Source organism: Lactuca virosa, chromosome 7 (genome assembly GCF_052849685.1).
Source record: "Lactuca virosa cultivar CGN04683 chromosome 7, Lactuca_virosa_CGN04683_v6, whole genome shotgun sequence".
Lineage (NCBI taxonomy): Eukaryota > Viridiplantae > Streptophyta > Magnoliopsida > Asterales > Asteraceae > Lactuca > Lactuca virosa.
This window is the reverse complement of record NC_136432.1, coordinates 153,439,706-153,583,122: the sequence shown is the minus strand read 5'-3', so window position 1 is coordinate 153,583,122 and position 143,417 is coordinate 153,439,706. Positions and strand designations below refer to the sequence as shown.

Genomic DNA, 143,417 nt, shown 5'->3' with positions numbered 1-143,417 from the left:
AATACGGAGACCTACAGGTAGTTGGTAAAATATTCTTATACACGGTTTGTGGTGCAAAATTAAAATTTTAAAACTCCATTAAAAATACATACAAAGGCTAGAATAAGCTCTAAAAGAGGATGCAAGAAAGATGGTAAAGAGATTTGATTGCATTTTGCTAAAACGATGTAGTTTTTTATGGTTCTATACCTAATATTAGGTACATAACAGCCACATATTTCCCAAACTATATATATATATATATATATATATATATATATATATATATATATATATATATATATAGGGATGAGATTTAGAACTGGAAAACCGGACTAGAACCGGAATCGGACCGGAACCGGAACCGTTAGAACTGGAATATATAGAACCGGTTCCGGTTCCGGGTTTGAAAATTGATTTTATCCGGATTTTGGGTAATCCAGGTTTGGGTCCATGGGGTTCGGGTAAACCGGGTCTAAGAATCGGAACCGGTGTTAGGAAACGGAACCACTTTTAGGGGCTGGAACTTGTTTTTGTGAAACGTTTAAAAGATGCATATCTCATTTGTTTCACGTCAGATTGACATGCGGTTTTTTCCAACGTGTAGTCTAGAGTTTGTACATGATTTTAGACTATAAATTTGCCATTTTTGGTTTTATATTCATTGACTTAAAGTCCCCCAAAGTCGAGATATCAAAGCTGAAAGTTTTTAGTTTTTCAACTTTTTTGTATTTTGTGAAAATTTTAAAACATGCATATCTAATTCGTTTGAAGTCGGATTGACATGCGGTTTTTTCAAGCTTGTAGTTTAGAGTTTTTACATGAGTTTAGACTATAAATTTGTCATTTTTGGTGTAACATCCTATTTTGGGAGTTAAATATGTAAGATTAAATAAAATAAGTAAATAAATAATAATCCCTAAACCCCAAGCATGTAAATGATATTTCATATTTTTTATTAAGCCCTAAATCCATAGTAGTTTATTTGTGTCAGCCTTGGGAGTAAAAGGTTATAAATTCGGTAATTTATGGGTTAAATGGTATCATACGGGTTTTATGTTGAATAGATTTTGGGAAGCAAGGGCTAAATGGTAAATTCCAAATTCAAATTGTAAGGATTTTCGGAGGGCAGGGGCTGTTAAGTAAGTTTTAGACTTAAGTTGATAAAGGTTTGGGAAGGAGGGGCCGATTGTGTAAAAGTGAAGGAAGTTTATTATGGAGTCGGGTTTATGGTAGCAATTCCCGCTTCCCCCTCGTTGCATCTTCAGAACCCTAACCGTAAGTATTGCAGCCGCCACTTCGAACTCCTCAGCCGCCATCTCTCTTATTCTCGCTTTTCCGATCAGATGAGGCCGTCGCCCGCTGCCATGCCATTGAAGCGCCACCACCACGACCCGCTGCCAGCAACGCCGCAAACAACCGAGAGATGCGTCGAAGTCTGTAGGAGGTGTTGTGTTCATCGTGTGAGGGTCGGGAGCCACCGAAAAGGCGTGGTAAGCCTACCTGCAACTCATCTGTTCTCCCTCTCTCGTTCTTTTAAATGGGTGACGCCGGGAATCGCCACTGCCGTCGTCGGTGGTAGTGAGACCATTGTTGCGTTTTTCCGGTGACGGGTGCCGCCTAAACGGTGGCAGTATGTTTTCATTTTCGAGTGTACATGCCGACTGCTGAATTGTGAGGATTATACATGCTTTATCTGGCCAGAAACCCACCGCCACAACTATGAGGTGGTGGCTGCCACCGCTTCGCCACCACCAGCTGCCGTATGGTGGTGGTTGTGCATGTATGTTATGGTGTGTGAGTGTTTTTTGTAGAGAAATGGGTCTTGTTTAAGTATTTTTGCAGAAGGATTGAGGGAAAAACCACCACCACCGCCATGAGGTGGTGGCTGCCGCCGTGAGCCACCATCGACCACCACTGCCCGAGGTGGCAGTGGGTGGTGCTCGACATAGTGAAACCCTAATCGACCCAATAGCTTGATCTTGGACTTAGTTGGCTTGTGATTGGGTTGAAAACCCTAATTAGAAAACCCTAATTAGGGTTTAGAAAACCCTAATTCTCGGAATGTTAGTTTGGGAATTGTCGGGACCCGCGTTTGGACCTTTGGAATTGAAGTAGGAATTACACCCGATCACACCGTATGACTTATCTAGTAAAGTGATAGACTTAATGGATTAAGTCCTTAATGGGTTAAGTAAGAAAAACTTAACCCTAATCGTCATTTCATGTAAAAACCCTAATTGTGTTAGGTTTTGAGTTGGGCCTTTTTTGTTGGGACTAGATGTTTGGACTATTGATGGGCCATCCAAGAACAAGTATATGGACTAGAATATTTGGATAGGGCTTTAAGATAAGGCCCATTGGACATGCTTGGGCCCAATTGGGAAAAATTGGGCCATAGATAGGCCATAACTAGGCCTTGATGAATATGAGATATTGGACCATTGGATTGCCAAGTGTTTGGACCAGAATAAATGGTTGGGCCTTAAGGTAAGACCATGTAGGGGTTTGGGCCGAATTTGGAAAATTGGGCCATAGTTGGGCCTTTTCAGAGTATGAGTTGGGCCTTGGTCTTGGACCAAGCTATGTTAGGGGTAAATGCTCCTTTTACCCCAAGTGTGTAGTTATGGTTATGCATTGAAACCCAAATGGTTAATTGGGTTTTGTTTTGACGATTGACAGTTCGGCAATTGTCAGCCAGCAGCCAGAGAATTATCTACGGGACTTCAGCAGTGTGAGGTGAGTCCTCTTCCAGTAGGAACGGGTCCAAGGCACCAATGCCGACCCGTGTAGTTTATATGTTCTTGATAGGAACACGGAGTGTGGGCGGGGCCCGTATCTCATTATTACCAGAGTATAGATATCAGTCAGATTGTTGGATTGCTATACTTGTTATCTGTGTGATATTTGTATGTGGTTGTTTATGTATGTGTGTGACAACCCGAAACTTTTTCCGTTATCCTTACCTAGTTTCCGTTAAAAAAATTTGGATTTTATTTATTTCCGTTCACGTTAGCACTATTTTGGTATAACAGAATATTGTAAGCTTAGTACAATCCAAGTTTGGGTCCAAGAATGAGTTTTTCCAAGTCAACGCATAACATCCGGGCCAAACAACCCTTCGAGAGGAGTTCACAGCCGCAAACTCAGTTTACGGCCGTAAACCCTGTTTACGACCGTAAACACTGTTCACGGTCGTAAACCCTCCACCCCACCCCTTGGCCGTAAACTCACCCCTATATAAGGGATGAGTGGCCTTCATTTCTCACTTTACACACTCCAGAAGCTTTCTCTCTCTACTCTCTCTCTCTCTCTCTCTCTCTCTCTCTCTACAAACTTCGAATTTGCTCAAGGATCCTCAAGAATGTAAGTGATTCTTCACCTTGATTGTGTTTCTATCTCACTTCTAGTGGCAAATCCATGTTCCTAGCTCATAAATCTCATCTTTTTCTAGATTTTCTCTCTCACCAAGAACACCAAGAACACACACTAGTTCTTGGTGGCTAAAAACCTCATTTCAAGCTTCCACTACGTAAGTACACTACTCTTAGCTTGTTGGATACAAGAATCACTTGTTAAACATCTAGAAATCGTGACCAGAAGGGTGTTTACGGCCAAGGCAATCTCCCTTGACCGTAAACTCTGTTTAAGTGGTGCAAAGTTGCCACAACACCCTCCTAAGCCTAGAAACGAGGCTTAGAACACTTCCAGAAGGCTAGAAAGGACCTTGATACACCAAAAATCGCATCTTTCACCAAGTGTTTACGACTGTAATCACATGGGCCGTAAACCCATAGGCCGTAAACCCATGGGCCTTAAACCCATGGACCGCAAACACTTGGGCCGTAAACATATGGGCCATAAACCCTGTTGGGTCGCAAACCCTTGACCGTACACTCCTTTTACGACCACAAACTCCCCTCTTCAATCACATGTGATTCTAACACTTAGTTTTAAGTGTTTCCTAGTCCCTAAGGTGATTTCCTTCCATAACAAATAGTGTTATGCCCTCACCTAATGTATATACGTACTTTTACATGCTAAATAGGATCCGTTTGTGCACGAGGCTTTATTTGACACTCAACAATTCCTAGCAACTTACACTCGAATCCCCCGTCAAACAGTGAGTTCATACCCTACGCTTTTTCCGAGTTTTTCATGTTTTCAGGGGGGAAATACAAGCAAAAGTACAAGGAAACTTGTGCTCAAGTTATTTTATTTTACATAAAATAGTTATATGTTCACTATGCTTTTAACACAGAAAACAGTTTTACCAAACGATTAAGAAATCAACTCGTAGAAACAGTTTTCAAAACTAAAGCAAGGAACTTGTGAATCTTGTCATAAAATGTGATATTTTACAAAGGATTCATATAAAACATAAACAGGATTTTCGGTATTATTACTTGTAAATTTGTTATTTTAAGTTGGAGACACGTCCTTGGTAACACTCCACCGGATTCGAGAGTGTAGGACTAACACTTGTAACCAGAATCTCTTGTAGGGAGAGCGTGACTATTGTGTATAGATCTGTACGGGACTGACTATCCCGCACCTCGTTGCTAGCTGCAGTGGGACCGTCAGGTCTACGGGTGACAAAGTCATAAAAGGATACCGACCCCGTTACGTGCCTTATCAAGTTTAATGTATGGTTATAAAACTCGCAACCTAGATAACAGAGATTTACTTTTGTAATAATGAATCAAGTGAACTAACCTCAAAGTAATAACTGATTTGATTACTAGAGGGTATTAATAATACCCATAGGATCTAGTTCACTACCTATTTATTAGTTTTATTTATGTAATAAGGCTAATACATCTCACAGAGAACAAACAGGGTTTTTCAAGGAAACTACATCTAACTATACAAGTATGGTAGATACTCGTACACCTCAGACAAGAACATATAACAAACTATCAACTTTTAAGGAAAATATAGGATTTTCCTGGGAGAACACAACTTTACATAAACGGACTATTTAACATACAACGAATGGATAATCAAACATCTTTCATAAGAAAATACAGGATTTTCTTGGGAAACACTTTTCAAAGGCTCAAAGAAACATTTCTTTCACCAGAACTAAACGCTTATGAATTCACCAGCTTTATGCTGTTATTTTAAAACTGCTTGTATTCTCAGGGCAACAATAGACAGGTACTCTTGCCAACTTTTGGAGAAGACGGAGCATTTTGGAGTCACGTCTTATACTTTTGTTATATACTGTTATGTACAAACCATGTTTTCAAACAATGTAAATATTCTTATTATAATGTAATGGTTGTGTTTACTTCGCTTACTATGATACAACTGTTGTGATATACGCATGACGTCACCCCGCCCCCGGACGTTTCCGCCGTCCGTTCTGACGGTTCGGGGGTGTGACAGATTGGTATCAGAGCTATTGTTTATAGTGAACTAAGTATACCGAACCTTACATGGTATACAACTATAAACACAAAGGGGCTGAAGTGTTCTAAACTAAAAGTATACTTTTAAAAATATAAGTATTTTTACGAAAAGTATACAAGTATACCTACGTACTAGAAACAATATCACGAGTAGAACAAAATAAAAGTATTTGGATGTTGAACACTGCGGTTAAACCTGGGTAGTTATGTAATCATGTCTAGGGTCAATATAGCCTGATCAACTATATTTATTCGAGACATGACCAACATGTGCTTGGGAGTGACTTTGGTGTTGCAACAGGCCTAAAACTTACCCAATATCCATACAACAAGGTATCAAAAGAACAAAACATACAACTTAAAATACTGTAGGAGTATTTTAGCCAGAGCCGAATACATTGTAGAAGTTCATTCCTAGTGTTGCTACTCATTCCTTTTAGCTATAACTTATTTACATTGGTAGCTATTCCTTGTTTATCGCTTAGTAGAACACTCTAGCCATCATATTGAGATACATCTTGCTTTATATCTCTTGATTCGATTCCATAGGACTTACCATCCTCTTCTTCCTGATTATTTTAGAACAAGATGCCTCCCCAAAAAAGACCCATCAGAAGAAATGACGACACTCCAACACCACCACCGCCGCCCCCTCAGTTCGATCCTGTTATGTTCCAGGCAGCTGTTACCACTGCTGTGGCTGCCGCGATGTCACATATCAATCCTGGCGGATCTGGTGGGCAGGGAGGTGGTACTCATCCCCAAAATCATGAAGGTGGTCAGGGACACCAAAAGGAGTGCTCTTATAAGGACTTCATGAACGTGAAACCCACATCTTTCGACGGCAAAGGAGGGGTTATTGCCCTAACTCAATGGTTCGAGAAAATCGAGTCCATTTTCGAAATCTGTTCCTGTTCTGAGGCCAACAAAGTAAAATTCGCCGCTTGCACCTTCGCCAACAGAGCACTGACCTGGTGGAATGGTCGGGGCAAATCCCTAACCCTGCCAGTGGCAAACGCTATGGGTTGGGAAAGTTTAAAGGAACTCATGCTAGCTGAGTACTGCCCACGGGGCGAGATGCAGAAACTAGAGCACGAACTCTGGAACCTAAGGATGAAGGAATCCGACATTTCTGCCTACACCTCTAGGTTTGAAGACCTAGCACTTCTTTGCCCGGGAATGGTCACCCCGGAAAGCAAGAAGATAGAGAGATACATTTGGGGACTGATACAACCCACCAAAGGAAATGTCTTGGCTGCTAGGCCAAACACCTTTGACAGCGCTAAGTGTCTGGCGCAAACTCTCATAGATCACGGAGTTGATCTTGATAATGTGACGGCCGCTCCTAAGCCATCAAAAGGGAGTGGTGAGAAAAGAAAGTTCTGGAAGCAGCGGAAGGGCCAGTCTTTGCAGGAGCCCTCAAAGAAACAGCAAACGGTGGCAGTCCATGCTGCTACTACTCCTGCCGCTGCTCCTGTCACTCAAGCACCTACCAGTAAATATGCTAGTGCCCTTACTCGGTGCGACAAGTGTAACTATCATCATAATCCCGGCCCATGCCGAGAAATGTCATGAACTAACTATGGAAAGAAGGGGCACACAGTTCGATTTTGCAAGACACCAGCCCAACCAACCAATCAGGCATCTGGAGCAGGCATCGGTCAAGCCTGTTATGGTTGTGGAGAAGTCGGGAACTATAAGAGAAACTGCCCCAAGGCAACAACAACAGGTGGCACGGGGAGAGTGCTAACGATAGGGCAAGAGGAGGCAGTCGCTGATCCCACAGTTGTTTCGGGTACGTTCCTCCTCGACAACTCTTATGCATGCATTCTTTTCGATTCTGGTGCGGAGAGAAGTTTTATTAGCCATGCATTCAAACATCTTCTCAAACATAAACCTCAACCACTAACTGAAACATTTACCGTCGAGATGGCTAACGGTGAGAAAGAGAGCACTAATAATATATACGTAGGCTGTACCCTTACCTTGAACGATCATTCTTTTCCTATCGACCTTATGCTAGTCTCCATAAAAAGCTTCGATGTCATCATCGGCATGGATTGGTTGAGCGCAATCATGCTGATATCCTTTGTTACGAAAAAGCTATCCGTCTCAATCTTTCCTCTGGTTAAACTCTCATTATTTACGGCGATAAACTCAGTTCAAACCTCCGTATCATTTCGTGCATCAAAGCCCAGAAACTCCCGCGAAAGGAGTGTCATGCATTCCTAGCCCATGTCATTGACGAGAAGTAGGAAGTTAAAGACCTCGAGAGCATCCCCGAAGTCTGCAACTTTCCCGATGTTTTTCCCAAAGATCTCCCGGGAATCCCTCCCGAGCGCCAAGTCGAGTTTCGCATCGACTTAGTCCCCGGAGCTACCCCCGTAGCTAAATCCCTATACCGATTAGCGCCGGCAGAAATGCAGGAGTTATCCAGTCAGCTCAATGAGCTGCTCAGCAAAGGATTCATAAGACCGAGTTCCTCACCGTGGGGAGCCCCGATCTTATTTGTGAAAAAGAAGGATGGATCCTTTCGGATGTGCATTGATTACCGTGAACTGAACAAGCTTACAGTCAAAAACCGTTACCCTCTTCCTCGAATCGACGACCTCTTCGATCAACTTCAAGGAGCCAGTTACTTCTCCAAAATAGACATAAGATCAGGGTACCATCAACTGCGAGTCCATGAGAGTAATGTTCCTAAGACAACATTTCGGACTCGATATGGACACTACGAATTTGTAGTAATGCCCTTTGGTCTAACCAACGCACCGGCGGTATTCATGGACCTGATGAATCGGGTGTGCCGTTCTTTCCTGGACAAGTTCGTAATCGTGTTCATCGACGATATACTTGTCTATTCCAGAAGTGAGGAAGATCATCGACAGCACTTGAGATCGGTGCTGGAAACCTTAAGGACGGAGAAGCTGTATGTGAAGCTCTCCAAATAAGAATTCTGGATTCGAAAAGTAACCTTCCTAGGTCACGTGGTAAGCGAGGAAAGCATACACGTGGTCCCCTCCAAGATCAAAGCGATAGAAAACTAGTCGGCACCGAAGACGCCCACAGAAATCCGTCAATTCTTGGGTCTCGCTGGCTACTATCGCATATTTATCCAAAAATTTTCCAGAATTGCCAAACCCTTAATCACTCTGACTCAGAAAGGCGTACCCTTTTGTTGGAGTGAAAAGCAAGACACTGCGTTCCAAACATTGAAGCAGGCCCTGTGCAACGCGCTTATCTTGTCTCTGCCCGAAGGGATGGAGTACTTCGTTGTCTACTGTGATGCATCCAATCAGGGCCTAGGCTGTGTGCTCATGCAACGGGGAAAAGTCATTGCTTATGCCTCAAGACATCTGAAAGCACACGAAGTCAACTACACAACGCACGACCTGGAATTGGGAGCAGTGGTCTTCGCACTGAAGATATGGAGACATTATCTCTACGGAACCAAGTGCACTATCTTCACTGACCATAAAATCCTGCAGCATATTTTCGACCAGAAGGAACTGAACATGAGACAACGACGATGGGTTGAGCTACTCAGCGATTACGAGTGCGAAATCCGCTACCATCCCGGCAAGGCCAACGTGGTGGCAGATGCCCTCAGCCGGAAGGAGTACTCAGGTCGTAGAGTGAAGGCACAGACCATGACTATCCATTCCCATTTATCCGCGTAACTCAGGGAGGCTCAACAGGAAGCCTTAAAACCAGAGAACATGCCGGGTGAAGCCTTAAGAGGAATGGAAAAGAACCTAGAAGTCAAAGGAGACGGAGTCTATTATTTCATGGACCAGATCTGGACCCCAAAGTTCGGTGGGTACAGAGAGGTTGTAATGAACGAAGCTCACAAGACTAGATACTCCGTTCATCCAGGTTCGGACAAGATGTACCTCGATATCAAGAAACTGTATTGGTGGCCGAACATGAAAGCAGAGATCGCTACCTTCGTGGGCAAGTGCCTGACTTGCGCCAAGGTGAAGGTCGAATATCAGAAGCCCTCAGGTCTACGCCACCAGCCGGAGATACCTGAGTGGAAGTGGGAGAGAATTAATATGGATTTTATCACCAAATTACCCAAGTCTCCGAGTGGGCACGACGCCATTTGGGTAATTGTCGACCGGCTGACTAAATCTGTCCACTTCCTGCCGATCAAGGAAAACTTCAAAATGGGAGACTCACGAGAATCTACATCCGAGAGATAGTTCGACTACATGGTGTGCCTGTATCCATTATCTCTGATCAAGATAGCAGGTTCACTTCGAGGTTATGGCAGTCACTGCAGAAGGCTCTTGGAACTAAGCTGGATATGAGCACAGCTTACCATCCTCAGACAAATGGGCAGAGTGAGAGAACCATCCAGACCTTGGAAGACATGTTGAGAGCATGCGTCATTGACTTCGGTGAGTCGTGGGACACCCATTTGCCCTTGGTCGAGTTTTCCTACAACAACAGTTACCACACCAGCATTAAGGCTGCGCCTTTCGAAGCCCTCTATGGTCGCAAGTGCAGATCCCCTCTGTGCTGGGCTGAGGTGGGCGACACGCAACTAGCCAAGGGGCAAGTCCCTGACAGCACTCTCACTGGTCCAGAAATCATCCGCGAAACCACAGAAAAGATCGTACAAATCCGAGAACGAGTTAAGGCCTCACGAGATAGACAAAAGAGCTACGCCGATAAACGACGAAAACCCTTGGAGTTCCAGGTTGGAGACTGTGTTCTGTTGAAGGTCTCACCCTGGAAAGGCATGATACGCTTCGGAAAGCGTGGAAAGCTAAACCCGAGGTACATAGGACCCTTCGAGATCCTCGCTAGGATCGGTCCCGTAGCATACAAACTTCATTTACCGCAAGAACTTAGCAACATTCATCCTGTATTCCACGTTTCGAATCTTAAGAAATGCGTATCCGACGAAACCCTTACGATTCCTCTCGACGAGATTGAGATCAACGAGAACCTGAACTTTATGGAAGAACCAGTCAAAATCATGGGTAGAGAGATCAAACGAACGAAACAAAGTAGCATGCCGATAGTGAAGGTTCGCTGGAATGCCAAGCGGGGACCCGAATTCACTTGGGAGCGCGAAGATCAGATGAAACAGAAGTATCTGCATCTCTTTTCTAATCCATGATTTGTATTCTATGTTTGAATTTCGGGACGAAATTCCCTCTAACGGGGGGATGATGTGACAACCCGAAACTTTTTCCGTTATCCTTACCTAGTTTCCGTTAATAAAATTTGGATTTTATTTATTTCCGTTCACGTTAGCACTATTTTGGTCTAACGGAATATTCTAAGCTTAGTACAATCCAAGTTTGTCCAAGAATGAGTTTTTCCAATTCAACGCATATCATCCGGGCCAAACAACCCTTCGAGAGGAGTTCACGGCCGCAAACTCAGTTTACGACCGTAAACACTGTTTACGGCCGTAAACCCTCCACCCTACCCTTGGCCGTAAACTCACCCCTATATAACGGATGAGTGGCCTTCATTTCTCCCTTTACACACTCCAGAAGCTTTCTCTCTCTACTCTCTCTCTCTACAAACTTCGAATTTGCTCAAGGATCCTCAAGAATGTAAGTGATTCTTCACCTTGATTGTGTTTCTATCTCACTTCTAGTGGCAAATCCATGTTCCTAGCTCATAAATCTCATCTTTTTCTAGATTTTCTCTCTCACCAAGAACACCAAGAACACACACTAGTTCTTGGTGGCTAAAAACCTCATTTCAAGCTTCCACTACGTAAGTACACTACTCTTAGCTTGTTGGATACAAGAATCACTTGTTAAACATCTAGAAATCGTAACCAGAAGGGTGTTTACGGCCAAGGCAATCTCCCTTGACCGTAAACTCTGTTTAAGTGGTGCAAAGTTGCCACAACACCCTCCTAAGCCTAGAAACGAGGCTTAGAACACTTCCAGAAGGCTAGAAAGGACCTTGAAACACCAAAAATTGAATCTTTCACCAAGTGTTTACGACCGTAATCAAATGGGCCGTAAACCCATAGGCCGTAAACCCATGTGTCACACCCCCAAACCAGAATGGCGGAAACATTTGGGGGCGGATGACTTCATGTAGTATCATAACAGTTGAGTATTTGTAAAGAAAGTAAACACAACCATCATAAATATGATTTAAAAGGTTACATCGTTTCAAAAATACATGTTTCCAATTAAAATTACATATGATGCCAAAATAGTTCAAAAGAAATCTGCGCCTTAGCGTCTTGCCTTCAAAAATCTTGTGGTTACCTGTATTACTGAATACCTGAGGATACAAGTTGTTTTTAAAAGAGTATCAGCATTAAAGCTGGTGAGTTCATAAGCAATTTATGAATGAAAAATGAATGATGTTCTTTTAAGTTTGTTACAAGTTTGTTTCCAGAAAATCCAATATTTTCTAAAGGTTTGTTGTAGCCTTAACTGAATCAAGACTTAGTATATGTAAGTAAATCGTCATACTTATGTGTGGTTTTATATTTAAATAAAACTCCTTTTTGTGAAATCCTTAAATTCCAATATTTTCTAAAAGGTTTATTGTAGTCTTAACTGAACCGAGACTTAATATATGTAAGTAAATCGTCATACTTATGTGTGGTTTTATATTTAAATAAAACTCATTTTTGTGAAATCCTTAAATTCCAATACTTTCTAAAAGGTTTATTGTAGTCTTAACTGAATCGAGACTTAATATATGTAAGTAAATCATCATACTTATGTGTGTGTTTTATATTTAAATAAAACTCCTTTGTATAAAACCTTAGAATTTTCGTGAATTGTATGATGTGTTAATATTCCATGCGAGATGTTATAGTCATACTAAAGACTAGATGGCCTTGAATGCGACGTTCTTCAGGCGTCAGAAAGTTATGACACTTGTCACCCCAGACCTGCCAGTCTAGCTGTTGCAAGCAGCTTAGGTGCGGGTTTGCCAGACCCAATATAGATCTATACACAACTATCACGTTCTCCCTCCCGGAGATTCTGATTATAACTACAGGACTTTTCTGTGGTACTTAGGAGTACCCCGAAGGAGAATATCTCACGAGTTTAATTAATACAAGATCACGTAGTGTGCAAGGAAATATTTGTTTTGTAAGTCGATTGAGTTACTGTTTCTTTGTCGAACGAAGTGCTCAAACTATACCTGTTATAGTTTATCAAAAAGTGTTGTGTGTGTTTGGATGAAACCTTTTTATGCAAGTCATTGTATTTCCATAAATCGACATTTGACATGATAAGTGTAAACCGTATACATACCTTGCTCATCATGTTACAAGGTGTAGGAAAACTCTTAAACATGTATCAGATAGTTTTGGTATTTTGAACTTGTATTCCCCCCTAAAAACTAAAGAAAACGTAAAAATGTAGGGGTATGAACTCACCTGGAAAGTGTGGTGATTTGAAGAAAACGGGATTTTTTTCTCGGGCAGCACTTCGACCGGAAAGTGGTAAGTTTTTCGGGAATCTCGGAGCTTCGGACCTTCTTCGGAACTTGGATACGGAACCGGGGCATCGGGATAGTTTCGGGAGGCTCGAGAGTGAAAAAGTGGGAGAGGAAATGGTAAATTTTGCAACCAAAATCGGAAGCCTCGCATGCTATTTATAGGAGGGCTGCCAGGCTTCGTACGCTGGGCGTACCTCGTCCGCAGCTCGTACGCTGGGCGTACCCTCGTACGCGGGGCGTACGCCAGCGATGACGTCATCGGTCGCCGGTCTTCGGATGGGACGGGGGTAGAGGGCATAGGGGCGACGTGGTCGATCCGAGGCCCTTCATCTGCGTACGCTGGGCGTACTCCTTCGGATAAGCCTCGAAGTGTGTGCCCAAATCTTTGAAAATCCGTAACTTTCGCATACGAGCTCCGTTTTTGACGTTCTTTATATCCACACGTAGGTGAGAATATACTCTACAACTTTCATTTAGACTTCGTCGGCAAATTTTGATTTTATTTTTAATTATATATTTTTAACAGGCCGGGACTGGAAAAGTCTATTAAAAATCTATAACTTCTTCATCCGACGTCTGTTTTCGTCAGACTTTTTACCGTTGCACTACTATTGTCGAGATCTTCGATTCTCATTTAGATTACGTCGGCTAAAAATCACCCGATCACTGTTTCGAGTTTTTAGCTGTCTACTACTATCTCGAAACTTAGAAAAATCATAACTTCTTCATACGAAGTCAGATTTGGACGTTCTTTTTATGTACGCTCATGGTTTGTTATTATCTTCGACTTTCGTTTAGATACTTAAGGCTAAAAAGTATTTATTGAAATTTCACTTTTTACGTTTAATAGTGTTTTACCGGTTTTGACACAAATTTTTGATTGGTCATAACTTTTTCGTTATAACTCAGATTTGAGTGTTCTTTATATTTCTGTAAACCTTGTCATGATATCAGTCATTTTATGTAACCCAACTGAGACTTTCGAACATTTTATTTTTGACGCTATTTCCAATATATCAAAATAGATTACAATTCTTGGCTTTTAGGTCATTACATTGATTCGAAATATCGGGTTGTCACATCATCCCCCCGTTAGAGGGAATTTCGTCCCGAAATTTTAGTATAAGAAAAGTATTTATGGACTAGGGAAAAGATGCTGTTATTTTTGTTTCATCTGATCTTCGCGCTCCCTGGTGTATTCAGGTCCTCGCTTTGCATTCCAGCGGACCTTCACAATAGGTATGCGACTTTGTTTTGTTCTTTTTATTTCCCTATCCATCATTTCTACTGGTTCTTCTACGAAGTGGAGACTCTCGTTGATTTCGATTTCGTTCGGAGGGACAACGAGGGTCTCATCGGATAAGCACTTCTTTTAAGTTTGACACATGAAAGGTGGGATGTATGTTATTTAGTTCCTGCTTGTAATCGAAGCTTGAATGCTACCGGGCCGATCCTAGCAAGGATCTCGAATGGTTCGATATATCTTGGATTTAGTTTCCCCCGTTTTCCAAAACATATTAATCCCTTCCAAGGTGAGACCTTCAGTAGTACTCGGTCTCCAACTTGAAATCCCAAGGGCTTCGAATGGAGCAACCTTGATGTTAGTGTGATAGCTATTGTTATACGAGAACTCGACTAGTGGTAAATGGATATCCCATGCTTCACCAAAATCGATCACCTATGCTCTTAGCATATCTTCCATGGTTTGATTCATTCTCTCACTTTGTCCGTCCGTTTGTGGATGGTAAGCTGTATTATGTCCTAGCCTAATTCCCAGAGATTTTTGTACAGATTGCCAGAAGCGAGGGGGGGGGGGGTGAATCTGCTATCTCGGACTGAGATAATAGATATTGGTACACCGTGCAGTCTAAAAAAAATCTCTTTGAGGTAAGTTCTTGTTAGCTTCTCCATCTTGTCGGTTTCTTTTATTGGTAGAAAGTGTGGATTTTGGGTCAATCTATCGACAATCACCCCAAATGGTATCATAACCAACCGTTGGCTTAGGTAACATAGTTATGAAAATCATTGCATGGATTATGCCTGATTCATCTAATACAGTTCCGTGTATACGAGTCGCATATAGTTAAGATTGAAAAGGCAGTCGAATAAATGATTCATCTCTAAGCCCACATCCAGACAAGGAAAAGGAGTCAAAGTGGAATCATCAATTCTAAGCCTGTAGAATCTTAATTACATACTACTCTTATGTATACATTTGATAGTAATCCCTACTAGGTTTTTCTATTATCGTCCGGTGTGTGTAAGAAGGTATAATTATACCGTAACGTGTAAAATTCTGTAAAATTTCAGGGGTCTAATTATTGAGGTTTAGATACGCACCAGAACTTCCTAGTAGAGTTCCTTGTTGCTTTTTCATGTTCCGTTGTTTCACTCCCCCTGTTCCCCGTCATTCCTCTCCGTTGGGCAGTCCCTCTTGAAGTGTCCTATTTCACCACAAAGGTGGCATATTAGACTGGCGCCCACATTGGTGGCTGAAGTGATGAGCTCGACCGGGGTCCTACAGAAGTGGGCCGTGTGCCCCTTCCTGTTGCATCTATTGCAATGCAGCACTCGGCAGACTCCATAATGATGGTAGTTGCACTTACTGCAGAGTGGGAGGTTTCCTAGGTACGGTGTGGTCGGTGTTGGGATAGCAGGGTTGATGGGGATATTGACTGCCCCAACGTGATACTCTTCTGAAGGCCCTTGAGTTGAACTGGTCCCTTGCCCGCTCTCGAACTTTCGTTTCAGGATATTAGGTTTGAGGTCTCGAGTGTGTTTACAAACAGGCACTCGTTGTTGTACTTGGTTATCACCGTGATTGGGGTTGTCGATAACATTTCCACTAACATTTGCGTTGTTAGCATTTAGGTGAGTCATGACAGCCGCTACGACAGCTGTGACCGCAGCTTGAAAAGTAGCCAAATCTATCTGAAGAGTTGGTGCTTTGCCAGCGGTTTGGTTACGTTTCTTCGGAGGCATGATTCTGTTATACTATAAGAAAATGAGTTTGTGAGCGATTATGGTTGGGTCTAGATGTATTCTGATCATTCATGCGAATGTAAGTTTTTCGTTTTGTCATATTGTTCTCGATGGTTCGACCTACATCCCTATGATGCAGTCCTGGTAAAGAGTAGGAGTAAGTTTATAAAATGGTTACAAGATGAGTGTTTATCCAACTAAATCATCTTTGATTGGAGGTATAATGCTTTCCAATTTCTAAAATATTTGAAAGTGATACATGATGGAGTCTACACAAGGTAGACTTATGAGTTTGAGAATTATTCACTCTCGACTGGAATTTCGTGATCCGATACATTGCTATTAGCCATAACGGAAAGACGATAAGCTTAAAACCTAACGCAAGAAATGTAATCACTAAATCACTAGGTGGCATTAATAGTCATTACTATGACCAAGGGGGTATTCAAGCACTCCGTATGGAACACGCGTGGTTTTTCCTTGGTTCTATGATTTAATCCGAGCGGAAATGGTTCATTCTCCCTTGGTATCTACATAGTGTCCTTCTCCTCTGTAGGTACATGGAGTTTCTGTGCCGTCTTACTTCTGATTCTAACACTGACCCCCATTACTTCATAACGGAGAGTTCGAATCCCGAAAGCTCACGCGAATTTTTCCTCGGTGTCTTTAACAAGGTAACGACATGTTGTGGTTTCTATAGTTTTCTCTTGGTTGCGAGTACAGACGGTGTTAATTTCAGAGGCAGCATCTATCAACTAAGTTTGCGAAGATGGAGATAATGACAAGAATTCAAGAGTGAGAATAATGAAAGTGATCCATGAACTCAATCACCATAGTTTAACCATTAAATGAGAGTGTGATTTTGGTAGAGTTCTAACAATAGAAGGATGAAAGTATTTGGACAAAGATTTCCCTAGGAGATTAGACGTTTGCCGATGTCATTGGTAGCAAAGATGTGGTAAGTTCAGAAAAAATTTGACCTTGGAGTAGGTCTTACATCACACCAGAATTGAGAAAATTTTGACAGTACATAGACCTAACTGACTGAAAGTTCAAGGTCTTAACATAAGCATGAAATTAATACTAGAGTCTATACATAGACCTATTTTATATCCAAAAGAGAGAGTAGAGTAGACTCTACTTGCGGCGAGAACCGCTCGAATGAGTCCTTGATTCTGCCAGACAACGCTCCATGTCCAACATGTGTCTTTCAAACGTTGGCTGATGACCTCGAAGTTCCCTGACTTCAGCTTGGGTTGTAGTTAGTTCTCTCTGCAGAGTCATATTCTGGTTCAGGGTTCTTCTATGAGCAGTCTCTAGATGGCGAATGCGAACTGTATTGACTCCCGCATCGGCATCAACCTCCATGACCTGGTTGATGGCTGTCCTTCCCTGTTCCTCATTACGAGCAACCCTGCGAACCAGAACAGGCAGGATTCTGTCTGCTGAACCTCCTTCGCTCAGATTGTAGAAGCTTCGGTCTCCGTTGTAGGGTAAGGGTTGACCTTGTTCGTGACTCCATCTGTTCAAGTTTGCTGCCCACAGGGGTGTGGGGTCTTGAAATCATGGTCGAGGGTTAGGATTTGGGATAGGAGCCACCAGAGCTAGATTATTGACTTTTGGCTCGGAGTCAGAATCTTCTGGGAAATTTTCTGCGAAATCGTCATCCAATGGAATTGCATGATTCTCTTCTGGCTCCGCATCAGTCCATCCACCATTATCTTGGTTGGGAAAGTACGGGTCGCCGGGGAGATGGGATCCAGTCATGAAATCTAAGCGAGGAAAGGGATGTAAGAAACATCTAATAGACGTATAACTTAGATAATTTTAGGATGATCCTTACTAGTTACTTCAATACTTGCGTAGTGCATACCAACCATATGTAACCAAGATAGAATAGCCCTTCGAATAAGTGACCCTAACTCTAAGTCCACAACCAAACAAGCAACATGAAGTAAAGCAAAGATCACAGATTCTAAGTCTATGACACCCTAGTCACATATAACCTTAGCGTATCTACTCAGCAACTATTGACCTACTAATAAAGACCTTTTTGTTCTTAAATAAGTAATTATCGCAACACAAAATACTCCTATAATATTTTAAATTTGTAAGTTTGATTCTAGTGTTTTATTTGGTAAGTTTTCGACTTGTTGCTCACTATGATTATTCCCCACCATATGTTGGTCACATCTCGGATAGATATAGTTGATCAGGCTATATTCATCCTAGATCTGATTACATATTCCGAGGCCTAATCATAGTGTCCAACTTGTCTTAATACTTTTGTATAGTTTTGACTATGATACTAGACCGTTGCATGCATGTACTTATACTTTTATAAAACTAACATTTTAATTTATTAAAAGTATAGTTTGTGAAAACGTTTTGTCAGAGAGTTTTAGTCCCTTTGCATTTATAGTTTGTATATCTTGTGCAGTCCGATATACTTAGTTCACCATAAACAATGCTCTGATACCAATCAGTCACACCCCCAAACCAGAATGGCGGAAACATTCGGGGGCGGATGACTTCATGTAGTATCATAACAGTTGAGTATTTGTAAAGAAAGTAAACACAAACATCATAAATATAATTTAAAAGGTTACATCGTTTCAAAAATACATGTTTCCAATTAAAATTACATATGATGCCAAAATAGTTCAAAAGAAATCTGTGCCTTAGCGTCTTGCCTTCAAAAATCTTGTGGTTACCTGTATTACTGAATACATGAGGATACAAGTTGTTTTAAAAGAGTATCAGCATTAAAGCTAGTGAGTTCAAAAGCAATTTATGAATGATGTTCTTTTAAGTTTGTTACAAGTTTGTTTCCAGAAAATCCAATATTTTCTAAAGGTTTGTTGTAGCCTTAACTGAATCAAGACTTAGTATATGTAAGTAAATCGTCATACTTATGTGTGGTTTGGATGAAACCTTTTTATGCAAGTCATTGTATTTCCATAAATCGACATTTGAAATGATAAGTGTAAACCGTATACATACCTTGCTCAGCATGTTACAAGGTGTAGGAAAACTCTTAAACATGTATTAGATAGTTTTGGTATTTTGAACTTGTATTCCCCCCCTGAAAACTAAAGAAAACGTAAAAATGTAGGGGTATGAACTCACCTGGAAAGTGTGGTGATTTGAAGAAAACGGGATTTTTTTCTCGGGCAGCACTTCGACCGGAAAGTGGTAAGTTTTTTGGGAATCTCGGAGCTTCGGACCTTCGTCGGAACTTGGATACGGAACCGGGGCGTCAGGATAGTTTCGGGAGGCTCGAGAGTGAAAAAGTGGGAGAGGAAATGGTAAATTTTGCAACCAAAACCGGAAGCCTCGCATGCTATTTATAGGAGGGCTGCCAGGCTTCGTACGCTGGGCGTACTCCGAAGTACGCTGGGCGTACTCCGAAGTACGCTGGGCGTACCTCGTCCGCAGCTCGTACGCTGGGCGTACCCTCGTACGCGGGGCGTATGTCAGCGATGACGTCATCGGTCGCCGGTCTTCGGATGGGACGGGGGTAGAGGGCATAGGGGCGACGTGGTCGATCCGAGGCCCTTCATCTGCGTACGCTGGGCGTACCCTCGTACGCGGGGCGTACTCCTTCGGATAAGCCTCGAAGTGTGTGCCCAAATCTTTGAAAATCCGTAACTTTCGCATACGAGCTCCGTTTTTGACGTTCTTTATATCCACACGTAGGTGAGAATATACTCTACAACTTTCATTTATACTTCGTTGGCAAATTTTGACTTTATTTTTAATTATATATTTTTAACAGGCCGGGACTGGAAAAGTCTATTAAAAATCTATAACTTCTTCATCCGACGTCCGTTTTCGTCAGACTTTTTACCGTTGCACTACTATTGTCGAGATCTTCGATTCTCATTTAGATTGCGTCGGCTAAAAATCACCCGATCACTGTTTTGAGTTTTTAGCTGTCTACTACTATCCCGAAACTTAGAAAAATCATAACTTCTTCATACGAAGTCAGATTTGGACGTTCTTTTTATGTACGCTCATGGTTTGTTATTATCTTCGACTTTCGTTTAGATACTTAAGGCTAAAAAGTATTTATTGAAATTTCACTTTTTACGTTTAACAGTGTTTTACCGGTTTTGACACGAATCTTTGATTGGTCATAACTTTTTCGTTATAACTCAGATTTGAGTGTTCTTTATATTTATATAAACCTTCTCATGATATCAGTCATTTTATGTAACCCAACTGAGACTTTTGAACATTTTATTTTTGACGCTATTTCCAATATATCAAAGATTACAATTCTTGGCTTTTAGGTCATTACATTGATTCGAAATATCGGGTTGTCACACCATGACCGTAAACCCATGGACCGCAAACACTTGGGCCGTAAACATATGGGCCGTAAACCCTGTTGGGTCGCAAACCCTTGACCGTACACTCCTTTTACGACCGCAAACTCCCCTCTTCAATCTCATGTGATTCTAACACTTAGTTTTAAGTGTTTCCTAGTCCCTAAGGTGATTTCCTTCCATAAAAAATAGTGTTATGCCCTCACCTAATGTATATACGTACTTTTACATGCTAAATAGGATCCGTTTGTGCACGAGGCTTTATTTGACACTCAGCAATTCCTAGCAACTTACACTCGAATCTCCCGTCAAACAGTGAGTTCATACCCCTATGCTTTTTCCGAGTTTTTCATGTTTTCAGGGGGGAAATACAAGCAAAAGTACAAGGAAACTTTTGCTCAAGTTATTTTATTTTACATAAAATAATTATATGTTTAGTATGCTTTTAACACAGAAAACAGTTTTACCAAACGATTAAGAAATCAACTCGTAGAAACAGTTTTCAAAACTAAAGCAAGGAACTTGTGAATCTTGTCATAAAATGTGATATTTTACAAAGGGTTCATACAAAACATAAACAGGATTTTCGGTATTATTACTTGTAAATTTGTAATTTTATGTTGGAGACACGTCCTTGGTAACACTCCACCGGATTCGAGAGTGTAGGACTAACACTTGTAACCAGAATCTCTTGTAGGGAGAGCATGACTATTGTGTATAGATCTATACGGGACTGACTATCCCGCACCTCGCTGCTAACTACTGTGGTACCGTCAGGTCTACGGGTGACAAAGTCAGGATACTGGCCCCGTTACGTGCCATATCAAGTTTAATGTATGGTTATAAAACTCGCAACCTAGATAACAGAGATTTACTTTTGTAATAATGAATCAAGTGAACTAACCTGAAAGTAATAACTGATTTGATTACTAGAGGGTATTAATAATACCCTTAGGATCTAGTTCACTACCTATTTATTAGTTTTATTTATGTAATAAGGCTAATACATCTCACAGAGAACAAACAGGGTTTTTCAAGGAAACTACATCTAACTATACAAGTATGGTAGATACTCGTACACCTCAGACAAGAACAGATAACCAACTATCAACTTTTAAGGAAAACATAGGATTTTCCTGGGAGAACACAACTTTACATAAACGAACTGTTTAACATACAACGAATGGATAATCAAACATCTTTCATAAGAAAATACAGGATTTTCTTGGGAAACACTTTCCAAAGGCTCAAAGAAACATTTCTTTCACCAGAACTAAACGCTTATGAACTCACCAGCTTTATGCTGATATTTTAAAACTGCTTGTATTCTCAGGGCAACAATGGACAGGTAGTCTTTCCAACTTTTGGAGAAGACAGAGCATTTCGGAGTCACGTCTTATACTTTTGTTATATACTGTTATGTACAAACCATGTTTTCAAACAATGTAAATAATCTTATTATAATGTAATGGTTGTGTTTACTTCGCTTACTATGATACAACTGTTGTGATACTACGCATGACGTCACCCCGCCCCCGGACGTTTCCGCCGTCCGTTCCGACGGTTCGGGGGTGTGACAATGTGAGTGTGGGCGGGGCCAGTATCTCATTTTTATTTGAGTGTGTGTGTGTGTGTGTGGGGGGGGGGGGTGGAATCTCATAGTAGCCGAGTGTGGGCGGGGCCCGAATCTCGTACTTTTATTTGAGTATAGATATGTGACTGCTTGATAGAATTAGACATACTTGTTGTCTGTGTGATACTTGTATGCATGATAGTAGCGGAATGTGGGCGGGGCCCGAATCTCCTAGACAGCGGTGTTGGATTAGGTGTCTAAGCCCATAACTATAATTGGTATGTACTTGACCCGATAGTAGCATGGTCCTTTTGGGTTGCCTTCACTGAAGCAATTTGATTGTATGAATTATGAGAAAAGAGGTTAATTAATTGTGATTTATTAATATATTATGAGAATAATATATTAATTGAGAAATTATATTATTTTATTAGTATTGATCAGAAATTAATTTGATGATCAAAAGAGATTAATTAAATTAAGGGGACTGATATTGCAGTTATATGATAATTGAAAGTCGGACTTGTGGACCCTTAAGGAGAGGTGGACGAATTTCTATGTGTAGCCCACATAGAAATCGTCCAAAGGGATCTTCTAGAAGGATCTACTAGACTGCTTAAGGCCTAAGCAATCAGATTAGGGTTTTGACTGAAACCCTAGCAGCTCAGCTATATAAAGACCCCTTGGGACTCTAGAATTCGGCCACTTGAACCCTAGAAGAGTACCAGCTGAATTTAGCCTCCTAACCACTCTCTCATATTCTTTCAACTTGTTTTTGTTGTTTGTGATCTATTAGATGTATTGCATTTGAGGTACTAAAGCTCTCAAAGGTTGAAGATCTTCTAGCTACAACAGAAAGGTAATCTTCTAACATGGTTCTTATGTCAAAATCGAAAATTGTATGCTAGTTTTAGGCTTGATGCTTTGGATGAATATTATTGCATGTACAATTAGAGATAACCTAGATCCAAAGCTTTAGGGTTGCATGTGCACCATAGGATTGATGTAATGCTAAAAACCCATCAGTGGTATCAAAGACTAGGTCGTTTTTCTGTTGTATATGATGCATTGCTTAATTGTTCAAAGCTGGAAAAAGTCGAAAAATTGCAATCTGTTTTGAACTCGACGAGTCAGGGCTACTCGACAAGTCCAAAGTTTCACTCGACGAGTCGGCTCGTCTGTTGGCAGATTTTTCGGGATTCTGACCATAATTGGGTTAGGATAATTACCATAAACTATTTTGACTGATAAAATTCGATTTTACAATATGGTAATGATTATCCTCATCCAATTAGAAGATAATTGTCAAATTATAAGATAATTACTAGTTTATATGATATGATTAATTATTTTTATTATTTCATTTGAATTATCTTGTTTTGAAAGTGGATTAGGTCAAATTATGTGATAAAAATTAATTATATGATTATTTAATTGTTTTCAAATTTGATCTAAAAAGATATTTTGAAAAGTTTGAAAATTTTCCCTCAAGTTTTGAAATTTAAATTTGACAGAACTGCAAAAATGGTCCCTGTGGTATGCATTTTTTTTTGGGGTTTTGGTCCAAACCACGACTTTTTTGGCTTCGTGGTCCTTTTGGACTGGTTTGTTTGTGAAAATGGTCACTATAGTTAACTCCCGTTAAAAAGAATCCATTAACCCCCTCATGTGCCTTCCACGTGAGGGTATTTTCGTCTTTTTACTTCTAGGGACCATTTTTGCATAAGAAAAAAACCCCTTTATATATCATTTTCTATTTCCAGCTTCTCCCCCAACGACTGTTCTTCCCTAACGTTCTTCACTATTCTTCCCCAACGACTATTTTCTTATGCCTCAAGATACAATACCTTCACCTGAAGATTAAATTTTGCTGAAGCAAGAAGACACTGTAATATAGACCACGTGGGTAATTTGATCCCTAGTTTCTTACATTTCCCCTTCACTATACATTCTTTAATGTCTTTAACATCTATCAAACCATCGCGAAAAAGTATTCTTCCATTCACCTCACATGACTTGAACAACCAATCCCAAACTTTCACAGGTGTGTACTGTTGAAGAGCATGTTTCAAAGTTTTTGAACGTTGTGAAACTAATCATGACCCTGTTGAACTTTCCTTTTCGTTCTTGATATCAATTGAATTCCTTTTCTCTGACCCATTAGATGCTTTCATGTTCTCATGATATATTGGTCTGCAGTTGAAAAGATTTCCAGAAAAAAAAACCATAAAGAACACGATCAAAATGGAAAAGTAGTGACGATATATAGTTATATACATATACCTAGGAAAACATGATCCTTCTCTTAAGTAAATCAAGTCGTTTGTGTACTCATCAAACAATGAAACCACAACCACGATGTACGTAAATACAAACTTGATTGAATCTTCCTGAAAAAGAAAAGCAGATTTAGCGACTTTGTGTTTAGAATTTGGAATTAGGGATGGGGTTCTGTTTTTTGGCGTTATATAGAGCAAGACCAAAACTGGAGAATAGAGACTCGATTACATCTCCAGCGACTGCTAAATGCCATAAGACGATGGAAAGTCCGACGAAAGGCATACAAACAGTTTCCAAAAAGGGCCTTCTCTCCCGATTAAGTCTTCTAATAGTCTCTTCCATCCGATAATCAGCATGTATGGACTCTTCCATAGAGCAACACCGGTTATCAGTGGTACATCAATGGTGATAGCAATGGGGATGATGAATAAACTCTTTGTCAATTTGGATAATCTGTGATGTAATTTTATAAAAGTTCGGAAATCCATGAGTTTTACAAACTGGGTGCTGTTGAGAACTATAATAAAGATTGGATTTTTATCATTTTACGAACCTGATGTTGACTGGTTTCACGCCGGCGGGAATTTCTTCACTGAGATCGTCCATGAATGAGAAGTAAGAATGGAAGCAAAATCTGTAAAATTTTGAAACACAGTGCAACTTCCTTCGAGTGTAGAAAAACATCCATCCTGAAGCAAGAAATCAGAAGAGAAATCGATGATGATTCATTAATCGGGATTTTTTGATGTTTGATGCTAATTCTACTTACAACAAAGCAATGGAAGCACTTGTTTTTGTGATCTGTGCCAATAACTTCAAAGGTTGCGATTGACGGAGAGAAAAAACCCAAAACTTATTCCGTTGAGGAGGCTGTCGGCGATGGAGACAACCAACCATAGTGAAGAACATTGGGGAAGAACAGTCGTTGGGGAAATGATATATAAAGGGGTTTTTTTCTTATGCAAAAATGGTCCCTATAAGTAAAAAGACGGAAATACCCTCATGTGGAAGGCACATGAGGGGGTTAACAGATTCTTTTTAACGGGAGTTAACTACAGGGACCATTTTCACAAACGAACCAGTCCAAAAGGACCACGAAGCCAAAAAAGTCGTGGTTTGGACCAAAACCCCCAAAAAATACATACCACAAGGACCATTTTTTCAATTTTGTCTTTAAATTTTGAATAAAAAGTTTTAATTTTGAAATATTTAAATTCTAAACCCTAGAGTTTTAAAAGTTTAAAATTCAACCCTTATACTATTATAATATTAAAGGATTAATACTTATATATATATATGTATATATATATATATATATATATATATATATATATATATATATGTATGTATAAGACGAGTCAGTCTTACCGTTAGTAGGCCTCATTCACGAAACCGATCTATAAGGGGGTATAAGGAAACTTCCTATAAAATGGCGGTTGAATGGGTGTCTACTTTCACCCACCGCTTCCTTGATTGGCAGAGGGTCGTTAGGCGAACGGGTAGGATAGGACATCTAATTCCTCATTAATAAGTATAATGATTTTATAAAGTAACTAAATGTTTTCATAAATTCCCAAATCTTAGTTACTTTAGGAATAATGTGAAAAAGATGCTACTCCATGAAATTGCACATTGCACCTTGCCAAGTCATTAGTGGAGCATATGTGGCTAATCGGCACACTAATTTGGGACTAGCAAGGGTGGCAAAGGGTAGCTTGATGTTTGTCATAGATCAATGGAGCGTGTGTGGTTAACCGACACATTGATTAGGTGATAAATGACATCAAGAGTACCAATCACATTTGCATGGTTATCCTCGATATCCCAGTCATAAACTTGAAGGGCATAATCGAGACTGAAACATGCCATTGAAAAGTTCAATGAATCTCAAGAGAATCTAGGAATTTCAATTCATTTAAAACTTAATATTCTTTTTCGTTTTTCATGGTGGAAATTGGTAAATCGTCATTTACCTACCTTCAAATATTTTGCAATTGGATTACGGCCTCCCTATTTCGAATTGTAGAATATTGTGTTGGGCCATAGCCTTAATATTTCATTTGGGTGTTATATTAAGGATTCTTATCTAATATAAACTTTGTCTTTTTTCCTTTTCAGATGTCAACTTCAAACAACAACGCTTCTGGCTCTTTCTCCCTCATGAACTTATGTGGGAGGGTGATCTTTGATGGATCCAATTTTAACGATTGGATTCGTAACATTCACATGATCACCCGTTATGAGGACAAGGAGTATGTTCTTGACAAGGAGCTAAAGGAGATTAACCATACCACTGCCACTCCCGAGCAAATCACTGAATATAATGTTCATGAGAAGGACGCGACAATGGTGTCGTGTATCATGCTTGCGACCATGACTGTTGAACTCCAAAAGTCCTACGAGGACTACTATCCATACGAGATGCACCAAGACTTGATGGAAAGGTACCATCAAAGTACTAGGCAGGAAAGCTACGAGATCATCGCCTCCATGATCACTACAAAGATGAAGGACAGAGAGTCCATCACGGCCTACTTACAAAACATGCAAAGGTTTGTGGACCGCTTGCTGAAGTTGAATGTCAACTTCGATGAAGAGTTGGCCATAGATATTATCCTACACTCTTTACCTCCTTGTTATGATCAGTCTCATATGACTTATCATATGAACAAGGAGGAGGTCACTCTAAGCAAGCTTTAAGGCCTGCTAAGGACTGCTGAGAGTAGTCTGAAAGGAAAATCTATTGCATCTACTTGTCACACCCCCAAACCAAGGATGGCGGAAACGTCCGGGGGTGGAGGACTTCATGTATAGTATCATAACAACAATCGCAATAGTGATCAAAGTAAACACAACCAACATAAATATAATTGAAAAAGTTACACCATAGTATAAGTTTACATGTTTCCAAATCAATTACATTATGTAGACAAAAATGAAATATATGACGCCTTAACGTCCCATCCTCAAAAGCCCTTGATTACCTGCTTATTGATTTCCTGAGAATATAAGTAGTTTTGAAAGAGTGTCAACAATTAAGTTGGTGAGTTCATAAGCTTTTGAATGTAGTGATGAAAACCTTTTCCTTTGTAAAAGTAATGTTTGTTCCAGAAAAATCCAATATTTTCCTTAGAGTGTGAATTGCAGCCTTAAATCCAAAGACCAAAATGTACAAGTAATTTCCATACTTATAGTAAAACAATGCAAGTTTAAATTGACATAAACTCGTTTAATTTAATGAAATTCTCGTAATTCCTATGAGTTGTTAATACTTTATGTGAGTTATTATAACCATGCTATGACCTAGATGGCCTGAAACGACGTTCTTCAGGCGTCGGAAATGTTATGACATTTGTCACCCGTAGACCTCGAGGTCCTACTATAGCTAACAGCAAGGTGTAGGGTGTCAATCCCAATATAGATCTATACACAACTATCACGCTCTCCCTCAAAGAGAATCTGGTTACAATACAGGACTTATAGTGCATTACATGAAAAGTAACATGAAGCGAATGTCTCACAATTTAGTCATTAACGGATTTACGTGTAGTGAAGGAAAACCCTTTTTGTGTAAATGAAACCTCTAGTAATGAACTTGTTGTGTAGTGCATCATAAACTATACCTATTATAGTTTATCAAATGATAGTAGTAGTAGTGAACATAAACTATACTTACAATAGTTTATCAAAATGTTTGTATGCAATGGATATAAACTTTGTTTATTTTAATTAATTACCATATTTGTGGAGGTAAAAATCCATTTGTTTTCTGTTGTATGTCTATTTACCAAGACAAAATGACATATAATATAACACATATATGCACATAATGATACACACCTTGCTCAACAAGTTACAAGGTGTAAGTGAAATAGATAACATTTTTCTAGTATTAACATTTCTATTCCTGTTCTTAGAAGATTTATAGAAAAATCATCAAAAGTCGAAATCAGAATCTCTAAATTCTGAGAGTTTGGAAAATGTGTCTGGTTTGTTCATAAATTTTATTATGATTTTTAGTGACTTCCCACTTGTGTGAAAAAGTCCATATTCACAGACTGGTCCGGATTTGTTCTTGAAATGATAGGCCGTTTTGTAAAAATCACCATATATTGTAGAAAAATCGTATGGTGATGTGCAAGTAGTCATTTTAAAGGTATGAACCTGAACTATTTGCAGCTAATACAGTTTTGAAAACTAAAATGTTTAAGTTGACCAAAATAGTCTGTGAATGGAGTTAAACTTTTCTAATGAAAGCTGTTGAATGAGTTTAGTTGTGTTCTTGGTGTTTTAACCTGTATTCCCCCCCTTAAAACTTAAGAAAAATGTGAAAAGATAGGGGTATGAACTCACCTTGTGAGGTTTCAGAAGATGGATGATGAAGAAAGGGAGTGTTCAACTCAAGAACACTTTAGAAGATGCTTGAAGAATCGAAGATCTAACACAAATATGACGATGTTTGTGTAAGATATCCATGATTTAAGTAGAAAGAAGGAGAAATAATCATGTGAGGAGTGATATTACTTACTAGGAGTAGATGAAGAACTTGTGATCAACCTTGGACTTTTCGAGATTAGAGAGAGATAGTGAGAGAGAATGAGTTTTTGCTTCTTGGTGGAGTGTGAGTGAAATGGGAGAAAAGATAAGGGTTTTTATATCCTTGAGTCAAAGTGTTTGGCTGAAAAGAGTGGGAAAAGGGACAATGAAATGACCAGGTATGGTGGAATAGTAACTGGGGATGGTCTTGGAGTGGGTATGGGAGGTAACTTGTGTCCTTGCCCAAAGGATAAGTCAACACTCCACTCCATATCTTACCCACTATATTTTTAGTCTTAGATAATGATTACCCTCAAAATGTGATTAGATTATGGAAATATGGGGTCTTATATGTAAAAATATAAGTTTGGGTGAAAATCCCGCGTTAAAATCACGAAAAACAGGCTCAAAATGCTAAAAATATTGAAAACCGGGTAATAATTGCGAATATCCGAAGTTCAGGGTCGGAGGTTCGGTCCTAGCCATTAGAACCTAAAGTAGATGGGAACCGAGAGTAGGGTTCGGTCTTGAGCAGCTTCGCATCTCGGACCCAAAGGTAGTATCTCGGACCGAAGGTAGTATCTCGGACCGAAGGGTGAGTTCGGTTTCTTAGCAGGTTCGGTTCAGGAAGGTGGTTTCGGTTCTCAAGAGGTTTCGGTTCCTTAAGGGAGGTTCGGTTCCTAAGAGGGTTCGGCTCCTTAAGAGGTTTCGGCTCCTTAAGAGGGTTCGGCTCCTTAAGAGGTTTCGGCTCCTTAACACTGTTTTTCGCGTAAACTTCCGTTTTCGAGCGGTTTTTGACTAAATTAAGGGTCGGGATGCCCCGAGTGATTATAAGAAGTTGAGAGAGATTTTTAGAGAAATTTGGGAGAGATTTGACATACTTAGAGAGATTTGGGAGAGATTTCACATATTTGGAGAGATTTGGGAGATATTTCACATTCTTGGAGAGATTTCTCATACTTAGAGAGATTTGGGAGAGATTTGAGGTAGGGAGAGATAGAGTGAAAGAGATTGGCTTTGTAACGCAAGGTCCGTAAACCCCGTTAAGCCATGTTTAAGAGTCTTACACACCCCGAAGGGTATGTAATAGTGTTTTATCGCTTTGCTACATCACTTACCCCGATTAGGGCTCAAGAATCCTACACATACGAACTTTCCAAGTGATGACTTCTTATTAAAATAGCGTGTTGTACAATAATTACATAACGTAAATCCTAGTATACAAGAGTTAGTAGAGTTGACCGGTTTGACTTGTTGACTTTATTTGACTTTGACTTGAACAGAATTTAACGGTTGTCACACTACTCCTACTGCTGCTGCCCCTGTCTTGGTAATTGGACAAGGGAAAGGAAAGAAGAGGAAGGCTCCTTCTAAGAGCCACAAGGGAAAGTCCCATGATGGATCCTCTTCTAGTGGGACCAAAGCAGGTTTTGCTACTCCTTTCTTTTAATCTGAAGGATGCAGAGTGCTTCCACTGTCACGACAAAGGGCATTAGAAACGAAGCTGCCCCAAATATCTGCAAGACATCAAGGATGGGAAGATAAAGCCCACCTTCGTAGGTATTTACACTATTCAATCTAACAACTCATCACATGCTGTCTCTTGGGTCCTTGATACAGGATGTGGTTTTCACATTTGTTCTAATTTGCAGGGTGTAAGAAGAAGTAGGGATGTGGAGCACGGGAAGATGAACTTAATCATGGGGAATATGAAAGTGCCTCCTGTCACCAAGATTGGAGTTTACTCTTTATTTCTTAGTAGTGGGTTATGGGTTAGATTTAAATGATTGTTGCTACTCGTCAGAAATGGCGAGAAACATTATTTCTTTTCATGGTTTGTATAAACAAGGTTTTAGATTTTCGTTTAATAATGAAATTAGTTCTATTAATGCTTTCTTGAATGGTACTTTCTATTTTGAAGCATTACCTTGTAATGGTATATATGAAGTTGTGATAGTTGTAGACAACTTAGGAAATAATGTGTTGCATATTGATTCATCCAATGGTTTGCACAAGGCATGCTTGTGGCATTGTTGTCTTGGACATGTTAACAAGAAACACATAGCCCAACTCTAAAAGGATGGAGTATTGGATTCATTCGACCTTAGTTCGGATGACACGTGCGAGTCTTGTTTACTTGGAAAGATGACCAAGTCACCCTTCACTAGTACTTGTGAAAGGGGTGATGGTTTATTGGATCTCATACATATGGATGTGTGTGGACCCTTTATATCCACCACAAGAGATGCGAACCGCTTCTATGTGTCTTTTACCGATTATTATAGCAGACATGGGTATATCTACTTAATCAAGAACAAGTTAGAAACCTTTTAAAAGTTCAAAGAGTTTAAGCAAGAAGTGGAGAATTAGCTGGGCAGGAAGATAAAGATGCTTCGATCCGACCGAGGTGGTGAGTATCTTAGTATCGAGTTCCACGAGTATCTTAAGGAACGTGGAATTGTTTCGCAATTGAAGCCACCTAGGACACCACAACTTAATGGTGTGGCTGAGAGGCGCAATCGAACCTTGTTGGACATGGTTCGTTCCATGATGAGTCGTGCTTTGTTACCTATCTCATTCTGGGGGTATGCCTTATAGACCGCCGCCCATATCCTTAATCTAGTCCCAACTAAGAAGGTTACCAAAACACCTCACGAGACATGGACAGGGAAGGTTCCCTCGTTGTCACATATCAAGGTGTGGGGTTGCGAGGCTTTCGTAAGACGAGAGACTCACGACAAACTCGAACCTCATAGTGAGCGATGTATTTTCATCGGCTATCTGCAGAAGTCCTTTGGATATCTCTTCTATAGACCGAAGGAAAATGTTGTCTTAGTTGCGAGGAGAGGGGTTTTCCGAGAGCGAGAACTCGTATGCCAATAGGACGGTTGGATGCAAATTGATCTTGAAGAGCTTCAAGAATCAAGCGGTGAAGGAACCTCTAACACTAGCGATCAACCCGAGGAGGAAACTCCTGTTGAACCGATTAACGAGTCCCTACCTCTTAGACGTTACAGTAGAGTTAGTGTTCCACCTGAGTTTTATGGTTTCCATATTACTACTGAAGGTGATACGTTTATCAATGATATCACACTGGTAAATTTGGATGAACCTAACAACTACAAGGAAGCCATGGCGGGCCCAGAGTATGCGAAGTGGAAAGAGGCTATGGACAGCGAGATTCAGTCCATGTATGACAATCAAGTTTGGAACTTGGTTGACAATGTACCATGTCGTAAGACAGTCGGGTGCGAATGGATCTTCAAGAAGAAAACTGACATGGATGGGAAAGTACACACATATAAGGCACAATTGGTTGCGAAGGGCTTTACTCAAACTCCTGGAGTTGACTATGATGAGACCTTCTCATCGGTAGCGAAGATCAAATCTATAATGGTTATGCTATCCATAGATGCGTTTCATGATTATGAAATATGGCAGATGGATGTCAAAACCACTTTCCTTAATGGGAAGTTGGCTGAAGATGTTTACATGGGAAGTTGGCTGAAGTTGGTTGAAGATGTTTACATGAGTCCTGCGTATATATCAAAGATGGTGGGAGTATAGTTAGCTTCCTCGTATTTTATGTGGATGACATATTGCTCATAGGAAACGACATCCCAACCTTGCAGGAGGTTAAGTCCTGGTTTGGGAAGTGTTTCGCTATGAAGGACCTCGGAGAAGCTGCTTATATTCTAGGGATAAGGATATTGAGAAATAGGAGTAAGACACTAATAGGAGTTAGTCAGAGCACCTACTTGGACAAAGTGTTAAAACGTTTTAGCATGGAAAATTCCAAGAAAGGGCAGTTACCAATCCTGAGCAATACCAAGTTGAGTAAGACTCAAAACCCGAGTACCGATGCCGAGATAGTAGAGATGAGCCGAGTACCATATGTTTTCGCTGTTGGCTCGATCATTTATGCTATGACATGTACTCGCCCTGATGTGTCCTTCGCTTTGAGCATGGTCAGCAGATATCAAGGGCATCCTGGTAGAGCTCACTAGACTGCGGTAAAGAACATTCTTAAGTACCTACGAAGGACTAAGGACTGGTTCCTTATCCTCGGTGGGAGTGATGAATTAAGAGTGCGAGGGTATAGTGATGCTAGTTTTCAGACCGACCGAGATAATTTTCGCTCTCATTCGGGCTGGGTGTTTACCCTAAATGGAGGAGTAGTGACTTGGAAAAGTTCTAAGCAGGAGACCGTAGCTGATTCTGAAGGGTTTTGAGCATTCTAACACTCCTAAGGTGTACATGCAACCCTAAATACCTTGGATCTATGTTTTCTCTATTATACATGCAAATATCAATTTTCCAAGGTATTGTTCTAACTAGCATAATATGAAGTACATATAATATAAATTCTAGTAGAATTACATACCTCTTTGTTGTAGCTTGATTCCATGGAGCTTAAGAGCCTAGTGCCTCAAGTGTGACACCTCAAATGGTTCACACAACATCACCAACATCTTGGAATAACTTGAGAGAAAAGGTTCCAATGCTCAAATCGGCTAGCCCTCATGTGTACACACACTAGTGCCAATTTTGTGAACCAATGACTCCTTTATATATTATGGAGGATTAGGGTTACATCCATGTAAACCCTAATACCCATGACCTTTCATTTACATAGGATCCATGGGTTAAAAGCTCCATGGACTATCCATGGACTTCCATACACTCTTAGCCTATCCTAAATAAACCTTGGCCCATTATATATATATATATATATATATATATATATATATATATATATATAAGAGTCTATATTTAATTAGCCTCTTTTGATCACTAAATTAATTCCAAATTAATTCTTGATCAATACTAATTAAATAATATGATTTCATATTAATATATTAGAACTTATAATATATTAACAAATCATAAATATCATTTTCTCACAAAAGTCTATCCAAATTGTTCCGATGCCATGCAACCCAAATGGACCATGCCAATCGGGTCAAGTACATACCAATTATAGTTATGGATTTAGACACTGCGTATGACTTCAAAACCCGACTAACAATCATAGCTCTTAAAAGTTGCTGTCGAACTCTGAACAAATCAGTGACGCGTCCATTAGATAAGGGATCATATATTCCTCCATTCTAGATATCATATGGACTGAGACATGGATTATAATCATTCTCTCTGTCCATTTGTTGTTTCCCGATTTCCGATTTATGACGACCGACTAATTGAACAAATCAAATCAGTCCAGGCTTGGCTAAGCACTTCGAGGTGTCATCACTAAATCATCGAGGGGCCCACAAATATCGCTTTAATCCCTATAAGGGTAAAAGGAATGGATAAACTTCGAATCATACACAAAGGCATGTTTTATAACATCGAGTTGCCAATGCGTTTTCGTACAATCAATGTATAACCAACTCATAGGTAACAACTCATATCTCTAGGTTTGAAGAATATAAGATATTATCGTCTCATGATCACTCGTGATAAAATCCATGAAGTGAGTCAAATGAGCGTGGGTTTAATCCAATACTCAGAACTTATGAGCACTCATGAATGTTGTAGCAACTCTTGCTATGTCCACTACCTTGGACATCTACAAACCAGCTTATGACAGTCTTGCCTTAATACCTACTTCCGACGTATTATTGACTGTGGATGGTTTGAATAACTTAGTCATTCAGGAAGAACGACGTAGTTATTCTGGAAGTCAAAACATGCAAAGTGAAACACAAGAATAATCGAATCCAATATGGTCTCAGAACTTATGAATATAAATAGAACACCTTTTATTTATCACCATATTGATTACACATTATTCATTGCATACTGTTCCAAACTATCAACTTTATACTTGAATTAAAAACAAAAGTTGTCCCATGCTCCAAGCATGTACACTATGTTTTCTAAACACTAGTCATGCCATACACCAAGTATGCACACTATGTTTTTCCAAACATTAGTTATGCCATACACCAAGTATGCACACTAAGTTTGTCTATGACCTTTTACTTTGTGAAATAGATCGATTGAACATAATTCCAATGATACTCATTTCACAATCCCAAATCCTTACCGCAAATGCAAGAATTCCAAATTCCTGCCATTTACCTAAATCTGTTAGATTCTATGCATTGATTCTCTTGTAATGATTATGCACAAAGTCACAAATACTTGTCAACAGACATTACAGAGTATTCCAATGGAGATCAACTCCATGGAAACGAAGTCTCAAATTCAAAGTACATTGCTTTGAACATCCTTCTTGCATTAAGTTTCCTAATCTTACACAGATTGAATAACTTCCACCTGTGAAACATTTCCATATTTCCATTTTGACAATCACTTATGACCAAGAGTTGCCTCTTTTCAGAATATGTCAATATGGTCCTTCCAAAATTAACACTATACTTCCAAGTGTCCCTGAGCAACCAATCTTTGGTAAACCTTAGATTGTCCTCGACAATTGCTTAATGAAATTAGTCATATCCAGTTGTGGTACTTTTTCCCTCTTAATTCTCTAGGCATTTGGAAAAATTTAGAACAGATGAATATTATAGCACATGCAATCGATCCTATATCCGAAGCATATGGGACACGATTCATGTAACGCTCGTAGATCCGGGCTAGTCAATTTAGAGACGATAAGCATCAAAAATGACTTTTTGATGGAAGATTAATTAGAAGGATTAATCTTAACCAAGTTGTAGTATATGTCTCGAGGTTTCCGAAAATATAAAGAACGCTGAAATCCGAATTATAACGAAGAAGTTATGACCTGTCGAAGTTTCACGATAAACCGGCACGGTGCCGAATGTCGTAAAAAGTGAGTTTTTGATAAACTACTTTTTAGCCTTAGTGATCTAAATGAAACTCGTAGTGTTCGTTAAACTGAGAGTAGGTATAAAAAGAACGCCCAAATCTGACTTCGTATGAGGAAGTTATGATTTTTCGAAGTTTCGGCTTAGCAGTAGACAACTAAAAACTCGAATTTTAGATCGAGTGATTTTTAGCCGACACGACCTAAACGAGAATCGAAGGTCTCATCATTAGTAGCACAACGGTAAAAAATCTGACAAAAATGGACGTCGAAGAAGTTATGAATTTTTAACGGATTTCCTGTCCAGGTCTGTTAAAAATAATAATTTAAAAATTAAAATCAAAATTAGCCGACAAAGTCTAAACAAAAGTTGTAGAGCGTAATTTTACCTACGCGTGCATATAAAGAACGTCAAAAACGGAGCTCGTATGCAAACGTTATGGATTTTAGAAGTTTTGGCGCGAAAACCGAGAAATTTCGCATAGGTGGCTTCGGCCACGTCACCCTTCGCATGCAGCCTCCACGTGGCATCTTCTGATTGGACCGCAGCCTCGTGTGGCAACCGCTGATTGGGCCGAAGTCGTCACCCTTCTTCCCCATTGGACCGAAGTCCGGTCCACTTAGAAGCCTCCACCTGTCCGAGCTTCGCACGTGGCCTTCGCAGGAGCTGCCCCGTGTCCGACCCTGCTGAGTCATCCGACGCGTGTGCCTCGGTGGCGAGCCCTCGCATGTCAGACGCGTCCGACGCGTGTCTTCCTCCAGTCCGAGCCACGTGCCCTCGCCTCCTGATGCCACCTGCCTCGATGACTCCTCCTTCTCGGCCGAACCCTCGCAAGCTGACCCCTATAAATAGAAGCCATGCGAGATCTTTCGGGGGAAATTCCAAATTTGTCATTTTTCACCCATTTTTCAATATTTTAGCCATTTTCGCTTCCCCCGATACCCCGAGATCATTTCCAACGCCCGGATCACGTCCCGGAGTGCCCGAGAAGCCGGAAAATTTATCTTTTCGGTTTTGAAGCCCGACCCTTCGCAGAGCCTGGTTTCTCAATAAAACTCCCGGTTTTATTAGAAACGATCGTTTCAGGAAACGAATTGCTGCCCGATTTTCATTAAATCAGGTGAGTGTGTAGTCACTTTCACCTTACACATATTTATGAAGTATTTACCTTAAAATACGTGCTATGTGTAAATATATTAATTGTTTATTTGAGGTGACTGTTGAATTGATGTTTTATACAAGTTTTAAACTGTATATATTTTTATCTACAAATATGTTGGGTAAAACATGGGTAGATGAATTAGATGATGTGTGATGAAATAAAAGTGATGAGAGGTATGGATGTTTAAGATGGTCTAGTCATCTAGTAGAGTATAGATAACGACCACAGACAATTTTAGATAGTCCAGTGGAACGTTAGTAGACTTGTAATCGGTACGTATGTTTGAAATATATGTTCATAAAGTGTTCTTGAACTATATGTTCCTTAGGTGTTTTTGAACTATGTGTTCATCCGTTAGTTCTTCTTTTTGACACTATTACGTGTCGGGGTACGGGAGCGTACGGGAGTACTTTATTAGTATTTTCCCTATGCTTTTATTTTGAAGAGCTTTGGAGTCTTCGTTTCTTTTGTGAAGTGATCGGACGAGCTTCATGAGTCAGTGTTTTCATTTCCGATGCCGGATATGGGTGAGTCTGGAGGTTCAGACCACAGCCTAGGCATTAGTCAGTGTTTTCATTTCCGATGCCGGATAGGGGTGAGTCTGGAGGTTCAGACCACAGCCTAGGCATTAATCAGTGTTTTCATTTCCGATGCCAGATAGGGGTGAGTCTGGGGGTTATATACCTCACGATATTCAGACCACAGCCTAGGCATTGATAACTACCCCTGACTTAATTGTCTTGTGGTTCTTTCTTTTACGAACAAAGGTTCGTGGTTAAACTTATTCCATTCATTCAATATCTTTATCGATCCTTGTTTGCTGCTAGGGGATTTCTGAAGCAGTTTTGTTAGTTGGTTGTTCATATCGATCCTTTAGGCTAGATCTAGTAAGATCACTGTATAGGATCAGTATGTGGGGATCGACGTTGTTAGTTCCTGTTGTATAAACCTTGGCGACGATGTGACTTCGTGCCTATTTGACATAAATTGCCGAGGAAAGCAATGTTGTCACCCTTTGACATAAATTGCTGAGGAAGCAATGTTGTCACCCTTTGATATAAATTGCTGAAGAAAGCAATGTTGTCACCTTATTGTTTGTCTTATTTGACATAAATTGCTGAGGAAAGCAATGTTGTCACCCTTTGACATAAATTGCTGAGGAAGCAATGTTGTCACCCTTTGACATAAATTGCTGAAGAAAGCAATGTTGTCACCTTATTGTTTGTCTTATTTGACATAAATTGCTGAAGAAAGCAATGTTGTCACCCTATTGGTTGTCTTATTTGACATAAATTGCTGAGGAAAGCAATGTTGTCACCTTATTGGTTGTTTTATGTTAGGATGTCTGGTTTGACATAAATTGTTGAGGAAAGCAATGTTGTCACCCCGTTGGTTGTCTTATTTGACATAAATTACTGAGGAACCCCCGAAGCAATGTTGTCACCCTTAGTGAAAATCCTTAGGCTAGGTCCCTTGTGATAGTTGTTTTAAGGACGTAAGGTGAGGATAACGGGAATGGGTAATTAGGGTTGTTTCTGGTTGATGAAACTTAATAAATTATTTGTTGATTGATAAACTTAAAGAGTTTATTATTTATTGTGGGTTGAAAACCCTATATGGTCACCAGGCTTCCAAGCCTGACCCACTCAGTTTATTTGTATCACAGGTATTGATACGAAGTTGCTTTACACTGAGAGATTAAAAGAGAAGTAGATCACTAGTGTAAATGAATGTAAGTTTTGTTTATGCTTATGTTTTTGTATTGACAATGACATCCCAATGGTTTAAGTGAATAAAATTCATTTCTTCGGAAATGATTTGATAAAATAGTTATCATGTTTATCTGGGAACAAATTCCGCAACACTTTTCATCAAATGATTACTCTGAAATTATTTTAAAAGCATAAATTAAATCGGTCTTTTCTGGCCGTGAAATTGGGGATGTCACAATTCATGATGTCTCACATAAAGACATGATACTTGATCAGTCTTTTGCTATAATATTTCTATTTCTATTTGCCATGTTCTCATAATTCAGATTATGAAAAGGGATGTCGTAATCATAACCGAATTTTAGAACGCAAATAATGTTCCCATATATAGAAATTCCTTATGTTGAACCATTCCAACAAAACATTCATATATATACTTGACTAAATTTGATTAAAATCTCACGATATAAGCTTTTAGATTCGAAATGAAGTATAATTTCCTCTCCCTTAATTATAGCAAAACAACTTTTTCCTAATTGAAACCTTTTTTTTTCTATAATTAACATTGCTAACTTGCAACACTTATCATAATTATCATGCTCCCACTAACATGATGATTATTAGCATAACACTTATGCTCCCACTAGCTTTTACATGTACTTAGAAATCAGCTGGATTTCTAGAAATCAATACTTTATTGACTTTCTTACCAAAATTCAGATTCTGATACGATATGCTTTGATAAAACTTTATCAAAATCATACACCTTTCCTTAGATAGCACACATGTGTGTCTAAACAATTTCAGAACTATGAAAAGGGATACCGTAATCATAGTCTCAATTGTTTAGACCTTTGCCATTCCTCACAAGTCCATGTTAGTGTGCCGGTTAACCACACACGCTCCACTAACGACTTTGAGAATGCAAATATCACAATTGCTATCTACTTAAAACCACTTAGTGAAAGCGTTTCCTCACCATCATTTTCATTAATCGAAGAGAAACCTTATGACACTTAGATTTTATGGTGTATGTGTTCCTATCCACGTGAATTTGTCAAAAACATAATCACAAGACAAGGTTAGTGACAAATCCAAACTCATATGGATCGAACTTGTGCAATCTTAACTTCTTGCCACCTAGCAGCACAAGGGCCTGCCATTGCTTCCAAGTTGTTATGCAATCAATTGAGAACACTCAGAACTCATATGCAAAGCCAACTTTAACTGGACTGGGCACAGAAATGGAATATGTCAACACGATAGGTTATAAACCTCAAGTCGTGTGCTAGTGATAAACTACAAGTTTTTATTCTTGATTAGATCGTGAAGCTTTTCCAAGATCTTAAGACTCCCATTGTCCTCTTGACATATAAGACTCTCTTGCCAAGAACCATTCTTTGACAAAACAAATATTCAAGAGATAGTGCGGATTTTTATCAAGACAAACACTTCACACAATTGGCCTTAGTTGGTCTCTGTTTTATCCAAAACATCACAACTTACCAATTTCAAATGTACAAGAGTAGAACACATTTTACTCTTACATTTGACAAGTGTTAATAAACCTTCTTTAAGATATGTCACTCAAGTTACAATATTGGAGTATGACTCTAAGAATTGTTTTGGAATTAAGTATGACTCCATCTTTTAATTTAACCAATTCAACAATTCACGATTCCTCTTCCTAGTCAAACAAATGTACTAAGATGTCCTTAGAGGATCAATTGTGATATGGTATCACAATCATTAAGATGATCATAAATCATGATACTAAAGTACTCTCCCATCTTTTCAGATTGGAGAAACTTTTATCTTTCTGCCTAATTTGATTCTTTTCATTCGTTCTGCCATACATTGAAACTTTTCCAGTGTTTCAGAATTATACTTAAACTTGTAAGTATAACCATATTTACTGAACTTCAGTAAATCATGACGAATAATCTTATCGATCTTTGTGGTGGACTTGACCAGTGCACAAGAATGTGTACTCGATCCCTTAGTCCTTCACTTGACTCACATATACATGTGAACAAGGAACTAGTCTTAATTTTCCAAAGATGAACATTCTCATTCACCATACAATACAACTTGCATAATTCCAAGTTTCTATCCAACTGAAACTTGGTTGATGTGAATCTTTCCTTATTTGGTATATTATGACACTACCACAAACGACAGAATCAAATCCATTTTCCAATGTTGCTATCAATGGAATCACATAAACAACAATTTTTCACAAATGCCATTGTAAGGATACTTAAAATAAATAAAATCAAAAATTTTATTTTATTTTAAAACTTGCGGAAAAACTTATCCTTACAATGCAAATTCATATGAAAACAATGTTGTTATCTATTCCTAAGCAATCTATCACAACTCTTAAGCAGCAGCTCAAAATTTTTGATCACTGAACCATGCGATCGAAATCCATCTTCACGATCAGAATCAGCTTACTCTTCTTTAAGCTTCCTCTCTTTTCTTTGATTCTTAAAACTTCAACATGTGACCCAGTCACATCATGTAATAAGAATCTCCAAATAGGAACTTGACAGAGTTAGATAGTGGGCTTTACCCGAAGTAGAGATAAACTTTGACTTTTACCATCCTAGTGAACTTTCAGGTAATTCGGGCAGCTTCGCAACCAATGCTCTTGCTTTTGGCAACAAAAACTTATGGACTCTTTGGGAATGGTACACGAGACTGTCTCAGACTTAGCCTTTCTCTTTACCATTTGGTCAACCGATTTGACTATGGCCGATCCCTTTCCATTGGGAAGAGAAAGCTTTTCTGGATTTTCAATGTTACCATTGTCAATGTCCATGGAAGTTTGGGAAGTTGATCTTCTAATCTGCTTTACCAGCGCTCCAAATAATTGCTGATTCAGCATCACCTAGCAACTAGATAAGATCATTAAGGGTCATGTCATAGTCTGTTACATAGTAGTCCTTAAAGAACTCACTATGTGACTTACGAAGTGATTGAACAGCCAACTTTCTCAAGACTTTGACACCCAACTCTCCCGGCTTTTCAATATGTGACTTCATCTCCAAGATGTGAGCACACCTAGACCTTGCTTGCCAATAGGGCTTGAGTGACCTCGAACTATTCAAGAACTTGTGGGTTAGGGAGAATAATTGGAGGAGGTGGAGGTAGAGAAGTATGATTTCCATGAACCAACCATGGGACATCATCTTCATTAGGAAAGCTTGTTCCTAGGGATTTGGGAAGATCATAGTTGTCTGAACCAGACATCTACAATGGGAGATATTCAAGTTAGTTGATTTAAAGTCCTTAATATCACACTCAATATGAAATATTAAGGCTAGGACCCAACACAATATTTTATAACTTGGAAGAGGGATGCCGTAATCCAAGCTATAGAATATTTGAAGGTAGGCGAATGACGATTCACCAATTTCCACCATGAAAAACGAAATAATTTATTAGGTTTTAATTGGATTTGAAACTCCTAGATCCTTTGAGATTCATTGAACTTTTCAATGGCATGTTTCAATCTCGATTGTGCCCTCTCAAATTTTGTGACTGGGATGCCGAGGATCACAAAACAAGGTGTGAATAACCATGCAAATATACTTGGTACCCTTAATATTTACCACTCAATCGATGTGTCGGTTAACCACACGCACTCCACCGATACTATGATAAACATTAAGTTACCTTTTGCCTACCTTGTTAAATCAAGCTAGTGTGCCGGTTAACCACACGCACTCCACTAACTGACTTAAGCAAAGTGCAAAGTGTAATTTCATGGGTTAGCACCAAATTCACATTTTCCTAAGTAACTAAGATTGGGAATTTATAAGAGTTTAGTTACTTAGTATCTCTCATTAATACTTTTAATGAAGGGAGAATTATAGTCCTTGTCCTACCCGTTCGGCTAACGACCCTCCACCCGTCAAGGAAGCTGTAACATCCCAAAAATCATGACCAAAAATTTCATTTTTAAAACATTAATTGAACCATATTTGTCAATCCATAACATAAATCATCACATAAGATCAGAGTGTTAATTCAAAACATATTCTTATTATCAGAGTAAAACATCCCAGGCTGACTAAACAATGGTGTGCGCCATGCGATCACCCCGAGCTCTTCCCTCCGCTACCAGAAGTACCTGAAACCAAAACTGAAAACCGTAAGCACGAAGCTTAGTGAGTTCCCCAACCTACCACATACCATACACATAATCACATACTGGGCCTCGCCCCTGCTGCATCGGGACTAGCCCGGCATCAGACTCGCTCCGGCATCGGGCCACGCCCGGCATCAGGCCTCGCCTGGCATCAAGCCCCGCTCGGTATGCAGATCTGTTTCCTTTAGGCCCCGCCTGTCTCTGGGCCTCACCCACCATACACATACATACGATTAAATAACATACTGAAACATACATAAGCATTCCCTGCTCTAAGGCCTCGCCTAACTTGGGCCCCGCCCCTGGTCTGCTACTGAAGTAGTGGAACCCCGTCCACACCCCTACTGGTAGTGAGATACGGGACCTCGCCCACACTCACATCCTTCCTATCACGGGCCTCGCCCCTGCTCTGCTAATATCGAGATATGGAACCCCATCCATACTCCGCTTGTGATGAGATACGGGACCTCGCCCACACCCACCTCCCTACCAGGCACATACAAGTATCACAAAAACAACAAGTATAATCTAACGCACTACATAAGAATCTTGCTCGGGAATACCCCGACATCGGACCCCCGGCCCGGAAACATACTATTATCTAACGTACTTCGGGCTTACCCCGACATCAGACCCTCGGTCCGGATCCTATCATACCGACTCATGCAAGAATCACAAAGACCTCTAACATTCTAACATTCCTCGAGCCTCGCCCGACATCAGGTCGTAACCCGAAACATATATCAATAAGTGCCTAGGGCTAACCCCCGGGCCTTCCTTCTATACATAAGCATAAACATGAACATAAACATAATGGGTCGCCATTGTGGCCGTAGACCTATGCACACAATGAGGAGACTCACCTCGCACTGCTGAAAACTCGCTGAACACTTCTTACTGCTAACTGGAAACTTCTGAACCGCTGACCCTTCGGCTTCCCGAACTATCAATACCCAAAATAACATTAGACCACAATAAACCAAAAGTCAACCATGGTCAAACTTGGTCAAAGTCAACGGTCAAAGTCAACATCCAGTTGACCTGACTCGCCGAGTTGGTCTACCCACTCGTCGAGTCCATACTCTTCCTGGCTATGTAAGGAGAGTTGTCGACCTCTGGTTTGATGTATTCGAAGCGGTTTGATGTATTCGAAGCGGTTCGTGAGAGTCCTGGCTATGTAAGGAGAGTTGTCGACCTCTGGCTCTACTTCCGATTCTTTTCCCAATCGCCCACAAACTCTCCGGGTTCGGGAAGTAGGGGTCTCCTGGTATGTAAAATCTTGCCATGATGCCCGTGCGAGAATAGGGGTGGGGTAAGAGGCATATAATTAATAGACGTCTAATCCTACAATTACTTATAGGAGGGTGATCCTCATTAGTCACGTCTAAAATCACATAGTGCATACTAGTTATACATAATCTGAGATAGAATAGACCTTCGAATAAATGACTCTACTCTAAGTCCACAACCAAACAAGGAACAGGAAGTAGAGCAATAGTCATAGATTCTGAGTCTATAATGTCTTTAATTATGTATAACCTTAGCGTATGCACTTAGTCATTATAGACCCACTAATAAGGGTCTTTAGTTTTCACATAAGTTATAGCACCACAAAATACTCCTATAGTATTTTAAATGTTATGTTTGGTTCTTAACAATTTTCTTGTATAGGTGTTGGTAAGTTGATAGACTTGTTGTCCACTATAACTATCCCCCGACACATACTAGACACTTCTCGGACGAATATAGTTGATCAAGATATATTCCTCCCAGACTTGATTGCATATCCCAGGGCATATTCACATTGCACAACTCCTCTATTTTTAACTTTTGTATTGTCCTAGATATGATACTACACTAGTAAGTATGCATGCACTCATACTTTTAACAAGAAACTATTTATTTCTAAAAGTGTAGTTATTTGAAAATGTTTAATCAGAGACGTTAGTCCCAATGCATTTATAGTTTGTATATCTTATGTGGTTCGATATACTTAGTTCACTATAAACAATGCTCTGATACCAATCTGTCACACCCCCAAACCAAGGATGGCGGAAACGTCTGGGGGTGGAGGACTTCATGTATAGTATCACAACAACGAGTATAATAGTGCTCAAAGTAAATACAACCATCATAAATATAATTGAAAAGGTTACACCATAGTATATGTTTACATGTTCGAAATCAATTACATTATGATGACAAAATGAACTGTTTGACGATTTAACGTCCTATCCTCAAAATGCTGTTGGTTTCCTGTTTCACTGATTTCCTGAGAATACAAGTAGTTTTGAAAAGTGTCAACAATTAAGTTGGTGAGTTCATAAGAGTTTTGTTTGAGGAAAAAGCCTTTTTCCTTGTAAAAGCGATAGAGTATGATTCCAGAAAATCCAATATTTTCTTTGTTAAGTGTAAAATGAATGCTCCTATGTTATGCGATAATGTACCCTAGAAAGACCCGTAGATTCCTTCTAAAATCACCCAGTGTATATAAGTTATATAAAATTTAAGTTAAATAAACCGTCGAATATAATGGGTCTGCCCTAGGTCCACAACCAAACAAGGAACAGGAAGTAAGGCGGGCCCACCAATTCTAAGTCGACTGTGACTAGATTCTTATATAACTCTAGCATATACACTTAGCAATTATAGCTGAAGTCTAACAATTCTAGATGAAATGTAGTGTTAATAGAAATGTGATTCCAAAGAAAATCCAATATTTTCCTTATAAAAGTCATGTAGTCCTAAATCCCAGGACCGAGAGTATGAGTGTGTTTTGTACTTATAATGTTCATAATAGTAATGTGTTTCCAAAGAAAATCCAATATTTTCCTTACAAAAAGCCATGTAGTCCTAAATCCTAGGACCGAGAGTATGAGTGTGTTTTGTACTTATAATGTTTGTAGTTTTTAAAATAGATAAAACCCCTTTTCAAAGTAGAATTTTCCCTGTAACCTTGAAAGATTGTTAACTCCCTATGTGAGTCGCTATAACCATACTATGACGAGAAATAACCTGCACAACGTTTTTCAGACGTTAAGATCCTATGACTCTTGTCACCCGCAGACCTGCCGGTCCGGCTGTAGCTAGCAGCGAGGTGTGGGGTGTCAATCCAAATATAGATCTATGCACAATTATCATGCTCTCCCTACAAGAGACTCTGGTTATAACTTACAGGAATTGGAATCCCGTACTCGAACGTACGGGGAGAGAATTGCCTCACAACTTAAGTTAACTAGTTTACACATAGTTTGATATTAAAACCTCTTCCGTGGAGGAAGTAAAATCACCTTTTATGAATATATTAGTGATATGAAATCCTTAAACTTTTACTATTATAGTTTATCATGTAGTATATGAAAAACCCATTTGTTTTGAGAGTAAAACCTTTTTCATGTAGTAAAAATCCATAAACTATGCTTATTGTAGTTTATTATATGTGTTCAAAATGAATGAAGAAACCTTATCATGAATGACTAAATTTCAGTTTATGATGATATACTAACAAGAAAAGACATTCAATATTTAGAATTTATTGTTATGCACTTTGCTCAACATACTACAAAGTGTTATGAAAGTTGTAAGCTGTGAACTAGTTTTTGCCCTTTCTACACTGTTTTAGAAAATTGATAGAAAAATCATACAAAGTCGAGAACTGAATCCGTAAATTCTGAGAGTTCACAAAATGTGTCTAGTGTATTCATTATTTTTATTATGATTTTTAGAAGTCTTTAACTTGTGTTAAAATGTTCATATTCACAGACTGGTCCGAATTCGTTTATGAAATGATAGGCAGTTTTATAAAAATCACCATAAATCGTAGAAAAATCGTATGGAGATGTGCAAGTAGCCATTTTAAAGGTATGAACCTGAAATATTTTCATATTAAACAGTTTTGAAAGATATTAAGTTTAAGATAGTCAAAACAGTCCGTCAATAAGACTCAACTTTTCTGATGAAAGCTGTTGTTTGAGTTTAGTTAAGTTTTTGGTGTTTTAACTTGTATTCCCCCCCTAAAACTTGAAGAAAACATGAAAATGTAGGGGTATGAACTCACCTTGAGTGATTTCAGTAGATGGATGAGGAAGAAAAGAAGTGTTCAACTCAAGAACACTTGGGAGATGCTTGAAGATTTTGAAGACCTAACAATAATTATGACGATATTTGTGTAAGCAATCCATGATTTGGATTAAGGATAGTAGAATATCTAAGTGTAGGAGGAAGATACTTACCAAATGTGGAGGAAAAACTCAAGACCAGCCTTTGAATCTCGAATTTTAGAGAGAGAAAGTGAAAGAGATGTGTTTGTTCTCCTTGAGAAAGAGTGAATAAAGTGGGAGGAGAGATAAGGTTTTTTTTTCTATCCTTGTGACAAGGTACTTGGCTGGAAAGAGTGGGGAAAAAGGACAATGAAATGACCGGGTATGGTGGAATAGTAACTGGGGATGGTCTTGGAGTGGGTATGGGAGGTAACTTGTGTCTTTGCCCAAAGGGTAAGTCAACACTCCACCCATAAATCTTACCTACTAGATATTATTCTTAGGCAAGGATTTTCCCCAAAATATAATTAAAATATGGATATTTAGGGTTTATTATGTTAAAATACGAGTTTGGGTGAAAATCCCGCGTTAAAATCACGAAAAACAAGCTTAAAACGAAGTTTGGGTCAAAAACCGACAATATGGACCGAACCTGCGAGGTTCGGCTCTAAGAGAGTGAGATCCGAGAGAAGGGAAGGAAGGAACCGAGAGGAAGAGGAGGGGACCGAAGTTCCGAGGTCTCGGTTCGGTCTGCTGAGCTTCGGTCCGAGAGGGTGTAGTTCACTTCTGACATCTTCGCTTCTGAAAAGTTCGGTTCCTAAGAGGGTTCGGCTCCTTAAGAGGGTTCGGCTCCTTAAGAGGTTTCGGCTCCTTAAGGCTGATTTTCACGTACACTTCCGTTTTCGAGCTGTTTTCGTCTAATTCGAGGGTCGGGATGCCCCGAGTGATTATAGAAAGTTGAGAGAGATTTTGAGAGAGATTTGGGAGAGATTTCACATACTTGGAGAGATTTCTCATACATAGAGAGATTTGGGAGAGATTTCACATACTTGGAGAGATTTCTCATACAAAGAGAGATTTGAGAGAGATTTCACATACTTGGAGAGATTTGGGAGAGATTTCACATGCTTGGAGAGATTTCTCATACAGAGAGAGATTTGGGAGAGATTTCACACACTTGGAGAGATTTCTCATACAGAGAGAGATTTGGGAGAGATTTCACATACTTGGAGAGATTTGGGAGAGATTTCGAACGCTTGGAGAGATTTCTCATACAAAGAGAGATTTGGGAGAGATTTCACATACTTGGAGAGATTTGGGAGAGATTTCACACGCTTGGAGAGATTTCTCATACAGAGAGTGATTTGGGAGAGATTTCACACACTTGGAGAGATTTCTCATACAGAGAGAGATTTGGGAGAGATCTCGTTTGCGACATTTTTGAGTGTTTGGCTTCGTAACGCAAGGTTTGTACATCCCGTTAAGTCTCGTTATGATTGTTATATACCCCCGGGGGTTAAGGAATAATGTTTTATCGAGTAGTTTCATCACTTGCCCTGATTAGGGTTTAGAATTTCCGAACACGTGAAAACTCTAAGTGATACTTTGTATTAAGATTTGCGAGTTGTACAATAAGAAGCATAACGGAAACCCTAATATACAAGGGTTAGATAAGTTGACCGGTTTGACTTGTTGACTTTAGTTGACTTTGACTTGACCAAAAATTGATGGTTGTGACATCATCCCCCCGTTAGAAAGAATTTCGTCCCGAAATTAGTGTTTCGGCTGGGACTTCAAGAATTTGGAGGAAAGATGGGGGAACTTTTCGTAGTACAAGAAATTGATTATGGTGGGGACCAACCCGCCTGTTGTTAAATGACGACCTTGGAATTTCTTATTGTAACTTGAGCTGAGTCGATTTAAAAGGAGTTATTGTTTTTTGAATGATAATGTATTCTATGTGTGCCTTTATGCTCCCCGTTTTATCCTTGGTATTACTACTATGAATATTTTATAATGTGATTTGTGAGTACTAGTATTACGAATGCTTCAACAATTTGTGATGAAATTTGCAATATAAGTTCTACCAGATCATTTATAATTGCTTGGTGTAAACTAATCGTATATCATTAAGATTGCAAGGGCATTCGGATGAGTGACCCCGCCTTAAGCCCACAACCAAACAAGGAATAGGAAATGAGGCGGAATCACACATTCTAAGTCCATAGAATCTTAATGATATATGACCATAATTTTTACACTAGCCATCATAGATTCACTAGTAAAAACCCTACGTTTTTATATAGATGATAAGACTTATTCGGGTTTTGCCGTGCTCTTGAGATGCTTTCGGCCTTTCTCGAATTTGTACTAAGTCATAAGTGACAACTTCTCCTCGGAGCGCTGCATAGGGCCTGCTTTAGTGTTTCTCGTTTGATTAGATCGGTAGGGAACATATGGGTTCGGTTTACACGACTAGACTTATTCGGATGGTAGAACGTTCACTCGCACTCCCGGGTAGCCTTGTCCCGAAGTTCATGGTAGGACTCGTACCTGGTCCATCCATCATTAACTTGCGTATATAGGTCATATGTAATTAAGGTTGGTAAGACAGTTGGATGGGTGACTCTGCCCTAAGTCCACAACCAGACAAGGAACATGAAATAGGGAAGAAACACACATCCAATGTACGTAGAATCTTAATTATATATTATCCTCGCGTATACACTTAGTAGGGATAGACTAACCGTATTCGTCCCAAGCTTCTGTGCTTGAACCTTATCTGCTGCATGCGTGACATTCTCGAAGGGTCTTCTAGAAATACTTGTGTTAAGGTTTCGGAAGGTATAATACTCCTCTGGTGAGTGTTTTGGGGTTTCACAGCGAGAGATGACCCGAAGGTCCGTGTCAGATTTGCGTTTATGAGGGACGAGGGTTTCGATATTCAGTGGGTTAGGTGAAGGGTCTTTTCGTAGCCGTTTAATCGGGAGGGTGAGGACTATGCCAATCAAAATCGAATGACGACAACATATCTTTTTAGTGATACATGTGTTAAGTTGTATTCGTAAGAGATATTCGTTAAAGTGATAGTGCATCCTGTGTTTCTTTTTAATATGTTCCATTTTGATCGATGTTATTGTTACTGCAAATGATTTATACCACAGTAGCTAGTACTGGTAGTAAGTGTGTTCTGATATCTAGTATTGATACTTTATATCATGATCCCCGACAGGCCACTCTATGATCGAGCGGTATATGCAAGTCGTATGAAATTTGGTATTGATGAAATCGTCGAGTGAGTGGATCTACCCTAACCCCACTAATAGACATGGAACAGGAGTCAGGACAGAATTATTCGCCTTAAGTCTGTAGTATTTTGATTATAATTAACCCTGATGTATACACCAAGTCATCGCAGCTCACTGGTAATGATCCTAAGGTCATATATGAGTGTCTTTGATTTGATTGAACGAGAGAGTATTTTAACTACTTTTTGAAAGAAGGTAATTTTAGCAAACATACCAAATTCATTACAAACATATGGTACTTAAACGTTTTTGTTGTTGGAAACATTACAAAAGTCCTAATGAGTTTCCTTGTTGCTTCCTCTGGTTCAGTTGTCACACTCCTCCTGCTCCTTCGTCATTCTTCTCGGTTGGACAGTCTCTCTTGAAGTGTCCCGTTTCACCACATAGGAAGCATACTGGACTTACACCAGTATTGGTGGTTGAAGCGATGTGCTGGGTCGAGGTCCTATAGAAGCGGACGGTATGTCCTTTCCTGTTGCAGTTGATACAGCGTGGAATCCGACAAGCTCCGGTGGGATGGTAGTTACACTTGTTACACTTTGGAAGTGTTCCCATATATTGCCTGTCTGGTGCTTGAGTGACAAATGTTGTGGCTGATGTCGAGGCATGTATTGTGACTGCTGTCGTAGTTGTAGGGGTAGCCACATGTTGCTGTCTCTTAGCGAATTTTGGGGATGGGTTGCACTTCTTTCCGTTCCAAAACTTTCGTTTCTTGCTCTTAGGTTTGTGGTTTGAGGTATTTTCGTTGGTAGACGCCCGCTGGTGTTCTTGATTGTTATTGCGGTTAGTATTTCCGGCACCATCTCTGTGCTCGCTGGCGTGGTTAGCATTGAGTTGCGCCGTGACGGCTGCCACGACTGCTGTGACTGCAGCTTGAAAAGTAGCAGAGTCTATATGCAGGGTTGGTGTCATGCTAGTTGGCTGGTTACCTCTTGGTGATGACATAATTCTGTTTTATGATGAAAAACGACTTCGTGAGTTATATTATTAAGTTTATCTTAGTTCTAATTGTATCGTATTCTGGTTTTTATGGTGTTCTGGAAGCAATTCCTAATGAAAGTCTATAATAAACCCATGTATTTTAGTAGTTCTGTATCCAAGCGAAACCTTGTAATTTGATCCAAGCTAGGTCCTTCTTACGACCACTTGATGTATGCTTAGTTGCATGAGTAAGACTTAATAGACCTTCGAGTCTAATGGGCCTGCCGTAAGCTCATTTTGTTAATGTGATTCTAGAAATTTTGGTTTCAGAGAAAATTTTGACCTCGATACAGGTCTACACCAGGTCATTGTAAGGAAAAGTTTGGACCGCAATTAAATCTCTCGACTAGTGTAATTATTAACTCGTAGGGTCGGGTCTACACATGGAGGGGAGTAGCACCAACGCATACTCATAGACCTAATCTACAAGGTCTTGTGAGTAAAATGAACTCTGCTCACGAAAATACGTCCCCAGTAGTGCTTGAAACGAAGCCGATGCGTCATGTAGTTCTGCTAACCTATGCTCGGCTGCGACCACTCTTTCTTCAAGTGTCGAGTGTCTATCCTGATACTCCTTTTCCTTCGCCTGAGCGGCGATAAGGTCCTTAGTGAGTTGGTCTCTGAAATAGCAGTCTCTTTCTAGGTCTCGAGTTTGTGAGATGGTAGCGTCGGTAGTAGCACGCAGTTCCCGAACTCGATTCGCAGTCTCCCTGCTTTGGTCCCCGATGGTTGAGGTTTTTGCAACCTCGTTGGTCTCCCAATGGCGATCACTGTTGTTGATGGCGACTCCACCCCTCGTTCAATGCTGCCCAACGGGGCACAGGTTTGATGTATTCGAAGCGGTTCGTGAGAGTCCTGGCTATGTAAGGAGAGTTGTCGACCTCTGGCTCTACTTCCGATTCTTTTCCCAATCGCCCACAAACTCTCCGGGTTCGGGAAGTAGGGGTCTCCTGGTAAGTAAAATCTTGCCATGATGCCCATGCGAGAATAGGGGTGGGGTAAGAGGCATATAATTAATAGACGTCTAATCCTACAATTACTTATAGGAGGGTGATCCTCATTAGTCACGTCTAAAATCACATAGTGCATACTAGTTATACATAATCTGAGATAGAATAGACCTTCGAATAAATGACTCTACTCTAAGTCCACAACCAAACAAGGAACAGGAAGTAGAGCAATAGTCATAGATTCTGAGTCTATAATGTCTTTAATTATGTATAACCTTAGCGTATGCACTTAGTCATTATAGACCCACTAATAAGGGTCTTTAGTTTTCACATAAGTTATAGCACCACAAAATACTCCTATAGTATTTTAAATGTTATGTTTGGTTCTTAACAATTTTCTTGTATAGGTGTTGGTAAGTTGATAGACTTGTTGTCCACTATAACTATCCCCCGACACATACTAGACACTTCTCGGACGAATATAGTTGATCAAGATATATTCCTCCCAGACTTGATTGCATATCCCAGGGCATATTCACATTGCACAACTCCTCTATTTTTAACTTTTGTATTGTCCTAGATATGATACTACACTAGTAAGTATGCATGCACTCATACTTTTAACAAGAAACTATTTATTTCTAAAAGTGTAGTTATTTGAAAATGTTTAATCAGAGACGTTAGTCCCAATGCATTTATAGTTTGTATATCTTATGTGGTTCGATATACTTAGTTCACTATAAACAATGCTCTGATACCAATCTGTCACACCCCCAAACCAAGGATGGCGGAAACGTCCGGGGGTGGAGGACTTCATGTATAGTATCACAACAACGAGTATAATAGTGCTCAAAGTAAATACAACCATCATAAATATAATTGAAAAGGTTACACCATAGTATATGTTTACATGTTCGAAATCAATTACATTATGATGACAAAATGAACTGTTTGACGATTTAACGTCCTATCCTCAAAATGCTGTTGGTTTCCTGTTTCACTGATTTCCTGAGAATACAAGTAGTTTTGAAAAGTGTCAACAATTAAGTTGGTGAGTTCATAAGAGTTTTGTTTGAGGAAAAAGCCGTTTTCCTTGTAAAAGCGATAGAGTATGATTCCAGAAAATCCAATATTTTCTTTGTTAAGTGTAAAATGAATGCTCCTATGTTATGCGATAATGTACCCTAGAAAGACCCGTAGATTCCTTCTAAAATCACCCAGTGTATATAAGTTATATAAAATTTAAGTTAAATAAACCGTCGAATATAATGGGTCTGCCCTAGGTCCACAACCAAACAAGGAACAGGAAGTAAGGCGGGCCCACCAATTCTAAGTCGACTGTGACTAGATTCTTATATAACTCTAGCATATACACTTAGCAATTATAGCTGAAGTCTAACAATTCTAGATGAAATGTAGTGTTAATAGAAATGTGATTCCAAAGAAAATCCAATATTTTCCTTATAAAAGTCATGTAGTCCTAAATCCCAGGACCGAGAGTATGAGTGTGTTTTGTACTTATAATGTTCATAATAGTAATGTGTTTCCAAAGAAAATCCAATATTTTCCTTACAAAAAGCCATGTAGTCCTAAATCCTAGGACCGAGAGTATGAGTGTGTTTTGTACTTATAATGTTTGTAGTTTTTAAAATAGATAAAACCCCTTTTCAAAGTAGAATTTTCCCTGTAAACTTGAAAGATTGTTAACTCCCTATGTGAGTCGCTATAACCATACTATGACGAGAAATAACCTGCACAACGTTTTTCAGACGTTAAGATCCTATGACTCTTGTCACCCGCAGACCTGCCAGTCCGGCTGTAGCTAGCAGCGAGGTGTGGGGTGTCAATCCAAATATAGATCTATGCACAATTATCACGCTCTCCCTACAAGAGACTCTGGTTATAACTTACAGGAATTGGAATCCCATACTCGAACGTACGGGGAGAGAATTGCCTCACAACTTAAGTTAACTAGTTTACACATAGTTTGATATTAAAACCTCTTCCGTGGAGGAAGTAAAATCACCTTTTATGAATATATTAGTGATATGAAATCCTTAAACTTTTACTATTATAGTTTATCATGTAGTATATGAAAAACCCATTTGTTTTGAGAGTAAAACCTTTTTCATGTAGTAAAAATCCATAAACTATGCTTATTGTAGTTTATTATATGTGTTCGAAATGAATGAAGAAAACTTATCATGAATGACTAAATTTCAGTTTATGATGATATACTAACAAGAAAAGACATTCAATATTTAGAACTTATTGTTATGCACTTTGCTCAACATACTACAAAGTGTTATGAAAGTTGTAATCTGTGAACTAGTTTTTGCCCTTTCTACACTGTTTTAGAAAATTCATAGAAAAATCATACGAAGTCGAGAACTGAATCCGTAAATTCTGAGAGTTCACAAAATGTGTCTAGTGTATTCATAATTTTTATTATGATTTTTATAAGTCTTTAACTTGTGTTAAAATGTTCATATTCACAGACTGGTCCGAATTCGTTTATGAAATGATAGGCAGTTTTATAAAAATCACCATAAATCGTAGAAAAATCGTATGGAGATGTGCAAGTAGCCTTTTTAAAGGTATGAACCTGAAATATTTTCATATTAAACAGTTTTGAAAGATATTAAGTTTAAGATAGTCAAAACAGTCCGTTAATAAGACTCAACTTTTCTGATGAAAGCTGTTGTTTGAGTTTAGTTAAGTTTTTGGTGTTTTAACTTGTATTCCCCCCCTAAAACTTGAAGAAAACATGAAAATGTAGGGGTATGAACTCACCTTGAGTGATTTCAGTAGATGGATGAGGAAGAAAAGAAGTGTTCAACTCAAGAACACTTGGGAGATGCTTGAAGATTTTGAAGATCTAACAATAATTATGACGATATTTGTGTAAGCAATCCATGATTTGGATGAAGGATAGTAGAATATCTAAGTGTAGGAGGAAGATACTTACCAAATATGGAGGAAAAACTCAAGACCAGCCTTTGAATCTCGAATTTTAGAGAGAGAAAGTGAAAGAGATGTGTTTGTTCTCCTTGAGAAAGAGTGAATAAAGTGGGAGGAGAGATAAGGTTTTTTTTCTATCCTTGTGACAAGGTACTTGGCTGGAAAGAGTGGGGAAAATGACAATGAAATGACCAGGTATGGTGGAATAGTAACTGGGGATGGTCTTGGAGTGGGTATGGGAGGTAACTTGTGTCTTTGCCCAAAGGGTAAGTCAACACTCCACCCATAAATCTTACCTACTAGATATTATTCTTAGGCAAGGATTTTCCCCAAAATATAATTAAAATATGGATATTTAGGGTTTATTATGTTCAAATACGAGTTTGGGTGAAAATCCCGCGTTAAAATCACGAAAAACAAGCTTAAAACGAAGTTTGGGTCAAAAACCGGCAATATGGACCGAACCTGCGAGGTTCGGCTCTAAGAGAGTGAGAACCGAGAGAAGGGAAGGAAGGAACCGAGAGGAAGAGGAAGGGACCGAAGGTGTGAGGGGGGAGGGACCGAAGGTCCGAGGTCTCGGTTCGGTCTGCTGAGCTTCGGTCCGAGAGGGTGTAGTTCGCTTCTGACATCTTCGCTTCTGACAAGTTTGGTTCCTAAGAGGGTTCGACTCCTTAAGAGGTTTCGGCTCCTTAAGAGGGTTCGACTCCTTAAGAGGGTTCGACTCCTTAAGGCTGTTTTTCGCGTAGACTTCCGTTTTCGAGCTGTTTTCGTCTAATTCGAGGGTCGGGATGCCCCGAGTGATTATAGAAAGTTGAGAGAGATTTTGAGAGAGATTTGGGAGAGATTTCACATACTTGGAGAGATTTCTCATACATAGAGAGATTTGGGAGAGATTTCACAAACTTGGAGAGATTTCTCATACAGAGAGAGATTTGGGAGAGATTTCACATACTTGGAGATATTTGGGAGAGATTTCACACGCTTGGAGAGATTTCTCATACAGAGAAAGATTCGGGAGAGATTTCACACACTTGGAGAGATTTCTCATACAGAGAGAGATTTGGGAGAGATTTCACACACTTGGAGAGATTTCTCATATAGAGAGAGATTTGGGAGAGATTTCACATACCTGGAGAGATTTGGGAGAGATTCACACGCTTGGAGAGATTTCTCATACAGAGAGAGATTTGGGAGAGATTTCACATACTTGGAGAGATTTCTCATACATAGAGAGATTTGGGAGAGATTTCACACACTTGGAGAGATTTCTCATACAGAGAGAGATTTGGGAGAGATCTCGTTTGCGACCTTTTTGAGTGTTTGGCTTCGTAACGCAAGGTTTGTACATCCTGTTAAGTCTCGTTATGATTGTTATATGCCCCCGGGGGTTAAGGAATAATGTTTTATCGAGTAGTTTCATCACTTGCCCTGATTAGGGTTTAGAATTTCCGAACACGTGAAAACTCTAAGTGATACTTTGTATTAAGATTTGCGAGTTGTACAATAAGAAGCATAACGGAAACCCTAATATACAAGGGTTAGATAAGTTGACCGGTTTGACTTGTTGACTTTAGTTGAATTTGACTTGACCAAAAATTGACGGTTGTCACAGTAAAGTTGCTAACTTTACGTGCATGCAAGGTGCTATGGAGCTAAAACTCTTAATCCAAGCTAAAATGAAGGTCTAGGACATGAAATGGAGCCATAGCTGGATAAAGCTACCCACTCAGAGCTCCTCAAGCTCAGAAATGCCCAGATCTGAAGTCCTTTTCGTCCTCAAAGGCTCAATACTCAGATTGGCCTTGGAAATGGCCCAAAAGTGGGAAAATACAAGCTAGAAAGGGAATCTAGATGATTAACAGCCAAGGTATAAGCTTTATACCTTCAAATGATCTGCAATGCTACCCCAACTCTGAATCTATAGCTTCTTCTTGCACCACCAAGGTGCTTCTTCCTTCTCTAAGCTTCAATTCACTCTCAAGGCAAGAACTAGCTCAACAATGGAGTTGGGTGGCTAGGGTTTCGAGTTCTGGACTAGAGAGGCTGCAAATGAAACCCTAGGAAGGAGAATAGGATGCTTAAATAGGGTACCAAGTCCCAAAATTAGGGTTTCCAAACCCAGACCAGACTCGCCGAGTCCACTTGCCGACTCGCCGAGTCGGTCACTTAATCCGCGACACGGAACACGCTCTGACTCGTCGAGTTCCTCCTTATACTCGACGAGTTGACCCCTTTGACTTAGGGTTTTTCTTTCCTTTCCGGGTCTTCTGGATTCTGGGTGTTACAACTCTCCCCCACTTAAACTAGGCTTCGTCCTCGAAGTCCGCCACGATCAACTACCTTACAATCCGCTTACCGCTTTACGCACTACACCCATTAGGTCCATTCCTGGATATATCATCCTCGGAATAATCCGATCATTACTACCTTCGAGTACAACACCTTTACCCAACCGGTAGCCCTACCGGTACTCCCAGTGCACTTACACTGATACACAAGGGGTTCACCCCTTTTCCTTGCGTTGCCACTGGCCTTTCCAAGGCAACTTCCTATAAGCAACGATATTTCCGATCTCCATCGAGAACAAATCTTATGCTGAAACCGCAATTCTGGCCACTCTCAGTGCCGACCATCATACCAGCACCCACGAAATATCCCCTCATACGATGCTCCAATCCTGAAAACTCCACCCAGCGTGTGAATTCAGACCATCCTTCGAGATTATCTGATTCCATAGTGAGCGACTTAGCATTACCCGATCAACTCACTGCCTTCTGCACCAAACACCTTATCATCATACCTGCCTGACGTCCTGCTGACTTCCATCCGTCTTCCGGATGAACCAAGACCACCCTGGTCCCAACCGATCCACCGTTACCCGAAATACCGGTCCCCCACCGGTTACCGAACTCGAGAACATTCCCTCAGTCGCTCCCAGCGACTCATGAAGATACCACGACTACCTGAACTGCCCTACTACCCCAGCCACTCTTGCTGTAGAAGATCTAGGATCCCTGATCCCCTACCTTACCCTAAGGTCTCTACCAGGTCCCACCTGTTGCTAAAAGAACACGGGTCTCGCCCACGGGTCCCACCCATCTATACTTCGGAGTGGCCTCTCCCACAGGTCTCACCTATCCAAGGCTATGCAGACCCACTCCTCTTCTGATCTCAACTAGCTAAACTTTCCTGATTCTTATCATGCTAGCTCGGAGATACGGGCCCCGCTCAGAATCCGCGAACTAGGAGATACGAGCCCCCGCCCACACTCCGCTAACTAGGAGATACGGGCCCTCGCCCACACTCCGCTAACTAAGCTGCTAATGAATGCTATGGCTTACCCGCAGTCTTACATCACTTCCCCTACTGACTCGCTGCTGGGGAATGCTGCGACTACCCCGCAGCTTTATATCCCGACTAAACTCGCACCTGCCGAAGGCTCTCCGACATGGTTTCACCAAACCAGCCATCAACTACTCGCGAAGACGCGAACTCAAGGTTGGGAAGTTTTCCCCAACTTCCAACCTAACTGCTCCTCAATTCAAACAGCCACTTAAGATGCTTCCTTCCTCAACAAGACTGCGGAACCATCTCAGTCTTGCACTTACTTCTGTCTCTGGCTCCCCACGAGTGGCTCTCCCCCACTTCGATTCGTCTAGCTCCTCACAACTCACAGCTTGAGAGAATTACCAATTCTCCCCACCATCCTCTGGCCACTTCTACTGAAAACCCGAGCTTACCATAGCTGGGAATCTAACCGATCTACCCCCTAGCGACACCTTCCCGAAGCTAGCGAGACACTACCGAGCCCCACACATGCATGCTACAGTTACTGCATCCAAAGTAACCTGCTCTAAAGGAGGCGACCTCCTATTATCATTCTAAAATCCAAGGTATGCAGATGGCATATAACTCAATCACAAGCAGGCCACAAAATTCCGAAATATCATTATCAATACCGATGCAGAAACATAACAATAAGATCATAACATAAGCTGATAGGGAAATGAAAGAAGATATGTACCTGATGCATCGGGCTGCTCACACCTCATCTGAAACCAACTGATACGCCCTGCTCCTCGCTGTAGGCGCCTCCGCCCGGCCCTGACGGTCGTCGGTGATCCTCAATGTTGCAGGGGCAGGTGCTATCACCTTTCCTGCTGAATGCAAACTCGGACATTGGGCCTTCTTGTGGCTCCTATGACTACAATGAAAACATATCAGGTCTGATCCCTGAGTGATGGTAGCTGTACAATCTCTGCTGAAATGGTCAGTCCGGCCGCACTTGAAGCAGCCTGAATCACCACCACTACTGCTCCTGCACGCACCCTCATGCGTCCTGCCGCACTTGCCACAACGGCTGCGGCTCTTGAAATCCCTCGATCTCGAATCTGACCCCCTGGGTCTCTTGCCTGAACCTGTGGCTACCTGAATCTCATCCGAATTCCTCTTCCTGATCTGCTCCAGATCAATCTCCCTCTCCTTGGCCCGAGCAATCATGTCCTCCAGCGTCTTGTAGCTGGACCTGCTCACAAACTCCCTGATGTCAGCTCTCAGCATCTCGTGATATCCGGCCTTCTTCATTTCCTCATCCGCGACATACTGCGGAACAAGAAGAGCCCTCTCTCTGAATTTGGCGGCGATCTCCGCCACTGTATCAGTAGTCTGCCTCAGATCCTGAAACTCTCGTGCTAACTGTTGCACCTCAATCATCGGTGCAAACTCGGCCCTGAACCGGGTCGAGAAATCACTCCATGTCATCGCGTCCAACGCGACATCATCACCAATGGCATGTCCAACCTCCTCCCACCAATCTCGTGCTCTGTCCTTCAGAAGACAGGAGGCAAGTCGGACCTTGTCCCCCTCGGGATACCGGCTCGTACGGAAAGCGTTGGCGACATTAGCCAACCATCTGCCGCTAGCAATGGGGTCCCTAGCCCCATGGTAGTCTGGAGCTCCACAAGCTCTAAACTCCCGGAATGTCAATGTACGCGCTCCCAAGAAGGCCATCATCTCTGTGCGGAAGGCTCCAAGACTCTCATCCAAAATCTCCAGGATGCCCTCCTTGACCGTGCCAAAGATCACATGAGTCTGGTCTAGAATACTGTGCGTAACCTCCGCTAATACAAACTCGCTGATCCGCTCCTCGAGCTTCTCGATCCCTGAACCCGAGCCCGATCCCTTTCTGACATCTGACCCATCCACTGGTCCATCTTGCAATGTCACTATACTGAAAACATGCCATAACAATCATCAAAATACATATCACTGACGAGGGATCACACACACTCTACAAGTTCCCTGGTTTCATCTCGACCCCTCTTGAATCGAGTACGGATCCTCTGCTTTCAGTAGTATAGGCCCATACTACCTTCCACATCTATCCGTACTTTCCTCAAGAGTTACCTCAACTCCACCAAGTCCCTTTCACTACTACTGCTGCTCCCAGCACTAAACTCATCCTAGGCTTGCCCTAGGGAAATCTCTGACCCAAACCAGTCCTCAGCTGCTGAAAGATTCCCCGTAATATCAACTAGCTACCTCATGAATATAGCCACATGCAACAGAGATTAGATAATCCTTCGAGTAATAGACCCATCCCTAGAACGGTTGGACTTAGACAAGAGCTACGCAATAGGGTCAAATCTATCACTCTGAGATTATCCAGCCCATGCTACATGTGACCTAGCATATTCAATTAATAGCTAGCTCACATTACTAAGAGTCCCACAAAGCACAAAGCAAGCAGCATTCAGACAAAAAGTGAAATCTAACCAGAACATAATCAAGCAATTCTATCCAAATAACAAGAATCTGCACTAGCATGCGATATAAGCTCATATAATCAGGCATAACCTAAACAGGTTATCCTACCACTGTCTAACCAATACTAGCATATAGCTCAATAAGCACATATAATAGGAACATAAGGCATCCTCCTAGATCCTTAGCCCAAAATCTAGCATGCTGATCACATAATCATATCATAACATAAAAATTATATGGATAATTTGGGAGAACTTACTTGAGCTCGGCTGATTGCATGCACCACACCCTTTTCTCTTTTCAAAGTTCTTTTGTCTTTTCAAATTCTTTTGTCTTTTCTAAATTCTTTTTAAAAAAATGATTTTCTTTTGAAAATTTTCATACCAAGTCCTCAGTTTGAGTTCAGACACACCCGAGAGTGTGCCCGAATCCCTCAAACCAAGGCTCTGACACCCCGCCCCTAGTCTGCTACTGAAGTAGTGGAACCCCGTCCACACCCCTACTGGTAGTGAGATACGGGCCCTCGCCCACACTCACATCCTTCCTATCACGGGCCTCGCCCCTGCTCTGCTAATATCGAGATATGGAACCCCATCCATACTCCGCTTGTGATGAGATACAAGACCTCGCCCACACTCACCTCCCTACCAGGCACATACAAGTATCACGAAGACAACAAGTATAATCTAACGCACTACATAAGAATCTTCCTCGGGAATACCCCGGCATCGGACCCCCGGCCCGGAAACATACTATTATATAACGTACTTCAGGCTTACCCTGAAATTGGACCCTCGGTCCGGATCCTATCATATCGACTCATGCAAGAATCACAAAGACCTCTAGCATCCTAACATTCCTCGGGCCTCGCCAGACATCAGGTCGTAACCCGGAACATATGTCAATAAGTGCCTAGGGCTAACCACCGGGCCTTCATTCTATACATATGCATAAACATGAACATGAACATAATGGGCCGGCATTGTGGCCGTAGACCCATGCACACAGTGAGGAGACTCACCTCGCACTGCTGAAAACTCATTGAACACTTCTGACTGCTAACTGGCAACTTCTGAACCGCTGACCCTTCGGCTTCCCAAACTATCAATACCTAAAATAACATTTAGACCACAATAAACGAAAAGTCATCCCTGGTCAAACTTGGTCAAAGTCAATGGTCAAAGTCAACATCCAGTTGACCTGACTCGCCGAGTTGGTCTACCCGCTCGTCGAGTCCATACTCTTCCAATCCCAAAACAACCTCGACTCTACTCGTCGAGCCTTGCAAGAACTCGACGGGTTCTCCTTCAACCATGCCACTGGGACCATCTTCAACCGACTCGTCGAGTTCACCATTGAACTCGTCGAGTTCATCATCCACATATGAATGTCTCTAGTCTGTGACTCGCCGAGTTGTATGAACAACTCGTCGAGTCCATCTTCATAACTAAGAATATTGCCTTAGACTCGCCGAGTTCTTCCTTGAACTCGTCGAGTACGATGAACTTCATAACCATTATGGACCCAGACTGGTTGAATCCTTTACCAACTCCACTCACTGATCCGAACCATAAACAGAAGGGTTTGGGTTTGCGACCCGACTCACCGAGTCCATGAACTGACTCGCCGAGTCCACCTTGTGACATTTCTATTCTGTCGATTACAGTCCATTCCAACACCTTCAACCCATAGATCTGGACTTCTAATGCCAGCATTACACGTAAAGTTGCTAACTTTACGTGCATGTAAGGTGCTATGGAGCTAAAACCCTTAATCCAAGCTAAAATGAAGGTCTAGGACATGAAATGGAGCCATAGTTGGATAAACCTACCCACTCAGAGCTCCTCAAGCTCAGAAATGCCCAGATCTGAAGTCCTTTTCGTCCTCAAAGGCTCAATACTCAGATTGGCCTTGGAAATGGCCCAAAAGTGGGAAAATACAAGCTAGAAAGGGAATCTAGATGATTAACAGCCAAGGTATAAGCTTTATACCTTCAAATGATCTGCAATGCTACCCCAACTCTGAATCTATAGCTTCTTCTTGCACCACCAAGGTCCTTCTTCCTTCTCCAAGCTTCAATTCACTCTCAAGGCAAGAACTAGCTCAACAATGGAGTTGGGTGGCTAGGGTTTCGAGTTCTGGACTAGAGAGGCTGCAAATGAAACCCTAGGAAGGAGAATAGGATGCTTAAATAGGGTACCAAGTCCCGAAATTAGGGTTTCCAAACCCAGACCAGACTCGTCGAGTCCACTTGCCGACTCGCCGAGTCGGTCACTTAATCCGCGACACGGAACACGCTCTGACTCGTCGAGTTCCTCTTTATACTCGACGAGTTGACGCCTTTGACTTAGGGTTTTTCTTTCCTTTCCGGGTCTTCTGGATTCTGGGTGTTACAACTCTCCCCCACTTAAACTAGACTTCGTCCTCAAAGTCCGCCACAGTCAACTACCTTACAATCCGCTTACCGCTTTACGCACTACACCCATTAGGTCCATTCCTGGATATATCATCCTCGGAATAATCCAATCATTACTACCTTCGAGTACAACACCTTTACCCAACCGGTAGTCCTACCGGTACTCCCAGTGCACTTACACTGATACACAAGGGGTTCACCCCTTTTCCTTGCGCTGCCACTGGCCATGCCAATCGGGTCAAGTACATACCAATTATAGTTATGGACTTAGACTCTAATCCAACAGATTTAACGTGCGAATCAGAGTACATAACAGCGAGCGAAGCGTCAAAAGAGGGGATATCGGTAAAGAACTTCATTGGATACCATGGAGTTGTGCTTGCCATAAAGGAGACTATGGAAATTTTATGTGATAACGAAGGTGTGGTCGCCTTAACAAGGAACCGAGGGATCATGGCAAATCCAGGCACATCGATAGAAAATATCACTTCATTAGACATCGGGTGGAAGAAGCACTCCTCGTAGTAAAGAGGGTATCGTCAGAGGAAAACCCAACAAATCCCCTTACGAAGGGACTGAGTAGGGTTAAGCACTTGCAGCATGCTAGGAGTATTGGGCTGAAGGACGATATTAGTTTTAGTGATTAGATAACTATTTAGAAACTTGTAATAGATAATTTTTTTTTGAAACGGCAAATCTAACCTACTCCTGAACTACACCTTAAATCCACCTATGTCCACGACGGGACTTGAACCCTCAACGTCAAGGAGGGAGGGCAACACCGGATACCGCTGGACTACAAGCCCTTTGGTTGTAATAGATAAAATGAAATTTACATTTGATGATTAAATAAAGGAGTTTTATTTATTAGTAATGTTACTGTCTTGTATTAATTATTTACTATTGTTTCACTTTGCATGTTCTTACTTCCAGAATAATTAGATTATTCAAACTGTCCACAGTCGATCATACTTTGGAAGTAGGTATTGAGGCAAGACTGTCATGAATTGGTTTGTAGATTGTCTAAGCGTTTAGACATAGAAAAAGATTGCTACAATGTTCATGAGTGATCCTGAAATAAGATTTGAGTATTGGATTAAACCCGCACTCACATGAATCACTTCATGGAATTAATCACGAGTGATTGTGAGACGATAATATCATATAGTCTTTAAACCGAGATATGTGAGTTGTTGTTTACAAGTTAGTTGTGCATTGATAATGCGTAAACGCATCGGTAACTTGATATTATAAAATGTATTGTTGTGTACGATTTAATAAGTAAATAGTACAAACATATAAGTTAAATTTTATCTGTTCCTTTTATGCTAGGAGGATTAAAAGCGATATCTTGGTCCCCTTGATGATTTTGTGTTGACTTATGTGTTGGGCCCGGTCAGGACTAAGTTGATGTGTTCAATTAAGTTCTATGTCAAACAAATCAGAAATCGGGAAACAAACTGTTGGACAATAAGTATGACTATGTTTCGTGTATTTGTCCACATGATATATTGAGAACAGAGGACTACATGATCCCTTATCTATAGGACGTGTCAGAGTTCGACAGTGGCTTTTGAGAGCTACGATTGCTAATCGAATTTTGAAGTCGTACTTGTATTTATAGTTATTAGACTTATCCAAGTGGGAGACTGTTGGATTAGGTGTCTAAGCCCATAGCTATAACTGGTATGTACTTGACCCGATAGTAGCATGGTCCTTTTGGGTTGCCTTCACTGAAGCAATTTGATTTGATGAATTATGAGAAAAGAGGTTAATTGTGATTTATTAATATATTATAAGAATAATATATTAATTGAGAAATCATATTATTTAATTAGTATTGATTAGAAATTAATTTGGAATTGATTTGATGATCAAAAGAGATTAATTAAATTAAGGGGACTGATATTGCAATTATATGATAATTGAAAGTTGGGCTTGTGGACCCTTAAGGAGAGGTGGACGAATTTCTATGTGTAGCCCACATAGAAATTGTCCAAAGGGATCTTCTAGAAGGATCTACTGGACTGCTTAAGGCCTAAGCAATCAGATTAGGGTTTTGATTGAAACCCTAGTAGCTGAGCTATATAAAGACCCCTTGGGACTCTAGAATTCGACCACTTGAACCCTAGAAGAGTACCAGCAGAATTTAGCCTCCTAACCACGCTCTCATATTCTTCCAACTTGCTTTAGGTATTTGTGATCTATTAGAGGTATCGCATTTGAGGTACTAAAGCTCTCAAAGGTTGAAGATCTTCTATCTACAACAAAAAGGTAATCTTCTAACTTGGTTCTTATGTCAAAATCGAAAATTGTATGCTAGTTTTAGGCTTGATGCTTTGGATGAATATTATTGCATGTACAATTAGAGAAAACCTAGATCCAAAGCTTTAGGGTTGCATGTGCACCATAGGATTGATGTAATGCTCAAAACCCATCAAGCGGAGTGTGGGCGGGGACTGAATCTCCTAGACAGTAGAGTGTGGGCAGGGCCCGAATCTCCTAGACATCAGAGTGTGGGCGGGGACCGAATCTCCTAGACAGCAGAGGGTGGGCGGGGCCCGTATCTCCTAGTTTCATGTTATGTGTATGGTATGTGGTAGTTGGGGAGACTTACTAAGCTTCGTGCTTACGGTTTTCAGTTTTGGTTTCAGGTACTTCGATTTTCAAAAGAGGAGCTCGGGATGATTGCAGTGCACACACCATTTGTTCAGTTTGGGATGTTTATACTCTGATATAGTTAACAGATGTTATGATATTCTTGAAATACACGATTTATGATTTTTATATGTTGAATGATAATTATGGTTTTATTAATGATTTTAAACGAAATTTTTAGACATTATTTTCGGGATGTTTCAAGTTGGTATCAGAGCCTTGGTTTGAGGGATTCGGGCACACTCTCGGGTGTATCTAAACTCAAATTGAGGACTTTGTATGAAAATTTTCAAAAGAAAATCATTTTTATAAAAAGAATTTTGAAAAGAGAAAAGAATTTTGAAAAGAGAAAAAGAACTTTGAAAAGAGAAAAAGAACTTTGAAAAGAGAAAAGAGTGCGGTGCATGCAATCAACCGAGCTCAAGTAAGTACTCCCAAATTATCCATATAAGTTTATGTTATGATATGTGTATCAGCTTTATGAGAACTGCATGCTAGATTAGGACTAAGGATCTAGGAAGGATGCCTTATGTGCCTGTTATATATGTATGAGCTTTATGAACTGCATGCTAGTACTGATAAGTCAGTGATATGATGGCCTGATTAGGATATGCTTGATTATGTTTACTCAATGCTTGAATGGTGCATGCTTTGTGCTTTTAGGAGTTCTAGTTATCTTTTACTAACTATTAAACGAATATGTTAAGTTACATATTGCGAGGACTAAATAATTTCAGAAGGTTAGGTCTAGCTCTATTGCGCAGCTCTTGTTTGAGTCCAACCATTGTAGGGTAGGACCTCCCATTCGAAGAATTATCTAGTCTTAGTAATATGTAATGGTATTCGCGAGCTAGTTAGGGGGAGATAGCAGGAACTTCTTATGTAGCTGATGGCGGAGTGTGGATTGGTGATTACCCTAGGGCAAGCCTAGGATGAGAGTAGCAGAGAGCAGTAGCAGTAAAAGGGACTTGGTGGAGTCAAGGCAGTTCTTGAGGAAAGTACGGATAGATGTGGAAGGTAGTATGGGTCCGTACTACTGAAATAAAAGGATCCGTACTTGAATCAAGGAAGGCTAAGATGAACCTAGGGAACTTGTAGTGTGTGAGATCGCTCGAGTTATGATGACTATTATGATGAATATGATGGTATATTTCCGAGTATAGTGATGTTACTGTTGGATTAATGTCTAAGTCCATAACTATATTTGGTATGTACTTGACCCGACCCGGCATGGTCCATTTGGGTTGCACTTCACCGACACAATTTATATGGATAGTCTTTTGAGAATAGTATATTTATGATTTATATTAATATATTATAAGTTCTAATATATTAATATGGAATCATATTATTTAATTAGTATTTATCAAGAATTAATTTAGAATTAATTAAGTGATCAAAAAGAACTAATTAAATATGGACTCTTATATATATGGAATGGGCCAAGTTCAATTAGGTTGGGCTAAGCTTTCATGGATGGTCAATGGAGCTTTTAACCCATGGATCCTATGTAAATGAAAGGTCATGGGTATTAGGGTTTACATGGATGTAACCCTAATCCTCCATAATATATAAAGGGGTCCTTGGCTCACAAAATTGGCACAAGTGGGTGAAAATAAGAGTGGGCCGATTTTAGTGTGCATACATATTCTCTCAAGTTCTTCCAAGGTGTTTTGGTGATTTGTGATTCCATTTGAGGCTTCCACACTATTGGGGCTAAGCTCTTAAAGCTTGAAGACATCAAGCTACATCAAAAGGTATGTCATCTAACTAGAACTTTGTAGTATAGGTGCTTCATAATATGCTAGTTAGGATGAAACCTTGGAATAGTTAATATTTGCATGTATAATAGAGAAAACATAGATCCAAGGTTTATAGGGTTGCATGTATACCATAGGAGTGTTAGAATGCTTAAAACCCAACAGTGGTATCAGAGCCATGGGTTGTTTTCTGTTATATTGATGCAAATGTTTTATTTTCAAGTTGAAAAAAAAGGAAAAAAAACACATGACGTTTGTCAAATTTTAAGATAATTACTTGTTTTTGTGAAAAACTAATTATTTGTAAAATTTGAATCATTTGCTATATGAGTTGAATTAGGTCAAATTTAGTAAAAGATAAAATGATATGATTATTTTATTAGTTTTAAAAGTTTGATCTAAAGAGTTTTTTGAAACCTCCATAAGTTATGGATATGAAAAGGTTTTTAAAAAAATTGATTCAAAGTTTTTTATGGAGTTACAAAACTTGGTCTTAATGTTTTAAAGAATTCCATAACTTGTTCTTAAGTTATGGAACATGAAAAGTTTCATCATAAAACAAGTATTTAACTCCATAAGTTATGGAATCCAAAAGTTTTCAAGAGTTACAAAACTTGCCCTCAAGTTTTGGAATTTGGAAAAAGTTTTTTATGATAAAAAAAAAGAATTGAATTCTAAAACTCTTGGGTTCATAACTTAAACAATTAATTAAATGGTTTTAATTTTGAATTTAATAATTGGAATTATGATGTTTTTATTGAATAATTCAATTAACTCTTATGGACATTATTAATAGATAATTAAAGTGTTTAATTAGAAGAGAATTAATAATTCCATAATGACATGGTTTAAATTTAATTAAATTAAGAGTATAGTTTAATTAATAGATTAAACCACCAAGTATTTTAAATGTCTAAAATACACCCTTATACTATTATAATATTAAAAGTTTAATATATTATATGTATAAGAGCAAGTCGTCTTACCATTAGTAGGCCTCATTCATGAAGTCGGTCTATAAGGGGGGTATAAGGTTACTGTCTATAAAATGGCAGTTTAATGGGTGTCCACTCTCACCCACCGCTTCCTTGACTGGTGGAGGGTCGTTAGCCGAACAGGTAGGACAAGGACTATAATTCTTCCTTCATTATAAGTATAATGATAAATACTAAGTAACTAAACACTTATAAATTCCCGATCTTAGTTACTTAGGAAAATATGAATAAGGTGCTAATCCATGAAATTACACTTTGCACTTTGTTTAAGCTGTTAGTGGAGCGTATGTGGTTAACCGGCACGCTAACCTGGACTTAACAAGGTAGGCAAAGGGTAACTTAATGTTTATCAAAGTATCGTTGGAGCGTGTGTGGTTAACCGGCACATCGATTGAGGGGTAACTATTAAGGGTACCAAGTATATTTGCATGGTTACTTCACACCTTGTTTTGTGATCCTCGGCATCCCAGTCACAAAACCTGAAGGGCACACTCGAGATTGAAACATGCCATTGAAAAGTTCAATGAATCTCAAAAGAATCTAGGAGTTTCAAAACCAATTAAAACCTAATAATACATTTCGTTTATCTTGGTGGAAATTGGTGAATCGTCATTCACCTACCTTCAAATATTTTATAGCTTGGATTACGACATCCCTCTTCCAAGTTATAAAATAGTTTGTTGGGTCCTAGCCTTAATATATCATATTGGGTGTTATATTAAGGACTTAAATCAACTTTACGTGAATTTCTCCCATTGTTGATGTCTGGTTTAGACAACAATGATCTTCCCAAACCAAGCTTTCCTAATGAATATGACTTCCCGAGTTTGGCTCATGGAAGTCATACTTCTCTTCCTCCACCTCCTCCAATTATTCTCCCTAACCCACAAGTTCAAAGTCACTCAAGCCCTAATGGCAAGCAAGGTCTATGTGTGATCACATCTTAGAGATGAAGTCACATATTGACAAGCCGGGAGACTTGGGTGTCAAAGTCTTGAGAAAGTTGGATGTTCAATCACTTTCTAAGTCACATAGTGAGTTCCTTTGGGACTACTATGAAACAGACTATGACATGAACCTTAATGATCATATCTATTTGCTTGGTGCTGCTGAATCAGCAATGATTTGGAACGATAGTAAAGCAAATTTGATTAGAAGATCAACTTCCCAAAAACTTTATGGACAGTGACAATGGTGACACTGGAAATCCAGAAAAAGCATTCTCTTCCTAATGGAAAGGGATTGGCTATAGTTAACCCGGTTGACCAAATGGTAAAGAGAAAGGCTAAGTCTGAGATAGTCCCATTACCAAAGGGTCCATATGTTTATTTTGCTAAAGGAAGGGGCGTTGATTGCAAAGCTGCCAAATTTACCTAAGGATGTTAAAGTCAATAAGTTTGACTCTACATCAGGTAGAGCCCATTATCTAACTCTGTTAAGTTCTATTCTGAGATCCTCATTACATGATGTGACTGGGTCACATGTTGATGTTTTAAGAATCAAAGAATAGAGAGAAATATTAAAGGAAGTATATGATGATTCTGATCGCGAAGGTGGATTTCGATCGCATCAGAATTTTGAGCAGTTGCTTAAGAAGTTATGATATATTGCTAACAAATAGATAACAACAATTTTCCATGTGGATTGTAAGGATAAGTTTTTCCGCAAAGTTTTAAAATAAAAGAAAATTGTTTAAATTTTATTTATTTGAAGTATCCTTATAATGGCATTTATGGAAAATTGTTGCTTATATGATTCCACTGATAGCAATATTGGAAAATGGATTTGATTCTTTCATTTGTGGTAGTGTCTAAATTTACCAAATCAGGAAAGTTCCTCATCGCCCAAGTTTCAATTGGACCGAAACTTGGAATCATGCAAGTTGGATAGTATGATGAATGAGAACTTTCAAGCATCGGAAAATCAAGACTAATTACTTGTTCACATGGATGTGTGAGTCAAGTGAATGACTAAAGGGATCGAGTACATATTCTTGTGCACTGGTCATGTCCACCACAAAGCTCGTTAAGACTATTTGATTTACTAAAGTTTAGTAAATATGGTTATACTTAAAAGTTTAAGTATAATTCTGAAACATTGGAAAAGTCGCAATGTATGGCAGAACGAATGGGAAGAATCAAATTAGGCAGAAAGATAAAAGTTTCTCAAATCTGAAAAGATGGGAGAGTACTTTAGTATCATGTTTGTGATCATCTTAATGATTTAGAAATCATATCACAATTAGTCCTCTAAAGGTCATCTTAGTGCATTCTTATGACTAAGAAGAGGAGTCATGAATTGTTGAAATGGTTAGATCAGGAAGATGAGTCATACTTCGTTCCAAAACAATTCTTAGAGTCATACTCCAAGATTGTAACTTGAGTGACATATCTTAAAGAAAGGTTTAAAACACTTGTCAAATGTAAGAGTAAAAGTGTCCTACTCTTGTACATTTGAAATTGGTAAGTTGTGATGTTTTGGATAAAACAAAGACCAACTAAGGCCAATTGTGTGAAGTGTTTGTCTTGATAAAGAATCCGCACTATCTCTTGAATATTTGGCAAGATAGTCTTATATGTCGAGAGGATAGTGGGAGTCTTAAAGATCCTAAAAAGAATTTCAAGAACTAATCAAGAATAAAACCTGAGGTTCTTCACTAGCACACGACTTGAGGTTTATAACCTATCGTGTTGACATATTCTGTGCCCATTCCAGTTAAAGTTGGCTTTGCATAGGAGTTCTGAAAGTTCTCAATTGGTTGCATAACAACTTGGAAGCAATGGCAGGCCCTGTACTGCCAGGTGGCAAGAAGTTAAGATTGCATAAGTTCAGTCCATATGAGTTTGGATTTGTCATTATCCTTGTCTTGTGACTATGGTTTTGACGATTCACATGGATAAGAACACATACACCATAAAATATAAGGGTCATAAGGTTTCTCTCTGATTCATGAAAATGATGGTGAGGAAACACTTCCACCAAGTAGATTTGAAGCAGATGGCAAAAGGTCTAAACAATTGAGACTATGATTACGACATCCCTTTTCATAGTTCTGAAATTGTTTAGACACACATGCATGCTATCTAAGGAAAGGTGTATGATTTTGATAAAGTTTTATCAAAGCATCTCGTATCAGAAATCTGAAGTTTGGTAAGAAAGTCAATAAAGTATTGATTTCTAGAAGTCCAACTGATTTCTGAGTACATGTCAAAGCTAGTGGGAGCATAAGTGTTATGCTAATAATAATCATGTTAGTGGGAGCATGATAATTACTGTTAGTGTTGCAAGTTAGCAATGTTAATTATAGAAAACAAAAGTTTCAATTCGTGAGGCTGCAGGGATTGAAAAAGTTGTTTTGCTATAATTAAGGGAGAGGATATACTTCATTTCAGTTCTAAAGGCTTAGATTGAGACCTTAATCATCTTTAGTCAAGAATATATATATGAATTTCATGTTGGAATTGTTCAACTTAAGGAAATTCTATATATTGCGTTCTCAAAATTCGATTATGATTACGACATCCCTCTTCATAGTCAAAATTTTAAAACATGGCAAATAAAAATATTGTAGCAAAAGACTGGTCTAGAATCATGTCTTTATGTGAGACATCATGAATCGTGTACCATTTGCTTTGGGTACTGGATCGATTGCATGTTCTATAATATTTGTCATTTCTAAATTTTTCCAAATGCCCAGAGGCATTAAGAAGGGAAAAGGTCTAGAATTGGATATGACTAAAATGATTAAGCAATTGTCGAGGACAATCTGAGGTTTACCAAAGATTGGTTGCTCAGGGACAGTTGGAAGTATAGTGCTATATTTGGAAGGACCATATTGACATATTCTGAAAAGAGGCATCTCTTATTTAGAAGTGATAGTCAAAATGAGAATATGGAGTTGTCTCCATAGGTGGAAGTTATCTGTGTAAGATTAGAAAACTTAATGCAAGAAGCATGTCCAAAGCAATGTACTTTGAATATGAGACTTAGTTTCCATGGAGTTGATCTCCATTGGAATACCTTATAATGACTGTTGACAAGTCTTTGTGACTTTGTACATATTCATTACAGGAGGGTCAGTGCATATAAGGATTTGGGAGTGTGAAATTAGAATCATTGAAATTATGTTCAATTGGTTTATTTCACAAAGTAAGGATCATAGACAAACATAGAGTGCATACTTGGTGTATGGCAAAGCTATTGTTTAAGAAAAACATAGTGTACATGCTTGGAGCATGGGACAACTAGTGTTTTTAATTCAAGTATAAAGTTGATAAAACCGAAACAATGAATAATGAGTAATCAGTATGGTGATAAATAAAAGTGTTTATTTATATTCATAGGGTTTGATACCATATTTGATTCATTTATTCTTGTGTTTCACTTTGCATGTTTTGACTTCCAGAATAACTAAGTCGCTCTTCCTGAATGATTAAGTTATTCAAACCATCCACAGTCGGTCATATGTTGGAAGTAGATATGAATCAAGACTGTCATGGGTTGGTTTATAGAGGTCCAAGTTGGTGGACAAAGTGGTGCTACAACACTCATGAGTGCTCATAAGTTCTGAGTATTGGATTCAACCCGCGCTCATTTGAATCACTTCATGGATTTTATCACTAGTGATCATGAGACGATAATATCTTATATTCTTCAAACCTAGAGATATGAGTTGTTACTATGAGTTGGTTATACATTGATTGCACGAAAACACATTTGGTAACTCGATGTTATAAAACGTGCCTTTGTGTATGATTTAACAAGTAGTAGAACAAGCCATATGAGTCGAAGTTTATCCATTCCTTTTACCTTCGGGATAAAAACGATATCTGTGGGCCCCTCGATGATTTAGCGATGACACATGTGAGTGCTTGGCCAAGCCAGGACTGATTTGATTTGTTCAATCAGTCAGTCATCATAAATCGAAAATCGGGAAACAACAAATGGACAGAGAGAATGATTATAATCCATGTCTCAGTCCATATGATATCTAGAATGGAGGAATATATGATCCCTTATCTAATGGACAAGTCATTGACAAGGTCAGAGTTCGACAGCGGCTTTAAGAGCTACGATTGCCAGTTAGGTTTTGAAGTCATACTCAATAATAGTTTTAGACTTATCCAAGTGGGAGACTGTTGGATTAATGTCTAAGTCCATAACTATATTTGGTATGTACTTGACCCGACCCGGCATGGTCCATTTGGGTTGCACTTCACCGGCACAATTTATATGGATAGTCTTTTGAGAATAGTATATTTATGATTTATATTAATATATTATAAGTTCTATTATATTAATATGGAATCATATTATTTAATTAGTATTGATCAAGAATTAATTTAGAATTAATTAAGTGATCAAAAAGAACTAATTAAATATGGACTCTTATATATATGGAATGGGCCAAGTTCATTTAGGTTGGGCTAAGCTTTCATTGATGGTCCATGGAGCTTTTAACCCATGGATCCTATGTAAATGAAAGGTCATGGGTATTAGGGTTTACATGGATGTAACCCTAATCCTCCATAATATATAAAGGGGTCCTTGGCTCACAAAATTGGCACAAGTGGGTGAAAATAAGAGTGGGCCGATTTTAGTGTGCATACATATTCTCTCAAGTTCTTCCAAGGTGTTTTGGTGATTTGTGATTCCATTTGAGGCTTCCACACTATTGGGGCTAAGCTCTTAAAGCTTGAAGACATCAAGCTACATCAAAAGGTATGTCATCTAACTAGAACTTTGTAGTATAGGTGCTTGATAATATGCTAGTTAGGATGAAACCTTGGAATAGTTAATATTTGCATGTATAATAGAGAAAACATAGATCCAAGGTTTATAGGGTTGTATGTACACCATAGGAGTGTTAGAATGCTCAAAACCTAACAGTTACGTGGTAGACCAGATGGTAGTTCTAGTGTCGGCGAGGGATCAGGCTCGGACTCTGGAGCCGGGCAGGTTGATGGTCAGAGGAGGGAGTTCATTCCATCTAAGAGTACGCACAATATCATTTACCAGACTCTTGTGATCTTCGGTATGATCAAGGAAGGCATTTTAGAGATTTGTGATGAGAGGCTGAGTGCATTCTACATTAAGATAGCAACCATGATTGGGACACGTACTTTGATGATTCAGGAGTTTAGAGTTTGTGAAGCTCCATATTCTCATGGGGCTAGGGACCCCATTGCTAGCAACAGATGGTTGGCAGACGTCGCCAACACTTTTTGTACCAGCCGTTGCCTGAGAGGGACAAGGTCCGACTTACTTCCCGCCTCCTGAAGGACAGGGCACGTGATTGGTGGGAAGAGGTTGGTAGTGAGTTGAGTGTTGCTGTGATCGATGCTATTTCATGGGATGACTTTCTGACAATATTTCGGGTAGAGTTTTCCCAGGAGATTGAGGTGGAAAAGTTGGCGCAATAGTTGTTAGATATCCGCCAAACTATAAATATTGTGGCAGAGATCACTGCCAAGTGTCGGGAGGAGCTTAGTTGGTACCGCAATATGTAGCAGATGAGGAAATGAAGAAGTTAAGGTATCATGACATACTATAGAATGATAGAAGTGAGATCGTGAGTATCTCGGGGTGTGAGATCCTGAATGAGAATGGATATGGTAAACTGTGGGGCCAGAGGGCCATGTCAGTTGAGCTTCGATAGAGTGTACCTTACGAGGAAAGTTGAATTTAGATCCTGAGGAATTTGACTGGTGAGCTGCCAGTTGGAGTCGCATGACTTGAGGAAAAGTGGAGATGATACGATATGGAGGATTGCGGTCCGGGTTGAGTGATCGGCCGATGGTTGAGATGTCACTTTCTGTGACGAGAATTACACTATTTCCATTTCCCGTGTGGAGCGAAGGAGATAACGAGCTTTCGGTTTCAGAGTTTGGAGATAAACCCTGTGGGGTTGCATATAGTTGAGATATTTTCACCTGAGTATGTGTGGTATGTCTGTTGCGAGGTATTCTTATATTGTGAGAGAGTCATCAGAGGGGACTGAGATGGATGAGAACAAGGATATGCCTTAGATGAGTATAGTAAGACATATTCATGCAGCAGTTCCAGGTAATCAAGAGGAGTATATCGGGGCGGCGGCCCTCGTTGTTTACGTTGTATATCGACTGTGAGAGTGAGGTCTTTTGCTTCTATGATAATTCATATGATGGCATGGTGGCTAAGGAATCAAAGATGAGGTGTGTGTGTGTGTGATAGTTCATTACTCTCAGGTTGAGAGTCGTAACTAATTCGGGACGGTCGAGATGTTCGGTGATGTGTCGGTATTAGATTTTGGGTAACTAGAGGCAGTCACATTGGGAGGATTTCAAAGTTTTCATCTGAGATACGTGATACTTGGAGTTATTTGGTTATTATCTGGAAGATCATCGAGTGCTGCATGGTACGTTCCATGAGTCGGGAATGGTACATTTGGTGAGCGAGTGTGTAGTGTGGTCTGTTGGGCATGTCAAGGGACGATGGTTCGAACCCTAAATGGGTAAGAACTGGGTATTTTACGGGGAGAATCCTCAATCTGATGTGGTACAAAAGTTTGGATTATGGGGATCTGCAGTCCGAGTATATGAGACGGGAATCATGTGATAGTCAAGGCAACGTACAGAGCAAGAGGATGCATGTTGCATAGGCTCAGGAGAGAATGAGTGTCTTCACGAAAGGTGACCGTTACACAGGAATCTGATTGTGGCCCGTGTTCTTCGGGTTTGCCAATGTTGGAGTTTTGAGACAGTCGGGTTGCTGAGGTCAAGTTTCGATTGCTGAGAGATTGATAGTTCGATGTATAGATTGTTACATGTACTCCGGGAAGGACAGCAGTTGATTTTTCAATCAACTTCAGGGTCGGTATGAGTAGTTTCACATGGGCTTGATCGGTAGAGGATGGGGTTTTAGATCGTCGTCAACACGTTCTTAGTCATTGACAATTCCTCCGTGCTTCAAGTTGTGAGTTAGAGTACTTCAAGGCTTCGAGTTGTGTAAGTGGAAGATCAGTGGTCGTTTCAAGACATTGTAAGATTCTATGATGACGTATCGAGGTATCCGAGTATGATGCCATAAATTGTTGGATTACTATGAGACTTGGGTTTGTCAGATGACAAGTGGAACATCAAGCGACTATATTTCCAGATGTGAGACCATCAGTTAATTGTCGCCATACGGGGATTGTCTAGAAGTGTGAACTGTACTGAGGGAAAATGCTTTGTCTATGAGAATTTTCGTCAAGAGTAGTGATGCATAATTTGGGAAGGTGAACACACCTATCTATGTTGGACCGCGGAGCATGAGTTAGTGAACTTGGTATGGTGATAGCTTAGTGGTGAGAATGTGGGGTGACAATAGAGTGAGTGGATCTAGGTGGGAGTAATCACTTAGGACTGTCAGGGAAAACTGTGGGATGAGACCATGACGAGTAAGAGAGGGTATCGTAATACTACGGGGAGCCATAGCATTCACGATGTCAGTACGAGAGAGTATCATAATACTACGGGGATCCGTAGCATTCATGAGTCAGTAAGAGAGAATAACGTAATACCGCGGGGAGCCGTAGCATTTACGAGTCAATGAGGGAGAGTATCGTAATACTACGGGGAGCCGTAGCATTCATGAGTCAGTACGAGAGAGTATCGTAGTACTACGGGGAGCCGTAGCATTCACGAGTCAGTAAGAGAGAGTATCGTAATACTACGAGGAGCCGTAGCATTCACGAGTCAGTAAGAGGGAGTATCGTAATACTGTGGGAAGCCGTAGCATTCACGAGTAAGTAAGAGAGAATAACGTAAGACTGCAAGGAGCCGTAGCATTCACGAGTCAATGAGAGAGAGTATCGTAAGACTGCGGGGAGCCGTAGTACCCAAAAGTCAGTGAGAGAGTGATGTAAGACTGCGGGGAGTCGTGTCATTCACAAGTCAGAGTGTGACGCAGAGGGGTTTTTAGCCATGAGTAGCCTTGCTAATTGAGTCTGTGGGAACCTGGTGGCTGAACCAGGGGCGAGACTGGGGTCTCATAAATGGTCGTAAACCATTGTGTTTTGAGTTAGAGAGGGGTTTTTTGTGACAACCCGAAACTTTTCCGTTATCCTTACTAAATTTCCGTTAATCAAATTTGGATTTTTATCTAATTCCGTCAAATTTGATAGTTTGGGAAGGACTTTACGTTTAAATAAATCATTTCGAATTTATTTCCGTTCACGTTAGTATAATTTTTGGTCTAACGGAATATTCTAAACTCAGTTCGATCGACTTCTGTATTTGAAAACGAAGTTTTCTAAGTCAAAACATAGCATTCGAGCCAAACGACTCTTCAAAAGGAGTTTACAGTCACAAACCCGGTTTACGACCGTAAACTCTGTTTACGGCCGTAAACACTGTTTACGACCGTAAACCCTCCCCCACCTCCTGACCGTAAACTCACCCCTATATAAGGGATGAGTGGCCTCCATTTCTCACTTTACACACTCCAGAAGGCTTTCTCTCTCTACTCTCTCTCTCTACAAACTTCGATTTTTCTCAAAGATCCTCAAGAATGTAAGTGATTCTTCACCTTGATTATGTTTCTATCTCATTTCTAGTGGCAAATCCCTGTTCTTAGCTCATAAATCTCATCATTTTTCTAGATTTTCTCTCTCACCAAGAACACCAAGAACACACACTAGTGTTTTTGGGACTCTAACCACCCTTTCAAGCTTCTATTTCGTAAGTACTCTACCCTTAGCTTGTTGGATACAAGAATCACTTGTTAACATCTAGAAATCGTGACCAGAAGGGTGTTTACGGTCAAGACAATCTCCCTTGACCGTAACCTCTATTTAAGTGGCACAAAGTTGCCACAACACCCTCCTAAACATAGAAACTAAGCTTAGAACACTTCCAGAAGACTAGAAGGGGCCTTGAAACACCGAAAATCGTACTTCTCGTCGAAGTGTTTACGGCTGTAAACACTTGGACCGTAAACACCTTTTACGACAGTAAACACCTGGACCGTAAACCCAGGGACCGTAAACACCTTTTACGACCGTAAACACCTAGACCGTAAACCCAGGGACCGTAAACACCTTTTACAACCGTAAACTCATGGACCGTAAGCCCATGAACCGTAAACTCCTTTTTCGACCGTAAACTCCCCATTTTCGATCATATGTGATTCTAACACTTAGTTTTAAGTGTTTCCTAGTCCCTAAGGTGGTTTCCTTCCATAACGAATAGTGTTATGCCCTCACCTAATGTATATATATGAACTTCTTCATGCTAAATAGGATCCGTTTGTGTCCAAGGCTTTTATTGACACTAAAAAATTTCTAGCAACTTACACTCGGATCCCATGTCAATCGGTGAGTTCATACCCCTATACTTTTCTGAGTTTTTTTTTATGTTTTCAAGAGAGGGGGGAATACAAGCAAAAGTACAAGGAAACTTGTGCTCAAATATATTATTTTGTTTAAAATAATTATATGTTCAGTATGCTTTTAACACAGAAAACCGTTTTACTACTCGATTTAGAAATCAACTCGTAGAAACAGTTTTCAAATCTAAAGCAAGGAACTTGTGAATCTTATCATAATATGTATTGTCTCATAAAGGATTCATGCAAATCATAAACATGATTTTCGTATTATTACTCGTAAATTCATTAGGCTAAGTTTGAGACATGTCCTTGGTAACACTCCCCCGGATTCGTGAGTGGAGGACTACGACTTATAACCAGAATCTCTTGGAGGGAGAGCGTGACTATTGTGTATAGATCTATACGGGACTGACTATCCCGCACCCTCGCTGCTAGCTACAGCGGAACCGTTGGTTCAGGGGTGACAAAGTCTTAAAAAGATACTGGCACTCACAACTTAGGTAGCGAGAATTTACTTTTGTAATGAAGAAACAAGTGAACTAACCTCAAAGTAATAACTGATTTGATTACTAGAGGGTATTGATAATACCCTTAGGATCTAGTTCATTACCTATTTTATTAGTTTTATTTATGTAATAAGGCTAATACGTCTCTTAGCGAGCAATCAAGGTTTTAGAAAGGAAACTACAACAAACGATACGAGTATTGTAGACACTTGTACATCTCATTTCAAAATCGATAATCAAACGTCTTTCATAAGGAAAAATATAGGATTTTCCTGGGATAATTCAACCTTACATAAACAGGCTGTTTAACAAATAACAAATGGATAATCAAACACCTTTCATAAGAAAATATGGGGTTTTTCTTGGTAAACACTTTTCAAAGGATCAAAGAAACATTTCTTTCATCAGAATTAAACGCTTATGAACTCACCAGCTTTATGCTGATATTTTAAAACTGCTTGTATTCTCAGAACATCAATAGACAGGTACTCTTGCCAACTTTTGGAGAAGATGGAACATCCTGAAGTCACATCTTTTACTTTTGCTATATACTGATATGTATAAACCATGTTTTTGAACAATGTAAATATTCTTATTATAATGTAATGGTTATGTTTACTATGCTTACTATGATACAACTGTTGTGATACTACACATGACGTCCTCTGCCCCGTAACGTTTCCGCCATTGGTTTCGGGGTGTGACATTTTTGCAAATCGAAAGGATCAAGGTGTAATGCATGCGTAGATTCGTGGAACATGGGTCATGAGTTAAGTACTAGGTTGGGACGTGTCGGACCGGACTCTTGTGGATGAGTTTGGCTCTATCTGTGTGGAGGATGAGCAGGTTGGGATTTCGAAGCTTTCATATGGATTTTATTCTGAGTGGGATGTGTTTCCGATTTGATGTTTTAGACTTGGGTGAATCGGTTCGTTGGCTTGAGGAGGACCACGACGTGCATGAAGTAGCAAGTAGTAGAAGACCGAGGTCGTATGTGGGGTGCGATTACAAATCGGTTGTAGTAATCGCTTGGGGTAAAGCGAACTTCATGATTGTGGAGTTCAGTGTGATTTGATAAGTAAGCTCGGTTGGATGGGACGACGGTGAAGTCGTATTGCCAGATGGGCTAGGGTAACCTTGGAGATTCTAATCTTGGGTCGGGAGCTGACCTTGTAAGTCCCCAAAAATGCTTTGATGTATCAATCAGATTCACTTGATGGTGCGGAATCCCAATCAAGTGAATGAATCAAGATGAAATATAGAATAATAACACAAAATGTTAATCTTCAATGCACACTATTATTGAATAGTCGGGTACATAAGATTCACTGTTACACACTATTCTCTCTTGGTTCTCTCCAGAAACTTGTTCTAAGCAATATGGCAGCCCTTAGAACGTCCCTTACCCTTTACAAGACTCAAATAAAGCTATTTATACCTAGACCTAATTACAAAGCCCAAGCCCAAAACCCAAATAAGCCAACATTAAGCCTAACCAAAATCACATGTGATTTTGGTCCAAACAACACCAAAACATGGTGTTTTCGGTCCTAGACCGAGAACTCTAATACCTTATGAAAAGCAAAGTATAAACCATAATTTATGACCTAACAATCTACCCCTTGGTTTATAGCTTTCTTTTCACTTAGAATAAACCATAATTTAGTCCTAACAATCTCCCCATTGGTTTATTGCTTTCTTTTCTTTTCTGTCTTGCTTGATCTTTGGCTTTCAGCTCTAATCTTCGATTTCTTCACAACTTCAAGATGAACATATGAATGTCTGCATGAATGACTTTATCTTGAACAGTTGGACTTCTTTCATAGATATGACTTTGAATGCACATTGGGTGTAGAGGCTTCTTGTAAAGTTTCTTGAAAATCAGCACTTTCAGCTTTGAAATACTTCAGAGAAAATAACAGAGAGACCGATTCTTTTGGATCACTACAGCAAGTTCATAGATAGCAGCAAATTGATTGAGGAGGCTTTAATGCAACTTGTCACATAATCTTCAAATACAGCTTCACCTTGCTTCTGGGGTTGAAAGATTGAGTGTTGAAAGAATGATCTTCACTTCTTATTCCTTCGAATGAATATTCTTTGTTGATCACCGATGCGCCTTGAAAAGTAACAAATGACTAAAAAGTCCCTGTGGATCACAGAGTTATAAAAACCCTTCTCACCACAGTTGTTCAAGGACCCAGCCTTTGCTCAGATGGAGACTTCTCGCAGTATCTGTGTGAACACAAAAGAACGCACTGCGATTTGTTGAATATCGGAGAACTACTCATGGCTAGTTTTGATGTTAGCCCCTGTATATTCTAGATCGAAGATCTCAATACAGTTTTTCAAGTTAACAAGTTAACTTGGCCCTTGGCGAGACGTTCAACGATATCTGTTTCCCTGTTGGGTGAATCGCCCTGGTGTCGTGACAGTTCTTAGGTAAAGAAAGCTGAAAAGACCAATTTGAAAATTTGTACAGTTTCAGACTTTCAATTCCTTAAATACGACAGTTCTTTCAAAAGAAACTGCCTAACTGACATTTTGTACAGTGTCACACCAGGTATGAACCATTATCCGTCAATTGATGGGTAAAATATCTAGAACATTAAATTGTTCACCATCAATTTAGAAATGGATGGGTTTTGAGTATTTGGTTTCACTTAGAATCATGGTAACAATGACCTCTAAGATCATACACACAAATTTTTTTGTAACCGTCAGCCGAGTTGTTTTATACTCGAACCTCAAGGGGTACTGATATGTGGAAATGATTTAATGGAGAAATTTTAGATATGGGTAAAGAATGGTTGGGGGTTTCACATTAGTCATGGTGAAAATGAATTTTTATCATTAACATTTGATGCAAAGACTCCTATTAAGACTGGTATATGTCTCAATATGGAAGAGTCTATCATTCGCATTTGAAACTTTCGTCAATTCCTTTCCCTTTTTCAAGTTTCTTCTCCTTGCTCAGAATATTCCGATATAATCTCCTTGAGTCTCTTCTTCTTAACAATTCATATTTCAAGACAAAAGAAATTTTGAGATAAAAACAAAATAAAACTAAACTTAGCAAACAAATAAAGCAACTAAGAATAAAAATTAAAATTAAAATACGCTCAAAAGCAATAAAGATATTTTTGGAATTTTGATTTTTCTCAAGAAGAAATAAAAACATATTTTTGTATTTTTTATGAAAACAAAAATAAATTTTTTTTTTATTTTTTTATTTATGTTTTTTTTATTTTTTTTAATTTTTATTTAATTCTCCCCCTAAATTTGTGCATAGGGGAGAAAGGAGATAAAAACGCAAATATAAACAAACAAAAATATAAAATTTTCTTTAAAACGAAATCATGTGAATAAAACTCAGGAGAATCGAAAGAATTCAAACCGTAAGTCAACAATTGAAGATACATCCAAATGACTTGATAACAACAAGCAGATGTAGCAATGTATTCATCCGTAGCTGTGTTTTAATTCTGGAACGAAGTAAGCAACCTCAAAAATTCTTCACGCTGTTAAGTACTGTCCCCAGTTGTGATCTCTTCCTTCTTCCTTTCCCGCAAAGGATACATACTCTCAATTAAAGTTTTGAATGTTGTGCAGTTGAGATATGGCTCCTATCATGTGCTTGGAACAGCCACTATCAACAAACCGAAGTCTGATGATATTCCTCCATGACTGCTCTAGCACAGAGTGCAGGATTAGTTGGTCTTTGGGACCCAGTCCATTTTGAAGTAGGGTTGACCTTTATCATCAACATAAGGTACTTTCTCCCATGACATATCATGTTTGTCAGACACAGAAGATGACGAAACATTAGAATCATTAGATGATTTGGGAGTGTGAACCTTTGGTACCCATTTATAGTTGGGTTTAACCCATTTCTTGTTTGATCGAATAGATGCCTCAGCACTTGCTTTAGAACTTGAAACCGACTGTCGAGATGATGTTGAACTAACTGATCTTGATTTAACTGAGCCATCTCTTGAATTTGGCTTCTTGTTTAACATTGCCTTCGTGTCCCTGGGAGATTGATTCTTACCCTTCTTAGCATTCTAGTCACCATTGTGTGAACGTGACCTCGAATGGTTCCTTTTGGAAGATCTCCCTCTAGGCGTATTCTGCCAATCTCCTGCATAGTAGGGAACATATGCACGATTTGGACAATTTTTGGCAATGTGTCCAGGCGTTCCACAGTGGAAACATGTTTGTTTCTTTATGTAGAAATTGTTTCTGCCTGTCCGTGGTAGCATGCCCATACCTTGTCTTTGATTGTCCCCACAAGCACACTTATAGCAAGCAGTCTGTTTAGCTTGTTTTGGTGGCCTGTATTTACCAACAGCAGGTTTGTTAGAAGTAATAGAATTAGAAGCAACAGATTCAGAGTTCAAGGAGACATTTGTTTGACAATCAACAGAATCATTTCTGTTCTCCTTGTTCTCATCTTCCACTACTTTACCTGCACATGAAGTAGAAACATTAGTATCATTCTCCTCAGTATTTTTCAGTTGGACCAGATTGCTCAATCTTAACTGAAGTTGGAACAGGGGGCGGGCCAAACTGAGCAGGTGTCTCTACCTCATTTGTTTCAAGGGGTGGGGCATAGTTATCATTGAAGGGAGGAGGAACAATGTGATACCCTAGACCCTTATTCTGATTATCCTTAAATTTTAATTGTTTTTCAATCATTCTCTCAACTTTCTTACTTGACACATCAAACTTTTTAAAATTAAAGTCTGCATTTTCAAACTTATTTTTCAATGTGTCAAGCTCGGCAATTAGATTGACAATTTCTACTTGAGCATAATTATATTGTTCACATTTAATACTATATTCTTCCTTTACTCTTTTTAAATCTTTTGTTTGGGCCTCTAATTGTTGTTTTAATGGTTTTTGGGCCTTTCAGAGACTATATCCTTCATATTTGAGGTCCTTAATTTCCCTAATTAATAAATCATATTGATCACGATAAAGTTTAATTGTATCACTACATGTTTGAGAACAAGAAGTTTCATTTACCTCTTTTGTGATTGCTCAATTCATTATTCACCAAAAAGAATAATTTACCAAAAATAGTAATTGTTTTAAGTGCCCTTAGATTTAAAAAGTCGAAAGTCAAGCTTGAAAGTCAAACTTGAAAGGTCAAAATTGAAAAGTCAACTTAAAAGTCAACCTTGAAAAGTCAAACTTGAAAAGTCAACATTAAAAGTCAAACTTGAAAGGTCAACCTTGAAAGTCAAATATGAAAAGTCAAACTTAAAAATCAAATCTGAAGGTCAAACGTGTAAACTTGAAAGTTAAACGAGAAAGTCAAAGTTAAAGGTCAAAGGTCAAACTTAAAGTCAATAGTCAGCTTTGAAAGTCAAAGGTGAAAGTCAAAATTCTTTATCCAAAAAGAATAACCTTAACCGAAAACAAAAGTTTCTAAACCGAAAACGAAAATTTCTAGACTAAAACCGAGAGTATTTGACTTAAAAACGAGAGTATTTGACCAAATACGGGTATTTTTGATCACATATGAGGCCTAAGGACCAAAAACGAAATTATTGGATCAAAAATATGGCAATTTGACAAAAAATAAGTCAAAAATGAGAAAATCCGAAATTGTGGCCGAGATTGCGAAGTTGGATATCCGAATCCGAGAATAGACCAAAAATCCGAGCCGAGATGATGCAACCGAGAAGCGAACCGAACACTTCGGATCGAGAACGAGGCTGCTGTCCGACCGAAGTCAGCGAGGCGAGAACGGGCGTGTCCGACCGAGAAGGTGCGAAGCGCGTCCGAGATTTCGCTGCTGAGTCCGAAATTGCTGCTGGCCGCCTAGGGTTTGACCAAGACCGAGGGTTTTGCTGTTGTTTCGCAAATTTTGGCCAAAAATACCCAAAACTTGCCAAAAACACTGGATTTTCAATATTTTAATGCCAAAATTGATCTAAACTCCTACAATATTAAGAACAAGAAGAACAATGGCCAAAAATTCATAAAATATAAATAAAAAACACCTAGAAATTCCAAGAAAAACCATTTGCAATGACCCAATTGATACCGATCCAAGCTCTGATACCACTTGTAAGTCCCCAAAAATGCTTTGATGTATCAATCAGATTCACTTGATGGTGCGGAATCCCAATCAAGTGAACTAATCAAGATGAAATATAGAATAAGAACACAAAATGTTAATCTTCAATGCACACTATTATTGAATAGTCGGATACATAAGATTCACTATTACACACTGTTCTCTCTTGGTTCTCTCCAAAAACGTGTTCTAAGAAATATGGAAGCCCTTAGAACGTACCTTACCCTTTACAAGACTCAAATAAAGTTATTTATACCTATACCTAATTACAAAGCCCAAGCCCAAAACCCAGATAAGCCAACATTAAGCCTAACCAAAATCACAAGTGATTTTGGTCGAAACAACACCAAAACATGGTATTTTCGGTCCTAGACCGAGAACTCTAATACCTTATGAAAAGAAAAGTATAAACCACAATTTATGACCTAACAGACCTGGTACTCGGTGTTGGGAGGAACATTGAGAGGAAGCTGGGGCTTATGAATGTAGAGATTGGAGGATGGTTCTGACCGGGCATGGTCATTCTTCTAGTGTCTGAGAGCAGAGTATTGAGATTCCTTCTTCAGATTGGTTCTGATAGCAGTATCGGTGGTTGTTCCTTGGTGAGATGTGACCCCCCGTTCTTTTTGAGTTACGATCCGGACCGACTAGTATGTCTGACATGAGTAATTAACAGCCAATTATGGTCAAAGACGTGTCCCCATTAGTCGTGATGAGATAACCAGAGTTGGGAGTGTTTTATAGGTCCGAGATTCGATAAGCGATTGTTATGGTGATGTTCTACATGGGCGGTCTTTTGAGGAGACACACCACTACAAATTTCGAGTTGTGGAAAGTCAAAGCTGATACTGTAGTGGCAGGGGGTCCTACCTTTTCAGGTTGGGAGTTCTTGTCAGTTTTGGATGTCTTGGGAAGGAGATCCTTGTATGATATGAGATTTTCTGGTGGTGCTTCTCGGGTTATTTTTTTCAATCAATGTGTTAATAAAGAGTGATTTCGAGGGTGAAATCTAATTCAAATGGGGGAGAATTGTAACACTCCGATTTCCTAGATGTGGAACTTGAGGATTTAGTGAAAGTTGAAGGGCCTACTTGACGAGTTGGTTGGCCCCAACTCGTCGTGTAGGAGTTGATCAGGACGTGTGGGTTAGGAAGCCTACTCGTCGAGTTAGAGGGATGGACTCGACGAGTTGAGGCTGTGTGATGAAACCCTAATTTCTCGGATGTGCAACCTATTTAAAGGACCCTAAGTCCTTTACCCCGCCTCCCTTACCACCTTTCATGTCCAGAGAGTAACCCTAGCAAGCTAAGTGTGTGTGCGTGTGAGGCCAAAAGTGTGTTTTTGGAGCATTCCTTGAAGAGGCTTGAGGACCTAGAGGCTTGGAACGAGGGAAAGCTTGTAGATCCAGCATCTACATCATGGGCTTTTTGGTGCAAAATGAGGGCCATTCTCAAGTTAGGCTTGCCCAGAGGGTATGAGTTTCAGATCTAGACTTCTCTAGGTCCCATGTACATAAAGTTTCAAGCTTTACAAAGCTTTGACCCGTCTTCATGTCCTAAACCCCTTCTTGAGCTTAGTGTTAGGTGTTATAGCCTTGTGAGGCCGTGCATGATCGTAAAGTTAGCAACTTTATGTGGTAACTTCATCCTAGGAGGTTAGATCTTGAGTTTGGAGCATTGAAATCGACTTGAATGAGTTTAATGAGAAAGGACTGAAGAACTCGACGAGTTGGGCATCCAACTCAACGAGTTGAGTTGGGTTTTCCCGTTTTTGTATACAGAGTAAACTCGACGAGTTGGTCGAACGACTGGACGAGTAGTTAGGGTTTTCCCCAATCTTCTAGACTCTGCATGGGCTCGACGAGTTGGCTAGCAACTTGGCGAGTTGACTCGGGTTTTCTTGATTACTGAGTATTGAGGAACTCGACGATTTCATGAGTTGCACTCGACGAGTTGGTTCAACTTTGACTGTTGACTTCTGTTGACTTTAGGGTTTCGGTCAAGTTGTAGATTTTGGAGGCGATGAGGGGCGGAGTCTAGACCAGCAGTTCGAGTGTGGATATACTACTCTACTATGCGAGATGAGTCTTCTCACTATACTTACCTGAGTGGTAAGACTGTGTGACCGGAGGGTCTTATATGAGTTATTGACCGGAGGGTCTTATTTGAGTTATTGACCGGAGGGTCTTATGTGCTTATATTTAGTTATGTGATATATTATGCTTCTTTTATTTGTGATATATGCTATATTATTCTATGCATTACTGAGTTTGGACCGGAGGGTCCAAACCGAGTTGTGAGACCGAAGGGTCTTCATTGAGACACATTGACCAGAGGGTCCTTATCGAGATTTAGCCATGAGAGGCTAATTATTTGTGTGTGGTATTTTGGGGGACTCACTAAGCTTCGTCCTTACAGTGTTGTGTGAAATGTGTTTCAGGTACCTCTCAGGATCACGGGAATGCACCGACTTGATTGTACACACCTGCTGATGGATTTATCTTTGAGGATTCTGGGAATTATGATAAACATTTTATGTTTGTGTTTTCAGACAACTATGATTTGAGTAATTGAGTTATCAACCCGAGTTTTGTTGGAATTAAAAATGAAAATTTTGGCTAGAAAATTTAAAGTGTTACAAGCAGATTGGTCATGGGATGGTAAGAAGGATTGAGAATCCTTCTAGTATTGTGTGTTGTAAGACGTTAGTTGAATCAAAGTGGGGGAGAATCGTCCAGGGATTCAGAAGCAGGAGCAGTTTTGAAACTGGGATAAGTTTCGCATCCTTGTCAGAAAGGAAGACAGCCCAAGTGACTATATGGATTGAGGATAGTGTGAGTTGGAATCTAGAAAAAACTTGCCAATATGTAACATCCGGAATTCCAGGTATCATATTTTAATTATTTAGTTTGTGTCAAGAAGAGGGACTCGACGAGTCGACGCCTAGACTCGTCGAGTAGGATCACGATTGCTGACTGGATTTAATGAATGGACTCGACGAGTCAGCAAGTTGAATCGACGAGTCCGCGCTGGGGACAGAAACCCTAAATCCTCGAGCATGTGCCCTATTTAAGGGATCTTATGGCCCTCATTTGCAGCCACCTTCACCCTTGAGAGCACCAGAGAACCTGAGAGCATTGTGAGTGAGAAAAGAAGCCATTTTCATCATTTCTAGTGTGACCTTGCAAGAAATAAGGAAGGAGGGCAAGCTAGGCAGTTTGAGGAGCTCAGATTTACTACCATTTGGTCAGAAGAGGCTGCTAGAGGTATAAATCTATGCTCATTCTCGTGTATATGGTGATCTACTTGAATTTAGGGTTTTCTTATGCCTTCTTTAGCTTGAATTCGAAGCATATGAGGTCCCAAGGTGGAATTCTTCTTAGATCTGGACCTTAAGAAGTCCAGAGAGTCCTATCTATCCTGCTTTATGCTATTCCTTTGGAGATATGAACCTAGGTTGCAATTTTAGAAGCTATTTCACTAAAAGAAGCCCTATGAGTGTTGCATGAGTGTAAAGGTTGGACCTTTACGTGATCATTGTGTATTGGAAGGTCAGATCTATAGGTTAGAGAAGCAGATCTGACCTCAGAAGGTCTTTTGAGTGTTGCCATGGAGGAAACTCGCCGAGTCCATAAGGGGACTCGACAAGTCGAGTCGGGTTGCCCCGCGATTCGTGACCAGTGGTAACCCGTCGAGTGAAAGGTTAACTCGACGAGTCGAGTGAGGATTTATGAGGATTAAGAGGACACGCATGGACTCACCGAGTCACACGAGTGCACTCGACGAGTTTGGTCAAAGTTTGACCGTTGACTAGAGCTGACTTCAGTTGACCTTAGGGTTTTGGTCAAGCTGGTTCAAGAGAGGTCAGCGAGGGGTAGAATGGTCTTCTACCCATTCTTTAGAAATGAGGGCAAGAGAAAGTATTGATTAGAGATGTTATTATGTTGATAGGAGGAGGCTAGGTCGGGTTATCGAGCACGAGAGGTTATCCGACATCATACGAGGTGAGTCTTCTCACTATACTTTACCTAGAGTGGTAATTATGTGTGAACGGAAGGTCTTATGTGCTATGATGAGTATGTGATGCATGCTGTTATATGATATGTATGTGCTATGTTATGAGTATTATGATATGAACCGGAAGGTCAACAGTATATGGGCCGGAAGGTCAAGATGATACGGACCAGAAGGTCAGAGAAGTGGGATCGGAAGGTCTACCAGGACTATGGGACAGAAGTCCCCTGAGACACATTGACCGGAAGGTCTTGTAGAGTTGTAGCCTTGAGTGGCGTATGTGTTGTATGTGGTATTTTGGGGAACTCACTAAGCATTTATGCTTACCGTTTATGTGATATGTGTTTCAGGTACCAACGAGGATCGCGGGAAGGCGCCGGCATGATCTGTACATATTGATGGAGTTTTATATATTTGAGATCTTAGGATTGTTTTATTTGGAGGACATGTGTTACATTGGATTTGATATTTCTTATGAATGAAATTATGTGTTAAAAATGAAAAAAAAAATGGAAATTCACGTTGTTACAATTTGGTATCAGAGCCTTGGTTTGAGGGATTCGGATGCACCTTCGGGTGTATTTGAACTCAAACTGAGGATTTGAGAAAGTTTTTCATAAAAGAAACAATTTTTCTAAAAAGTAAAGGAATGTGAGGAAAGCGGAAAGAAGCAGTGTGTACGATCAGCCAGCGCCCGAACGGTGATTTCCCAAAATACCCTTACATTATATGTTATGAGATATGATATGATATGTTATGCATGCTAGAGTAGGCTAGGTATTCCTATTAGGACTAGAGTGGCCTGATTTGTGATGCCTTAGACTAGGAGATTACTGCTGCTATGAGATGCTTCGAGAGTGAGTAGGTAGCAGTGAGGAGCTTATGAGAAGTGTACCGAAGGGTAGCCTATGCTTAGCGAGATGTAGAGTACTTGTGATATGGGTTCCTAGGAGGAGGACTTGGAATGAATGCTGATGCGGTGTGGAAGGTAGTATAGGGCCCGTACTACTGAAAACACCGGATCAGTGTGCAGTCCAAGTAAGAATCCTTAGGGTACTAGGGAACAAGTAGGGTTGAGTTATCGAGTGCGAGTATACTCGAGCGAGTCTCTGATATTTTTATGTCATATTTCAGAGACATCATGGTTGGGACACACCACAAACCAGAGACCAACGGCGTGAGTGACGAGGAGCTCCGTCAGATGATCCACGATGAGGTAGTTGCGGCTATCCGAGCAGAGATACTGGAGATGTTTTGGTCTATTAAGACCATGTTGATTGAGACATTCGATGAGCGGTACGCCGCGGTTACTGAGGCTGCAGCCGCTGTAGCTACGACAGTTGTTGCTGCTGCTAGACCTCAGGGGGGTGACTCGTTGCTGTTCCGGGAGTTCAGCAACACGAAGCCACCAGAGTTTGATGGGACGCATGACCCGATTGCTGCGATGAGATGGATTTCTGATATTGAGGGATGCTTCTACACCTGTTCGTGTTCAGAGCATCTGAGGGTACGGTTCGCGCTGAACCAGCTCCGCTTGGGAGCGAAGGATTGGTGGAAGTTTGTGACGGCAAACTTTACTCTTGCAGAGATCTCAGAGGTAACCTGGGAGAGGTTTACCACCATGTTCAGAGACGAGTATGTTCCCCCGGTGGAGAGGGAACGGTTGGCACAAGAGTTCTTGTCCCTCAAGCAGGGGACGGAGTCCGTGACTGTGATTACATGGATGTTCTACGAGAGGGCGTTGTTTTGCCCTGAGCACGTGTCTTCTGAGCAGGCACGCATGGGCCGGTATTTGAGCATTCTGAGGAGGGACATTCGGGAGTTCGTGGTGAACTCGACTTACCGGACATTTGCTGAGCTCCAGGCAAATGCCCGGAAGAGGGAGATTGAGCTAGAGACTCAGGCCATGGAGGAGGCCGAGTCTCAGAGGAGAGACAGGCGACCGGTACAGGTACAGCCGACAGCCAAGCGGGCTAAGCCCGCTGATACGAGATTTGGAGGCCAGAAGGGCCGCACTTGTGGGAAGTGCGGCAAGGGACATGATGGAGTGTGTAGAGCGGGTGCTTGCTACAAATGTGGCAAGGACGGGCATATAGCCAAGGATTGACCCAAGGGATTTATGGTTTGCTTTCATTACAACCAGACGGGTCACCGGAGGGCCGAGTGCCCACAGCTGTTACAGGGATCAGCGCAGGGATCTGCCCCTGATACTGCACAAGCTACTGAGGGTCGGCTAGTGAAGGCTGAGGCACCGAAGGCTCGCGGGAGAGCCTTCCAGTTGACAGCGGAGGAGGTCCGCACAGCGCCCGATGTCGTGGCTGGTATGTATTCTTTCATTTATTTATGCTGAGTTGAGATATTTTGCTTATATTATGATATGCGTAGGTACTTTTCTTGTGAGTTCTGTACTTGCTTTGGTGTTATTTGACTCAGGTGCGAGTCGGTCATTTGTTTCGTTAGCGTTTAGTCAGCACATCGGTATTCGACGAGAGGCATTGAGTCGACCTCTATGAGTTTCCATAGCTGCCGAGCGAGCGGTGTAGGCTACTGACATGATTCGAGGATGTGTACTCGAGATCTTCGGTGTTGAGTTCCCGATAGATCTGGTCCCGATTGTGATGGGGGACATTTGCGTTATAGTGGGCATGGATTGGTTGAGCCGATTTGGGGCGGTTATAGACTGCGAGCGGCAGATGGTGATGATACGAGACCCTAGTGGGGGAGTGCTGACTGTATATGGCGAGGGTACCCGATGTGGGTCAGCATTTTGTTCGGCTGCCAGAGCGAGACAGAGTTTACAGCAGGGCTGCAGCGGGGTTGTAGCTTATGTGATGGATACGCGAGTGGCCGCAGAGAGGCCGAGTTCGGTTGATGATGTTCCGATAGTGCGTGAGTTCCCGGATGTTTTTCCCGAGGAGTTGCCGAGTGTGCCTCCCGAGAGGCAGGTGGAGTTCCGCATCGATTTGGTTCCGGGGGCAGCGCCTATCACCAAGGCGCCTTATCGCCTTGCACCGCCAGAGATGCAGGAGTTATCCTCGCAGCTTCAGGAGCTGCTGTGGAAGGGGTTTATTCGACCGAGTCGCCGATCCTTTTTGTCAAGAAAAATGATGGTTCACACCGGATGTGCATTGATTACCGGGAGTTGAACAAGTTGACGATCAAGAACCGTTACCCCTTACCGAGGATCGATGATTTGTTCGATCAGTTACAGGGAGCGTCTTGGTTCTCCAAGATAGATTTGAGGTCTGGATATCATCAGATGAGAGTGCGGGATGAGGATATCCAGAAGACGGCGTTCAGAACTCGTTATGGGCATTACGAGTTTGTGGTGATGCCTTTTGGGCTCACCAATGCGCTGGCAGAGTTCATAGATCTCATGAACAGGGTGTGCAGGCCGATGTTGGATCAATCGGTGACCGTGTTCATCGATGATATTCTGGTGTATTCGAGATCCCGAGAGCAGCATGAGGAGCATTTGAGGGAGATCCTTGGGGTTTTGAGATCGGAGAGGCTTTACACCAAATTCTCCAAGTGTGATTTCTGGTTACGAAAGGTCCAGTTCTTGGGGCATCTCGTTAATCAGAATGGGATATTGGTCGATCCGGCCAAGATTGAGGCGGTGATGAGTTGGGAGGTGCCGAGATCCCCCACCGAGATCAGGAGTTTTCTGGGGTTGGCCGGCTACTATCGGAGATTTATCAAGGATTTCTCCAAGATTGTCGTGCCACTCACCAGGTTGACCCGGAAGGGCGTTGCTTTTACGTGGGGTCCAGAGCAGCAGACCTCGTTTGAGACTCTTCGCCAGAGACTGTGTGAAGCCCCGGTGTTAGCCCTTCCAGAGGGAATGGAGGATTTTGCGGTGTATTGTGACGCATCGATATCGGGGTTGGGTGCGGTGCTTATGCAGAGAGGGCACGTGATAGCGTACGCATCAAGTCAGCTGAGGCCTCACGAGGTGAGGTATCCCACCCACGATTTGGAGTTGGAGGCCGTGGTGTTCGCCCTCAAGATATGGCGTCATTATTTGTATGGGGTTCGGTGTATCATATACACGGACCACAAGAGTTTAAAGTACTTGATGGATCAGCCCAACCTGAACATGCGCCAGAGGAGATGGTTGGATGTGGTAAAGGATTATGACTGCGAGATCCTGTACCACCCGGGCAAGGCTAACGTTGTAGCCGATGCCCTGAGCCGTAGGGTAGAGAGTGCCCCGATACTATATATTTATATGAGGATGACGGTGATGACTCCGGTGTTGGATACCATCCGAGAGGCCCAGGCAGAGGCTATGAGACCGGAGAACCGCAAGAGAGAGCGGGTGATTGGGCAGGTATCTGAGTTTGTTACCGATAGCCGAGGGCTTATGACCTTTTAGGGTCGGATTTGGGTGCCGTTTGCGGGCGGGGCACGTACCATCCTGATGGAGGAGGCGTACAGATCGAGGTTCTCGAACCATCCCGGGGCCACTAAGATGTATTTGGACCTGAAAAGAGATTATTGATGGCCCTGTATGAAGAGGGATGTTGCGTGGTTTGTTGAGAGGTGCTTGACCTGTTGCAAGGTTAAGGCCGAGCACCAGCGTCCGCATGGCAAGTTGCAGCCACTTGAGGTTCCCCAGTGGAAGTGGGAACATATTTCTATGGATTTCATCACCAAATTGCCGAAGACCGCAAGGGGTGTCGATGCAATCTAGGTGGTCGTTGACCGGCTGACGAAGAGAGCTCACTTCCTTGCTATTAGTGAGAGCTCTTCCGCAGAGAGACTGGCAGAGATGTATGTGAGAGAGGTGGTATCGCGGCATGGAGTACCGATCTCGATTGTATCAGATCGAGATGTACGTTTCACTTCCAGATTCTGGAAGAAATTCCATGAGGAGTTGGGTACGAGGTTGCATTTCAGCACCGCTTACCACCCACAGACGGACGGACAGAGTGAGCGGACGATTCAGACGCTCGAGGACATGCTTCGAGCATGTGTGTTGGACTTCGGAGGAAGTTGGGACACGTACTTACCATTGGCTGAGTTTTCCTATAACAACAACCACCATTCGAGTATTGGTATGCCTCCCTTCGAGTTGTTGTATGGGAGGAGGTGTCGGACTCCCATCTGCTGGGGAGAGGTAGGGCAGCGAGTGATGGGTAGCACTGAGATAGTGCTTCAGACGACTGAGTAGATACAATAGGTTAGACAAAGATTGCTGACAGCTCAGAGTCACCAGAAAAGTTATGCGGATAGGAGACGATCCGAGCTCGAGTTTCAGGTTGGTGACTTCGTACTCCTGAAGGTATCTCCTTGGAAAGGAGTGATGCGATTCAGGAAGAGGGGAAAGCTGGGGCCCCGGTACATTGGTCCTTTCAGGGTGACCGCGAGGGTGGGCAGGGTAGCGTATCGTTTAGAGCTACCTGCGGAGTTGAGCCAGATACATGATACCTTCCACGTGTCTCAGTTGAGGAAGTGTATAGCCGACGAGTCGGCGGTAGTGCCACTAGAGGATATTCAGGTGGATGCGAGCCTGAATTATGTTGAGAGGCCGATCGTGATCCTGGATCGGAGGATCAAGGTTCTGAGGAACAAGGAGGTGCCCCTGGTTCAGGTCCAGTGGCAACATCGGAGAGGGTCCGAGCTGACTTGGGAGCCAGAGTTGGAGATGCGGGAGCAGCATCCAGAGTTGTTTGCAGAGCGAGACTTCGAGGGTGAAGTCTGATTCTAGTGGGGGAGAATTGTAACATCCGGAATTCCAGGTATCATATTTTAATTATTTAGTTTGTGTCAAGAAGAGGGACTCGACGAGTCGACGCCTAGACTCGTCGAGTAGGATCACGATTGCTGACTGGATTTAATGAATGGACTCGACGAGTCGGCAAGTTGACTCGACGAGTCCACGCTGGGGACAGAAACCCTAAATCCTCGAGCATGTGCCCTATTTAAGGGATCTTATGGCCCTCATTTGCAGCCCCCTTCACCCTTTAGAGCACCAGAGAACCTGAGAGCATTGTGAGTGAGAAAAGAAGCCATTTTCATCATTTCTAGTGTGACCTTGCAAGAAAGAAGGAAGGAGGGCAAGCTAGGCAGATTGAGGAGCTCAGATTTACTACCATTTGGTCAGAAGAGGCTGCTAGAGGTATAAATCTATGCTCATTCTCGTGTATATGGTGATCTACTTGAATCTAGGGTTTTCTTATGCCTTCTTTAGCTTGAATTCGAAGCATATGAGGTCCCAAGGTGGTTTTCTTCTTAGATCTTGACCTTAAGAAGTCCAGAGAGTCCTATCTATCCTGCTTTATGCTATTCCTTTGGAGATATGAACCTAGGTTGCAATTTTAGAAGCTATTTCACCAAAAGAAGCCCTATGAGTGTTGCATGAGTGTAAAGGTTGGACCTTTACGTGATCATTGTGTATTGGAAGGTCAGATCTATAGGTTAGAGAAGCAGATCTGACCTTAGAAGGTCTTTTGAGTGTTGCCATTGAGGAAACTCGCCGAGTCCATAAGGGGACTCGACGAGTCGAGTCGGGTTGCCCTGCGATTCGTGACCAGTGGTAACCCGTCGAGTGAAAGGTTAACTCGACGAGTCGAGTGAGGATTTATGAGGATTAAGAGGACACGCATGGACTCGCCGATTCACACGAGTACACTCGACAAGTTTGGTCAAAGTTTGACCGTTGACTAGAGCTGACTTCAGTTGACCTTAGGGTTTTGGTCAAGCTGGTTCAAGAGAGGTCAGGGAGGGGTAGAATGGTCTTCTACCCATTCTTTACAAATGATGACAAGAGAAAGTATTGATTAGAGATGTTATTATGTTGATAGGAGGAGGCTAGGTCGGGTTATCGAGCACGAGAGGTTATCCAACATCGTACGAGGTGTGTCTTCTCACTATACTTTACCTAGAGTGGTAATTATGTGTGACCGGAAGGTCTTATGTGCTATGATGAGTATGTGATGCATGCTGTTATATGATATGTATGTGCTATGTTATGAGTATTATGATATGGACCGAAAGGTCAACAGTATATGGGCCGGAAGGTCAAGATGATACGGACCGGAAGGTCAAAGAAGTGGGATCGGAAGGTCTACCAGGACTATGGGACGGAAGTCCCCTGAGACACATTGACCGGAAGGTCTTGTAGAGTTGTAGCCTTGAGTGGCGTATGTGTTGTATGTGGTATTTTGGGGAACTCACTAAGCATTTATGCTTACCGTTTATGTGATATTTGTTTCAGGTACCAACGAGGATCGCGGGAAGGCGTCGGCATGATCTGTACACATTGATGGAGTTTTATGTATTTGAGATCTTGGGATTGTTTTATTCGGAGGACATGTGTTACATTGGATTTGATATTTCTTATGAATGAAATTATGTGTTAAAAATGAAAAAAAAAAATTGTTTTGGAAATTCACGGTGTTACACAATAATGGGATCGCATTCTCGGAATGTTTGCTAGCAAGGCTTAGGGAATCAGGTTGGGGATTCCAGTCAGGACATGAGATCAGTTTGGGATGATAGGTCGTGTGTATGCTCGACTTTGGATGTGTTTGTATTAGTAATCAGCAATTGAGATAGTATAGAAAGTTGTAATCTGCAGGTGTAGCCGTAGCATTCACTAGTAGCCAGACAGTGTGAGAAAGTGTTGTAAGTCTGCGGGTGTAGCCGTAGCATTAACTAGGTTGGTAGATAGCATGGGAGTGTTCTTAGATCGCAGAAGGAAGAGTGGTACCCACCAGTTCGGGTGCAACAGTGAGGGCGTGGCAAATCCACAGATTGGTTTACGGATTTCCTCATATGAATTAGACATGTTTGAGTAGGTGATAAGACCGTAGGAACATCACTGCAGTCATGGGATCAAGGAAGTGATGGACCGTTAGGGTCGTTTGTGATATAAGGCTACCCTTGGTCATGTAGTGATCACTTCTAGCCTTAGATTTGATGACGTCAGAATTCGACGCATGGACTCAATTGGTTGGATCATGTCACACCCCCAAACCAAGGATGGCGAAAACGTTCGGGGGTGGAGGACTTCATGTATAGTATCATAACAACGAGTATAATAGTGATCAAAGTAAATACAACCATCATAAATATAATCGAGAAAATTACATGGTTTCATGAGTTACATGTTTCAAAATCGATTACAATGTAATGATAAAATGGTTTGTCTGACGCCGTAGCGTTCCATCCTCAAAAGCTGGTAGTTACCCGTTTTTATTGATTACCTGAGAATACAAGTAATTTTGAAAGAGTGTTAACGATTAAGTTGGTGAGTGCATAAGCATTTGAATATAGAGTTCAAATTCTTTCTTTGTAATTAGTGTTTGTTCAAGAAAAATCCAATATTTTCCTTATAAAATGAATCGTAGTCTTAAGACTTAAAGACCGAATGTACAAGTATTTTCGATACTTATGATAGTAAGTGCAGTTTTAAATAAATAAAACCTTTTATGTATGTAAAAATCCCCGTAAACTATATGTGTCATTGTTTCCCTATGTGAGTTATTATAACCGTGCAATTGACATAGTAAGACTGTTTCGACGTTCTTCGGGCGTCGGACTGTTTTGACATTTGTCCACCCAGACTTGATGGTCTAACTGTTGCAAGCAGCTTAGGGTGCGGGATTGTCAGTCCCAATATAGATCTATACACAAGTATCACGCTCTCCCTACAAGAGACTATGGTTATAATACAGGAATTTAACCAGTACTCTAAGAGCACAATGAAGTAGAGTCTCATAAATTTCATTCAACGAGTTTACGTGTAGTGTGAGTGATAAACCCTTTTTGTAATGTAAGTGAAAACTTCCTTAGTATGTTCGTAGTGTTAATGTACCATAAACTATACCTATTATAGTTTTATCATATGTGTTTAAATGAGAAAGACACTTATGTGAATTTCTATTTCTGTTTCATGGAAGTAAACTACATGAAATACAATCAACATTGTAGCTATTTATTGCTATACACTTTGCTCAACAGGTTACAAAGTGTTAATGAACTTATAAACTATTTTACTAGTTTTGACTTTTCTGTCATTGTTTTTAGAAAAATCATAGAAAAATCTATGTAAGTCGAAAATTGAATCCATAAATTCTAGGAGTTTAGAAAATGTGTCTAGTTTGTTCGTAATTTTTAGTATGATTTTTAGTGGTCTCTAACCAGTGTGAAAATGTCCATCTTCACAGACTGGTTCGAAATCATTTCTGAAATGATAGGCAGTTTTGTAAAATTCTCCATAAATTGTAGAAAAATCATATGAACTTGTGCAAGTAGTCATTTGAAAGTTATAAACCTGAACTAAATGCATATTGAACATTTTCGAAAAATATTAAGTTTAAGATGGTCAAAACAGTTCATGAATAGACCATAACTTTTCTGTTGAAAGCTGTTGGTTGAGTTAGAATATGTTTTGATGTTGTAACTTGTATTCTCCCCCTTAAAACTTGAAGAAAACTTGAAAAGATAGGGGTATGAACTCACCTTGAGTGATTCCCTGAGGTGGAAGGTTGAAGAAAGGGAGTTTCAAGTCAAGAACACTTGAAGGATGCTTGAGGATTTGAAGATCCTAAGAACAAATATGTCTATAATTGGGTAAGTGATCCATGATTTGTATGAAGAAATGTAGAGTTTTTAGGAGTAGAATGAAGAACTTGCCAAGAATGGGGGAAAAGCTCGAGACTTCCTGGGGATTTTGAGTTCCAGAGAGAGAGAGAGAGACAGAGAGAGAGAGAGAGAGAGAGAGAGAGAGAGAGAAAAGTTTGTTTTTGGAGGATGCAAATGAGATTTTATAGGTGAAGAATAAAGATCTCTTGAGTAGATTTGGTCAAAGAAAAATCTGATGAAGTGTTGGGTAAAGTTGAAAAGGACAATGATTTGACTAGGTAGAGTGTGAATAGTGACATAAAGTTGATGTGGGTATGGCTTGGTGTCATAATTTTATGGGAAAAGTCAACAAGTCTTTAAGTGTTATCTTGAACAAAAGATATGATTTATAGATAATAAATCTTCAAGATGTGGATAAAATATGAGTTGGAGGGTTTAAAATGATGAAAATACGAATTTGGTGAAATTACCACGTTAAAATCATAAAAAATGGGCTTAAAGTGAGAAAGTGGTCGAAAACCGGGAAGAGAGGGTGAATCTGCGAAGGGAGGGCTCGCAGCCGAGAAGGTTCGTGGCAGGGAGGAGTTTCGGTCCGAGGGGGTTCGCAGGTGAGCAGATTCGGTGCGAGAGGAGGCTTGGCTGCGAAGGTTGGGCAGGAGGCGAAGGTCTTCGGTTCGCATGCGAATGTCAGAAGGCGCGAACCTTGTCGAGTAGGAACGAACCTCACCATTTAGATGCGAATCTGGTCGATCAGAAGCGAACGGAACCGAGCAGAGGCGAAAGTGGCCGAGTAGAAGCGAAACTCGCCGGTTGGGGTGCGAACCTACTTGGTTTAGTGCGAAAGTGTCTGGTTTCGCTTGTGAGAGGGTCAGATGCGAAAGTTCCGGTTAGAAACGAACATTGGCTAAGAAGCGAACATGGCTTAGTGGTTGTGAGAGCCTGTGAGGGTTCGCAGGTGAACAGTAACCTGCGAACCTTCAGGCCTATTTTTGACTTCCTTTTTCCGTTTTAAGCTGTTTTCGACCAAGGGAAGGTTCGGGATGGTAAGGATGTTCATATAAACGTTGGAAAATGTGATTTTTATTACCAAGAGCTTTGAGAGAGATTTTGGGAGAGATAGAGGTAGAGTGGGAAAGATTTAGAGAGACTTTGTTTGTAGCTTTAGTTAGCGTTCGGCCCCGTAAGGCAAGGTTCACAAACCCCATTATGCCTTGTTATGAGTGTTTTACGCCCCCGCAGGGTACATAATAGTGCTTTATAGAGTCGTTACATCACTCACCTTGGTTAGGTTTTACAATTTCTGAACATATGAAACTTCCGAGTGATACTTTGTATTAAGATAGAAAGTTGTACAACTAGTAAACATAGAGTAAGTCCTATCATACAAGCACTAGTTGAGTTTACCGGTTTGACGCGTTGACTTTGACTTGACCAGAAATTGACGGTTGTCACATCATGCCCCCGTTAGAGGGAATTTCGTGTTGGATTAATGTCTAAGTCCATAACTATATTTGGTATGTACTTGACCCGACCCGGCATGGTCCATTTGGGTTGCACTTCACCTGCACAATTTATATGGATAGTCTTTTGAGAATAGTATATTTATGATTTATATTAATATATTATAAGTTCTAATATATTAATATGGAATCATATTATTTAATTAGTATTGATCAAGAATTAATTTAGAATTAATTAAGTTATCAAAAAGAACTAATTAAATATGGACTCTTATATATATGGAATGGGCCAAGTTCATTTAGGTTGGGCTAAGATTTCATGGATGGTCCATGGAGCTTTTAACCCATGGATCCTATGTAAATGAAAGGTCATGGGTATTAGGGTTTACATGGATGTAACCCTAATCCTCCATAATATATAAAGGGGTCCTTGGCTCACAAAATTGGACAAGTGTGTGAAAATAAGAGTGGGCCGATTTTAGTGTGCATACATATTCTCTCAAGTTCTTCCAAGGTGTTTTGGTGATTTGTGATTCCATTTGAGGCTTCCACACTATTGGGGCTAAGCTTTTAAAGCTTGAAGACATCAAGCTACATCAAAAGGTATGTCATCTAACTAGAACTTTGTAGTATAGGTGCTTTATAATATGCTAGTTAGGATGAAACCTTGGAATCGTTAATATTTGCATGTATAATAGAGAAAACATAGATCCAAGGTTTATAGGGTTGCATGTACACCATAGGAGTGTTAGAATGCTCAAAACCCTACAGTGGTATCAGAGCCATGGGTTGTTTTCTGTTATATTGATGCAAATGTTTTATTTTCAAAGTTGGAAAAAAAAAAAGAAAAAAAAACATGATGTTTGTCAAATTTTAAGATAATTACTTGTTTTTGTGAAAAACTAATTATTTGTAAAATTTGAATCATTTGCTATATGAGTTGAATTAGGTCAAATTTAGTAAAAGATAAAATGATATGATTATTTTATTAGTTTTAAAAGTTTGATCTAAAGAGTTTTTTGAAACCTCCATAAGTTATGGATATGAAAAGGTTTTTAAAAAAATTGATTCAAAGTTTTTTTATGGAGTTACAAAACTTGGTCTGAATGTTTTAAAGAATTCCATAACTTGTTCTTAAGTTATGGAACATGAAAAGTTTCATCATAAAACAAGTATTTAACTCCATAAGTTATGGAATCCAAAAGTTTTCAAGAGTTACAAAACTTGCCCTCAAGTTTTGGAATTTGGAAAAAGTTTTTTTATGATAAAAAAAAAAGAATTGAATTCTAAAACTCTTGGGTTCATAACTTAAACAATTAATTAAATGGTTTTAATTTTGAATTTAATAATTGGAATTATGATGTTTTTATTGAATAATTCAATTAACTCTTATGGACTTTATTAATAGATAATTAAAGTGTTTAAATAAAAGAGAAATAATAATTCCATAATGACATGGTTTAAATTTAATTAAATTAAGAGTATAGTTTAATTAATAGATTAAACCACCAAGTATTTTAAATGTCTAAAATACACCCTTATACTATTATAATATTAAAAGTTTAATATATTATATGTATAAGAGCAAGTCGTCTTACCATTAGTAGGCCTCATTCACGAAGACGGTCTATAAGGGGAGTATAAGGTTACTGCCTATAAAATGGCAGTTTAATGGGTGTCCACTCTCACCCACCGCTTCCTTGACTGGTGGAGGGTCGTTACCCGAACAGGTAGGACTATAATTCTCCCTTCATTAAAAGTATTAATGATAAATACTAAGTAACTAAACTTTTTATAAATTCCCAATCTTAGTTACTTAGGAAAATGTGAATAAGGTGCTAATCCATGAAATTACACTTTGCACTTTGTTTAAGCTGTTAGTGGAGCGTGTGTGGTTAACCGGCACACTAACCTGGACTTAACAAGGTAGGCAAAGGGTAACTTAATGTTTATCATAGTATCGTTGGAGCGTGTGTGGTTAACCGGCACATCGATTGAGGGGTAAATATTAAGGGTACCAAGTATATTTGCATGGTTACTTCACACCTTGTTTTGTGATCCTCGGCATCCCAGTCACAAAACCTGAAGGGCACACTCGAGATTGAAACATGCCATTGAAAAGTTCAATGAATCTCAAAAGAATCTAGGAGTTTCAAAACCAATTAAAACCTAATAATACATTTCGTTTATCTTGGTGGAAATTGGTGAATCGTCATTCACCTACCTTCAAATATTTTATAGCTTGGATTACGGCATCCCTCTTCCAAGTTATAAAATAGTTTGTTGGGTCCTAGCCTTAATATATCATATTGGGTGTTATATTAAGGACTTAAATCAACTTTACGTGAATTTCTCCCATTGTTGATGTATGGTTTAGACAACAATGATCTTCCCAAACCAAGCTTTCCTAATGAATATGACTTCCCGAGTTTGGCTCATGGAAGTCATACTTCTCTTCCTCCACCTCCTCCAATTATTCTCCCTAACCTACAAGTTCAAAGTCACTCAAGCCCTAATGGCAAGCAAGGTCTATGTGTGATCACATCTTAGAGATGAAGTCACATATTGACAAGCCGGGAGACTTGGGTGTCAAAGTCTTGAGAAAGTTGGATGTTCAATCACTTTCTAAGTCACATAGTGAGTTCCTTTGGGACTACTATGAAACAGACTATGACATGAACCTTAATGATCATATCTATTTGCTTGGTGCTGCTGAATTAGCAATGATTTGGAACGATAGTAAAGCAAATTTGATTAGAAGATCAATTTCCAAAAAACTTTATGGACAGTGACAATGGTGACACTGGAAATCCAGAAAAAGCATTCTCTTCCCAATGGAAAGGGATTGGCCATAGTCAACCCGGTTGATCAAATGGTAAAGAGAAAGGCTAAGTCTAAGATAGTCCCATTACCAAAGGGTCCATATGTTTATTTTGCCAAAGGAAGGGGCGTTGATTGCAAAGCTGCCAAATTTACCTAAGGATGTTAAAGTCAATAAGTTTGACTCTACATCAGGTAGAGCTCATTATCTAACTCTGTTAAGTTCTATTCTGAGATCCTCATTACATGATGTGACTGGGTCATATGTTGATGTTTTAAGAATCAAAGAATAGAGAGAAATCTTAAAGGAAGTATATGCTGATTCTGATCGCGAAGGTGGATTTCGATCGCATCAGAATTTTGAGCAGTTGCTTAAGAAGTTATGATATATTGCTAAGGAATAGATAACAACAATTTTCCATGTGGATTGTAAGGATAAGTTTTTCCGCAAAGTTTTAAAATAAAAGAAAATTGTTTAATTTTAATTATTTGAAGTATCCTTACAATGACATTTGTGGAAAATTGTTGCTTATATGATTCCACTGACAGCAATATTGGAAAATGGATTTGATTCTTTCATTTGTGGTAGTGTCTAAATTTACCAAATCAGGAAAGTTCCTCATCACCCAAGTTTCAATTGGACCGAAACTTGGAATCATGCAAGTTGAATAGTATGATGAATGAGAACTTTCAAGCATTGGAAAATCAAGACTAATTACTTGTTCACATGGATGTGTGAGTCAAGTGAAGGACTAAAGGGATAGAGTACACATTCTTGTGCACTAGTCATGTCCACCACAAAGCTCGTTAAGACTATTTGATTTACTAAAGTTTAGTAAATATGGTTATACTTACAAGTTTAAGTATAATTCTGAAACATTGGAAAAGTCTCAGTGTATGGCAGAACGAATGGGAAGAATCAAATTAGGCAGAAAGATAAAAGTTTCTCAAATCTGAAAAGATGGGAGAGTACTTTAGTATCATGTTTGTGATCATCTTAATGATTTAGAAATCATATCACAATTAGTCCTCTAAAGGTCATCTTAGTGCATTCTTATGACTAAGAAGAGGAGTCATGAATTGTTGAAATGGTTAGATCAGGAAGATGAGTCATACTTCGTTCCAAAACAATTCTTAGAGTCATACTCCAAGCTTGTAACTTGAGTGACATATCTTAAAGAAAGGTTTAAAACACTTGTCAAATGTAAGAGTAAAAGTGTCCTACTCTTGTACATTTGAAATTGGTAAGTTGTGATGTTTTGGATAAAACAAAGACCAACTAAGGCCAATTGTGTGAAGTGTTTGTCTTGATAAAGAATCCACACTATCTCTTGAATATTTGGCAAGATAGTCTTATATGTCAAGAGGATAGTGGGAGTCTTAAAGATCCTAAAAAGAATTTCAAGAACTAATCAAGAATAAAACCTGAGGTTCTTCACTAGCATACGAATTGAGGTTTATAACCTATCGTGTTGACATATTCTGTGCATAGGAGTTCTGAAAGTTCTCAATTGGTTGCATAACAACTTGGAAGCAATGGCAGGCCCTGTACTGCCAGGTGGCAAGAAGTTAAGATTGCATAAGTTCAGTCCATATGAGTTTGGATTTGTCATTATCCTTGTCTTGTGACTATGGTTTTGACGATTCACATGGATAAGAACACATACACCATAAAATCTAAGGGTCATAAGATTTCTCTCCGATTCATGAAAATGATGGTGAGGAAACACTTCCACCAAGTAGATTTGAAGCAGATGGCAAAAGGTCTAAACAATTGAGACTATGATTACGGCATCCCTTTTCATAGTTCTGAAATTCTTTAGACACACATGCATGCTATCTAAGGAAAGGTGTATGATTTTGATAAAGTTTTATCAAAGCATCTCGTATCAGAAATCTGAACTTTGGTAAGAAAGTCAATAAAGTATTGATTTCTATAAGTCCAGCTGATTTCTGAGTACATGTCAAAGCTAGTGGGAGCATAAGTGTTATGCTAATAATCATCATGTTAGTGGGAGCATGATAATTATTGTTAGTGTTGCAAGTTAGCAATGTTAATTATAGAAAACAAAAGTTTCAATTCGTGAGGCTGCAGGGATTGAAAAAGTTGTTTTGCTATAATTAAGGGAGAGGATATACTTCATTTCAGTTCTAAAGGCTTAGATTGAGACCTTAATCATCTTTAGTCAAGAATATATATATATGAATTTCATGTTGGATTGGTTCAACTTAAGGAAATTCTATATATTGCGTTCTCAAAATTCGATTATGATTACGGCATCCCTCTTCATAGTCAAATTTTGAAAACATGGCAAATAAAAATATTGTAGCAAAAGACTGGTCTAGAATCATGTCTTTATGTGAGACATCATGAATCGTGTACCATTTGCTTTGGGTACAGGATCGATTGCATGTGCTATAATATTTGTCATTTCTAAATTTTTCCAAATGCCCAGAGGCATTAAAAAGGGAAAAGGTCTAGAATTGGATATGACTAAAATGATTAAGCAATTGTCGAGGACAATCTGAGGTTTACCAAAGATTGGTTGCTCAGGGACAGTTGGAAGTATAGTGCTAATTTTGGAAGGACCATATTGACATATTCTGAAAAGAGGCATCTCTTATTCAGAAGTGATAGTCAAAATGAGAATATGGAGTTGTCTCCATAGGTGGAAGTTATCTGTGTAAGATTAGAAAACTTAATGCAAGAAGCATGTCCAAAGCAATGTACTTTGAATATAAGACTTAGTTTCCATGGAGTTGATCTTCATTGGAATACCTTATAATGACTGTTGACAAGTCTTTGTGACATTGTACATATTCATTACAGGAGGGTCAGTGCATATAAGTTTAAAAGCTAAACAGATTTCGATAAATGATAGGAATTTGAAATTCTCACATTTTTCGATAAGGATTTGGGAGTGTGAAATTAGAATCATTGAAATTATGTTCAATTGGTTTATTTCACAAAGTAAGGATCATAGACAAACATAGAGTACATACTTGGTGTATGGCAAAGCTATTGTTTAAGAAAAACATAGTGTACATGCTTGGAGCATGGGACAACTAGTGTTTTTAATTCAAGTATAAAGTTGATAAAACCGAAACAATGAATAATGAGTAATCAGTATGGTGATAAATAAAAGTGTTTATTTATATTCATAGGGTTTGATACCATATTTGATTCATTTATTCTTGTGTTTCACTTTGCATGTTTTGACTTCCAGAATAACTAAGTCGCTCTTCCTGAATGATTAAGTTATTCAAACCATCCACAGTCGGTCATATGTTGGAAGTAGATATGAATCAAAACTGTCATGGGTTGGTTTGTAGAGGTCCAAGTTGGTGGACAAAGTGATGCTACAACACTCATGAGTTCTCATAAGTTCTGAGTATTGGATTCAACCCGCGCTCATTTGAATCACTTCATGGATTTTATCACGAGTGATCATGAGACGATAATATCTTATATTCTTAAAAACTAGAGATATGAGTTGTTACTATGAGTTGGTTATACATTGATTGCACGAAAACGCATTGGTAACTCGATGTTATAAAACGTGCCTTTGTGTATGATTCAACAAGTAGTAGAACAAGCCATATGAGTCGAAGTTTATCTATTCCTTTTACCTTCGGGATAAAAGCGATATTTGTGGGCCCCTCGATGATTTAGCGATGACACATGTGAGTGCTTGGCCAAGCCATGACTGATTTGATTTGTTCAATCAGTCAGTCATCATAAATCGAAAATCGGGAAACAACAAACGGGCAGAGAGAATGATTATAATCCATGTCTCAGTCCATATGATATCTAGAATGGAGGAATATATGATCCCTTATCTAATGGACAAGTCATTGACAAGGTCAGAGTTCGACAGCGTCTTTAAGAGCTACGATTGCCAGTTAGGTTTTGAAGTCATACTCAATAATAGTTTTAGACTTATCCAAGTGGGAGACTGTTGGATTAATGTCTAAGTCCATAACTATATTTGGCATGTACTTGACCCGACCCGGCATGGTCCATTTGGGTTGCACTTCATCGGCACAATTTATATGGATAGTCTTTTGAGAATAGTATATTTATGATTTATATTAATATATTATAAGTTCTAATATATTAATATGGAATCATATTATTTAATTAGTATTGATCAAGAATTAATTTAGAATTAATTAAGTGATCAAAAAGAACTAATTAAATATGGACTCTTATATATATATGGAATGGGCCAAGTTCATTTAGGTTGGGCTAAGCTTTCATGGATGGTCCATGGAGCTTTTAACCTATGGATCGTATGTAAATGAAAGGTCATGGGTATTAGGGTTTACATGGATGTAACCCTAATCCTCCATAATATATAAAGGGGTCCTTGGCTCACAAAATTGGACAAGTGTGTGAAAATAAGAGTGGGCCGATTTTAGTGTGCATACATATTCTCTCAAGTTCTTCCAAGGTGTTTTGGTGATTTGTGATTCCATTTGAGGCTTCCACACTATTGGGGCTAAGCTCTTAAAGCTTGAAGACATCAAGCTACGTCAAAAGGTATGTCATCTAACTAGAACTTTGTAGTATAGGTGCTTCATAATATGCTAGTTAGGATGAAACCTTGGAATAGTTAATATTTTCATGTATAATAGAGAAAACATAGATCCAAGGTTTATAGGGTTGCATGTACACCATAGGAGTGTTAGAATGCTCAAAACCCTACATTTCGTCCCCGAAATTAGAGTTTCAACTAGGACTTCAAGGGTTGGGGAAAAGATGTGGGTATTTTTGTTTCATCTGATATTCGCGTTCCCAGGTGAACTCGGGTCCTCGTTTAGCGTTCCATCGGACCTTCACAATGGGAATGCGACTTTGTTTTGTTCTTTTGATTTCTCGATCCATCATTTCTACCGGTTCTTCTACGAAGTGGAGACTCTCGTTGATTTCAATTTCGTCAAGAGGGATGACGAGAGTCTCATTAGACAAGCACTTCTTTAAGTTGGACACATGAAAGGTAGGATGAACATTATTGAGTTCTTGCGGTAATCGAAGCTTGTATGCCACCGGGCCAATTCTAGCGAGGATCTCGAACGGCCCGGTATACCTTGGATTTAGTTTCCCATGTTTTCCAAAACGTATCAATCCCTTCCAGGGTGAGACCTTAAGCAGTACCCGGTCTCAGACCTGGAATTCCAAGGGCTTCCGTCTGTTATCCGCATAACTCTTTTGTCTGTCTCTAGAAGCCTTTAATCGTTCTCGGATTTGAACAATCTTCTCGGTCGTTTCCCTTATGATTTTTGGGCCAGTGAGAGTGCTGTTAAGGACTTGTCCCTTAGCTAATTACGTGTCACCCACTTCAGCCCAGCACAACGGTGATCTGCACTTGCGGCCGTAGAGGGCATCGAATGGAGCAACCTTGATGCTAGTGTGATAGCTGTTATTGTATGAGAATTCGATAAGTGGTAAATGGGTATCCCAAGCTTTACCAAAATCTATCACACAAGCTCTTAACATGTCTTCTATCATTTGTATAGTTCTCTCACTCTGCCCGTCGATTTGTGGGTGGTAGGCTGTACTCATGTCCAACCTAGTTCCCAGAGATTTTTGAAGTGATTGCTAGAACCGTGAGGTAAATCGACTATCCCTGTCGGAGATAATAGACATTGGTATGCCATGAAATCATATGATTTCCTTAATGTATGTTCTGGTCAGTTTTTCCATCTTGTCGGTTTCCTTTATTGGTAGGAAGTGTGCGGATTTGGTCAACCTGTCAACGATCACTCAAATGGTGTCGAGACCAGCCGTTGTCTTTGGTAACTTGGTTATGAAATCCATTGTGATCCGCTCCCACTTCCACTCAGGTATCTCTGGTTGTTGCAACAGACCCGAGGGCTTTTGGTATTCCACATTGACCTTGGCGCAAGTCAGGCACTTGCTCAGAAAGGTAGCAATTTCGGCTTTCATGTTCGGCCACCAATAAAACTTCTTAAGGTCCAGATACATATTTTCTGAACCGGGATGTACGGAGTATCGAGTTTTGTGTGCTTCATTCATGATGACGTCCCTGAATCCACCGAACTTCGGTGTCCAGATCCGATTCATGAGATAACGAACTCCATCGTCCTTGACTTCTAGGTTCTTATCCATTCCTGTCAAAGCCTCTCCTGTCACATTCTTTGGTTTCAAAGCTTCCAGCTGGGCCTCTTTGATTTGTGTGGACAGGTGCGAATGGATTGTCATGGTTAAGGACTTTACTCGGCGACCTGAGTATTCCTTTCGGCTTAGGGCGTCAGCTACTACATTGGCTTTGCCTGGGTGATAACGAATCTCACATTCGTAATCATTCAGTAGCTTTACCGATCGTCCCTGCCTCATGTTGAGCTCTTTTTTATTGAGGATGTGATGAAGGCTTTTATGATCGGTGAAGATAGTACATTTCGTTCCGTAGAGGTAGTGCCTCGAGATCTTTAGGGAGAATACTACTGCTCCCAGTTCGAGGTCATGTGTGGCTTAGTTGACCTCGTGCATTTTTAGTTGCCTTAAGGCGTAGGCAATAACCTTTCCTTGTTGCATTAACACACATCCAAGACCTTGGTTCGACGCGTCGTAGTAGGCCATAAAGTCTTCGGTTCCTTCCGGTAGGGATAAAATCGGAGCGCTGCACAAGGCTTTCTTTAACGTCTGGAACGTGGTTTCTTGCTTCTCTCCCCAGTTGAAGGTTACACCCTTTTGAGTCAGGGTGGTAAGTGGTTTGGCGATCTTGGAGAAGTTTTGGATGAATCTTCGGTAGTAGCCAGCGAGGCCTAAGAATTGACGGATTTCTGTAGGCGTCCTTGGTGCTGACCAGTTCTCGATCGCCTTGATTTTGGAAGGATCCACATGTATCCCTTCCTCGCTAACCACATGTCCGAGGAAGCCCACTTCTCGGATCCAAAATTCGCACTTTGAGAATTTTGCATATAATTTCTCCGCCCTTAATGTCTCTAATACTTGTCATAGGTGTTGGCTATGCTCTTCCTTACTCCTTGAGTAAACCAGTATGTCGTCTATGAAGACAATCATGAACTTATCTAAGTAAGGCCGGTACACCCGGTTCATTAGGTCCATGAACACCGCGGGTGCGTTTGTTAATCCGAAGGGCATCACTACAAACTCGTAGTGACTGTACCGGGTCATGAAAGCCGTTTTAGGAACATCCTCCTCCTGGACCCGTAGTTGATGGTATCCCGACCTCAGATCAATTTTTGAGAAGTAAGTTGCTCCTTGGAGCTGGTCGAAAAGGTCGTCGATTCGGGGTAGAGGGTATCGGTTTTTGATGGTAAGCTTATTCAGTTCGCGGTAGTCGATGCACATGTGAAACGATCCATCCTTCTTTATCACGAACAGAACTAGTGCTCCCCAAGGCGAGAAGCTCGGTCTGATGAACCCTTTGCTTAACAGTTCATTTAGTTGGCTGGATAGATCTTGCATCTCGGTTGGTGCTAGGCGGTATGGCGCTTTGGCTACGGGGGTAGCCCCGGGGATTAGGTCGATTCGGAATTCGACTTGTCGTGCGGGTGGAACTCCGGGAAGTTCTTCTGGAAATACGTCAGGGAAATTACAGACCTTCGGAATGTCCTTGATGTCTTTCACCTCTTGCTTCTTATCCACTACATGGGCTAAGAAGGCGTGGTATTCCTTGCGGAGATACTTTTGGGCTTTGACGCAAGAGATTATTTGTAGGTTCGTACTAGGTTTGTCGCCATAAATGACGAGGGTTTTGCCACTTGGCAGATTAAGGCGAACGGCCCTTTCGTAACACAGAATGTCGGCACGATTAGAACTTAACCAATCCATGCCTATGATAATGTCGAAGCTTTTTATTGAAACAGGCATTAGATTGATTTTGAATGAATGGTTGTCTAGAGTGAGGGTACACCCTGTGTATATATCGTTAGTGCTCTCTGCCTTTCCATTTGCCATTTCTACGACATATGTATCTTTTAGTGATTGGGGATTTTGTTTTAGTAATTATTTGAGTCGGTGGCCAACGAAACTCCTCTCCACTCCACTATCGAATAATATGCATGCATATGAGTTATTGAGGAGAAATGTGCCGGTAACCACCATGGGATCTTCCATTGCTTCCCCATGCCCTAATGCCAAGACCCTTCTAACACTGCCGACATTTGTGTTTCTTGCCTTTGCCAGTCTCTTTTGAAGTGCTCGGTCTCCCCACAGTCGTAGAAGGCTCGGCTTTCCCCGGCGTTGGCGGCCGGGGTGGCTTGTTGGGCTGGTGCCATGTAGGAGCGGACCGTATGCCCTTTCTTGTTGCGGTTGTTGCAATGCATCTCTCGGAGGTGGCCGCCACAGTGCCATGGCTGGCCCTATGGTCAATGAGTTGTTGTGCCAAATGTTTGGCACTGTCAAAGGTAGCCAGTTTTGAAGCCAACACGTTCCCTTGAATATGGGGGGTTAGTCCCCAGATGTATTTCTCCACCTTTTTACTCTCCGGGGTGACCATCCCGGGACATAGTATGGCCAAATCGCTGAATCTGGCAGTGTAAGATGTGATGTCAGAACCGGGCATCTTGAGGCCCCAGAGTTCTTGTTCCAATTTCTGAACCTCGCCCCTTGGGCAATATTCTGATAGCATTAAGGTCTTCAAGTCCTCCCAGTTCATTGCATTCGCCACTGGGAGAGTCAATGACTTTACGTGACCGTTCCACCAGGTAAGGGCTCGGTCGGAGAAAGTGCAAGCTGTAAATTTGACTTTGCTAGCTACAGGGTATGCACAAATCTTGAAGACTGATTCAGTCTTGTTGAACCATTGCATCAGAGTGATGACTCCCTCGCTTCCATTGAAGGATTTGGGTTTGCCATTAGTAAAATCTTTGTAGGAACATTCCTTTGAGCGTCCTTGGCTGTCTCCCTGATTAGAGTTCATAGTACCATTTCCCGAACCACTAGCACCATTTGTATCGATGTGTGACATTGCGGCTGCCACAGCTGCTGTCATAGCAGCTTGAAAAATGGTGGGGTCAAATTGTGGAGGTGGTGGTGGCGGTGCGTTTTTGAAACGCCTTGGATTTTTCCACGGTGGCTTAATTCTGCCATAAGTTTTTAAAGACGAAAAGATGGTAAGCCTTTAATAGTAGTGCTAAGTCGGTTGTTATTGAACTAGATTATCTGTATTATGTCTCGACTTTAAAGTATTTGCAAACAATTCATAATGGAAGCCCATATGATTTGAACTTATGAATTTAATAGTAATGTCTTAGTGAAATCTTGTGTCTTAATCCATACTAGGTCCTTTTACAATCGCTTGGTGTATCCTAGTTGTGTATAACTAAGATTGAATAGATCGTTGAATCTAATGGGTCTGCCCTAAGCCCACAACGAAACAAGGAACAGGACCTAAAGCGGAACCACCATTTCTAAATCGATGGAATCTTAATTACATACAACGTTACTACATACACAAAGTAATCGTAGATTCACCATAAGTAACGATATACATTGTTATGAATTTATTGGTAATACTCCCAATGAAATATAATATGCATGCCAATTTCATTGATATGATTTAGTACATAGTGTTTCGAAAATTTGACCTTGATGTAGGTCTACATCACATCAATGCAAGGAAAAGTTTGGATAACAGTACGATCCTTCGACTAGTGTAATCACTTAATCGCAGGATTTAACCTACACATAGAGAAGAGTAGCACCAACGCATACTCCTAAACCTATTCTATAAAGGTTTGCGAGTAGTATGAACCCTACTCACGGCGACCAGTCCCCTGCGGTCCTTGAGAAGAAGTCGAGGCTCCCTGTAGTTCTGCTAACTGGCGCTCGGTTGTGGTCACTCTCTCCTCGAGAGTCGAGTGCCTTTCCTGATACTCCCTTACCTCCGCCCGAGCAGCGGTAAGGTCCTCAACGAGCCTATCCATGGGATAGTAGTCTCTTTCCAGATCTCGAGTACGCGCGTTGGTGGCTTCCGCAGCAGCGCCCAGCTCCCGCACTCGATTCACCATTTCTCTATTTTGATCCCCGAGGTTCGTGATTTGCTGGATCATGACTGGGAGGGATTTTTCAGCCGGTCCTCCATGGTTGAGGTCATATTAACCTCGTTGTTCGCCAAATGGCGAACGCTGTCGCTGATGACGACTCCACCTCTCGATTTCTGCCGCCCAACGGGGTATTGGTCCATTGTAGCCGAAACGGTTCGCGGGAACCCTGGCTACATAAGGAGGGTTGATAACCTCCGACTCTTCTTCTGACTCCTCTTCGTCTTCTTCTTCCTGCAGTTCCTCTTCAAGTTCATCTTCTTCGGGCTCTTCCTCTTCGTTTTCTTCGGGGTCCTCATTGGGATCTTCTTCGGGATCTTCCTCGAACACCTCTTCAGGGTCTTCTTCTGGTTCCTCTTCTATCCATCCCCCGTTTCCTTGATTCGGGAAATAGGGGTCTCCCGGTAAGTGGAATCCTGTCATGACATGTAACGCCCGCAAATTCGGGCTAAGTCAATTTAGAGACAATGAGCATTAAAAATAAGTTTTTAATGGAAGATTATTTAGAAAGGTTAATCTTAACCAAGTTATAGTAATGTTACAAGGGTTCCGTACATATAAAGAACGCCAAAATCTGAGTTATAACGAAGAAGTTATGGCCCGTCGAAGTTTTACGGCGAAACCGGCACGACATCGCGTAAGGTAAAAAGTGAATTTTCGATAAAGTAATTTTTAGCCTTAGATATCTAAATGAAACTTGTAATATACGTTAAACCAAGAGTGTTCATAAAAAGAACGTCAAAATCTGACTTCGTATGAGGAAGTTATGATTTTTCTAAGATTTGGCATAGCAGTGCACAACCCGAAATTCGAATTTTAGATCGGTCGATTTTGGCCGACGGAACCTAAACGAGAATTGAATATCTCGTTAATAGTAGCGCAACGGTAAAAAGACAGATGAAAACGGATGTCGGATGAAGAAGTTATGAATTTTTAATGGACTTTTCCTGTCCCGGCCTGTTAAAAATATAACTTTAAAAATAAAGTCAAAATTAGACGACGGAGTCTAAACGAAAGTTGTAGGGTACGGTCCCGCTTATGCGTAGATATAAAAAACGTCAAAAACGGAGTTCGTATGAACGAGTTATAAATTATAATAGCATATTTACGTATTAAAATAAAGTATAAATCATATATACGTATACATATATATACAAATGTATATATCATTAGAAAGGTATCGACGATGTGGTCATTATAAGACTATTGTTGAGTACTTTCGACATTAGTTTAGTACAAATATCACTAAATCTATTTAAAATAGTATTATGAAGGGGTGTTTAGTCGTTTATATAACTATAAGGTCATTAAGTAATTATGGAGGGTAGTTTTTGTAAATTCAATTACTATAAATAAGAGCCTTAAGCTCTCATATTTCTTGCACCATTCTCTTGATTCAAGAGTCTTTCTCTTCTTATCCCCCGAGCATTTCGGTCCCTCGTGATTCGACTTCTCTTTCTGTAGTTTTAGTATAGTAAGGTGAGCGCTGAAGCGCTGCACGAATCTTTCTTAGAAAGATTCAGCGACAAAGTTCTGCCCCTGCAGAGCTCGGCTCCTAGCTAAAACCTCCTTGTAAGTAAGTTATGCTTACCCTCTTTTAAATATAGCTTATATTTAAAATTAGTATTGTTATTATGAACTTATAATAAATATTTGGGCTATTATTATGACTTATATAAGTGTCGTTATAATATATTTTTAACTACTCGCGGTACGGGGAATCTGGTTTAAAGGGCCGCATAGGGTTGTTGGATTTCAGAAGCGCTATATGCCAAAATGGTCCTGCCCTCTGGTGTTTTATGTATGGCCCCTGTCTGTACATAGTGTGTAGCACCCGATTCCTGGTACGCATTTAAATTAAAGAAAATATTGCATTTACTCTGGGACTCGGCGAGTTGGAGGCCCAACTCGTCGAGTAGACTCGACTGTTGATCGGGGGTTTAAGTGACCTGCTCGACGAGTCGGAAGACCGACTCTACGAGTAGGAGCTGTTTGGACAAAACCCAAATATTTAGGGTTTGTACCCTATTTAAACACCTTATCTCAGCCTCCATCGTCCCTTATACTCCCAGAAGACATCATATTGAAACCCTAGCCGTTTTTGTGTGTTCTAAGGCCATTTTTGTGCTTTTGGTGGGTTGTGAAGCTTGAGAAGAGGAAAGAAGCTTGTGAGACCAAGGGGAAACAAGAGGATCCAGAGTTTGGAGCTCATTTTCAACTTATTGGAGGTATGATTATTAACCTTTGTCTATAGATTTTGATTTTGGGCCTTTTCCTTCATCTTTCTAAGCCCTAGAGAGGTTGTATTCGAGATTTAGTGTTGGAAGTCAATGTATGCTTTAGATCCAGATCTATTGAGGGGTTTTATGGCACAAAGGTCCCCATTTTGTTGCCATGAACACCCCATGCACTTTGGAGGCCATCTTTTATGGCTTTTTGGGCCAAAGACCCCTTGCATGTGTACCAAGTTTGGAACTTTACGTATAAAATGGACATTAGGAGGCCAGATCTATGGTTTTGGTGTGTTAAGACCCATTTAAACCGACTGTGTAGTGTTGGTCAAGTATGGACTCGATGAGTTGTTCTTGGGACTCGGCGAGCCGCGATGTATTGACCACCAAATCCTTTCTGTGGATGGACCAGTTGCTAGGGAGGAAGTCCTGTGGATGTTTAGACACGAAAAGGGACCTGGGAATCATGGGACTCGAAGAGTGTATGAACAGACTCGGCGAGTCCAAGGCAATCCCCCAATCTTTGAAGATGAACTCGACGAGTTGTTCATACAACTCGGCGAGTCGTAGACCGGACACATTCTTATGAGGGAGATGAACTCGCCGAGTTCAAGGAAGAACTCGGCGAGTCGGATGAAGATGGTCCCGATGGTTTGAATGAAGGAGAACCCGTCTAATTCTTGCTAGACTCGACGAGTGAAGTCGGGGTTGGATCGAGTTGGTGGGGTATGGACTCGACGAGTTGGTAGAACAACTCGGCAAGTCAGGTCAACTGGGTGTTGACTTTGACCAGTGTTGACTTTGTCTGGTTTGGTATGACCCCGGTTAGGGTTGCATACTCACATGAATAACTTAGAAAAGTTGTCATGTAGGGATTGAGGAGTCGGGGAGAGTCGATTTCCACACCGAGATCAGTGCAGACACTACGCGACATTGAGGTGAGTTATCTTCCAGTAGCGGTGGGTCTACGGCCACAATGTCGGCCCACAAGTAGGAGTTGTATGTTGGATGATTGTCTTTGTGATATTGATCTAGGTTTGCTACTACCTGATATGTTTATGTGTTCGCATGATATGCTATATGTGATAGTGGTAGTAGGGGGAGAATAGTCCCCAAGTTCGGTCGTTAGGATCGAAGGGTAGGTCGGGCACCCCAGAATGGCTTGACCTGGGTAGTCAGGCACCCCAGAATTGCCTGGCAGTATATGTGTGTCATATGGTAGTGGTAGGGGGTGAAATAGTCCCCGGTAGTCGGGCGAAATAGACCGACGGGTAAGTCAAGCACCCTAGAATAGCTTGACCTGGGTAAGTCAAGCACCCCAAAATGGCTTGACCAGGGTAAGTCAAGCACCCCAGAATGGCTTGACCTGGGTAGTCAGGCACCCCAGAATTGCCTGACAGTATGTTATTATATGGTGTGTGGTATGATGGGGGAACTCACTAAGCTTCGTGCTTACAGTTTTCAGTTTTGTTTCAGGTACCTCTTCAGCAAAGGGGAAAGAGTCGGCGCGGTAGCGGCACATCACACACACGCATGATTTCCGCATTATGAGATTTACTTGGGATTGTACTCTGATTTTTATTACTATGGATGATATGATTTTGAGACACGATGTTACAGTTTTATAAATTGATATGACATTGGCACTGTTTTGGTAAACTAAGTTATGAGTTAGTTCTTTAAAAATGAAATTTTTGGCTTTGAAAATTGGGATGTTACAAGTTGGTATCAGAGCCTTAGTTTGAGAGATTCGGATGCACTCTCGGGTGTGTCTGAACTCAAACTGAGGACGTGGTATGAAAATTTTCAAAAGAAAATCATTTTATTAAAAGAAGTTTGAAAAGAGAAAAAGGAACTTTGGAAAAGAACAAGTTGTGTGATGTGCGCGACCGGCCGAGCTCAAGTAAGTTTTCCCCAAGATACCCATACATGCTATGTTATGATATGATATGATTATGAGAACTGCATGCTAGATTAGGGCTAGAGGATCTAGGAAGGATGCCTTATATGCCTACTTTATATGAATGAGAACTGCATGCTAGATTAGGGCTAAGGATCTAGGAAGATGCCTGATATGCCTGCTATATGTGTTTTTGAGCTGCAAGATGTTACTGATTAGTCAGTTATATGATAACTTGAATAGAGTATGATTGGAATGGGTTACTCAATGCCTGAATTATGTTGCTTTGTGCTTCGGGAGTCGTAGTTATCTTTAGCTAACTAGTAAACGAATACGTTAAGTTACATAATGCAAGGACGAAATAATTTCAGAAGGTTAGGTCTAGCCCTACTGCGCAGCTCTTGTTTGAGTCTAACCGTTGTGGGATATGACCTTTCATTCGAAGAATTATCTGGTCTTAGTGATATGTAATGGTATTCGCGAGCTAGTTAGGTAAGGGTAGCAGGGGTTCCTTATGCAGCTTATGGCGGAGAGTAGGTCAGAGAGTTACCCTAGGGTAAGCCTAGGACGAGATTGGAAAAGAGTGCAACAGTAGTAGAAGGGACTTGGCGAAGTCGAAGCAATCCTTGAGGAAAGTACGGATAGATGTGGAAAGTAGTATGGGCCCGTACTACTGAAAGCAGAGGATTCGTACTCGAGTCAAGGAGGACCGAGATAGAACCAGGAAACTAGTAGAGTGTATGAGACCTCCTGAGGCTTATGTATAAATCTGACAGTTATGTGTTATGTTTCAGAATGGTGATGATCACACGTCACGGAGGAGGAGGTTCAGGGTCAGCATCCGGTTCAGGATCAGGTTCGGGAGCAGGTACCGAGCCAGTTGATGAGGGACTACGTGAGTTCATTGCTTCTGAGATCATGAGAGGTATCCTTGAGTTGACCCCGGTGATTTTCGGGTCAATCAAGGAAGGGATCATTGAGTTCATGGAGGATCGCCTCAGGGCGTTCAGGAGCGATATGGCAACTAGTAAGTCAGGATCACGCACACTGTCCTTCAAGGACTTCAGGAGTAGTGGTGCGCCGGATTTCCATGGGGCTAAGGACCCCATCACATCCAGGAGATGGATTGCAGACATTGAGTCTGCACAGTTGACGAGCTTCTGCCCTGAGGGGTCGAAGGTGCGATATGCTGCAGGTTGTTTGAGAGACCGGGCCAGGGATTGGTGGGAGTCGGTTGGTGACTCGTTGGGAGCCTCGGCGATTGAGGCTATGACTTGGTCAGACTTTGTGACCAGGTTCAGGTCTGAGTTTGTGCCAGCTGTAGAGCTTCAGCAGCTGGCCAGGGAGTTTCCGGATATGAGGCAGACGACGGAGTCAGTGGCGGAGATTACCGTCAAGTTCTGGGAGAGGGCATTGTTGGTGCCCCAGTATGCGGGAGATGAGGAGATGCGGAAAACCCGCTATCATGACATGTTCAGGGCAGACATCCGGGAGCATGTCAGCTTCTTGGCATGCCCGACCCTGGATTCCATGATTGCCAGGGCGAGGGAGAGGGAGATAGACTTGGAGCACCTCAGGAAGAGGAAGGCGGAGGAGGGACAGGTTACTGGGGCTTCGGGGAAGAAGCCTAAGGGAGCAGACACTAGGCCGAAGGTCCAGTCGGGACAGGCCCGCTGCAGGAAATGCGGCAGGGCTCATGAGTGGGTTTGTAGGATGGGATCATCGGGCTGCTACAAGTGCGGCAAGAAGGGGCACTTTAGTAGGGATTTTACCGCCCCTGCACCCACTTTCCAGACATCGGAGTTGTTGTGCTTTCACTGCAACCAGCGAGGCCATAAAAAGGCCAATTGCCCTCAATTGACAGCAGCAGCGCCAGTGAAGGCGCCAGCTCCAGCGACCCCGCGGATCACTGATGGTCGGCAGGGCAAGAGAGAGGCCCCAGTGGTGAGGAGCAGAGCCTTCCAGTTGAATACCGAGGAGGCACGCACTGCACCCGATGTCGTGACGGGTATGATTTCTTCTCCCTAGCTTATATTTTATGTTGCTTATGATGTTGATATTCCATACGATATGTCTTGTATAGGATCGTTCCATGTGAACGGTATCCCAGTTCAGGTGCTGTTTGATTCGGGCGCTACCCGATCATTTGTCTCTCTTGCGCTTAGCAAGAGGTTCCCTGAGTCTTCGGGCATGTTGGATTGCCCTCTAGAGGTCGAGATTGCCGATGACCGATCAGTACGAGCATCGGCGATTTTCAGGGACTGTGTTTTGAGGTTGTTCGAGGAGCGTTATTAGGTATACTTGGTTCCCATTCCGCTGCATGGGAACAAGGTGATTATAGGCATGGATTGGTTGAGCCCCAACGGGGCAGTGATCGACTGCGCGCAACAGTTGGTTCGGATCAGGACCGCGAGTGGGGGAGAGCTGGTGATTTAGGGCGAGAGGCCGCAACGCGAACCAGGACTATGTTCAGCAGCGAGGGCCAGGCGCTACCTTCAGCAGGGTTGTGATGGGTATGTCGCCTATGTTATGGATACCCGAGAGGAGGGTAAGACGACGGTGACAGATGTTCCGGTGGTGCAAGATTATGCAGATGTATTCCCAGAGGAGCTACCTGGGATACCTCCGGAGTGACAGGTGGAGTTCAAGATCGACCTAGTCCCTGGTACGGCTCCGATAGCCAAGGCACCATATCGGTTGGCTCCTCCTGAGATGCAGGAGTTGTCTACGTAGCCGCAGGAGCTGTTAGACAAGGGATTTATCAGGCCGAGTAGTTCGCCTTGGGGAGGCCCGATCCTGTTTGTCAAGAAGAAGGGCGGGTCGCATCGCATGTGCATAGATTACCGGGAGCTAAACAAGGTAACGGTGAAGAGCCGTTACCCACTCCCGAGGATAGATGACTTGTTCGACCAGCTTCAGGGAGCATCTTGGTTTTCCAAGATAGACTTGCGGTCAGGCTACCATCAGATAAGGGTCAGGGATGAGGATATACAGAAGACTGCTTTCCGGACTCTCTATGGCCACTACGAGTTCGTGGTGATGCCCTTCGGGCTCACCAATGCTCCTGCCGCGTTCATGGACCTCATGAACCGCGTGTGCAGACCGATGTTGGATCGTTTTGTGATAGTTTTCATTGATGACATCTTGGTTTACTCCAAGACGTAGGAGCAGCATGAGGAGCATCTGCGAGAGGTTTTGGATACCTTGAGGAGGGAGAGCTTGTATGCCAAGTTCTCCAAGTGCGAATTCTGGTTGCGCGAGGTGCAGTTTCTTGGGCACCTTGTCAACCAGAACGGAATATTGGTGGACCCGGCAAAAGTAGAGGCCGTGATGAGATTGGAGGTTCTGAAGTCTCCATCTGAGATTCGGAGTTTCCTCGGATTGGCAGGATATTATCAGAGATTCATTCAGGCTTTCTCCAAGATAGTCGTACCTCTGACCCGGCTGACGAAGAAAGTCGTTGTTTTTTGCTGGGGGCCTGAGCAGCAGGCGACATTCGAGACACTGAGACAGAGACTATGCGAGGCGCCGATCCTCGCCCTTCCAGAGGGCGTGGAGGATTTTGTAGTATACTGTGATGCGTCCATCTCAGGTTTGGGCGCAGTATTGATGCAGCGAGGGCATGTCATTGCCTACGCCTCGAGGCAGCTGAAGCCTCACGTGGCGAACTACCCGACGCATGATTTAGAGTTGGGGACGGTCGTCTTCGCCCTCAAGATTTGGTGAAACTACCTCTATGGGGTCCGTTGTACCATCTACACAGACCATAAGAGTTTGAGGTACCTCATGGACCAGCCGAATCTGAACATGAGGCAGCGTCGGTGGTTAGACGTGGTGAAGGATTATGTTTGTGAGATCCTTTACCACCCGGGGAAGGCCAATGTCGTCGCCGATGCGCTTAGCCGCAAGGCAGCGCCGATCAGGGACATCTGTATGAGGATGACCGTGGTGACTCCGCTTTTGGAACAAATCTGAGAGGCCCAGCTGGAGGCCATGAAGGAGGAACATCGGAAGAGCGAACGTATTGTGGGACAGGTTTCCTCCTTCGACTACGACAGCCGAGGATTATTGACTCTACATCGTAGGGTATGGGTTCCCTACCATAGGGGTGTGCGCCAGGTTCTGATGGAGGAGACGCACAAATCCCGATTCTCGATTCATCCCGGGGCGACGAAGATGTACAGAGATCTTCGACCCGATTACTAGTGGCCCTGCATGAAGCGGGTCGTCGCCTGGTACGTAGAGCGGTGCTTGATCTGCAGGAAGGTCAAGGCCGAGCACCAGAGGCAACACGACAAGATGCAGTCGCTAGACATTCCCATGTGGAAATAGGAAGATATTCCTATGGATTTCATCACCAAGCTTCCCAGGACTGCACGGGGAGTGGATTCGATTTGGGTCATTGTGGATTGGTTGACTAAGAGTGCCCACTTTATACCGATCCAGGAGAGCATCTCGGCCGAGAAGTTGGCCGATGATGCGACATCGACCTCCGGCAAGTCTTCTGGTCTTCTGCCGCGGCGGAGATCTGGACATCACAATGAAAAGTCGTTAGAGCCACCCCAGGGACTGTGCCTCGGGAGCGGCCTCCGACGATCAAGTTAGATCTGAGATGGTCCTCCATAGCTGGAGAGAACCATCTTGGTGTTGTTGGTGGTGTATGGTGATTGACGGCGGCGGGTGGCGGCTGAGCCACCCGGCCGGAGTATAGTGTGGCGGCTGAGCCATGGGGTCTAGTGGTGGCTGAGAGCCACCTGGGGAAGAGTCTTGGGGAAAGGTCCTCCTTCATGGAGGAGGCACTATTCTATTTATAGTGGACAATTAGGTCAAGGGGAATTGGGTCAGGCCTTGGGCCAGCCCAATTCAGGCCCAACTAGCAAGGAGCTGGGCAAGGCCGCCCGGAGGTGCCGGGCGGGGCTGGCTGGTGTGCCCCAGGCATGGATGGCTGGCGCGCACCAGGAAAGGCTGGCAGGGGAGCGCCAGGCGAGGGAGCGTCGGCCCGGGCCGACAGGGGAGTCCCCAGCAAGGCTGGCAAGGGAACGCCAGGCAGGGCTGGCAGGAGCGCACCAGGCCAGGCTGGCGCGCTAGAGCAGCCTAGGCCATGCTAATGGACCATATATCATCAATTCCCCCCTAGTCTGATGTTATTGGTACACGGCCAATGACATCGGACTGGACTTAGTCATATAAACCGTGCATCATCAAGTCCCCCTAGTCTGATGCGATTGGGTTGCTGACAATCGGATCGGACTAGATAAAGCACCAATACATTAAATAATAGAGAGAACCACCAAACCTCGCCCACGAGAGCCGTGGGATTGTGCGATGAGCCAAATATTGCATATGCAACTTGAGCTGACTTGATAGTCCTTTCTTGAGAGGAGTGCAAGCCGATCGGTGCGATGCACCGTAACTGTTGTTGCGATCATGCGGACTGAGGCTGCTAAAGAGTGTTGTGCGACACTGATGTCGATAGAATGTCAGGCATGGGTAGCTAAGAAGCGTAACCTCGCCATACAGTCTCTAAGACCGTTGTCGAGCTCCGAAGTCTGTAAATAGATACAACGAACTTGGTCCATGATTCCCGCGTTCCAGTCACAGCTGAAAGTTGCTAATAGAAATAGACGCTCTGAGCATCGTGCGCGCACCCCGGTAAGGGGGACGAGACCCACAACCAACACCGAGTGGGGAGTTATATTTCTGTGCCTGTTGAATGGGAACTTTGAGTGACTGGTCAGCGGTGCACACTTCGCAAGTCCCCTATAAATACTTTACAGACTGAGCTTTGCTCTGTGAGCTTGCTGTTGGCGCACTCTGAGTGGCGTGGCGCTGGAGCGATTATCTGAAAAGACAACTCGATCAAATAGTTAGTATTTTTTTTCTTGAAATAATAAATCGATTCATATTTCCTGTTGTGATTTTCTCTAAACACTTCAGGAGTAGCAGTAGTAGCGCACTACTCTTCTCCCTCCTTTTTTTTGAAAATTCTCGAGTGGATTAGACTGCAAAACATCTTCTAAAATTGAATTATGTTGGACGAAGTCATATTACTTAAGACTGATAGGCCAATTTATTCTTGAAAAAATTAGGTCATTTAATCATTTAAGGCAGCCCAAATGTTGAAGTATATGGGAAACCCAAATAAGGTGCTATAGCCCACGTGCAACCCATTAGGGTGTATGGAGTTGTAAGCCCAAATACTCTATTTTTTTGTGTGTAAATTGATCCAATCAGACCAAAGGTATCACCTAGGGCCCGCTTGTGCTTTTTTTTTACCAATTTTGAACAGAGGCGAGGTTATTCCAACTGCACCCTACAAACTCGATCTGTCAAAAGGGGAATCCAAAAGACGCAACGTCGGCGACTGAGGATGTCTGAGAAACCGGAGCCGTGAACTCCACCGATGGTCGACGAGTAGTAATTTTTGGTCACCTGGTGTCGTCAGCTGAGAAAAGGATCGGATCGGCCAGATCATCGGCGACACATGCTTATTGGGTCAATGGAAGATGGCACGACGGTTGGTGCTTCGACTACACTGGCATCGCCGCTCCGCCAGGTCTCTCTTGAAGGATGTCTTCAACAGGTATGGTCTGACGGTGATGATGGCGGTGAGCTGAAACTGTTGTGGCCAACATTAGGGTTGCATCCCTGGAGGCCAACAGGTGCTACGGTGGTGTTGTGGTTCCGCTGTAGTGAAGGAAATGATGGTTACAGAGCAGCAAACGAAGACTAGATATTTGGAAGGGTTGCGCTGGATGGAGGAGGCGATGTATGGATGCCTCGTTGAGGTTGGAACGTCCGGTGGCACCGGTTAATCGCATCATCTAGTTGAGGTGCTTGTTTTGACGAGGAGGTCGACTAGCTGGGAGTGACCAGAGGTTGCGATTGTGCTCTACTCGCCGGACTCTGAAGTGCCAAGTGATGGAGTAGCGATGGATATCTGGCGGCGACGATGGTTGTTGACATTGAGGCTGCTACTGACGGAGGGCTGACCGCTGGCGTTAGCATTGACCGACAATGGCGATTGTTGATGAGTAGTTTTGTTGACTGCCAAGAAACGTGTTGATCGGGCGGGCCCCGACTTTTTTGTCTTCTCTGTTCATTGAGCATTAGACCACGTGGCTCCCATACGGGTTTTTAACTTTTGGCTTATGGTGTACAACCTGTACATCCTTCCCCTTTTGTCGGTTGAAAAGAAACAGACTGTACAAGTCTTGTAACCTCTTTTCTTTTGCTGTTTATTATAACCTTTTTCTTTTGCTGTTTACTATAAGATTGTAACCTCTTGTAACCTCTTTTCTTTTGCTTGAAATGAGCTGTATACATTTTCATTCTTTTTATACTTTCCATTCTTGGTTGTATTGGTTGGATATCTCTTTTTTTTTTGGAAACCATTTACTCAAATGGTAACTAAAAAGTTAGGGTAACTCCATTCCCCCTTTTTCTTGTTTTTGCTATTGGCTCAAAAGAAACATATCTCACCATTTTTCAATCCTCTCTCTCTCTCTCTCTCTCTCTCTCTCTCTCTCTCTCTCTCTCTCTCTCTTTTACTACAGTAAACTATGAAAAGGCCAGGGTATATTTTTGAGGTAAAAATTATAGAATATAATTTAATCGGTTTGGTGAGAAAGGATTAACGATTTTGTGGGTTCTGTGACATGTACAATGTACACAGCTGTGTGTACAAGAAAATAATTTCAGGGATAGAATTTTCACAGGATATCATGAGCTTAAGGGATTTTTTTTGAAGGTTTTGAGAGATGTACAAGAAACATAACTGGTTTTACACACAGATGATGGAAGGAGCGAAGTTGTTTCAGAAAATATTAACTAAAAACGATTTTCTGATAATATATTGACTGAACATGGGTTAAAGACTCATAAAAATTTCTTTTCTACTCAACTTTCTTAACAAACCACCAAACTATAAACAGAAAATGGATTTGATTGGGTTTTTTGTAAACTTGAAAGATGTACAAGCAGCAAAACTGTTTTTACAAACATTTGTTTCATGAAATGGAGTTGTATACAGAAAAAATCAACTACAAAAAGGGATTTTCTGATCTTATGAGCTGATGAATATGAGTCAACACTCATAAAACGTGTATTCTTCTGAACTTGCTCAATCAAACCCCCAAAATGTAAACAAAAACGAATCTAAGAACATATTTACAAATTTGGGGAATATTTGAGTGAAGAAAATCATGTAGATCCATAGATCTAAAAGATTTGTGAAGCAAATTTGGACAGATCTTGGAAAAAACCAAGAAGATCTGAACAAATGATGGGGTAGAACTCATAGAGAACTTCTTTTCTTCTCAACTTACTGAGAAAACCTCCAAAATATAAACAAAAACGGATCTAACAAGGTTTTTTCCTCACTAAACCTTCTCTACTCTTCAACTTGCTCAACAGATCTGAAAATCTTTTGTTTTCCATCTCCAAGCTTTTAGAGGAAGCACCAAATAAACAACTTGAATGAAGTTGTACATGAGAAATCAGAAACCAAAACCGATTTTCTTGAAAATGAGGAAGCAAAAGAGGTAAAGACTTCTAAAATATTGTTTGTTCTGCAACTTGCTGAATAAAATTCGAAAATATGAACAAAATGGGGAAAAACTCATAGAAATCTCTTTTCTCCCCAACTTTCTAAATAATCCATGAAAATGAGATTTGATAAAGTCCTTTAAGACTTGAGAGTTGCTCAGATGAACTAAAACAAAACATATCTAGACATCTGAGCAAAAAACAGGGCAGATCTGAAGATCTAAGAGAAAACTCAAACACATCAAAAGATCTGAGCGAAAAAACAAGCAAATCAAAAGATCTGTGCATAAAACTAAGCAGATCAAGAGATCTGAACGATGGTTAGACAGATCTGAAAAGATCTTGTCAAGAACCAAATCGATTTGACCAGATCTTGGCTAAAGCCAAACGGATCTGAACTAAATGGTGCTAGAAATAAACAGATCTGAGGAAAACTATAGCTGAAACGACAGATCTGAGCAGATCTAGACAAGAACGAGATGATTTCTGCTCGTTCGAGTCCGGGATGGCGCCAAATGATGCGACATCGACCTCCGGCAAGTCTTCTGGTCTTCTGTTGCGGCAGAGATCTGGACATCACAGTGCAAAGTCGTTAGAGCCACCCCAGGGACTGTGCCTCGGGAGCGGACTCCGACGATCAAGTTAGATCAACTGGTAGATCCGAGATGGTCCTCCATAGCTGGAGAGAACCATCTTGGTGTTGGTGGTGATGTATGGTGGTTGACGGCGGTGGGTGGCGGCTGAGCCACCCGGCCGGAGTATAGTGTTGCGGCTGAGCCATGGGGTCTAGTGGTGGCTGAGAGCCACCTGGGGAAGAGTCTTAGGGAAAGGTCCTCCTTCATGAAGGAGGCACTATTCTATTCATAGTGGCTGGCGGGTGCGCCCCAGGCATGGCTGGCTGGCGCACACCAGGAAAGGCTGGCAAGGGAGCGCCAGGTGAGGGAGCACCAGGCGAGGGAGCGTCGGGCCTGCAGGAGAGTCCCCAGCAAGGCTGGCAAGGGAACGCCAAGCAGGGCTGACAGGAGCGCGCCAGGCTAGAGCAGTCTAGACCATGATAATGGACCATATATCATCAGCCGATATCTACATCCGGGAGGTAGTAGCTCGGCATGGAGTGCCAGTTTCGGTGATTTCGGACCGAGATGTGCGGTTTACTTCCAGGTTCTGGAAGAAGTTTCACGAAGAGTTGGGTACTCGTCTGCACTTCATCACAGCGTTCCACCCGCAGACGGGTGGTCAGAGTGAGCGGACCATCCAAACTTTGGAGGCTATGCTACGGGCATGCGTTCTAGACATCGGTGGTAGTTGGGATACCTATCTTTCATTAGTTGAGTTCTCTTACAACAACAGCTATCACGCGAGTATCGATCGTCCTCCCTTCGAGATGTTGTACGGGAGGAAGTGCAGGACCCCGATATGTTGGGGCGAATTCGGATAGAGGGTCATGGGGAGCACCGAAGTGGTGCTCAAGACGACAGAGAGGATTCAGCAGGTTAGAAGTAGGCTACAGACTGCTCAGAATCGGCAGAAAAGTTACGCCGACAAGCGCCAATCAGACTTGGAATTCCAGGTCGGGGATATGGTCCTCCTGAAGGTGTCGCCTTGGAAAGGCGTCATCCGATTCAGGAAGCGGGGCAAGTTGGGCCCCAGGTACATTGGACCTTTCAGGGTTGTAGCCCAGGTGCGCAAGGTGGCGAATAGGCTGGACCTGCCAGCCGAACTCAGTCAGATTCACAGCACGTTTCACGTCTCCCAGTTACGGAAGTGCCTGGTGGACGACTCGGCGATGGTACCCTTGGAGCACATTCAGGTGGATGATAGCCTGAATTACATCGAGCGGCCAGTGGCGATCCTCGACAGGTTGTCGAAGGACCTGAGGAACAAGAGGGTGGAGCTGGTGAAGGTGCAATGGCAACACTGCAAGGGATCGTAATCGACTTGGGAGCTGGAGGAAGAGATGAGGGAGCACTACCCCGAGCTTTTTCCAGAGTCAGCAGCAGACTTTGAGGATGAAGTCTAAAATAAGTGGGGTAGATTTGTAGCACCCGATTCCTGGTACGCATTTAAATTAAAGAAAACATTGCATTTACTCTGGGACTCGGCGAGTTGGAGGCCTAACTCGTCGAGTAGACTCAACTGTTGATCAGGGGTTTAAGTGACCTGCTCGACGAGTCGAAAGACCGACTCGACGAGTAGGAGCTGTTTGGACAAAACCCTAATATTTAGGGTTTACACCCTATTTAAACACCTTATCTCAGCCTCCATCGTCCCTTATACTCCCAGAAGACATCATATCGAAACCCTAGCCGTTTTTGTGTGTTCTAAGGCCATTTTGGTGCTTTTGCTGGGTTGTGAAGCTTGAGAAGAGGAAAGAAGCTTGTGAAACCAAGGGGAAACAAGAGGATCCAGAGTTTGGAGCTCATTTTCAGCTTATTGGAGGTATGAAGCTGAACCTTTGTCTATAGATTTTGATTTTGGGCCTTTTCATTCATCTTTCTAAGCCCTAGAGAGGTTGTATTTGGGATTTAGTGTTGGAAGTCAGTGTATGCTTTAGATCCAGGTCTATTGAGGGGTTTTATGGCACAAAGGTGACCATTTTGTTGCCATGAACACCCCATGCACTTTGGAGGCCATCTTTTATGGCTTTTTGGGCCAAAGACCCCTTGCATGTGTACCAAGTTTGGAACTTTACGTATAAAATGGACATTAGGAGGCCAGATCTATGGTTTTGGTGTGTTAAGACCCATTTAAATCGACTGTATAGTGTTGGTCAAGGATGGACTCGACGAGTTGTTCTTGGGAATCAGCGAGCCGCGATGTATTGACCACCAAATCCTTTCTGTGGATGGACCAGTTGTTAGGGAGGAAGTCCCGTGGATGTTTAGACACGAAAAGGGACCTGGGAATCATGGGACTCGAAGAGTATATGAACAGACTCGGCGAGTCCAAGGCAATCTCCCAATCTTTGAAGATGAACTCGACGAGTTGTTCATACAACTCGGCGAGTCGTAGACCGGACACATTCTTATGAGGGAGATGAACTCGCCGAGCTCAAGGAAGAACTCGGCGAGTCGGATGAAGATGGTCCTGATGGTTTGAATGAAGGAGAACCCGTCGAGTTCTTGCTAGACTCGACGGGTGAAGTCGGGGTTGGATCGAGTTGGTGGGGTATGGACTCGACGAGTTGGTAGAAGAACTCGGCGAGTCAGGTCAACTGGGTGTTGACTTTGTCTAGTTTGGTATGACCCCGGTTAGGGTTGCATACTCACATGAATAACTTAGAAGAGTTGTCGTGTAGGGATTGAGGAGTCGGGGAGAGTCGATTTCCACACCGAGATCAGTGCAGACACTATGCGACATTGAGGTGAGTTACCTTCCAGTAGCGGTGGGTCTACGGTCACAATGTTGGCCCACCAGTAGGAGTTGTATGTTAGGTGATTGTCTTTGTGATATTCATCTAGGTTTGCTACTACCTGATATGTTTATGTGCTCGCATGATATGTTATATGTGATAGTGGTAGTAGGGGGAGAATAGTCCCTAAGTTCGGTCGTTAGGATCGAAGGGTAGGTCGGGCACCCCAGAATTGCCTGACAGTATGTTTATGTTATGATATTATGTGGTAGTAGTAGGAGGTGAATAGTCCTCGTATGCCGGTCGTAAGGACCGACGAGTAAGTCAAGCACCCCAGAATGGCTTGACCTGGGTAGTCAGGCACCCCAGAATTGTCTGGCAGTATATGTGTGTTATATGGTAGTGGTAGGGGTGAAAGAGTCCCCGGTAGTCGGGCGAAATAGACCGACGGGTAAGTCAAGCACCCCAGAATGGCTTGACCTGGGTAAGTTGAGCACCCCAAAATGGCTTGACCAGGGTAAGTCAAGCACCCCAAAATGGCTTGACCTGGGTAGTCAGGTACCCCAGAATTGCCTGACAGTATTTTATTATTGTTGGATAAGATGTCTAAGTCCATAACTTATTTGGTATATACTTGACCCGACCCGGCATGGTCCATTTGGGTTGCACTTCACCCAAACTAGTTATGGATAATTTTATGAGAGTTGTATACTTACGATGTATTAATATATTATAAGTTATAATATATTAATATAAAGTCATGTTACCTAATTAGTTTTAATCTTGAATTAATTATGAATTAATTTAGTGATTAAAAGGAAGACTAATTAAATCATGGGCTATTATATTTATATGGTGTGGGCTAACACTCATTTGGGAATGGGCTAAGCTTATATGGAAGTCCATGGATGATCCATGGAGCTTTTACCCATGGATCCTTGGAAGAGGAAAAGACATGGGTTATTAGGGTTTCACCCTAACCATGTACACTATATAAACAAGCTTATGTTGCATGAAAAAGACACTAATGTGTGTGTAAGTGTGGTGGCCAAAATCAAGAGTTAGTATACTCTCTCATACATTTTCCAAGTTTGTGGTGATTTGTGATTTCCACTTGAGGCATTCACATTATTGGTGCTTGGCTCTCAAACTCCAAGGAATCAACAATCAACAAAAGGTATGTAATTCATCTAGTTCTTTTATGGTTAAAAGTACCCCATGCCATGCTAGATAGGTTATAAACCTTGGAAAATAATATTTTGCATGTATCTTAGACAAACATAGATCCAAGGTTTAATAGGGTTGCATGTACACTTAGGAAGTGTTAGAATGCTCAAAACCCAACAGTGGTATCAGAGCCTAGGCTTGTTTGTTTGATACTTGATGCAAAATAGTGATAAAAGGTCGATTTTTTGTTGCCTGACTGATGAACTCGCCGAGTCCATGGGGGGACTCGCCGAGTTCATGTGTAAACTCATCCTACTCGCCGAGTAGGTTCGTGCACTCGGCGAGTAGGAACCTCAGAATGCAGATTTTCGACTTTTGCTGCTGGAAATGGACTAGAAACATTACCCTAAACTGTTTTGGTGTTTTAAAACTTGTTTTAGTTGGTGTAATGGTTGTTCTAATCCATTTACAATAGCTTATATCAAAATTTCATGCTTTGTATGTGTTCATATAATTCTTGAAACTTTGATGATCATGTTCATGTTCTTATGAATTTAGAAGATGATAGGAATTATTTGCTGAATTGTTTAGGATTAATTCTTGATCATTTATGTGTTTTAATGGAGTCCATAATTTGTCCTCAAGTTATGGATATCCAAAGGTCACTTCTTTTAAACACACACTTAAAACACATAAGTTACATGGAAATGAAGAGTCTTCATTTTTATGAACCTTTAATTCATAAGTTATGAAATGAAAAGTTTTGAATAGTTTCGAAACTTATCCTCAAGTTTTGGAATTTGTAAAGTTACACACACTTTAATATACTTTAATTCCAAACCCTTAGAGTTTTAAAAGTTAAAATTCAACCCTTATACTATTTATAACATTAATGGTTAATTATTATATATACGTATAAGATCAAAGTCGTCTTACCACTAGTACGCCTCATTCACGAAGCCAGTCTATAAGGTGGGTATAAGGTTGTTGCCTATAAAATGGCAACTTAATGGGTGTCCACTCTCACCCACCGCTTGCTTGACTGGTGGAGGGTCGTTAGCCGAATGGGTAGGACTAGGACTTATAAATTCTCATTAAAAGTATGATGAATAGTATAAAGTAACTAAACCTTTTATAAATTCCCAATCTTAGTTACTTTAGGAAAATGTGAATATGGTGCTAACCCATGAAATTCACACTTTGTACCTTACCAAGTCGTTGGTGGAGCGTGTGTGGTTAACCGGCACACTAACTTGGACTAGTAAGGATCACAAAGGGTGACTTAATGTTTATCATAGATCGGTGGAGCGTGTGTGGTTAACCGGCACATTGATTAGGTGATAATATTAAGGGTACCAAGTGAATTTGCATGGTTATTCACACCTTGTTTTGTGATCCTCGACATCCCAGTCACAAAACTTGAAGGGCACAATCGAGATTGAAACATGCCATTGAAAAGTTCAATGAATCTCAAAGGAATCTAGGAATTTCAAAAACCAATTAAACCTAATAATTCATTTCGTTTTCATGGTGGAAATTGGTGAATCGTCATTCACCTACCTACAAATATATTATAGCTTAGATTACGGCATCCCTCTTCTAAGTTATAATATATTGTGTTGGATCCTAGCCTTAATATTACATTTGGGTGTATTATTAAGGATTCGATATATCTAATCTAAACTTGTTTTCTTCTTTTCAGATGTCTTCCAACAACAAAGCTTCGGGCTCTAACCCTACTGGCTCCTTTTCCCTCATGAACCTTTGTGGGAGGGTCATCTTTGATGGTTCCAACTTCATGGATTGGATCCGGAACATCAGGATGGTTACTCGTTACGAGGACAAGGAATATGTCCTCGATAAGGAGCTAAAGGAGCTTGATGAGTCCACTGCTACTCCTGAGGAGGTCGCTGAGTATCAGGCACATGAAAGAGATGCCACCAAGGTGGCATGCATCATGATGGCCACCATGACAGCTGAACTCCAAAAGTCCTATGAGGACTATTACCCTTTTGAGATGCATCAGGATCTGATGGAAAGGTACCATCAGAGTGCTCGTCAAGAGCGGTATGAAATAATCTCCTCCATGATCACTACCCGTATGAAGGATAGCGAACCAATCACGAGCCACATGCAGAAAATGCAAAGGTATGTGGACCGTCTAATGAAACTGAATGTGAACTTCCCTGAGGAGTTGGCAATTGATATCATTTTGCACTCCTTGCCATCGTGTTATGATCAATTTCGTATGACATACCACATTAACAAGGAGGAAGTCACACTCAGTAAGCTTCAAGGACTTCTAAAGACTGCCGAAAGTGGTCTTAAGAGTAAGTCGGTTGCTACTCCTACTCCTACTACTACCCCTGTTTTGGCTATCGGGCAAGGCAAAGGGAAAAAGAGGAAGCACCCTTCGAAGGGTACCAAGGGAAAGTCCCTTGAAGGCTCCTCATCTGGAACCAAAGGTGGTTCTATCACTCCTTCTGCCATCCCTAAGGATGCTGAATGCTTCTACTGTCAAAATAAGGGGCACTGGAAGCGAAACTGCCCAAAGTACTTGCAGGATGTCAAGGATGGGAAAGTGAAACCATCCCATGCAGGTATTTACACTATATTGTCTAATAACTCACCATATTCTAATTCTTGGGTTCTTGATACAGGTTGTGGTATTCACATCTGTTGTGACTTGCAGGGCCTAAGAAGAAGTGAGGATGTGGAGCACGGAAAGATAAACTTAATCATGGGGAACAAGAAGGTTGCACCTGTTACCAAGATTGGAGTTTATACTTTGTTGCTAGATAGTGGGTTAAAGTTAGATTTGAATAAATGTGTGTACTCGTCTGAAATGGCGAGGAATATTATTTTCTTTCATGCTTTGTACAAACAAGGTTTTACCTTTTCTTTTGATAATGAAGTTGGTAGTATTAATGCTTTCTTTAATAATATTCTTTATTTTAAAGCATTACCTTGTGATGGTGTGTATGAAGCTGTATCGGTTGTAGATAATTTAGGAAATAATGTATTATGTATTGATTCTTCTACTAGCTTGGATAAAGCATCTTTGTGGCATTGTCGTCTTGGACATGTAAGCAAGAAACGCATAGGCCAGCTCCAAAAGGATGGAGTCTTGGAGTCGTTCGACCTCAAATCGGATGATAGTTGTGAGTCTTGTCTACTTGGAAAAATGACAAAATCACCCTTCACCGGTACTTGTGCAAGGGGTGAGGGTTTGTTGGACCTTATACATACTGATGTATGTGGACCATTCAAAACCGCCACAAGGGATGCTAATCGCTATTATGTGACTTTTATTGATGATTTTAGTAGATACGGTTATGTCTACTTAATCAAACATAAGTCAGAAACTTTTGAAAGGTTTAAAGAGTTTAAACAGGAAGTAGAAAATCAATTGGGCAGGAACATTAAGATGCTTCGATCCGATCGAGGTGGTGAGTATCTTAGTATTGAGTTCCTCGACTATCTTAAGGAGTGTGGGATTGTCTCACAATTGACACCTCCCAGGACACCACAGCTGAATGGTGTAGCTGAGAGGCGCAATCGAACCTTGTTTTACATGGTTCACTCTATGATGAGTCGAGCTTCGCTACCAATCTCTTTTTGGGGGTATGCCTTAGAGACTGCCGCCCACATCCTTAATCTAGTCCCTACAAAGAAGGTTGCCAAAACACCTCATGAGATGTGGACTGGGAAAGTTCCCAATTTGGACCACATCAAGATTTGGGGTTGCGAGGCTTTCGTGAGGCGCGAGACTCATGACAAGCTCGAACCTCGAAGTGAAAGGTGTATTTTCATCGGCTACCCACAAAAATACTTTGGTTACCTCTTCTACAGACCCATTGAGAATGTGGTCTTTGTGGCTAGGAGAGGGGTCTTTCGAGAGAGAGAATTTATAAGCCAAGGAGACAGTGGGAGGAAAATTGACCTTGAAGAAATTCAAGACTCGATTGGTGAAGGAACCTCAGACACTAGCAATCAACTTGAGGAGGAAATTCCTGTTGATCCAGCTGACGAGTCTATACTTCCGAGGCGTTCCACAAGGGTTAGGAACACACCTGAGTTTTATTATGGATTTCATATTACTACGGAAGGTGATACATTTATCAGTGACAGTACACTGGTAAATCTGGATGAACCTAACAGTGTTAAGGAAGCCATGGTAGGCCCAGAGTCTGCTAAATGGAAGGAGGCTATGGACAGCGAGATACAGTCCATGTATGACAATCAAGTTTGGAACTTGGTTGACAATGTACCAGGCCGTAAGACAGTCGGGTGCAAATGGATCTTCAAGAAGAAGACCGACATGGATGGGAAGGTACACACTTATAAGGCTCGACTGGTTGCGAAGGGGTTTACTCAGACTCAGGGAATTGATTATGATGAAACCTTTTCACCAGTAGCAAAGATTAAGTCTATTAGGGTTATGCTATCCATTGCTGCATTTCATGATTATGAAATATGGCAAATGGATGTCAAAACCGCTTTCCTTAACGGAAAGTTGGCTGAGGATGTTTACATGAATCAGCCAGAAGGTTTTGTCAGTGCAGAGTACCCCAATAGAGTGTGCAAGCTTGAGAAATCCATTTATGGATTGAAACAAGCATCTCGAAGTTGGAATCTTTGTTTCGATGAGAAGGTCAAAGAGTTTGGTTTCTCAAGAAGTGAAGATGAGTCCTGCGTGTATGTCAGAGCTAGTGGGAGTATAGTTAGTTGTTTGGTACTGTATGTGGATGACATACTACTCATAGGAAATGACATCCCAACCCTGCAGGAGGTTAAGTCCTGGCTTGGGAAGTGCTTTGCTATGAAGGACCTTGGAGAAGCTACCTATATCCTAGGGATAAGGATATTAAGAGAAAGGAGTAAAAGACTAATTGGACTTAGTCAGAGTATCTACTTGGATAAGGTGTTGAAAAGGTTCAACATGCAGAATTCCAAGAAAGGAGAATTACCGATCCAAAGCAATGCTAAACTGAGCAAGGCTTAGAGCCCGAGTACAGAAGATGAGATAGCTGAGATGAGTCGATTACCTTATGCTTCCGCTGTTGGTTCGATCATGTATGCTATGACTTGTACTCGTCCTGATGTGGCCTTCGCTTTGAGCATGGTCAGCAGATATCAGGGGAACCCTGGCAAGGCTCATTGGACTGCGGTAAAGAATATTCTCAAGTACCTGCGGAGGACTAAGGATTGGATCCTTACCCTTGGTGGGAGTGATGACTTGAGAGTAGTAGGGTATAGTGATGCTAGTTTTCAAACTGATAGGGATAACTTCCGCTCTCAGTCGGGCTGGGTCTTTACCTTAAATGGAGGGGCAATCACTTGGAAGAGTTCCAAACAGGAGACTGTAGCTGATTCGACTTGTGAATCAGAGTACATAGCAGCGAGTGAAGCGGCAAAGGAGGCGATATGGCTGAGGAACTTCATCGGAGACCTTGGAGTTGTACCAGCTATTAAGGAGCCTATGGAGATTTTCTGTGACAGCAATAGTGCGGTTGCCTTAGCCAAGGAACCAAGAGATCATGGCAGATCCCGACACATTGACAGAAAATATCACTTCATAAGACACAAGATAGAAGAGGGACTCCTCGTGGCAAAGAGGCTATCGTCAGATGAGAACCCTGCGGATCCCCTTACGAAGGGACTGACGAGGGTTAAGCATTTGCAGCATGCGAGGCGCATCGGGCTGAGGGACGATATTAGTTTTACAAATTAGATAGCCTTTTTCTGAAACTTGTAAAATGTAATCGACGTTTGATGATGAATAAAATGTGTGATTTATTTATTAGTAAAGTGTTACTATCATTGTCAATTATTTACTATTGTTTCAGTTTTGCATGTTTTGACTTCCAGAATAATTAATTTATTCAAACTTCCACAATCAGTCATACGTCGGAAGTAGGTATGAATCAAGATTGTCATGAATTGGGTTTGTAGATGGCTAAAGGTGTTTAGACATTGCAATGGTTGCTACAACATTCATGAGTGCTCATAAGTGATGAGTATTGGAATAAACCCACGCTCACTTGTATCACTTCATGGAATTTATCTCGAGTGATCGTGAGACGGTAATATCATATAAGTCTTCAAACCTAGAGATATGAGTTGTTACCTATGAGTTGGTTGTGCATTGATTGCACGTAAACGCATCAGTAACTTGATGTTATAAAACGTGCCTTTGTGTGCAATTCAATAAGTAGTAGAACAAGCATATGAGTCGAAGTTTATCTGTTCCTTCTAGAAATAGAAGCGATATCTGGGCCCCTCGATGATTTTGTGTTGACCCATGTACCGGGCCCGGTCAGAACTAAATTGATGTGTTCAGTTAAGTTCTTTTTCAAACAAATCGGAAATCGAGAAACAACTGCTAGACAATAAGTAAGACATTGTTCCATGTATTTGTCCGGCTGATATCATGAGAGCAGAGGATTATATGATCACTTATCTAAAATGGCGCTTCATAGTTCACAAGAGTTTTCGAGAGCTACGATTGTCGGTTGGTTCCTGAAGTAATATAGGCAAATACAGTTATTAGACTTATCCAAGTGGGAGTCTGTTGGATAAGATGTCTAAGTCCATAACTTATTTGGTATATACTTGACCCGACCCGGCATGGTCCATTTGGGTTGCACTTCACCCAAACTAGTTATGGATAATTTTATGAGAGTTGTATACTTACGATTTATTAATATATTATAAGTTATAATATATTAATATAAAGTCATGTTACCTAATTAGTTTTAATCTTGAATTAATTATGAATTAATTTAGTGATTAAAAGGAAGACTAATTAAATCATGGGCTATTATATTTATATGGTGTGGGCTAACACTCATTTGGGAATGGGCTAAGCTTATATGGAAGTCCATGGATGATCCATGGAGCTTTTACCCATGGATCCCTGGAAGAGCAAAAGACATGGGTTATTAGGGTTTCACCCTAACCATGTACACTATATAAACAAGCTTATGTTGCATGAAAAAGACACTAATGTGTGTGTAAGTGTGGTGGCCAAAATCAAGAGTTAGTATACTCTCTCATACATTTTCCAAGTTTGTGGTGATTTGTGATTTCCACTTGAGGCATTCACATTATTGGTGCTTGGCTCTCAAACTCCAAGGAATCAACAATCAACAAAAGGTATGTAATTCATCTAGTTCTTTTATGGTTAAAATTACCCCATGCCATGCTAGATAGGTTATAAACCTTGGAAAATAATATTTTGCATGTATCTTAGACAAACATAGATCCAAGGTTTAATAGGGTTGCATGTACACTTAGGAAGTGTTAGAATGCTCAAAACCCAACAATTATATGGTGTGTGGTATGATGGGGGAACTCACTAAGCTTCGTGCTTACAGTTTTCAGTTTTGTTTCAGGTACCTCTTCAGCGAATGGGAAAGAGTCGGCGCGGTAGCGGCACATCACACACATGCATGATTTCCGCATTATGAGATTTACGTGGGATTGTACTCTGATTTTTATTACTATGGATGATATGATTTTGAGACACGATGTTACAGTTTTATAAATTGATATGACATTGGCACTGTTTTGGTAAACTAAGTTATGAGTTACTTCTTTAAAAATGAAATTTTTGGCTTTGAAAATTGGGATGTTACATAGTGGTTGGAAAATATTGTTTAAACGCTTATATAATAATAATAATAATAATAATAATAATAATAATAATAATAATAATTAGTCACGGTAAACATTAGACTAAAATCTAGTGGTAATAATACTAGGTTTCGTCGAAGGAAATTATATTGTTAAGAAGCGAAGCGTTGTCCGAGTTTGGAATCATCACTTTAACAAGTAAATGCATAATTACTTTCATCTTACACATAGATATGAAATATTTTATATAAATTACGTGCTACGTGTGCATTTTATCTGTATACTTGCTATCTATACTGGATGAACGATTTTATACATGTTTTAAATGATTTAAACTGTATATGTATTTTATATCTACAAAATGTGTTGGGTAAAACATGCATAGATGTAGTAGTTGCTGTGTGACAAAATAAAATAATGAGAGGCCTCGTTATAGATGTTATTGATGATCCAGTCATCTAGCGGAGTATAGATGACGACCACGGACTATTCTAGACAGTCCAGTGGAACACTAGCAGGCTCGCAACCTATAGGTGTTTATTTGAACTGTGTGTTCACCAGCAGTACTCCATCCCCCACATGGTTGCCTTATTTGACATCAATTGCTGAGGAACCACCGAAGCATATGTTGTCACCCCGATGAATGTTAGATGTTTTAGGGACGTAAAGTGAGGATAACGGGAAGGGGTAATTGGGTTTGATTGGTTTGATAAAGTTAATAAACTTATTTATTGTGGGTTGAAAACCCTATGTACTCACCAGGTTTCCCAACCTGACCCACTCAAGCTTATTTGTATCACAGGTGTCGATATGAAGTTACATTACACTGAGAGATTAAAGAGATGTAGATCACTAGTGTAAATGAATGTAAGATCTGTTTATGCTTATTTTTCTGTATTGACGATGACATCCCAAATGTTTTAAAATGGATAAAAATACATTTCTTCGGAAATGCTTTGATAATGTATTTATCATGTTTTTCTGGGAACAAATTCCGCAACGTTTTTATTAAAAGAGGTACTCTGATTTTTATAAAGCATAAACAAAATCGGTCTTTTCTGGCCATGAAAATGGGGATGTCACAGTTGGTATCAGAGCATTAGTTTAAGCAATCTAGGAATTTGTAGGATTTCTAGACTTAAACTTAGAATGCTAAGCGACGAACGTGAGGAGTGTGTCTAATAAAATTTAGGTAATACACCTGAATAGACACAAACACTAGCTAATTTAGGGAAAATGCCTAACATGCTTTTATGTGCTAAGTGATTTATGATGCTTTATGATGCTAAAGTCTGATCAGATCTATGGTCTGTTGCCAACCGGATCTGGAAATTTTATGTGTTCAAATTTCTAAACGTTTAATTACGGTATTAGAACTGGCATGTAACTTTTCGGAGTAATAAGGAGGATTACACTTCTAAATCTTCTCTATCTATATTCTTGTCTCGATGCACTGAATGCATGCTTCTGTGAAAATAACTTCATGGTGAAGACTCATAGAGAACTGAGTAAATAGAGGAAATGAAAATGCTTATGATAGTGAATGACACCTATCGGAAGATATCGTAAGAGTTGTATCTTGCCATTAGAATATGTTAGGCAGAAAGTTTAGAGGAGTACGGTACGTCCGAAGTACAACTTCGATTGGCGGGATGATGGAACGATTGGTGTAATTTCTGAAGTTGTCCAATCGTATGGAGTTTCCACCACCAACCGAGTTAAAACATAATTGATGATTGAAGATACACATGGAGGAAGTCCTAGTAGAGTCTAGGGAAAATTTATGATTGTTTGGACACATTTTTATGTGTTAAAATTGTTTTTGTGATAATAACTTGGAAAACTGCAAGACAATACTTGGGACGAGTATGAGTAGGTGTGAATGGTAGTAGAGGCCTATACTACCGGAAGCACAGGACTCACACTTGGATCAGGGAAAGTCACAAGGTTACCAAGAAGCTAGTAATTGATTCCGTTTTGTTCATGTATGTCGTTACCATCGTTTCGGTAATGACTAAAAAGATGATTGTTGTTCCGACCCAAGTGGTTATACCAAATCGAGTCCGACTAAAATGAGTATGTTAAATGGTTCAGAGAACCAAGTTCGATGTCGCATCTGACTTAAGACAAAAAGATTGAAATAAAGGATAAACGAAGTGATCAATAGAAGTACCGCGATTGTTGTTAAAGTAAGAAGATTGTAGCTAGAAGTGATATTCTAGAATGTGATTATATCACATTAGAACATGAAGGAATGTATAGTCTGTTCTGGAATTTGACTCTAAAGGACCTGAGTCTAAGCGTCGCATCATACGATGAGAGGTCATTAGAACATGACCCATTGGTCCATGGTGGTAATCAAAGAACTTATCTTAAGTTTAAGAAGGAATATCCAATAAGGAATCGAGATTGTGATTCGAACGTCATGATTGGAAGACTAACGTGAGATAGAGAGTGGGTGCACCATCGAGTACTGCTTGCAGTCAATAAGTTTAAGAGATAGATACTGATTCGAAGGAATATAGAAATTACGATTATTACCTAGGATGAAGAGATAACGTATGGAGTCATTATACAAGCCCTGTTTTGTTGATGATTCCGGGACGTAATCATCCTAAGGGGGAGATAATTGTAACCCCCGCAGATTCGGGCTAAGTCAATTTAGAGACAATGAGCATCAAAAATAGGTTTTTAATGGAAGATTATTTAGAAGGATTAATCTTAACCAAGTTATACTATATGTTACAAGGGTTCCGTACATATAAAGAACGCCGAAATCCGAGTTATAACGAAGAAGTTATGGCCCGTCGAAGTTTTACGGCGAATCAGGCACGACATCGTGTAACGTAAAAAGTGAATTTTTGATAAACTAATTTTTAGCCTTAGATATCTAAATGAAAGTTGTAATCTACGTTAAACCAAGAGTGTGCATAAAAAGAACGTCAAAATCTGACTTCGTATGAGGAAGTTATGATTTTTCTAAGATTTGGCATAGCAGTACACTGCCCGAAATTCGAATTTTAGATCGGTCGATTTTTGGCAGACGCAACCTAAACGACAATCGAAGATTTCGTTAATAGTAGCGCAACGGTAGGGATGAGTTATAAAACCGAAAAACCGGACCGAAACCGGAATCGAACCGGAACCGGTATAACCGGAAAATGCTTAAACGTTCAGGGTATTGCGTTCCAAAATTACTCTTATCCGTGTTCCGGGTATTTCAGGTATGGGTCCAACGGGTCCGGGTTATCCGGGTTTTTTGAACCGGATATGTTTAAAAAACCGAAACCGGGTTTAGTGGGCCAACGAACCGGTTTAGTGTCCAAGGAACCGATATAGGGTAAAAGAACCGGAACTGAAGGGTTATCTATTGTGATCGACGTCCGACAACTCTCTTTTCTCTTGCTTGACGACTCTCTTTTCTCCGCTCGACATTGAAAGGATCCTCATCTGTTTGTGATAATCATCAAATAAATTCAATCACGTTTTTTTTTGTCCTTCTCTGTGATCGACGACAACAACTCGTTTTTTTGGCCCTTATATGTGATCGACGACAACAACAATTCCTCTCTGTGATCGACAATGGTGAACAATTGGATAGATAACAATGAAGATACACAAGTAAGTGTCAAGAATTATAATTTCATGTCTTGTGAAGATACACAACTCGTTTTTTTTTGCCCTTCACGGTGATCGACAATGGTGGATATTCAAATATTATATGTAACACCCGTGTTTCTAGGCTAGGCATTAATGATGATGTAATAGTCTAGGTTAACCTTTGTAACCCATTTTGAAATAATAAGAATGTATTACTTGAGTATTATGTGTTTTATGCTTAATTGCTTAATTGTGTGGCTTAAATGAATTAAGAATAAAAATAAGCGTGAAAATGAAATGTTAGATAAACCCGATATCTATGAAGGATGTGGTAGTGGTCGTGACGAGGTTTCCGAATATCTAAAGAATGCTGATATGGGCTTATTTAGTCATAAAAATCATGCATGGTCTTAATACTTTATGTTAATTTTATCTCAAATAATGAACCAAAGGTGCTTAATTAGCTTAAATATTTCATTTTCAGCAACAAAGACATGCTCGAAAGGAAAAGGAAGCGGATTTAGCAATTGGAAGCTTGGATCTTGGATTTTGAAGAAAGAAGGATGTTGCTGGACAACTTGACCCCTCGTCAGTGTTTTGGCCATATCTCATGAACCGTAACTCCGATTGACGATATTCAAAATGTTCTGAAAACTAGACACAATTTCGGACGACTTTCATGTTTTGAGAAAATGTTGATTTCAAATCGACTCGACGAGTAATCCATCAACTCGACGAGTTGGTCAGAAGTTTCACGATTCTTGACTTTGCCTTGTCGTACACGGGATTTTAAGTGATGGACTCGTCGAGTCAGTAACTGGAATCGCCGAGTAGCCCCTGTTTTCAGAATATATATATATATATATATATATATATATATATATATATATATATATATATATATATATATATATATATATATATATAGAAACGCTTCTCATTCCAACCCTAACTAATGGGGGAAGCTATGGACGATTTTTAGAGGCCAGAAGGGTTCTTACAAGCTGTGGTTTTCGAGATTTCAACTTAGATTCCAATTTTGAGAAGATCAAAGGCAATTTAGGTTTACTCTTCACTTAATCTTTTGTTTAAACTATGTTTGCATCAATTGATTTCGTTTTTGAGTTACTTTCTGCTGTAATCATGAGTTAAAACTAATATCTTCTATTTAGGGTAGATGAATTTATGACTATGGATTGATTTGTGGTTGGATTAATTGTTTATTGGTGAATTTAGTTTTATTAAGCTTGTTAAAGAACCTTATGCATTAAACATAACTATTTTCTGTTAATTATCAAGTAATTAAGCTGCATGAACATCTCTTAATTGCTTAACTCATGTGATTTATGTGAAATCATTGTTAGGTGCCTAGGATTAACTAGAAAGTGTGTAAATTAATGTGTGAGCTTGTGTGACAAACCATCAACAAGAGGTTAATTGAATTAGTAATTTGATTAGCTAATTACAAGTCTTATTTAACCCGAATAATTAACTAGGAAATTCATTAGTTTAATCACTTGATCACTGCTTAAATTAATTTGTTTTCTAAGGATTGGTAATAGCGAATGTGAATCTAATCACTTTAATCGGTAACCAATAACAATTAATCTATTGCACTTGCCATAAAATCAACCATAGAAGTAAATGAATCGAACCTAAACATAAGTCTTCTCCATTATTGAATTTAGTTGATTGTTTATTTGCTTTAGCTGTTAGTTGCTTAGTTTGCGTGTTATTTGATTGCTTAAGTTTCTAGTCATGCAAAACTAGAGAAAATCCCCTTTCTATTACTTGTTATATTTAGATAATATTAGCATTTATTTTAATTGTTTACCGTTCCCTGTGTTCGATACCCTACTTGCTTGAACTATATTACTAATCGATAGGTACACTGCCTTTTGTGTGTTTATTTT

General features: G+C 40.8%; 1 pseudogene; it reads right to left on the bottom strand.

Moving 5' to 3' along the window:
• Nucleotides 1-23,551: 23,551 nt before the first annotated feature.
• Nucleotides 23,552-113,492, bottom strand: LOC145127246 (putative membrane protein At3g27390; annotated as a pseudogene).
• Nucleotides 113,493-143,417: the final 29,925 nt, after the last annotated feature.